General features: G+C 44.5%; 1 protein-coding gene across 2 annotated transcripts; it reads left to right on the forward strand.

The window, feature by feature from the left end:
- Nucleotides 1-4938: 4938 nt before the first annotated feature.
- On the forward strand, nucleotides 4939-110142 carry PREP (prolyl endopeptidase). 2 transcript variants are annotated; one of them, XM_060190699.1, is made up of 15 exons: nucleotides 4939-5042; nucleotides 11104-11178; nucleotides 27407-27540; nucleotides 28977-29107; nucleotides 30647-30856; nucleotides 32970-33091; nucleotides 42266-42371; nucleotides 57352-57543; nucleotides 63282-63479; nucleotides 72820-72923; nucleotides 98447-98583; nucleotides 99285-99379; nucleotides 102964-103095; nucleotides 103827-103983; nucleotides 109360-110142. In XM_060190699.1, the coding sequence occupies exons 1-15, from the start codon at nucleotides 4998-5000 to the stop codon at nucleotides 109652-109654; spliced, it is 2133 nt and encodes a 710-aa protein (XP_060046682.1). In that variant the 5' UTR covers nucleotides 4939-4997; the 3' UTR covers nucleotides 109655-110142. The 2 variants fall into 2 exon arrangements, with proteins under 2 accessions (XP_060046682.1, XP_060046683.1); XM_060190700.1 differs by lacking the exons at nucleotides 4939-5042; nucleotides 11104-11178 and adding an exon at nucleotides 21616-21681.
- Nucleotides 110143-144179: the final 34037 nt, after the last annotated feature.

The following is a 144179-nucleotide window of genomic DNA, read 5'->3' on the forward strand; positions in this document are numbered from 1 at the left end:
AGGAATTCTTACAAGATGAAACCCCTTGCCAGTGAACTTTTGTGAAAAGAGAGGCCCCCTTCCCTCCGGGGAAATGCCACCAGTGCTCACGTTTGTGCACAACGTGCCAGGTGAAGACGGAGATGAACTTCAGACCACAGTTCCTGCCTGGACGGAGCATCTTCTGCACGTTGGCTAGGAATTCTCTCTGGGGAGCTGCTACTATCTGTGGTGGGAAGGAAGGCTTTCACAGGAACTTGGAGTGGGCTTGAGACAGCTGGACAGCAGTGAAGATCACTTTCCTGCCTCTTTAGATGGGTGACTGTGAAATTGGCTGTAGCGACATGTTTGAGATCTGACAATAGCTCTCCTACTCTCCACCCTCCCAGAGCAGAGAGGTGTAGGAAGGGATTTCCTAGGTTAGCACTCGCTTTCTCATTCTTAATTCTTTTTACAATTTTTAATTATATTTATTTATTTATTTATTGGACATAGATGGCCAGAAATCAAGAGGATAGGGGGTAATAGAAAGGAAGAGAGACAGCTGCAACACTGTTTCACTACTCACAAAGCTTCTCCCATGCAGATGGGGAACCAGGAGCTTGAACCTGGGTCTTTGCGCACTGTAGCATGTACATTCAACCAGGTGCACCACCACCCAGCCCCTAGAGTCTTACTATTTATTTATCATTGGATAGAGACGGAGAGAAATTGAGAGGAGTGGGGGAGAGATAGAAAGAGAAAGAGACAGAGTGCAACCCTGAACTCGTGAAGCTTTTCCCCTACAGGTGGGGACCAGGAGCTTGAATCCAGATCCTTGCACACTATAATGCGTGTGCTTGACCAGGTGCACCGCCGCCTGACTCCTCATCTTTAATTCTGTAATATCTGTGGAAGCAGTGTGCATTGACAGAAGTCAGAGATGTACCTACATATTCATTCTAGTGATAGTCCCTTTTTTCCCCCTCCTCCCTCCCTCCCTTCCTTCTATCTCTCCCTCTCCCTTCCTCTTCCTCTCTTTCTCCCTCCATCTCTCGCTCTCTTTCCCTTCCTATTAGATCTTTACTGATCTGGGTCAAATTTTTTCTTTTTTAAAAAAATTGCTTTATTGGGGGATTGATGGTTTACAGTCAACAGTAAAATACAACATTTTGTACATGTGTACCATTTCTCAGCTTTCCACATAACAATGCAACCCCCACTAGGTCCTCCTCTGCCATCATGTTCCAGGACCTGGACCCGCCCCCCCACCCCCCCACCCCCGAGTCTTTGACTTTGGTGCAAGACACCAACTGGGTTGACTTTTTCAGAGAAGGGGGGGGGGGAGAAACACTGCAGCACCAAATCTTCCCCCAGTGTGGTGGGGGCTAAAGTCTAATCAAAGTCTTTTGCATGGCAAAGCAGGTGCAGTATCCAGGTGAGTCATTTTGCCAGTCCAGGACATCTACTTCCAAGAGGGTCCAAAAACTTCCCTTCTCTTAATTTTCAACGAGCAAGCTATAGAGTAGATATTGCAGTCAACAGATGAACTTGAGTCTTGGGTCTATCTTAGCTGGTTGACAATTTTTGATAACTTCTTTTACAATTGCTGCGGTTCTGTTTCCTCATCTGTATAATGGGCTTTTTTAGGAGAATTAAAGAAGGGGGAAAGACAACACATAAGATGTATTATAACAAGCATAGGATCAATGTTGGCATCAAGCTGGTCACGGGGAACTTTCTTGTCTTTCTCTCCACTCCGCCTCACCTCAATCGTCATCTATGACTCACGGCACTGTCTATGCCAAACACAAACTTTTGACTTCCAGGTCCTATCGTAGGAAAGCACTAACTAGCATGAGCTACTGGAAGGGAAAAGAGAATAACTAAAGTTTAATTTGTCCTTTGGCTACCAGAGTTCTCACAATTTCTAGCTTAGAGCCTACTAAAATGAAGTAGGGGAGTTCTTTCTACTTATTGGTATCCTTAAGACCACAGAATCTTTTTGAGCAGGGAAACCATCAGAGTGAGTACGGTTTCAGTGTTGACAGCAGACAGATCTGGGCTTGAGAACTAGCAATAATTTTTAGAGATTAAAAAGAAACTACTGTTAAGTTTGAGGCAAAATTCAGTACCAGTTTTTTTTTTCAACTTTAATTAGGGTAACATTAGTTCTCATGAAATTTAAATAAGTTTCTAGTAAAGAAGTACTTGTTCCAGCCCCTGCTTCTCACCTGTAGGGGGAAGCTTCACGAGTGGTGAAGCAGGGCTGTAGGTGTCTCTCTGTCTCTCTCCCTTTCTAACTCCCCATCCCTCTCAATTTCTCTCTGTCTCTATCCAATAATAAATAAATAAAGATCGATTTTTTAAAAAGGAAGCACTATTTAATCATTCACTATCATTGTTGTTGTTAGTGTAACATTAGTTCTTTTCTCATAAAGTTTCAACAAAATAAAGTTTTCCTCCTGCCAGGACCTTTAAGAAATCAGCAGTACAAAATATAGGCCATTGGCTGGGGAGCACCTGCGAGATAGCACAGTGATGATGCAAAAGATTTTCATGCTCAGGACTCTGAGGTCCCAGGTTCAGTTCCCACCATAAGCCAAAGCTGAACAGTGCTCTGGTAAAAATAAATTCTATACATATATAGTTATATACCACAGCTCTGATTGTAGGAACTATGAAACCTCCCAATGACCCAGAAAGGAAGACTAGAATATATGTTGTCACTAGCCTGAGGTTGACAAATCATCATTTAATTTTAATATGTTTGAGGTTTAAAAAAAAATCCTGCCAAATACCACCTCCACAGAAATAAGAGCAGGGGTTCGATAAACAACAAAGCTATCGGAACAGGAACAAGGAACTGGCAGCATGTGCACATAGCCCTAAACAGATAATAGTCCTTCCACCTTACTTCCTGGTCAGCCAGTAAATATCAAATAAGGGTTGACAGGTAGTAGCCCATTAACTCCCTAGAACATCTCCACAACCTCACGCTGAAATATCCAGGCTTCCAGCTAAAGCACAGAGGTGCTGAAATGAAATGTGTATTCTTCATAGCCATTCATGAGCCGTCTCCCTTACAAGTCCCCGGCAGCTAGCTCACCCGGGAAATGAAAACGACTCAAGCCCCCCCCCCCCCCCATCCACGGCTGGGGAGAGGCAAGGTCTCTCTTTGTTACTTCTACTCATCCCAGTTACAGGAAGACGAGGGAAGGACTGAGAAGGGTGGGATCGGTCTCCTTGCAATTTTTCAGATGGCTTTTATTTTTTCCCTATCATGCCCAGAACAAGCTTTTTTCCAGTGGCCTGTGAGTTTAGATGACCTTGTCAGAATGGAAAGCCACTGGGTGTTTTGTTGTTGTTGTTGGTGGTGGTGGTGGTTTTTTTTTTGGGGGGGGGTTGTTTGTTTTGGTTTTTGGAAAGCCACTGTTATCACTAATGAATGCTTAGATTTAGAGTTACCTCCAGAAATAACGTTCTTATCTGAGATACTCGCTGTAAGACAGGGCAAACATCTACACACAGGGCTTGCCATGGGACCCCTCCCCGGGATGCCATGCTCCCTTTCTCCTTGCCACTGCAGACCCCTCTCTCATTCCTTAGCTCTGGAGCTAACCCCGTCTGTCCTTCATCCTCCAGAATCTAACTTCCTCCTTCCCTCCTTCCTTCCTTCCTTCCTTTTGGCCTTTTTCTCCTACTAATCTGATACACATTTGTGCTCTCTCACCAGCCTGAGATCAAAGGCCTTGAGGCATGAGGCGGATCTTGCGTTCTTTTTCCTAAATGAACAGGCCCTGCTATTCACTTTTTCTTTTGAAGAAGGCTCTAAAATACAGCTGAGGGTATAAGTGGACCTTTGGCTGCATGTGTCTTGCTCGGCCTCTCTCTCTCCCCATCTCTCTCTCCCTCCCTCTCTCTCTCTCCCCATCTCTCTCCCCATCTCTCTCTCCCTCCCTCTCTCCCTCTCTCCTTCCCTCTCCCTCTCCCTCTCTCTCTCCCCCTCTCTCTCCTCCCTCTCTCTCCCTCCCTCTTCCCCCCTCTCTCCCTCTCTCTCTCCTCCCTCTCTCTCCCTCCCTCTTCCCCCCTCTCTCTCCCTCCCTCTCTCTCTCTCCCTCCCTCTCCCCCTCCCTCTCTCTCTCCCTCTCTCCCTCCCTCTCTCTCTCCCTCTCTCTCCCCATCTCTCTCTCCCTCCCTCTCTCTCTCTCCCTCTCCCCATTCTCTCTCCCTCCCTCTCTCTCCCTCTCTCTCTCTCCCTCCCTCTCTCTCTCCCTCCCTCTCTCTCCCTCCCTTTCTCTCTCTCCCTCCCTCTCTCTCTCCCTCCCTCTCTCTCTCCCTCCCTCTCTCTCTCCCTCTCTCCCTCCCTCTCTCTCTCCCTCCCTCTCTCTCCCTCTCTCCCCATCTCTCTCTCCCTCCCTCTCTCTCTCTCCCTCTCTCTCTCTCTCCCTCCCTCTCTCTCTCCCTCTCTCCCTCCCTCTCTCTCCCTCTCTCCCTCCCTCTCTCTCTCCCTCCCTCTCTCTCCCTCTCTCTCTCTCTCCCTCCCTCTCTCTCCCTCTCTCTCTCTCTCTCTCCATCTCTCTCTCCCTCCCTTTCTCTCTCCCTCCCTCTCTCTCTCCCTCCCTCTCTCTCTCCCTCTCTCCCTCCCTCTCTCCCTCCCTCCCTCTCTCTCCCCATCTCTCTCTCCCTCCCTCTCTCTCTCTCCCTCTCTCCTTCCCTCTCCCTCTTTCCCTCCCCCCCCCCCCGTCTCTCTCTCCCTCTCCCCCTCTCCCCCCCCCCCCCCCGTCTCCCACCCCCCCTGCAGGCGCAGGCGCAGGCGCAGGCGCGGCGGAGCGGGAGCTGCAGGCCCGGGCGCGGCCGCAGAGGGAGCTGTGGGCTGGGGCTGCGCGGCGGCTGGCGGGGATCCGCTCCCTCTGGCTGCCGCCGCCGCCGCCGCCGCCGCCGCCGCCGCCCGCCCGCCCGCCCGCCCGCCGAGGAGGAGGCTCCCGGCCTCGCTCGCCGCTTCCTGCTGCCCGGCTCCCCGCGCCCGCGCCCCGGCCATGCTGTCCGTGCAGTACCCCGACGTGTACCGCGACGAGACCGCCGTGAGTCCCGGGGCCCCGCGCCTGCGGGCCGTGCGGGCGGTGCGGGAATGGGGGGCGCCCGCCCGCCGCCCCGGCGCCTCCCTCCCCTCCCCTCCCCTCCCCCTCGGCCTTTGTTCGGCGGGAGCGGCGCGGGGTGGGGGCGCCGGGCCGCGGGGCGGGGCGGGGAGGGGGCTGCGGGGCGGGGCGCGGGGCGCGGGGCGCGGGGCTGCGGGGCCGGTCCCCGCCGCCTGGCTGGAGGAGGCTTTTGCTGAGCTGGGGCGGCCGGACACGGTGTCTGGGTGCGGAGGGCGGTGCGCGGCGGGAGGACGGAAGTCAACTTTTTCCGACTTGACTTGCACATGCAGAGGTCCCAGGAGTTGAGCTCATTCATTCGGTCCCCAGCGGCTCCGGTGCTCAGGTCGCTCCCCGCGCCCGGCCGGGGCGGCGGCAGGAGGCCTCCCGGAGGCCGAGGCCCAGCCCTGACCCCCGGTGTGGCGTGACTTGGCCTAAACTGGAAAAAAAAAGAGTGGAGGGCACTGGGAAAGGAGACGTTTAGACGGGAGGCGGCGATGCCATTGCTTAGGAGTTTGCACGTAGTTGCTTAATGAAGGAAATAGTCACTGCTTACCTGGCCTATCGGCGAGTTCAGATTAGCTATTGATAACCAAAGGGTAGATTTCTAGACACTTTTTTTTTTTTTTTTTTTGCTTTGCTTGAAGATTAATTTGGTAACTGAAGAACTGGGTTGCATCTAAATATTGTGGACAGGATTCTCTTTGGAATAGCCAGATTGCTTAGGTTATTCAAAATCGAATCAAAGTAAAAATATTCTTGTATAAGACAGTTTCTTCTTCCTCCTCCTCGTCCTCTTCCTCCTGCTTACTTTGACCCAATTTATGCCAGGAAGTTTGCACTTCAAAGCCCATCTCATGTTGGGATAAAGGGTATGGAGACATTTAGTGAAGGGCTTATTGATTTTAAATTAAGACTTCAAGTAGCACGGATGCATTCATGGTCTCTGACCAGTGCCCATCTGTTAACGGTGTTTGATCACCCTGTTCAGCTGCCTATTTATTAAATTTACTCTCAACAGCCCAAGAAGCTCTGCACCTGTAAAGTGATCCTGCCAGAATGGGAGAGAGGACAGCTCACCTAAGAAGGCTTGAGTGCTAGTTCTGGTTTAGTCACGAAATTGCTGGATGACCTTTGACAGATCAGTGATTATATAAGTTTTCTCCCCCCCCCTTCAAATAGGAAATATTAGGATTGGTTTGATTATACCCGCTTAGCCACTTGTTCTACAATCACCATTTATTCATTTATTCGTTCATTCATTCCGATGATAGTCTAGTTCTACAGTCCGCCAAGCCTTACTAGTGGGAAGAATTAAAGTTTCTTCAGTTCTTGAAAGATTGATTCACTTATTAATGAGAAGGTAGAACCAGATCATCACTCTAGCGTTTGCGTTGCCCAGGACGCCATGCTTGAGAGTTCAGCACTTTACTTACTTTGCCACCTCCCAGGCTGGTCAGTTCAATTCTTGAGAGTTTTTTGAATTTTCAGGATAGATTAAGCTATAAAGAATTAGAAATCATATGGTTTGACGAGGGCAGTTTAAGACTGTTTTAAGTGAGGTTGTTTCCACACTGGTTACCAACATCATGCAGTTTAACATTTCTTAAAAAGGCAAGTAAGACTTTAGGGAAGATATCAAAAGTATTATGAACAATTCATTAAAAAGAATACACTCTCTCTATATATATATATAGAAAGAACTCCAGTTCTTTCTCACCAAAAAGTTGCCATAAGTCCAAGCCTCATATTCAAGGGAACCTTGTTCGGCTCTGGCTTGTGGTGGGAGGTATTGAACCTGGGACTTTGGAGCTTCAGGTAGGAGGGTCTGTTTGCATAACCATTATGCTAGCTACCCCTGACGTAGGATCAACTATTTACAGGCTAGTTTTATGAAATTAAAAAAAAAACAGAGCAAATGGAGAGGAAAGCACTAGGCTCCTGGGCTTGTTTGGGGCTGCCCTGGAATCGGTTTCTTGTCCTAGTTATAGATGTTTTGTCAGTAGTGGACCTCAGTCTGCTCGACGTGGTGATTCCGGTCCTGGGTAAATGAGTTCACGAGGCAGTCAGGATGCCACAAGTCAGGGCCTAAGGGTGTACCTTTCATTTTACATCTGTCCGGGCTCAGTGGCAAGGAGTTGACGTCCACAGGCTTTGGGCCTGGTTCAGGTCTTTCTGCTTTTTAACTATCTGACATTTCTTTCTGCTTTTTAACTATCTGACATAAAGCAATGACATTCTGTCCATTGCTTTAGTTCTCAGGAACTTCAGCTTCCTCATCCAGAAAATGAGTTGGTAAAAACCTTCCAGAGCAGACCTATATGCAATATGGCTGAAGTCGAAGGCACTATGTTTTACTCCTAGTGACCTGTGAGTAGATAGTAGATTTAGACTTGACCCTTACTGACCTCTCAGAACTGCGTTCTGTGGACTAGCAATCCCACCTGCCCTTTTACATGGTTACTTTAGAGCAGCAGGCACGGTGATGCTCATGACTTTGGGTCCAGTACTTGGGAACATCTTCACTTAGTTATACTGACATAGCCGGTTAATCTGTTTGCCACTGCTGTGTGTGCACATATATCGTAAGCCTTTGAATATGTCTGAGTCTTAGTAATTCCACAGTCAGAGACCATTTAAAGATTATTTAGCCTTTTCTGTCCAAGCAGTATTTGGGGAAAAAATGTTTGCACACTGATATATATATTTATTTGATAGAAATAGAATTCGAGAGGAAAGGGGAGATTGAGAGGGAGAGAGACAGAGAGACACCTGCAGCCTTGCTTCACCACTGGCACAGCTTTCCCCCTGCAGGTGGGGAACCGGGGCTTGAACCTGGGTTCTTGTGCACTGTAATGTGAGCACTGCGCATTGCTTTTGGTCACAGCTTTGGTTCTGAATCTGGGGTAGCCCTGGGCATTGTTGCTTTCTGTGCCTACCGTTGCTCCCCAAAATGTTGCATTGGAAGATTCTTTGCCATGTAACTTTTTTCTGTTTTTTTTTTTTTTTTATATATAGTTTACATTTATTTGGGTAGAGAGAGAGAAATCGAGATGGAAGTGGGGAGATAGAAAGACAGACATCTGCAGCACTGCTTTACCACTTGTGACGCTTTCTCCCCGTAGATGGGGGGCTGGGGGTTTGAACCTGGGTTCTTGTGCATTATAGCATATGCACTCAACCAGGTGCGCCACCACCTAGCCCCTCTAATTTTTTATTGTGAAGAAAAAGTGGGTTATTCGAAGCATATATCGTAACCACTCTAAGGTGTGTAAAATGTAAAAGTCTTGTGGATGATAACCAGTTCACTTTGAGGAAGAATTCAGGTAAGGATGGAAAAAATGGTTACTGCTTTAAGAAATGTCAGTTCAGCCGAGGTTTTAGAGACCTCACACTTGGTAGTCCTTTGTTAAACAAGAACAGCTCCACAATATGCTACTTGAACTGCCTGTTGTGTTAGGTGAGCATTTCCTCAAGGGTCTTCTTTACCTTGGTGCCACAGTGCGGTGCGGGCAAACGCTGTCCCTTTTGCCAACGTCTGACATTCTAGCTTCAGGGGGAATCTTCTCATTTGGCTCACAGTCACACTGGAACATTCACCAGTAGTAGAAATAACGTTCACACTTTTCCCTATTCCAAGAAAGTGTTTGCTTTCCTTGGGGAATAGTCCTTGCCTCCTTATGCAAGCAAGAAGGAGAAAGATTTAAAATCCCTGTGAGCAGGCAGGGACTCGAGCACAGAACTCACATGCTTGAAGTCAATAGTTAGCATCACAGATGTGCTGGTGCTTTCAATAAAATAGATATAAATCTTTAAACTTTTCATCTACAATGCAGGCAGGTTTATTGACATTCTTAGGCAAAAAGCTGTAGCCAAAAGTTACTGTTATTTTGAGACTTGTCAAATTGGTTTCTGTTAATCTTTATTTTTTTTATTATCTTTATATTTATTGGGTAGAGATAGCCAGAAATCGAGAGAAAAGGGGGAGATAGAGAGGGAGAGAGACTTCTGCAGCACTGCTTCACCACTCTCTGGGTCCTTGCTCACTGTAACATGTGCGCTCAACCAGGTGTGCCACCACCTTCAGTTTTTTTATTTTTTAATATCTATTTATATATTCATTTGGTCATCACTGGGATCTCACTGTTCCTTGCTGACTTTTCCAGATGGAAAGACAAGAGGATGATAGAGATCAGTAGAGAAGACCCAGCCAACACCAACAAAGCTGTCTTCAGCGTAGTGGGACTGGGTTGTGCTCGCGACAAAGCAAGTGCACTAGCCAAGTGAACTACGCTGCCGCCCTGCACTTTAGGGACCTCAAGACAAGCGTCATTCTGTTGCTCCCAAGTCAGCTTTCTTATTTTGAAAGAGAGTGAAGAGGGAAGCACTGCTCCCTGTCCCTGGAGCTTCTAGACCTTGATGCTTCCATGTGCCGACACAGGTCTGAGGCCTCCGGTGTGCTCAGGGCAAAGTCCCAAAGGATAAGCTGTCTCCTTGGGCCTCGCCCACCCCGGGATTTTTTGTTTGTTTGTTTGTTTTTTCTCTTTTCTTGTATGAGACATCTCAGAGCGCTGCTCAGTGCCGGTCCCTGCATGAGACCTGTGACCTGTGACCTGTGACCTCGGCGACTTCAGGCGTGCAAGCTCTGTGCTCTGATGCCGAGCTCTTTCTTTCTCCTTGGTCCTAATGAGGTTCATCTTGATAGTAGGAAGCAGATTTTACTTTTTTGGTTTTTGTGTTTTTTTTTTTTTTTTAATCAGTGGATAGATTCTTTAGACACAACCACCTGGGGGAATAATAATTCCCAGCTGCTTTTGGAAGCCTTCTGTGAGAGCAGGTGCAGAAGATTGGGCTTTACGGAAATTCCCAGGTGGTCCCGATGTCCACTCACAGGGGAGCGTCACAGAAGAAAGCCTCCTCCCCCAGCCAGGCCCTCATTACTCCATGTGACTTTATTTTTTCAAATATGGTCGTTTGAATGAGTGATGCCTTTGTACCTCCTTTTACAAACATTAAGAAAGAGGAAGGGGAGATAGCATAATAGTTACACAAAGACTTCTAAGCCCAAGACCCCAGAGTCCCAGGTTCAGTGTCCCGCACCACCTTATGCCAGAGCTGGGGGGTAGGGGGGATATTTCACGATGATACATAAAAGGAAGAAAGATTTTCAGTGTTTTTTGTTTGTTTATTTTTTTAAAATCTTTATTCCTTGAACAGAGAAAGCCAGAAATCAAGAGGCAAGGGGGTGATAGGGAGGGAGGGAGAGAGAGAGAGAGAGATACCTGCAGCACTGCTTAGCCATCTGTAAAGCTTTCCGCCTGTAGGTGGGGACCTGGGTTTGAGTGTATTGTAACACGTGCACTTAACCAGATACACCACCACCCAGCCCCAAGACTTCAGTTTTTTCTGTTTGTTTGTTTTAATGTTCTTTGTGTTTAAAACAGGCCTTTCAATTGGTGTTGGTTACAGTTATTTGACTTCATATTAGCAGCTTACTTTTTTGCCAGTTTGGACTTAAAGCTGAATCAGAATATGTATGGTAGGGAAATTTTCTAAATCATCAAGAGTCTTTTTTCTTGTAATTTCTTTGTCAGCTGAACAGGAACAGGAACCGAAATGCACGTGCTGGGCTCCCTCACAGACAGGCCCTTCTTGGCCCCCACATTGTGTAATTCTGTGCTCTGCCATTGGCAACACATTTTCCCGTTTCTTTAGCACAGTGGTGGGCTTTTGTTTTGTGTTGTACAGACAAGAGTGGCTTCCCAGTCTGACCTTTCAGCTTTCTTCCTTCGCCCGCTAAAACATTCTTTTCAGGCAGAGTGGCTAACACCTTTGAGAACTTGCCAGCTTTGGTTCATGTGGTAATTTGGGCAGACGTGTTACCAGTGAGCTAAACGGGGGTTATTCATGGATAGCCAGCCCTTGCCCATTCCTTCACTTTCTGAGATTTTTCATTGAATTGAAAGAGCTTAGGCATGAATTGTCTAATACCGTGATTTGTCTTTTGCAGGTGCAGGATTATCATGGACATCAAATATGTGATCCTTATGCTTGGCTTGAAGACCCAGACAGTGAGCAGACAAAGGTAATTGGGACTGAGAGCCAGAGATAAGGTAGCACGAGTAACTTGGCCCTGGCTCTGGACATCACTAGCTCTGGCTTTTTCTTCTGGCATTGCCCTGTATCTCTGGCGTTTTTGTGTTTTTTTTTAATCATGGGAGGTTGAACCTGTCTATTGATGAAACCATTTTTTGTATGTGTATGTGTCAGATAATTCTTGGGGAAAAGATCAAAGCTTTTATTTATGGTTCATTTTGAAAAGATGAAAATCCTAATTTTTATCAAAGAAAGTTGAAAACCTAGAGGAGGGGCTGGGTGATGGTATCCCCAGTTGAGTGTACGTATTACCGTGTGTGGGGGTTCAAGCTCAGGTCCAGGCCCCCACCTGTAGTGGGGAAGTTTCACAGTGGTGGGTGGTGGAGCAGTGCTGCAGGTATCTCTTTCTGTCCCCCTCTTTCTCTTGTTTGTATTTCTTTGTCTCTGTATTAGAGAAAGAGAGAGGGACAGAAAGATAAAGAGGGAAAGGGAACAGTGGATTCACCATGTAGGCACAGAGCCTCAGTGATAATCCCTAGTGGTGGAGAGAGACGGACAGACCTAGAAGAAAATAACATAAAGGGAAAAGTTACCTTTTTTTTTTTTTTTTTTTGCAAAGTAAGGACAATCTCGTATATTGAACCAGTACAGATCTTGACAATTGTACACTTAATTACTGGTTTAGACGATTTCTTGATTTTATTGCAATAAAGTAAAGGCTAAGTTATAAATCTAAGAACATTCTTGTTTTTTGAATGAAGAGGAGTGCAGAGAAGAATTTTCTTCTCTAAAAAAAAAAGAAAGAAATCAAACTTCCCTATTCTGCATGAAGAAAACATCAAATCTCAGCTGAAGTTTCATTAATGAATTGGCCCCTCCTTGGAGTCTTCAGAACCTGTCACTTGGCGTATGTGGTTAAGTCTGCTTGGGTGAGGAAGTAGTGTTTTTCCCATCCACCTCAGGTTCCTTCACTCTTACTGATAGCCATATTGACATATTACTTGGTACACACGAACATTTATAGAGTTTTAAATATGCTTACACTGTCAAAGTTTATTTGAATTTTTTTTTCAGTGTCTAACAGGGGTGGGGGGATTCTAAAATATTTTTAGGAGAAATGAAAGTTAATGTATTCTGAGTAGCTTTCCATGCTCGATTCCAAAATCCGGTGTCTGGGGCCCCTCCTGTATCTTGTCATGCCCTGCCAGTCTGCTTCCCAGCGTTCTGTGGAGAACAGAACTAAATTTACAAGGCAATCGAATATTTGCCAGAAGAGCAGCCTGCTGACATGAACCCGGCTGGTGGGATTGGAGGTTTCCCTTTGCCAGCCACTCCCCCTCATGCCCAGTCTCCCTGGTCAGTGCAGTCTCCCATCTCCTCCTCCATGGGAGAGAGCTTACGAGGGAAGGGGGCCGGTAAGGACTTCACCGGGGCAGTAACCAGAAGCTGGCAGCGTTTCTGCTGTTTGAACCAGTCCATGCTCTGTCTCCTCCCTGAGTTCTCATGACTTGTTTTGCGGGTCTGTTGCCCCTTCTACCCACCACCTCTGTTCTCACCACCCCTGTTCTTTTCTCACATTGGTTTTCTCTGCTCGGCTGCAGAAGCTCTTTGACGTAAGGCATGTTCTAGTGGTTTCTACTTCAGCATACTTTGTGCTCGCTCTCCCTTTCCTGACTTCCTCCATGAAAGACAAAGATGTTATGGATGAGAATGGTCGCTTTGGTTTATTGATTTATTTATTTTAAGAAAGATAGAACCTTCGGTGGGTAGAGAGTCTTTCGTGAAAAGCTGTTGAGGTAGTAGGACGCAGCGAAGGTTCCAGATCTGCCGCCGGGACTAAGAGGAGCTGAGTCGGGCGGCTTCCAGTTCTGATGGTCACAGATGACCTTACTCATACATCCTTTTGGGCTGCACTGAGACAGCGGACAGTCTGAACATGGAAAATCCCAGGCAAAAGCATGACTTACATTAGATGAAGAAAAACCCGTGTAGGGAAGAAACTTCCAGTCTCTTGGAAAACCATCCCGAGTACTGTCTTGAAGTTTCAGGTTCAACTTGAATTTCTTCAGCCTTTGAGGGTGATTATCTGAAGGATCCAGCAATGTCAAAATGACCTAGATTTTATGTACTTGTGAATGCACCCTCTTCTGTTCCTTCATTGATAATGACTGAGCCTATAGATGGCAAACCACTCATTAGTGCATGAAACTTTGCTAATTAATGATGTTACAGTCAACATTAAACAGAGGCTAGGCTGAGTGTACACTATTTTCATGGTGTGGAAAAGCGTCAGTTGAGTGCTTATTAGTTACTAGACACTTTGCTGGTAGCTTTACTTACCCTGTTGGGTTTTTAGGCTGTTTTTTTTATTAACTCTCCAACTCTACAATAGTGATTTTTTTTTTTTTTACTTTCCCTATGAAGAATTTAAGCTAACACACTATTAATTAAGTAATATATATTTAATTTATTTTGGATAGAGACAGAAACTATTCCCTCGTCTAAAGCTAGGTGTGAAGGGGTTTGTTTCTGGTCACTGGATTTCAACCGCATTGCTCTGTTTTCTGTTTGTTTGCTTTGTTTTGACTATAATAGCCTTATAGTATGATTTGAAGACATGACACCGCCATGCCTGGATTTGTCCTTTTTTCATAGTACTGCCTTGGCAAGTCTGGGTGTTTTTGTTGCTGTTTGTTTTCGCTCCAGATCAACTCTCAAAGCTTTTGTTCTTTTCTCTTAAAGAAAGTCAGTGGAACTTCTATAGGGGCTGGATTTAATCTGTGTAGTCGTTCTAGGGAGAAGAGTCATGTTAGGGGTGTTAATTTTTCCAACCCAGGAGCATAGAATATCTTTCTACTTCTTTGTCTTTTTGTTTTCTTTTTTAGTGACTCATAATTTCAATGTAGAAATGTTCCTCCTCCTCTGCTAAGTTTATTCATAGATACATGCTAGTTTTTGTGGCTGGTTTGAATGGGATTGGTTTCTGGGCTTTTCTCTTTGTTTGCTGTTTGCATTGAGGAATACCTCTGCATCTCTTTATTTTATAACCTGTTACCTTACTGTACTGCTTGATGACAATTTCCAGAGGTGTGTGTGTGTGTGTGTGTGTGTGTGTGTGTGTGTATGTGTGTGTGTGTTTATGATTCTTTTGAGTTTTCTATGTGTTCTGTCATATTTGCTAATAAAGTGCCTGAACCATAGTGAGATCTCATTGGGGTAAGCAGGTCACAAGCATATGCTTACAAGTTTTTAGCATGTAACATAGAAGTGGGAGGTATGCACATATTAAAAATGATTGGAAGACTAGTTAGGCAGGTCCCAACAGGCCTTTGGTTGAATTTCCCATTCAACTGGCCTTTCCACCTTGACTTAAAAGGCTGGAGGAGGACTTTATACTGATGGTTTGCCAGGGACATATAACTTGAGACGTCAGTCCTGTAATGACAGGACTCCTTTCCTTCTGTTGGCACCAGCGTGCGTATGCTTGGCTCTCTCTTCCTGTGTTTCTCTGTGGTGTTTGCACCTGTTGCTGTAAACGCCCCAAGCCCTGTATCTAGCCTGAGATCTTTGCAGCCTCTTCATCTTGTCAGTGTCCCGGCCCGATCAGTTGCGCCTGTTCAGAGCTGTTTTTAGCTCTCCATAGCTCCTTCTCTCCTGCCTATTCATCCAGTGTCCTCTGCATGCCACTGGCTGTAGGCAAAACCCTGCCTGCCTTTGTCACTATCCTTAGTGGCATCACCCATCAATGTAAACCATTCTCTACCTGCTCAGTTGTTACATAATTGCCCAATTCAGGGATATTTAAAACTCATGTTTTGTTTTTTTTAATTTCTTTATTGGGGAATTAATGTCTTGCATTCAACAGTAAATACAATAGTTTGTACATGCATAACATTCCCCAGTTTTCCATATAACAATACAACCTCCACTAGGTCCTCTGTCATCCTTCTTGGATCTGTATTCTCCCCAACCACCCACCCCAGAGTCTTTTACTTTGGTGCAATACACCAATTCCAGTTCAGGTTCTACTTGTGTTTTCTCTTCTGATCTTGTTTTTCAACTTCTGCCTGAGAGAGAGAGAGAGACATCATCCCATATTCATCCTTCTGTTTCTGACTTATTTCACTTAACATGAATTTTTCAAGGTCCATCCAAGATCGGCTTCTTCTTCTAGCGTTTGCCCTTCTTCCGTAGCCAGTCAACAGCATCAGGTTGAGCCTGATGTAAAGTTTCGAGACCTCCTTTGAATCTGGAGAGGTGGCAGTCGTTGACTATGTGGGTCATAGTCTTTCTGGAGCTGCAGGGGCAGTTCGGGTCGTCTCTGGCTCCCCAGCGATGGAACATAGCGGCACACTGGCCATGGCCTGTTCCATAGCGATTGATCAAGATAGCGATCGATCAAGATCGGCTGAAAACGGTGAGGTCACCATTTTTAATAGCTGAGTAGTATTCCGTTGTGTATATCTACCACAACTTGCTCATCTGTTATTGAACGCCTGGGCTGTTTCCAGGTTTTGGCTATTACAAATTGTGTTGCCAAGAACATATGTGTACACAGATCTTTTTGGATGGGTGTGTTGGGTTCCTTAGGATCTATCTCCAGGAGAGGAATTGCAGGATCATAGGATAAGTTCATTTCTAGCCTTCTGAGAGTAGCACTCGTGTTCTGGACTAGGCTGGCAGAGCCCAAAGTGATTGCAAAAGGCTTGTGTACTTGTATGGGTTCTGGCAAGGGGTTGCTAGTCCCCACAGCCAGCTGTCATCACAGCCTGGGGCTTTTAGTGGCTGCTAATAGTGGTTCTTTCTTCCTTCCTTCCTTCCTCCCTTTTTTTTAAAAATATTTATTTATTCCCTTTTGTTGCCCTTGTTCTTTTTTATTGTTGTAGTTATTATTATTACTGTTGTCATCATTGTCGGATAGGACAGAGAGAAATGGAGAGAGGAGGGGAAGACAGAGAGGAGGAAAGACAGACACCTGCAGATCTGCTTCACTGCTTGTGAAGCGACTTTCCTGCAGATGGGGAGCCGGGGCTGGAACCAGGATCCTTACGTCGGTCCTTGCACTTTGCGCCACCTGCGCTTAACCCGCTGCTGCGCTACAGCCCGACTCCCTCTTTCTTTCTTGACAGAACTATTGCCCTCAGATATTAAACAGGCATCATTTTCTTGGCCTCTCTGGATTTGATTTCATAGCTTCAAAGATCAGATATAAGTATCAGCTTTATAATCTCTTCAAGAGTCCCCCCATCTTAGTCTTTTTTTTTTTCTTAATTTATTATTAGAAACAGCCAGAAATGAAGTAGAGGGGGAAGACAAAGAGGGAGAAAGACAGAGAGACACCAGAAGCCCTGCTTCACCACTCGTGAAGCTTTCTTCCTGCAGGTGGGGGCCAGGGGCTTGAACCTGGGTCCTTGCTCACTGTAACATGTGTGCGCTTAACCAGACGTGCCACCGCCTGGCCCCGATCAAAACCTTTCAGCAAAGGGCTTCTGTGCTAAGGCTTTACATGCTCTCCCTTCCCATCCCTGTCTTTGGCTGATAGTAGAGGCAGCCTGTCACACTTGCTGATGAGGGACTGGAGAGAACGGAAGTTCTTCAGTCTAGTCTTCCAGGGTAGGACACTTGGAAAAGTCGCCATTCTCTTCTCCTGTCTCCAGACTGTTTCCTGTCATGACTGGAAAGATTTAGATCTTGAAGAGCTTCTGGCCTTCTCTAGGTTATGTAAGTTGCCTAGGGTTTGTGTGTGGGTATCTTAGCGTCACAGAGGGTGGAGTTTAGGCAGATAGGCACTTGCTTTCCCTGGTGTCATTTCTGTCTCGTTGGCTCACTCGTTTTCACTTTTGTGTTTTGTTTGTTTGTTTGTTTTGTTACCAGAGAACTGTTCAGCTCTTGGTTCAGGGGGATTGAACCTGGGACTTGGGAGCCTCAGGCATGAGAGGCCGTTTGCATAACCATGATGGTAGCGCTAAAAGTGGATAGAGTGAGGCGCTTCTGCTGGACAGTGCGCTTGCCCTAGCGTAGGATCGGCGTCAGTGTGTGGAAGGACCTTTACAAAGCTGGCAGAGCAGGGGGTGCCGTTGTCTACCTGCATTTCAGCCTCTGGCCCTGCGTTCTTGGGCTCCAAAGCCAATACAGGGTGAGGTTGTACCCCAGACGACCTGTCTCTGAAGGCCCACTTCATTGTCCCTAAGCCGGACAGCAGCAGATAGGGCTGAGCATGGGGCCCAGGCCTCCTCGAAACCAGCTCAAGGTGTGAAAGACTGGTCTTGGTTCACTGTGCTCTTTGAAGGTGAGGACCATCTGTGGACGTGCTTTTGATGATAGTTCTTTCAGCCTGTGAACCTGCAGTAGTGCGGATGTTGCTGTGGAAGACAGTCCGGAGGAGTAGAATGTCAAATGGAACGAATCATAGTCCTTTGTCTACCCTTTCCTCTCTCCGCCCCTTCCTCCCTTCCATTTTCTTTATTTCTTTATTTATCCACCGCCTGAGCAGCCCCTTCCCCTCCCCTCCCCTCCCCCTTCTTTTTCTTTTATTTGATAGGACAAAGAGAAATGGAGCGAAGGGAGAGGGAAATAGGTAGCAAGAATGATAGATGCCGGGGCTGGGTGGTGGTGCACCTGGTTGAGCACACGTGTTACAGTGCACAAGGACCCAGGTTCGAGCCCCCGGTCCCCACCTGCAGGGGGAAAGCTTTGCGAGTGGTGAAACAGTGCTGCAGGTGTCTGTCTGTCTCTCCTCCTCACTGTTTCCCCCTGCCCTCTCAATTTCTGGCTGTCTCTGTCCAATAAATAAAGATAATTTTAAAAAAATTTAAAAAGAAAGAAAGAAAGATAGATAGACACCTGCAGACCTTCACTGCTCATGAAGTGTCTCCCCTGCAGGTGAGGAGTGAGGGCTTGAACCTGGGTCCCTGAGCTTGGTTACGTGTGTGTTGAGTCAGTGCGTCACCATAGGCAGAAATGCAAGCCTGAGATTCATTTTCTTCATTTATAAAATGAATATAGTATTCGGCTAGCACCGAGGTTTGAGCCACCTGCCTCCCACACACTAAAACAGTTCATGCAAGAACATGTTTTCCTTAGATACCCAAGCTCTGTACAAGGAAAGGTGGTATGTTTCTGCTCCTACTTCTTTATTATTATTATTATTATTATTATTATTATTATTATTTTATCTTTTTAATTTTATTTACTTTCCCTTTAGTTGCCCTTGTTGTTTTTATTGTTGTAGTTATTATTGTTGTCGTTGTTGGATAGGACAGAGAGAAATGGAGAGAGGAGGGGAAGACAGAGGGGAAGACAGAGGGTGAGAGAAAGACAGACACTTGCAGACCTGCTTCACCGCCTGTGAAGTGACTCCCCTGCAAGTGGGGAGCCAGGGGCTCGAACCGGGATCCTTCCGCAGGTCCCTGTGCTTCCCGACTTCCACTGCTCCTACTTCTGTCTTGAGACTTAGATTGTGGCTTGTGGTCCCGTAATTGCTTATTCGGTGTTAAACTATAAAGACTTCCGCTTACTCAATCTTAAAAGAATAAAGGCTTTTACAAAGTATACAGACTTCATTTCCATCCACAGAACAAAACAGGACTTTCCTTTTGAATTTTGTGTTTTTTAGAAAAAAAAAAAAAAAAAAAAAACTACAGGTAGCCTGTACACTGGGCTTTTTTCCAATGGAACTGTGACTTGTAAGTATTCTTCCTTTGTTCTGAGTGTAGTGATTAAGGTAAACAGACCGAGTTCAGAGTCACTGGTATGCCTTTTAATTAGATCCCTCCCTAGAGAGCCTGTGAGATGCCTTGCTGCCCATTCATTACCGTTCCACCTGAGGGCCTGGGTTGAGAATGCCGACTGTGCCATGCCTTCTGTAAGGGCTTCGATAAGGACGTTCCCACATATTACCCCAGTCTGGCTTTTAAATGTCTTACCACCTCGTACAGAAACGTTCCTTATTATTATAGACTTCTCATAAACCCACAACCCAAGTATAAATTCAAGGAGGAACTTCCCGTTGAGCTGTGGATGGGGTACTTATTAAGAATAATAATAATCTCAGACTGGTGGTCTGAGAGGTGGCATAGTGGGTAAAGCATTGGACCCTCAAGCATGAGGTCCCAAGTGCAATCCCCAGCAGCACATGTACCAGTCTGATGTCTGGTTCTTTCTCTCTCCCCTATCTTTTTCATAAATAAAATCTTTTAAAAAAAAATCTTGGGTTAAGCGTACATGGCGCAAAGTGCAAGGACCAGCGTAAGGATCCCGGTTTGAGCCCCCGGCTCCCCACTTGTAGGGGAGTCGCTTCACAGGCGGTGAAGCAGGTCTGCAGGTGTCTGTCTTTCTCTCCCCCTCTCTGTCTTCCCCTCCTCTCGATTTCTCTCTGTCCTATCCAACAACAACAACATCAATAATAACTACAATAATAAAACAACAAGGGCAACAAAAGGGAATAAATAAATATGTTTTAAAAAAGAAAAAATCTTAAAAAAAAAAAAAAAAAAAAAGAATACTGTGGCTGTTGGTGAATTGCGCCAAAATCAAAGACTCTGTTGTGGGTGGGGTTCAGGTCCTGGAGCATGATGGCAGAGGGCCTAGTGGGAGTTTTACTGATATGTGGAGACGGTATGCATGTACAAACTATTGTATTTCACTGTTGACTGTAAACCATTAATCTCCCAATACAGAAAATTTAAAAATTATGAACAACAAAGTAAATTTAAAAAATAGTATGCCTGGGGTAATGGCTGGCGTGGCGAGCGTCAGACCTGCTCGCCTGGGGCCCCGGCTCAGCCACGGTGATGTCCCCATGCGCCTTTGTTCTCACTCACTTCTGTGTGGAACATGCACATGAACTTTCTCACGGGATAAATGGATCTGAAAATAAATATGAGGAGTCGCTGATATAGGACCCCATCTTTCCTCAGCATTGATCTTTTTAATTTTTTATGAGTGGTTTAATAATGATTAACAAAATTGTAAGATAGCAGGTATAATTCCATATAGTTCCCTCCACCAGAGTTCTGTGTCCCGTCCCCTCCATTGGAAGCTTCCCTATTCTTTATCCCCTCTGGGAATATCGGCCAAAATTCTTTGGGTGTAGAAATTGGGAGGTCTGGCTTCTGTAATTTATTCTCTGCTGGACATGGACATTGACAAGTCGATCCATACTCCCAGCCTGTTTCTGTCTTTCCCTGTTGGGCTAGGGCTCTGGGGAGGTGAGGCTTCAGAACACATTGGTGAGGTCGTCTGCCCAGAGGAGTAAGAAGGAATCAGTAGCATCTGCCTCTTGGTGGCCGAAAGACATTAAGATATAAAGCAGGACAAATTGTTTAAGAAACAGGAACCCAGAGGTAGGAATAGAGCAGATGAAATTAGGGGTCTTCATGTGGGAAGAAGCTAGGAAGTCTGTTTTAGGTCTAGTCCAAGGGGCCTATGACTTGAGTAATTTTTGCCTGAGCCTGATAGCTAACATGCAGGTGAACTAAATATATTGTCTGAGAAGATGGTGTCAGAGTTGAGAATAGAGCTAGAAATCTGAATATGGGCAGAGAGTCGCTCCCAAACATGAGGGAAGTATATAAATACCATGAACTGTTCACCCCATTGATCTGACCTATGGCCCATATCTATTTACCCAAAGCAAGGAGACTGTAACCTCTGAGGTTACAGTCTTGAGTTCACAGTCCCTGCTCACAGCTAGGAACATTCTAGGCTGCATTCATTCCAGGCTTTCTGTTTTTCTATCTCCTTTCTGTCTCTGCTACAAGGTGTTTGATAAAAGCAGTAGAAACTGATCATGGTTAAGCTAAGCAAATAGGGAATTAATGACAATGTGAGGTGAGCTTCCGAGATGGCCTGCAGGTCCAGACAGGAATGGAAAGGAACTAGATTGTTGTAGGGCCCAGTGTTAGCAGTTTCCCACCACTCATGAAACCAATTATCTTCATTCATCTAGCCCTCTGTCACGGGCTCCCAGGGAAGAGTTTTGACTGACTGAGCTCTAGATTTGCGCTACCCTCTTGATCACAGTGTGGTGATTAGAAAAAGGCCTGGCGGACGGGCGCTCTGGGAACTTTCTGGCTTCTGGAATGGCAGGACGACTCCCTGGGGTTACCTGCGAAGGGAAGAGACTGGGGAGGGAAAAGGGATTCTGGTTCTCCTGAATGCTCAGGTACTCATTCTCAGTCCTTTCACTACTTGTGCTCTTTCCCTCCCTTATTCTCAGTTTGCCTGTGAGGCAACAAGTAAAAGTATTAGGTTAAATGAGGAGAATGCAGTCATAAAACATACTGTGGGCCATGTTCAAGCTACACTTTTGCCCAAGCTAAACTCTTGAAGAATTTAAGTTGAGTGGAACTCTGTTTTCCAACTACCTCACCAGGTAATGCTTATGATTTAGAAAGCTTGAGGACACCCCTCCCCCGAGAATGCTTAGAGACCATCAGAAATGCGAATGGTGCCCTTTTATGTGGACGATAACGTTCAAGCAGCTGAAGTTGTAAGAAAAGCCTCTCTGTTATTTATAGCCTCTTTGCAGATTGGAGGAGCACTATTTATGGTTCTCATTTTATTCTCTCATTGGGGGAAACCAAAGCATGTGTCCTAAGTACCTACTTTGCAACACTTCTGTATATAATACCTATGGCATGCTGACCATTTGCATCCGTGCTCTCTTTAATCGTACACACGATGCCCTGGAGCTCTGCAGATTTTCATACCCTCTCCTGGTTATCCGTGCTGATAGTGCCCTGTTTCAGGCAGACATGCTACAACACACTCTACAGCTTCCTGGCTTGTCTCTCCCAGAATTTACTTTCTCCTCCATAAGCCCTCTGGCAAGTAATGAGAGCTCCTCACGGAACCTGTTTAGTCCTGGGTAGGCAGTAATACATAATCACTTAATGAGTACCTTGAGAGGCAGAAAGGACAGGTTCAACTCCTAAATCCAGATGTGTGACATTGGGCTTTTTTTTTTTTTTTTTAGCCTAAGTTTTAGTTTCCTCCTTTATCATTTGGAGAAAATTAATGTGTACAGTTGCGGTACAATCAAAGTGATAGGGTTTTGAGCCTCTCAGCAAAGTGCTTAGTAACTGATTGCCTTTGCATTAATTATTGAACAAGTTTAAATAGTGTGGCCATTATCTGCTTGATAATTTGAAAGATCTTGTCTAGAGAGCTGTTGGGAATTTTTTTTTTTCTTTTAATGTGATACAGAGGGTTGAGTTGAAGGCCTTATGAACACACAACTGAGCAGCCTCCCAGGCCCCCCCCCCTTTTTTTTTTCCAATTCTGTCGACTTAGAGAATGAGAGGAGAGAGGCACATAGAGAAGCACAAGCAAACGGCTCCAGCTTCCCTGGAGTCCCCACTGCGGCTACCAGTGATTCTCACACGTGGTGCCAAGGACTGAACCCAGATCCCCACATGGGATTAGACGTGTTCTAGCTGCAGAGCTATCTCCGGACCCGTGACAGACGGATGGACGGACGGACGGACGGACTCTTTAACTGCAGTTCTTTCTTGGGCTCATTTCTTTCACTTTCTTTCAGGATTACCACTCCTGTCAGTTCTTTCTTTCTGGGTCAATTTTAGTTTGTGTTTCTTAGAAGCTTTTTTAAAATTTTTTTCTTTTTTTGGTTGGTAGTTTTATTTATTTATTTACTTCTCTTTTCCAAAGAAATAGAAAACAAAGTCCACACAAGTAAAAGAAATGTCGCATTGAAAGTTTTAAATGTACTAGCATAGCATTATGCATAGTATTTCTTTCTTTTGATTTTATTCATGAGAAAGATGGGAGGAGAGAGAAAGAACCAGACATCACTCTGGCACACGTGCTGCCGGGGATCGAACTCGGGACCTCACGCTTGAGAGTCCAAAGCCCTATCACTGCACCACCTCCTGGATCACAGTATTTCTTTTTTAAAAACAATATTATTTCATGATGATCAACAAGATCATAGGATAAGAGAGGTATAGTTCCACACAGTTCCCACCACCAGAAGTCCGTATTTCATCCCCACCATTGAAAGCTTTCCTGGATTTTTTTTTTTTTTACTGTCTTTATTTACTGGATAGAGACAGCCAGAAATTGAGAGAGGAGGGAGAGATAAGAGAGGGAGAGAGACAGAGAGACACCTGCAGCCCTTCTTCACCACTTGCAAAGCTTTCTTCCCTGCAGATGGGGACTTGAACCCAGGTCCTTGCACATTATAACTTGTGCACTCAACCAGGTGAGCCACCACCCGGTCCCCATAATACTTTTTTTTTTTTTTTTCTTTTTTTGGCAGAGCACTGCTCAGCTCTGGTTTATGGTGGTACGGGGGATTGAACCTGGGAGTCTCAGGCAATGACAGTCTGTTTGCATAACCATTATGCTATCTACTCCCCCACCCCATAATGACTACTATCCCTATCTCTAGCTGTATTTTGTTGTTATTATTTCTTTTTCTTTTTTAAGATTTTATTTATTAATGAGAAAGATAGGAGGAGAGAGAAAGATCCAGACATCACTGTGGTACATGTGCTGCCGGGGATTGAACTCGGGACCTCATGCTTGAGAGTCCAACACTTTACCCACAGTGCCGTATTATTATTATAATTTCTAATTTGGAATAGCTGTAATTTCTCTCCCCTGTCCTTCATTAACTTAGCCAGACTTGCGGTTATACATGCAGATTTTTTTTTCTTTTTCTTCAAACAGCAATTCTAGGATATAAATCATACTCTTAATTTTCTAGTTTACTAATTTCTTTATATTTTCTCTTATTTTAAAACTTAAACAACTTGAACATTCAGTTTCATTCTGCTCTTTCGCATATACTAATAAACACCTTTAGTATAGACGTCACCCCCAGCCATGCAGTCTTTGGCCGACTTCTGGGGGTCTTCCTCCATCAGTTGTCCGTGCTCGACCAACTGCATAGCCAACAAACCTCTATCTCTTGGCAGAGCTCTGTCAGTTAGAGCTCTTGCTTAATGACAACTCAAAGTAGCTCATTGGGGGGGGAAAAAAAAAAGCCACCAGGTGACTCCCATCATTGAAGACCAGGATATTTGTGTCTGTGAGCACGACCTGGTCCAGCATGCAGGTGGCTTCTGCAGACCTGTCTCCTTGTCACTTAAGTTCTCTCCCCTACCATCTTTTTTTTTTATCTTACCTACCTTCTTTTATGTTATCTTATTTTTTTATTGAGAGAGGAAGAGGAACAGAGACAGAGAGACACCTGCAACCCTACTTCACCAATCATGAAGCTTTCCCCTGCGGGCAGGGACCAAGGACTTGCACCTGGGTCCTCACGTACTGTAAGGCACGTGCTTAATCACGTGCTTAACCAGGTGCGCCACCGCCTGGCTCCATTGTCTGTTTGCTTTAGTGCTTTCCACGATCTGTGCTGAATGGTTTTGGTTTTTAAAATCCTAGATCACTGTGAATTGATATATTTTTTTAAATTTTACATATTTAGTAATAGTTTATAATAATATAAGGTTACAGTAGTATAGCTTTTCTTTTTTTCTAATATTTTACTGAATGAGAGAGACCCACACACACAGAAAGCACAGCTCAGCTCTGACTTATAGTGGTGCTGGAGATTGAACCTGGGACCTCAGAGCCTCAGGTGTGATGTGTGTGTGTGTGTGTGTGTGTGTGTGTGTGTGTGTGTGTGTGTGTGTGGTGTGTGTGTGTGTGCATAACCATTAAGCTATCGCCCCAGCACACGGCTTCATTTCATAAGGCATCTACCACCAGAGTTCTGTGCTACGTCCCCACCCTCACTCCATAACCACCACCGCAGTGCTCACAGAACCGTAGATGCAGTTTAGCAAGGCTTTATTTTTGCTCTTTTTATGTTTTTGCAAGTTCATCTGTTTCAGTTGTCTCCATTCCACATATGATCAAAACCTTCCAGTAGCTGTCCTTTACCTCCTTACTTATGCCAAATGTGGGTTGATATATACATATAGATATTTTAATTATTATTATTTATTGTTTTTTTAATATTTATTCCCTTTTGTTGCCCTTGTTTTATTGTTATTATTGTTGTTATTGATGTCGTCGTTGGTGGACAGGACAGAGAGAAATGGGGGGGAGACAGAGAGGAGGAGAGAGAGACAGACACCTGCAGACCTGCTTCACCGCCTGTGAAGCGACTCCCCTGCAGGTGGGGAGGGCCGGGGGCTCGAACTGGGGTCCTTGCACTTTGTGCCACCTGTGCTTAACCCGCTGCGCTACCTCCCAATTCCCGGGTTGATATTTTTGTAGCTATAACATAGACTCCCCAGCAATGTCAGATTGTTTCTAGCCCTTTCTCTTGGTCTTAGAACAGTCAGTCCCACTGAATGTTGTTAAGTAGGATATTTACCCCCCTTGGAAATTGCAATTTTAAGCAGACACACATTAAAAAAGAAAAGTAAGCAGACCCTCATTCAGTGCCAAGCAGGATTGTTTTTCCTTGTTCAAGGGTCTGCTGTTTCTGCCTCATACAGCCGTTAGCAAGCAGTTCAGGACCAGCACAGGCAGTAGACACTGCTCTGAGCATCAACCTTCTCCCTTGACTACCTTGTCCTTAGGCTGGGTCTCTCTGCACCTCCTCTTACCAACTTCTTTTGTCTCCCTCAGTGCCATGATAGCAAGGACCTTGTCTTGAAAAAACTGCCACATTTCCAATTTTTAAAAAATTTTTATTTATAAAATGGAAATATTGACAAAAACCATAGGATAAGAGGGGTACAATTCCACACAGTTCCTGCCACCAGAACTCCGTATCCCATCCCCTCCCCTGACAGCTTTCCTATTCTTTATCCCCTTGGGAGTATGGACCCAGAGTCATCGTGGGATGCAGAAGGTGGGAGGTCTGGCTTCTGTAATTGCTTCCCCGCTGAACATGGGCGTTGACTGGTCGATCCATACTCCCAGCCTGCCTCTCTCTTTCCCTAGTGGGGTGGGGATCTGGGGAGGTAGGGCTCCAGGACACATTGGTGGGTTCCTCTGCCCAGGGAATTCAGGTTGGCATCATGGTAGCATCTGGAACCTAGTAGTTGAAAAAAGAATTAAAATATAAAGTAGAACAAATTGTTGACTAATCATGAACCTAAAGTCAGGAATATTGCAGATGAAGATTTGGGGTCTCTGTTTTGGAAAAAGCTAGTAGGTCTATTTTAAGTATATTCCAAGGGCCTATGACTTTACTAGCTTTTGCCTGAGACTGACAGCTAATATGCAGGTGGACCCAAGGTATTGTCTATATTGTTTCCAATTTTAATAGTTTCTGGAGTTAGCAAGGGTGGTAGGTTTCAGAAAGATAGTAAATCAAAAAGGAAAATTGACACAGTAGTAGTAACTTAGATACCTCTAACTTTGACACCTTTGGGGGCTACTGACTACTAAGAAACTTTAGACTCTTGGGCACTGTGTGGAAGTACTTTATGAATTTTGTGATTTTAATAGTGTGTTAGTGTCATTCTTCATAATAAGAAATCGGAAGTGGGCTCCATCATTGCCTGGCTGCACTATTTTGAGCAACTTTTTAATGACTGTGAGCCTCAGTTTCCCCATTAAGGAAGGTAGAGTAAGAATAAAAAAATTTAAAAAACTCAATATTATTTTGAGTTTGGGGTGGTTGGCGGTGCACCTGGTTGAGTGCACCTGTCTCAGTATGCAAGGACCCAGGTTCGAGCCCCCGGTCCCCACATGCAGGGCGAAAGCTTTGCAATGGTCAAACAGTGCTGCAGGTGTGTCTCTGTCTCTTCCTCTTCTCTGCCACCCCCTTCCCTCTTGATTTCTGGCTGTTCCTATCCAATAAATAAGATAATAATAATAATAAAAAGGAAAAACTTTAAAAAAATATTAGAGCACAAAATGAATTACAGCTTTCCTGGCACATAATTTCAGTCAATCTCCTTTTTCTCTCTTCTAATCAAATACTTCAATTATCAAACCTAAATTCTAAGTTATGTAAATTTATTTAAGCCAATTCTTTTCTGTGCCTGACAGTTAAGAACATTTTTTGATCTACTGGTTAACATCCAAATTCTTAAAATGAGGAGGAGGAAATTAAACAGAAGCCAGAAGAGAGCCCAACAATAGATCCCCTCAGCATTAGTTTTGATGTTGCTGCTGTTTTATGGAGGAGAAAATATTCTTTTGCTGATGCATATGAATGGATAACCGTCTCTGTGGAAGATTTTATATCCGACTGACTTTGTGCGCTTAAACTTTCTCTACAGGCTTTTGTGGAAGCCCAGAATAAGATCACAGTACCGTTTCTTGAGCAGTGTCCTATCAGAGGACTGTACAAAGAGAGAATGACCGAGCTGTATGACTATCCAAAATATAGTTGCCACTTCAAGAAAGGAAAGCGGTAGGTGAAGTCGCAATCTCCCTTTTCTCTCTTCTGATCAAATAACTTTCTTAGCTCATCAAACCTAAATCCTAAATCACGTAAATTCATTTAAGCCAATTCATTTCTGTGCCTGAAAGTGAAGAACATTTTTTTTTTTGATCTACTGGTTAACATCCAAATTCTTAAAATAAGGAGAAGAAAATTAAACAGAAGACAAAGGACAGATAGCCCCAAAATAGAACCCCACCCACCCACCCAGAACTTGTGACCCCTGGTTCTGCGTATGCCAGAGCTGAGTGGTTCTCTTTTGTGTCTCATAAAGACTTTAACTTAAAAAATTGGTAGACCTTTATCTTGGGGGGGAATCTAGATTGTAAGATACTCTTGTCTTACGGTCAGTGATTCATGAAATAGAATTTGTAGACAGCAAAAGAGATTCATTTGCCAATAGAACTGTCTTTGGCTTGTGCTGTTTGAAAACATTGCCTTATATGCATTTCTTCCGTCCAAGAGTGGAAACGGACCAAGAAGTAACACCTAGTAGTTCACTCTTTGGAGTTTCTTAGACACTGAGATCAGCAAAAGTAGTACCTGCATGCCAACCATGCCAGCCACTTGCTTTTTTGTAAATAGTTTTAGAGCACAATAGCATCCACTCACCTATGTATTAATTGTTGTTATATTCATGATTCTGCAGAGCTGAGTCGTAGCAGCAGTGACCAGATAACCCCCAAAGCTGAAAGCGTTGGTGTTCTTGCCCAGACAGAAGTGTGTGGGCCCCATATCAAAGCTAGCAGCACGGCTAGAAGGCTAGAAAAGGACCAGCACTTCACTTTGGAACACTGGCTTTTGAAAAAAAAAAATGCTACTGATTTATTTTAATTTTAGCAAATAAATCTCTGTCTCTATTTAATTCTGTGTTTACTTAATGATATTTTATATTAGTATCATTATACTGAATTATATAGTTAAGGTCAATCTGCTTATATTGAATATTAATATTTATCATATAATCTGCAGAAATGCAATATATTATTTTAATACTTAAAGCAGGGCCAGTAACAAACTCAGTACAGGGGGATGTTAAGACTTTTCATCCTCATTCCCAAGTCCCTAGTTTGACCTGTTTGCTTTTGTAGCCTTATATGTTTTTTTCATCAAAATTTTAAATATTTTTTAATATTTATTTGTTATTGGATAGAGAAAGAAATTGAGAGGAGAGGGATAGGTAGAGAGGGGAAGAGACACCTGTAGCCCTGCTTCACCACTCGTGAAGCTTCCCCCCTGCAGGTGGGGACCAGGGGCTTGAACCTGGGTCCTTGGCATTGTCATGTGTGTGCTTAACCAGGTAAGCCACCACCTGGCCCCTGTTGTTTTATTCTTAGTTATGTGTTTGGTTTAACTTTACAAGCAGAAAACTCTGACACTAAACAAAGACTGCCTCTGTCCTCTAGGTACTTCTATTTTTACAATACAGGTTTGCAGAACCAGCGAGTATTGTATGTGCAGGATTCCTTAGAGGGAGAAGCCCGAGTGTTCCTTGACCCCAACATACTCTCTGATGATGGCACGGTGGCACTGCGAGGTGAGTGGAGGCCCATGGGAGTCCCTGAACTCTCGCCGCAGCTGACACTCACCTCACCTCTGAAATACCAGAAGGAATCTGGGCCGTATTTTGGAACAGATGCGACTGCTCTGTCAGGAAAGCTATCTTTTGCACACTATATTTAGATCACACAAGTATGGCAGTCTTGTGATGACACAAAGCAGCACTGGAGAAGAAGAGCATACCAAATTGAAATTAGCTTCAAGGGTTCTAGGATCTTGAAGTCTCTTTATACTAGCATCCCTGAGACCCGTCTGTGATTGGGAAAAACCTTTAATCGTTTCTTACGAAACTAAAGCTGTGCGCTCAATGTTCTAGCTGGTGAAATTGAGTATCAAAGAAACAAACAAAACCGAGATGTTTCCTTGGGGGTTAGACACGATAAAAGTTTTTAAATTTTAGTTAACTCTTAGGGGGTTAGAATTAAAAACAGAGACACATGCACATAATTTTGTAGAAACTGGATAATATCCTATTCCTTAAAGATGGAAGTTTAAAAACTGGTTAGAGGCAACTGGTGAAATAAATAGCTTACTTGAGTAGTGTGTTGCTTTGCCATTTACACTACCCAGGTTCGAGGCCTTTCCCCACCACATTGAAGGAAGTTTCTGTGCTGTAGTCTCTTTCATGCTAAGATCCAAAATTCTGAAAGCAGTGAGTTTATTAGGATAATTTTCAGCACCCTGTAAAGTTCAGTGAGCTTTATAAAATGAAGTCTGTCCTTAGTGTCTGGGATCAAATATTATGTATTATAATTCATCATTATAAAAGCCAATGGAACCATGATTATTTGTGGAGAAATATCTCATTGTGGTTAAGAACATGGTCTTTCATGGTACTATAGTCGGACATGGGGTCACAGTCTGTAGATGACTGTTTTTCTTTTCTCCCATGACTTCTGGAATTTGTGCTTCACAAGCTTTGCTTTCAGCGTAAGCCTGTATTCTTATTTTATTCCTGCAACTGGTCATCGTATTGTGGGTTTATTAATCCTTGATCACCAGTAACGTTCAGAAAATGGAGTTATAGAGAATGCTTGGTTTCAAATAGTTTACATTCCGTTCCAAAAATTACCTAGCACCTCCAGTTTAGTTCCATTATACGTTATGTGTCATTACTTTTACAGCAGGTTCTTTGGTCCTTTTCCCCTCCTTGCCTTCAGTGTATAAATAAAATATCTTGCAAACCTCAGGTGAGCTCTGCTTTTTAACTAAACTGGCCTTTTGAATTACAGAAAAATTTTAAGGGAGGTATTTTAGCAGTCAGATAATCCAGCACTTCCTTTTACAAATAAAAATAGTAAGACCTGTTGAAGCTAGGGAACTTGCTGAAAGTGAGAAGGCCAAGTTTCGTAAGAGCTGGACGTAGCCCTCCAAATTCCTTATGGCCAGTTTTCTCCCTTTGTCATATTCTGTCCTCATGCTGACAGAGAACTCTGTCAGACAGTAAAGAGGGATGTGACCTAGGCTAGGAGTTGTAGTTTGAGTTGACCACTGGACTCTCTCCTGTGTCCCACAGGCTATGCATTCAGTGAAGATGGTGAATATTTTGCCTACGGTTTAAGTGCCAGTGGCTCAGATTGGGTGACAATCAAGTTCATGAAAGTTGATGGTGCCAAAGAGCTTCCAGATGTACTCGAAAGAGTCAAGTTCAGCTGTATGGCTTGGACCCATGATGGAAAGGGAATGTTCTACAACTCATACCCTCTACAGGATGGCAAAAGTGATGGTGAGCCGAGAATTTCAACCGAAGCATTTTCCTCGTAAAGTAGAATCGTGACTTCAGAAGCCTTTCCAAAGCAAGTCAGACCCTCCAGAGTAGTTGATGTAGAACCAGATTTCTTCAGAAGGCGTTGAATCAGTTTGCTTTATTCTATAGCAAAGCTCCCTCCCTGACTTAAGAGATTCAAGTAATAGCCACTTAACTTTTGCTTGTGGGTTTATGGGCTGGCTAGATCATTCTTCTAGGCTCAGCTAAGTGTGATCAGCTGTGGGTCAGTTGGCCAATCTTGCTTGGTATTTTCACATGTCTGAGACCTTAGCTCTCCGCTCCATGTTATTGATGTCGTTGTTGGATAGGACAGAGAAATGGAGAGAGGAGGGGAAGACAGAGGGAGAGAGGAAGACAGACAGACACCTGCAGACCTGCTTCACTGCTTGTGAAGCATGTCCCCCCTGCAGGTGGGGAGCCGGGGTCTCGAACCTGGATCCTTATGCCGGTCCTTGTGCTTTGTGCCACCTGCGCTTAACCCACTGCGCTTCCGCCTGACCCCCTTTTTAAATTTTCTTATGAGGGGGTTAATGGTTTACAATCCACAGTAAAATACAGTAGTTTGTGCATTCGTAACATTTTCAGTTTTCCACATAACAGTTCAACCCCCACTAGGTCCTCCTCTGCCGTCATGATACAGGACTGGTCAGAGTCTTTTACTTTGGTGCAATATACCAAACTCCAGTCCAAGTTCTGCTTTGTGTTTCTGTTTGTTTATTTAAACCCTACTAGGAGGTCTCAGGGAAATAGGCTTTTACCTCCATATCTGTAAAAGCTCCCTCTACTCACTACCAAAGTTCTAGTGTTCCCATTCTTTTGCCATCAAAAAAAGAATGGGAAAAAACGACAAACAAAAAGCCCTCTGTCCTTCCCTTTCACTTTCCTTCTGGTTACCACAGTCACTTTTACTGACTTTGAGTTAGTTTTGTTGGTGCTATAGTTGGGTGTTCTCTGTGTGTGTGTTCTTTTTTTAGTATTTATTTATTTATTTATTCCCTTTTGTTGCCCTTGTTTTTTATTGTTGTAATTATTGATGTCGTCGTTGTTGGATAGGACAGAGAGAAATCGAGAGAGGAGAGGGAGAGAAAGACAGACACCTGCAGACCTGCTTCCCCGCTTGTGAAGCGACTCCCCTGCAGGTGGGGAGCCGGGGGCTCGAATCGGGATCGTTACTCTGGTCCTTGCGTTTTGCGCCACGTGCGCTTAACCCGCTGCACTACCGCCAGACTCCCTTCTTTTTTTTTTTTTTTTTTCCACCCCTGGCTGGTTTGCTCTAGTTATTTGTATTCCACACATGAGTAAAACCATCTTGTAATTATCTTCTTTACTTACTTTCATTGAGCTTAATGACCTCTAGTTCCATCCATTTTATCCCACACAGAACCATTTTTCTTTTTTGAAAGGCAGACCATTATTCTGCTGAGCATAAATGCCACAGTTACTTCATTCAGTCTTCTGTCAGTGGCATTTGGGATAATTCTGTGGTTTATGTTTGTGAATCATGCTGCTTTGTGAACATAGATCCTTTCAAATGGTTTACACACACACACACACACACACACACACACACACACACACACACACACACACACACACTGCATAACTGCCCAAGAATGATAGTGCTGGACCCTGCGACTTGCTTTTCTCTAAAGGCTTTCTCTACACTACGTTTGGTTTTGTAAGAACCCACAACAACAACAACAAAAACTTGCAAGTAGTTGCCTGGGTCCATCCCTGTCTTCAGTGTGTATCCATATCCATCCACACTGATCGCGCCTTACTTTTCGGTTTCTCTCACGGGAGATCTGGATCTGGTTGTTACATGGGCAGTGTCCATATTTGGCTAGTGTTATAGCTGAGCGTTTCCCTTAGGGGGGACAGCAGCATCAATGATATTGTCACTTTAATGCCAATTTTCCCTCTACGTTGTTGTTACACAGGAGACTAAATTTCTATATTAGACATGTTTCCTACAATCGAATCCTCTTCAGTGTTTCTAACATCGTACAGTGTGGTAGATTTTATTAAAACTGGCGACTGTACTTCAGTTACGCATTTTCACTCCTTCCAGGTACAGAGACATCCACTAATCTCCACCAAAAACTCTGCTACCACGTCCTGGGGACAGAGCAGTCAGAAGATATCTTGTGTGCTGAGTTTCCTGATGAGCCTAAATGGATGGGCGGAGCTGAGGTGAGATGCTGCTGTCTCCTTTACCACAGAGACCGCCTCATGTCCCAGACTGTGCGTATAAATACTCTCATCACGTGGCGGCCTTTATGGAGGGCGGAAGTACTTTGAGTACTTCTGTGGTAAAATCATTGATATCCATATTGATCTTTTAATAATAGAAGTGGTAAGTCTTTATTATTATTTTTTTTGAGGTGCCAGGGACTATCTTCAGAGTCTTATGCCTGTGTGAGAGTGCTAGCTGCTAAGTCATCCTTCCCTCTCTTCCACCCTCCCTTTCTCCCTCCCTTTTTTCCTCTTTCTTCTTTTCTTTCTTTTTCTTTTTTTTTAACTGAAAGGAGAAGACAGATGCCTTGGCACCATTCCACCATTGATGGAGCTACCCCAGTGCCGTGCGTGATGCTAAGACTCAAACCCAGAACTTTACACGTGGTATAATCACTCTGCCAGGTGAAATTATGTAATTTTCTTTTCTATTTTACTCATAAGAGAAAAAAAACAGAGGATCACTCTGTGTGATACCAGGGCTTGAACTCAAGACCTCATGCCTGCCAGTCCAGGGCTCTTGCCCCTGTGAACTTCTGGGCCTCATGAACTCCTTCATACTAAAAGCATTGTCCATGTATAGCAAAAATATAGAAGCATCTAAAGGAAAACATGAACTTTTGAATTTTGAAACTTGGGATCCGACTCAAAACAGATCACCCTTCAGAAGATTTCCCTTCCACCTGCAAGTGAGAACATGGGGAATATGTTTGTATTTCCCTTTTTTATACAACTGTGCACAGTAGATGTCTTCTTTGATTTTTTTTTTATTTTGACAAAACTTTTAAAATTATATTTTCTTTATTGTTGAGTAGAGACAAAGAGAAATTGAGAGGAGGAAGTAGAGAGGTGGGGGATACCTGCAGTCCTGCTTCACCATTTGTGAAGCTTTTCCCCTGTAGGTGGGGAATAGGGTTTGAACCTGGGTCCTTGCGCACTATACTGTGAGCACTTAGCCAGGTGCGCCACCACCTGGACCCTGGAGAGTAGATTTCCGTGATGTAGTCTGGACAAACAAAACAGATAATGGACAATTTGGAATAATTCCGTGCCAGCATGCATGTAGCAAGTACATCTTACAGAGAACCTAGTCTATCTTGCAAAGAACCGGATTTACAAGAAAGTGTATTTATTTATTTTTCTAAATATTTATTCCCTTTTGTTGCCCTTTTTTATTGTAGTTATTATTGTTGTTGTGATTGATGTCATTGTTGGGTAGGACAGAGAGAAATGGAGAAAGGAGGGGATGACAGAGGGGGGAGAGAAAGACAGACACCTGCAGACCTGCTTCACCACCTGTGAAGAGACCCCCCTGTAGGTGGGGGCTGGGGCCTTCAGCCGGGATCCTTATGCCCGTCCTCAAGTTTCGCTCCATGTGCACTTAACCCACTGCCTGACTCCCCAAGAAGGTGTATTTGTAAAGGTTCCTTTCTTGTAAAAAATACATCCTTTGGGGCCAGGTGGTGGCACACCTGGTTGAGCACACGTATTACAGTGCACAAGGACCCCGTTCGAGCCTCCGGTCCCCACCTGCAAGGGGAAAGCTTCATGAGTGCTGAAGCAGGGCTGCAGGTGTCTCTCTTTCTCTCTCCCTCTCTATCATCCTCTTCCCTCTTGATTTCTGGCTGTCTCTATCCAATAAATAAAGATAATAAAAAAAATTTTTTTAAAGAAAGTTCTTTAAAAAATTTTTTTTTTAAATCTTTCAGACACTCAATGAACTAAAAAGAAATTAGTGAATTATCTCCACTGGAATTGTTATTAGCCTGTCAATGACTTTAAAACATCCCGTAGATTTTTCTTTAAAAAAAAAAAAGCTACTTAGGGGCTGGGGTCTTGATAAGGAGAAGTTAAAATATGTTTTATTTCTTCTGAAATCTTATTAAATTAATAAGACATACTCTTGCAGAAAAAATATTTTGCTTCGGTGCTAATTAATTACCTTAGTCTAACAGACCTGTCTTAATCAAAGTAAGTAAACTTACTTGGTTGTGGGAACTTAAATATTGAGAATAAATGCCAGGATATGAATACAGTAGCATACTGATCTAAAGGAAACTAAGTTTAACGGGGCTGGGCGGTGGTGCACTCAGATAAGCGCATATATCACTACGTGTAAGGATCTGGGTTCGAGCACCAGCTCCCCTCCTGTAGGGAGGACATTTCAGGAGCTCGGTTCACTTCTCACCCAGGTCCTGTTCCACCATCGTGTTCCAGGACCTGAATCCCCCCTCTCACCCCAGAGTCCTTTACTTTGGTGCAGTACACCGACTCCAGTCCATGTTCTGCTTTGTATTTTCCCTTCTGAAGAGAAGGAACCTCATTTATAAAGTTATTTTAACCTGTGCCTTGGTGGGTTCCTGGAGTGACCCTAGTCTTGCCTTGTTGCGTTCCTAGGCGATCTCTTTGCCATTCCTAGTTGAGCCAGGAAAGCATAACGCAGCTGCTGCTACTCCTTACGTCTCTTCAAATCGAGCATATTTTAAAACACAGAGCTTGAAATGTTTTCTGTTCTATTAACTGTGTGCTCCTTTCCCTTGCTTAACCTCCACTTTCCATCCATTTCATTGTTTTTTTAGTTCCTCTATTGACTGCTTTTGTGTGTTTGTGTGTGTGAGTGTATGTATTTGATGTAACACCCACACTTCTATATAATTGTCTCAAATATAAATTCTCTCGTCCTGCACGGTGGTAGAAAATGACCCACGGGCGCAAAGCACAAGGACCGGCCTAAGCATCCCGGTTCGAGCCCCCGGCTCCCCACCTGCAGGGGAGTCGCTTCACAAGCGGTGAAGCAGGTCTGCTGGTGTCTGTCTTTCTCTCCCCCTCTCTGTCTTCCCCCTCCTCTCTCTGTTTCTCTCTGTCCTATCCAACAACGACAACAAGAATAACTACAACAATAAAGCAACAAGGACAACAAAAGGGAATCAATAAATAAATATTAAAAAGAAAATGACCCACGTTGGGGGCAAGAATGTTTTGCAGACATTTGAGAAATTGTACCCATGTATCAACAACTGTATTATAAACCATGAACCCGCAGTCAAGTGAAGGGGAAAAAAAATAAAAGATTAGGAAGAGCCAATCAGGTCTAGAGGATATGCTATCTACCTTGACTATGTGGAGGTTGTTGCTAGAGGGACAGGGAGCACAGTGCTTGAGTTTCTGCTGTGCTCTGCTTGTCCAGAAGAAACCCAAAGCATAGATATCAGCAAGCATTTTAAGGCCCTGTTCCCAGCAGAGGGTGCTCTAGAGTGAGCATACTGAACATAGGCCAAGTCCCTTTAGAAAAGGTTAAAGATACCCGGCTGCTTTATGATCTAGCTGAACCCTACAGTTATAGCTGATCCTTAAAAAACGAGTGTGTTTCAAGCTTAGGGGATCTTAATTTTTAATACACATACATATACATATACACACACATACACACAGAGACACATATATAGCACATGTCTTCATAAGTTTTTGCTTTGTGTTCACTTGTGGTTCATTAGCAATATTCTAGCTATCTACCTATCTGTCTACCTATCTATCATACATTCTCATTGTAAAATGAGAGGTCTCGAAACTTTACATCAGGCTCAACCTGATGCTGTTGACTGGCTATGGAAGAAGGGCAAACGCTAGAAGAAGAATTGTAAAATTGCTACTAATGTTTGACTCATCGTAAGCTCTGTGAATATTAATTGTTTTACGTTCCCTTCCCCTGCTGAGGTTCCCACGTGTGAGGACACCCAGGTTCACCTTTCAGAATGAAGTTGGTCAGCAGAACTTCTTCCCAACCAGCGTCGTTCCTCATTCAGTCTCCCCAATACTCGGGACCAGGCTGGTGTTGACTCAGAGGGCGATTGCATGCCTGGCCTGGGAGAGGTCCTGAGTTTCCTCCCTGCTGCCACTGGAGAGCAGTAAAGTCACAGAACATCATAAAGGACAAAGCAGTGCTCTGGCTGTTTAGTAACACACACACACACACACACACACGCGGGAGAGGGGGTGCAGATATTTACTTAGTAAGCCTTTATTTTGGATCTACTATGCTAGGGGTCAGCAGTAAAGAGACTGGCTCTGACTCATCACAGTAATTTATAAGATACAAAGAGAGGGAAGCCAGCTATGGCACTCTGAGGAGACCACATATCTTACAAGGACCTGGGCTCAAGTCCACAGTCCTCACCCACAAGGTGGGAAGCTTCACTGCCTCCCCCACCTTTCTCAGTGTCTCTTTGTGTCCATCCAAATGTAAATAGAGTAAAATACAAAGAGGATCAGGGCTCATGACAGGAAATTCCAGCTCGTCACATCTTTGTCCACTGAAGACTCTCTTCTTACTTTTACCTGCAGTAATGGCACCTGAGGCTGCCAGTTCGTGTTCTTGTAGGTGAGCCTCTACTTCTGCTATCTCAGGGAGTCATGTACTCTCTACTCGTCCCCAGATTCCTTCCATTCCTCGCAGGAGAGGCAACGTGGTTGTCTTTGTCTCACTCCAAGGGTGGGTTCCTAACTGTATGCTTCCCTTCTGTTTCCTCTGAACCTGAGAAGCATGAAGAAAATTGAGCTTAGGTCATTTGGAAAACCCAGGTGTTCTTATGTAGGCTCGAGACCGAAAGTAATCAAGGCCGTTAACTTTAATGCAGTATTTCTTAGCAAAGAATATATCTTCTTTAATGAAAGCGTAAAGCCTGATACCTCCATGCTTTTTGATCAATTAGTATGGCGCAGCTGGGGAAATACTCAGCTGTTCAAACATCAGAAGCTCACACCTGAGGCTCACGGTTTGCCCACTGGCACCTCCTGTACTGGGGTGATACTCTGGCCAGTAAATCCTTTTTGGAAAAATGAGTATGACACCTGCCACTGGCACTTCTGCAGAAATAAAAACAAATACACATTTTCTCCTGTGCACTTACAACTATGTCAAAAATGAGAAACTTCAAAGCTTTCAGGAAACATTTCTTTCACTTCTCCTCTGACCTCCCTGCAGAGACATCACCCTGCATTAGTGGCTCCCGGAGACTAAACAGTGATGTTTAGAATGGACGGTCTTGCTGATTCAATAGCCCTAAACCAAATTCTTTTTTTTTATTATTATCTTTATTTGTTTATTTATCGATTGAATAGAGACAGTCAGAAATTGAGAGGGAAGGGAAGGATATAGAGGGTGAGAGACAGACACCTGCAGCACTGCTTCACCACTTGTGAAGCTTTCCCCCTGCAGGTGGGGACTGGGAGCTTGAACCCAGGTAACATGTGCGCTCAACCAGGTGTGCCACCACCCAGCCCCTAAACCAAATTCTTAAGTACTCACCTTATTTGCAGAAAATCTAGTTCTCAGTCAGACAACTCTTGTTTCATTTCTACTGGATGCCAGTGTATGACTAGGGAGAAGGTCCACTAATGACAGAGCCAAACAGTAGCTATGGATAGCGCTAGTACGCACACAACGTGTTTAAAAGGTCTTTTGGGGGGGCAGGTGGTAGCATACGTGTGAAGCGCAGGGACGGGCGTAAGGATCTCCTCCTCCTCTCCATTTCTCTCTGTCCTATCCAACAACAATAAAGGCAACAAAAATGGGGAAAAGGACCTCCAGGAGCAGTGGACTCACGGTGCAGGCACCTAGCCCCAGCAATAACCCTAGAGGCATAAAAAAAAATGCTTTTGATGTTTTGCACAAAGTCACAGGTCACCTGTCCTGTGCAGGCTCCAGAACTGCTTTAGAACGTCCACCTGCTCTGAAGCGTGGAGGCAGCAGCGGGGAAAGATGAAGTCTGATGTAGTCTTACAGAGCTCACACAGTTCACGTGGAGAGCTCCAGAAGATGTTAGGCCTTCAGCATGTCCTAGCTGAGGGGTGGAGTTGATGAGGTTTCTGGGTATTGCTGACCCTGCGTTGAAGTCACTGCTTGTGGGTTGAACCCTAAAGAAAGTATGATCTTCTTTTAAAAAAAAAAAGAAAAGAAAAGAAGGGAGTCGGGCGGTGGCGCAGTGGGTTAAGCGCAGGTGGCGCAAAGCGCAGGGACCGGCGTAAGGATCCGGGTTCCAGCCCCCGGCTCCCCACCTGCCGGGGAGTCGCTTCACAGGCGGTGAAGCAGGTCTGCAGGTGTCTGTCTTTCTCTCCCCCCTCTGTCTTCCCCTCCTCTCTCCATTTCTCTCTGTCCTATCCAATAACAACCACATCAATAACAACAACAATAATAACTACAACAACAATAAAAAAGACAACAAGGGCAACAAAAGGGAAAATAAATAAATAAAAATTTTTTTTAATCTTAAAAAACAAAAAGTATGATCTTGGGAGTTGGGCGGTAGCGCAGCGGGTTAAGTGCAGGTGGCACAAAGTGCAAGGACCCACATAAGGATCCCGGTTTAAGCCTCTGGCTCCCCACCTGCAGGGGAGTCGCTTCACAAGCGGTGAAGCAGGTCTGCAGGTGTGTGTCTTTCTCTCCCCCTGTCTTCCCCTCCTCCCTCCATTTCTCTCTGTCCTATCCAACAACATCAATAACAACAACAACATCAATAACAACGACAACAACTAAAAACGGGCAGTAAAAGGGAAAATAAGTAAATAAATAGAAAGTATGATCTTGAGGGTGGGTAGCACAGAGGAGGTACTGTTTGCCATAGAGCTCTGCGGCTTAACGGCTGTTTGCTCTTTGCGTCATCAGCTGGGAAGCTGAGTATTTTCAGCAGGTGGCAGCATCCTCTGCACACTGGTGCCTATCAGTAAGATGTGTGCTTGAGACGGGCATACGCACAGCTTATCTCTGTGTGAACATTGCTCTGTAAACAGACGCCTAGACGAGCATGTCAGTAAGAGTGGAACAATCCAAGCAACCGCCTACTTCTGAATCAGTTAGGGCCATGCCTTCCTCCAAGCTCCCTGAGCTCTGTCCCTGCTCACTGTCCTTCTGCGCTCCCACCTTAATTTGTACATCTTCCCCTCAGTACCCTACACTATTGTTTTGTTTCCTGTGTGAATCTGTTTATCTTTTCTCCCTCAGCACAAACTCTTGAAGGCCCAGTCCTGTGGATTTTTATATCCTTGAGTCCAGTTTGGTAGCAAACAGATGCTCAATATTGTAATTTGAAGATTGTGTTTATTTAAAGGAAAAGAGAGCAAAGGCATGAAGCATTATTAATGAGGTTGCTTTCCTTTGCACCTAGCAAAGTACAAGTGTGAGGTTGCGTCTGATATTCTTAGTAGAGTAAGGGGTAAAAGACAAGTGGAATTGTGAGTCCACTCGTTGGTTTATTAGGCTATATGTAAAAAGCTTAGTAAACGTGTATAAAAGATTAGAAACAGGTTGCAAAGAAAGAAAGAAAAGAAAGAGAAAAAAAAAAGAAAAAAAAAGACAACAAAACAGTATGGAGGTGGATCTACCATGGGATTCTACTGTTTCTCTTCTAGGTATCTGCCTAAAGGGTATAAAAGTGACCTGCCAATGCCCACGTCCTGTGGAAAAGCAATTGCAGAAGCCAGACCTCCCGCCTTCTGCAACCCATAATGATCTGAGGTCCATGCTCCCAGAGGGAGGCCTCTAATGGAGGGGATGGAATATGGAATTCTAGTAATGGGAATAGAATGGAATTGTACCCTCTTCTCCCACAGTCTTGTCAGTTATTATTAAATCAGTAATAATAAGATAAATTTAAAAAGCAGTATGAAAGCACCAATTCTAGAAGATAATGCTCACTGCTAAATTTAGTACCAAAGTATTTACCAATACAGGGGAACCACCTGGGTTTGTTAGTTTTTGTTTATTGCCTCCAGGGTTAAATGGAAGTAATCTAAGTGTTTATTTTTATTTTTTAATTATTTTTAAGATAAATTTATTTCTTTCAAAGGGGAAGTAATCTAAATGTTTATTAATAGGAAAATGGATCAGTTAATTGTGGCATGATTATGACAAAAGGAGTGTATACAAACACAGGTCTTCTGTTTCCTTTTTTTTGGGGGGGTTATTTTCTTTATTTCCTTTTGTTGCCCTTGTTTTATTGTTGTAATTATTATTGATGTTGTTGTTGGTGGTGGATAGGACAGAGAGAAATGGAGAGAAGGGGAAGACAGAGAGGGAGAGAGAAAGACAGACACCTGCAGACCTGCTTCACCGCCTGTGAAGCGACTCCCCTGCAGATGGTGAGCCGGGGGCTTGAACTGGGATCCTTACGCCAGTCCTTGCGCTTAGCGCCACCTGCGCTTAACCCGCTGCGCTACCGCCAGACTCCCACAAACACAGGTCTTTATCCTGTACATCTTAAACTTCTTTGCTTCCATGCTCATCTACTAACTCTTAAAGATATGGAACCCATAAAGAAAATTTAAAGTTAGTAATACTAATATTCATAAGGACAGACTGTGTTTACACGTACAAAAAGAAACTGGGGAATGATATGCATGTACAAACCATTGTACTTACTGTTAAATGTAAAACATTAATTCCCCAATAAAAAAAATAGAAAAAAAAAAGACTTTAAACAAAATAACATCAAGTCATAGTGACTTTACATGAGATGCCACACAATTTTTTTTCTGTTTAAATACTGTACTATGTTTTGTTAAAAGTAAACCAGGAAGAGGGTAATATTTAATACTGATATTCCCTTTTTTTTTTTTGACAACTTTCTTGTTCAGTCATAGCCTGGTGTATGTCATTACACTTGAGGTTAATGTTTATTACTTTTTTTCATTTATTTATTTTCAAATATTTATTTTTTCCCTTTTGTTGCCCTTGTTGTTTTATTATTGTAGTTATTATTGTGTTGTTGTTGGAGAGGACAGAGAAATGGAGAGAGGAGGGGAAGACAGAGAGGAGAGAGAAAGACAGACACCTGCAGACCTGCTTCACCACCTGTGAAGCGACTCCCCTGCAGGTGGGGAGCCGGGGGGCTCGAACCAGGATTCTTATGCCGGTCCTTGTGCTTTGCGCCCCCTGCATTAAACACGCTTCACTACCGCCCTACTCCCCATTTTTTACTTACTTTTACCGTTAACACTGTTCGCTTTGTTGATGGCTATGGTGTACAACTATACATTGTAATCTTACAATCCTGTAACAAGCTTAATAACAAGTAAAGGAATTTAAAAAGAAAAATCCATAGTCTGATCAGTCCCTGTGCTGTTTTGTTTCCTGGACAGTTATCTGATGATGGTCGCTATGTCTTGCTATCTATAAGGGAGGGATGTGATCCAGTAAACCGTCTCTGGTACTGTGACCTACAACAGGAATCCAATGGCATCACTGGTAAGCTATCTTTCAAACACAGATAATTATTCCAGGAAACTGTTTAAAAAGCAATTATTGCAATCTCCCAATTGATTTCCCAAGAAACCTCCTTCCACTTAACCACATTATCTCAGTTCATTCTTTTTTTTCTAGTATGACTCCAGAATGAAGAAAAGTATTTCCATGACGAAGAAACAAAATTAATGAAGCTATTTTTTGACCTTAGAATTTTCTCATAAATTGAGATTCGCTGTAGTTTTTGTGTATGGATGTGAGTGAGAACATTGTGTGAGCGTTACAGATCATGTGTGAAGGGGAGCCCGCAGCTTCTTTGGTCTGAAAAGCCTCAGTTTAGATGTCATGGTGGAAACAGGAAGAAGCAGCAGCTGTCACGCCAGTGAAAAAGTAGGCCAGTGCCTCACTAATGAGGAGTCGTGAGCAATCAAGCACATGCATAGAAAAGGGTTGGTGCAGTCCTTGGCATATAGAGGCTTCCTAAGTACGCCTTTGGTGAAGTTGAGATTAAAGTTAAAATGACTTGAAAGTCTTCAGGTAACTGTCCCAACGCTTCCAACAGCAACTAGTAGGAATTATTTAAACATTCTAACTTTGACCACCTGGGTTTGTGTGTCTCTCCTGCTATAGAGGAAATATGTTCGCTTCTCATCTTTACCAGTTCACATTCACATATGGTCCTCCCTTCACGTATTTAAAAAGCAGTTAAAAGATGGGCATCCCTCAAGTTTTCTTTTTTTTTTTTTCTTTTCATTGTCATCTTTACTTCTTCTATATAATACTCTTTATAATACTCTCATTTTTAGTTCATTTAGGAGTTTATGTGATTTTCTTTGACTAAATTTTATGATACAAAATTATATATATACCGTCAACCCATAACTATGATTATTGGGAGAACTATAGTGGTTTAGGAGTATGGATCGACCTGTCAATGACCATATTTAGCGGGGAAGCAATTACAGAAGCCAGACCTTCCACCTTCTGCACCCCATGGTGACCCTGGGTCCATACTCCCACGGGGTTAAAGAATAGGAAAGCTATCGGGGAGGGGATGGAATATGGAGTTCTGGTGGTGGAATTGTACCCCTTTTATCCTATGGTCTTATCAGTGTTTCCTTTTTATAAATAAATAAATTTTTTTAAAAAAATTAAAAAAAGAAAATAATCTTGTGTGTAATGGGATTTATGTTTTGTAACATTCTAAGAATTTTTCTCTATACACAGAGTCCTGGAAATGACTGGAGATAATGATTTTATTAGTGATTTGATAGCAGTTTACAAGATCCTAAGATAATAGAATGTAATACCATACCACTCCCACCACCAAGTTCTGCGCCCCTGCTCCAGTGGGAACCACTAGAGTTCTCCCAAGGTCATTGTTATGGGTTGATGATCTATATCATTTTGTATCACGGTTTCTTTCTGTGCCCTATGACTTTAGAGTGCACAGGCAGAAACTAAGCTGGTCCATCGCCGCAGCTGTTAGCTTGTCATTCAGAAGAATAACCACTCGGCATTTATGTTAGCCACAGAAGCTAGTAAAGCATTATTATATATATTTTTCATTGTTGTTGTAGTTATTGTTGTTGTTATTGATGTTGTCGTTGTTGGATAGGACAGAGAGAAATGGAGGGAGGAGGGGAAGACAGAGGGGGGGAGAGAAAGATAGACACCTGCAGACCTGCTTCACCACTTGTGAAGCGACTCCCCTGCAGGTGGGGAGCCGGGGGCTCAAACTGGGATCCTTTCTCCAGTCCTTGCGCTTTGCGCCACGTGCACTTAACCCGCTGTGCTACCACCCGACTCCGGAGCAATATATTTTTTTAATGACAAGTAGGTCACTATAGCAAGAATTTAGTAGCTATAATTGGAGTACAGTCGTATGCAATGTGGTAGCTTCCAACCTTCACTACTGTTGGCCAGGCCCTCCTCACAGGGAATGCAGTGGAGGGCAGATAGCTGTCTCTTTCCTCACTTTTCCAAGAAGCTAGTTCCCCTGACTTACTTCATTCACCTCAGTACAGAAATGCAACCTGCCTTCACCAAGAATCCTACTAGCTCTGTTTAGCCCAAATCATCTACCCTCTAAGCAATTTTCTTTTTTGATCTTTTTTTTTTTTTAATTCTATTTTTTATTACCACCAGGGTTGTCATTGGAGCTCGGTGCCAGCACTACAAATCCACCGCTCCTGGCGGCCGCTTCTTCCTCCTCTTTTGTTGTTGTTGTTGTTGCTTTTTTCCCCTTGATCTTTTTATTAGGACAGAAAGAAATTGAGAGTGGAGGGAGCAGTCGAGAGGAAGAGAAAGAAAGACACTGTTTCACTTGCAAAGTGTCTGCCGCCCCCCCTCCCACACACACAGGTGGGGAGCGGGGCCTTGAACCTGGGTCCTTGTGTTTGGTAATACATGCTTGGCCCCTCTCAAGCAATTTTCTATCCACTACAAATGTAAACACATACACCTCTGCATTTAGAGTTTCATTCCATTTCACTCCCTTATTGCGATGGCCTGGACATTTACTGCAGGAGTCCTGAATAAAATCTGCTCCCTTGTTTACAGAATCTTCAGAGGGAATTTTCTCTTTAACACAGGACAGGTCGACACCAGGTTATCGCGAATGATGATGTCGCTCACCCTGTTCAAGATGCTTGTGCTCAGCTGACTGCTTGACCAGTCGTCTCCCCTCTGTAGCTGAAAACTTCCTGGGGAGCATTTTGACCCTTTACTCCTCTGACCTCAGAACTTTTTTTTTCAATGAGATGTTTGCCTTCATTGAGCCCCGAGAATGATGACTAGGTACCTCAGCTTTTTGCTTCTTTTTTTTTTTCCTGTTGATTAGCTTTGAAAGCAAAGAAGCATCGAGGTGTCAATAAAGACGCCAGGCTAACATGATGGTTTTACTAGTTCTACAGTGGCAAACACAAAGGAGTCTCGACTCCTGTGGTCTTAGCATGAGTCCTAGCTACAGATCGTGATGCTGGTCACCTTGAAGCTGACAAACTGATTTGCACCTGGATTTTCTTTGTTGCATTTTCTGTACATTTCTTAATCAGGGCTACATCTTTTAGATCTTTCTCATTGTATGAGGAGACTTTGTTTCCTAAGCTACTTTAAGTTGTTGTTTTTTTTCTTCATTTTTTTTTTATCTTTATTTATTTATTGGGTGGAGATAGCCAGAAATTGAGAGGAGAGGGTTAGACAGAGAGGAAGGGGGACAGCAAGATACCTGCAGCACTGTTTCACCACCACTTGTGAAGCTCTCCCTCTACAGGCGGGGACCAGGGGCTCAAACCTGGGTCCTTGTGCATTGTAACATGTGCGCTCAACCAGGTGCGCCACCACCTGGCCCCCCTAAGCTACTTTAAAAGCATCGTGTTCTGTAAATCTATAGAGGTACCATGCAGAGACTAACCTGAGACTAAATCTTCACTTTTTTTAAAGTAAATTTTCACTTTTTTTTTTTTTTAAAGACTTTATTTATTTATGAGAAAGACAGGAGGAGAAAGAAAGAACCAGACATCACTCTGGCATATGTGCTGCTGGGGATGGAACTCGGGACCTCATGTTTGAGAGTCCAGTGCTTTATCCACTGCTCCACCTCCCAGACGACTTCACATTTTCTGCATTACAGTCAAGTATCAGCTCTCAGATGTACCTTTTGTTTCAGTGATGTGGACTTTTTGGGGATTTCATGAAAACTCAATTTACACTGTGAAAAATAGAAGATTCAGTTTTCAGGATACAGCTAGCATTTTTAACCTAGTGTATGGTCTATTTCCAAATATTTTTATTGAAAAACGGGAAGAGACAGTTGCGCAATGTTTTTATTATTTCTGTTGACTTTATGTTATCAGCAAATACCTCAGGTCTCTGAGACGCAGGCTCCAGTAAGTATTCTATTCGGCTGTGAAGCACATAGCATTGGTGCGCTGCTCTGTGCCGGGCGCTGCTAGGTGGTAGATATGAATGCAGTAGGCTGTCTCTGCCCTTAGCCAACTATCGGACAGTAGCTGTGAGGTTACCAGTCACCTTCCAAGTTGTACTAGAGAAGCTCTGACTTCACATACATGCATTGGAAACTGCAGACATGCTCTCTGTGTGCTTTCCTTGCCCCCCGCCCCTTTCCTTCCATTATTTCATTTTCAAATACTTCATTAATTATTTTATAGGTTAATAAACAGCAATAACAATGACAGCAACAAAAATGCAGTCCCTTTGACCTGTTTGGAATAAATTAAACTAACTGGAGATTTTTAAAGAGAATCTTTATTAATCCATTTTTAAGTTTAAAAAAATAAGACTAAATCCTTAGTTGGTGCCCTTCTGTCTCATGGTAGCCAGCCTTAAAATGAGTTGGGATGGGATTGACTCATGGCATAGCAGATGTGAGAGGGGCAGGAAATAGAGCACTTCACACATTGATTTTTAGAAGGACAATCAGCTTACCCTGTATTTTGCACTTTGATTCACCTGCCTTTCTGCTGCTTTCTTATTGCTAAAAAATCCATTCACTTTAGATCAATGAAAGTTTCAGTGCTCACTGTCTTTTTTTTTTTTTTTTTTTTACTTTAATGTTAGTAGAGAAAATTGGCTTCCTCCTGCATAAGAAATGAATTGACACTAAATGCTAACATGGATAGATAAAAGGAAGCTGGATATCTGTCAGATAGTAACCTGCTCATTTAACCATCTTTGCCTAATGCAAGGCAGGTAGCCTCTAGTTTCTCAGTTACTGGTACATAACACTGACTCCATGAGGCTCATGCCTAGGAAGGCCAAGAAGTACCTTTTGGAATGGAGTGAAGTAAATGAGAGAGAGGAAGTGGCATTTGGGGGAGCTGTAGATAAATGAGGTGTCCAATGTTTAATAAAAAAAAAATCATCTAGTATTAAGAGCCAGACCAACAAAGCTGAGGACATCTGGGAGAGGCGGACAGTTATTAGACAGCAGTATGTGTTTCCAACGAGGTATAGGGGAACAGTGCAGTATAAAAATTAAACAGTAAGGTCAAGGAGGTGGTTCTCAGGTGTAGCTTCTATCTCCAGCTTTAAGTTTACCAGAGTGGGGGACGGGCGGTAGCGCAGCAGTGTTAAGCGTACATGGCGCAAAGCGCAAGGACAGGAGCAAGGATCCCAGTGTGAGCCCCCTGACTCTCCATCTGCAGGGGGGTCGCTTCACAAGCGGTGAAGCAGGTCTGCAGGTGTCTATCTTTCTCTACCCCTCTCTTCTTCTTCTAGCGTTTGCCCTTCTTCTGTAGCCAGTCAACAGCGTCAGGTTGAGCCTGATGTCAAGTTTTGAGACCTCCTTTGAATCTGGAGAGGTGGCAGTCGTTGACTATGTGGGTCATAGTCTGTCTGGAGCCGCAGGGGCAGTTCGGGTCATCTCTGGCTCCCCAGCGATGGAACATAGCGGCGCACCGGCCTTGGCCTGTTCGATAGCGATGGAGGAGGGCCCAATCATAACGTGCTAGGTCAAAGCCGGGTTGACACTTGCAGGGGTCTGTGATGAGGTGTTTGTTCTTTACCTCAGCTGACTGCGAGCTCTGTTTCCAAGAGTCTGGAACAGAGAAGTTCAGTGTAGGCGTAGGGGACCAGATTGGGTGACGAGACGTCAAGCGTTGGACAGGGTGGGCGAAGATCTCCGCGTATATTGGCAGGTCCGGTCGAGCGTAGACGCGGGAAATGAACTTAGATGATGCCGCATCCCGACGAATATCTGGCGGGGCGATGTTGCTAAGAACTGGCAGCCATGGAACCGGGGTGGAACGGATGGTTCCAGAAATGATCCTCATGGAGGAATATAATTTGGAATTGACCAAGTGGACATGGGGGCTACGGAACCATCCTGGGGCACAGTATTCTGCAGTGGAATAGCATAATGCCAGAGAGGATGATCGCAGTGTGGAAGCGCTCGCGCCCCATGAGGAGCTGGCCAGTCTTGCAATGATGTGATTCCTCGCGCCCACCTTTGCTGCAGTTTTTATGAGATGTTCGTGAAATGACAGGGTGCGATCGAGAGTAACGCCAAGATAGACTGGCTGGGCTTCATGCCGGATTCTCGTATCGCCAAGCTGCACAATAAGCTCACGCGAGGCCGAGGCATGGTGTAGATGGAAAACAGATGATACCGTTTTTGCAGTGCTAGGGATTAGTCGCCATTTTTTACAGTAATCAGATATCAGAGACATGTCTTTCGTGAGTGTTTCCTCGAGGATGTCGAACTTGGATGCCTGAGTTGCACAGCAGATGTCATCGGCGTAGATGAACTTCCTTGAAGAAGTTTCTGGGAGGTCATTGATGTAAATATTAAATAGCGTAGGAGCCAGAACAGAGCCCTGGGGAGGCCACTTGAGACAAGTCTCCATCTGCTAGACTTGTCACCCAGATGCACTCGGAATCTTCTGTTTTGGAGAAGAAACGATATAGTGTTGGCCACCCATGGAGGCAGGCATCTTGAGATCTTGACTAGGAGACCACGGTGCCAGACCATGTCATAGGCTGCTGTGAGATCAACAAAGACAGCATCCGTCTTTAAATTCTTCTGGAATCCATTTTCAATGTAAGTTGAGAGGGCCAGGGCTTGTTCGCAGGTAGATCTTCCTGGGCGGAAACCAGCTTGGGCGGGTGATAGGAATTTCTCTGTAAGAGGAGAAATACGTGACAGAAGCAGCCTCTCAAGGAGTTTGTAACACACGGAGAGGAGAGAAATTGGTCTATAGCTGGTGGCCAGTTTTGGGTCTTTCTTTGGTTTCAAAACCGCTATAATCTTCGCACGACGCCAGACTTTGGGCATAGACTCAGATTCCAAGATGTGGGACAGGAATGAAGCGAGCCACTTCTTTGCCGCGGGACCCAGGTTAAGAATGAGTTCTGGGGTGATGTTATCATAGCCAGCAGCTGTTCCCGGTTTAACCCTCTTCAAAGCGTCTTCCAGTTCAGACAGTGTAAAGGGAGAGAGTTTTGGAGATGGACAAGATAACCGGAAGTGGGATGACCACTCATGGGAAATTTCTCTTTTCCAGACTGGGTCGATCTTAGCACGTCCAACTTGAGTTAGGTGACTGGCCACTGAGTTTGGAGAGATAGGAGGATGGGAGACGGGAGGGGGTTGTCTACCGGCACCCAGTCTGTGAAGAAGCTTCCAGGCCTTCCTACTTGAGTGGGTGAAGTTCAGACTTTCCGTGAGTTGTTGCCAGCGGGCTTGGCGTGCTGCATCCAGGGAGGCAATGAGATGGCCAGCCACATCTGGGTCGCCCGACTCATCATACTGCTTTAGTAGTTGCTCGCATTCAGCATCAAGACAAGGCGTATAGTTAGCACGTCTCCCACGAGGAATGGCTTGGGAAGCTGCTTTGAAGATGGCTTGACGGAAGCGCCTATAGGAATCTTCAGAGGGGATAGAGTTAATTGGAATTGCAGGAATAGATTTGTTGGTAAGATCACTGAACAGACGCCAGTTTGCTTTCCGAAAGTTCCATCTTAGTTTCTCCGAGCACAGAGTCAGTGGGAGCTGGAGACCAATGTGGATGATAGCTGGGCGGTGATGACTGTGCAGGAAGATCTTGAGAACTTGTCTCGTAGCGGGAAAGGCTTGGCCGTTGACTGTGCTAATCCAGCACAGGTCAGGTGACGAGTCTTTATTCCATCTAGCACTGTGAAAAGAGCCTGGCTGTTTGGGATCGTATCATAGGGAGAGGTCATTCGCTGAAGCCCAGTCGGCTAAGATAGAGCCGTCAGCACGAGTGGAGGAATATCCCCAGTCTTGGTGATGACTATTAAAGTCTCCAACGTAAAGGGCTGGGTGATTCGGGCTAGGCAGGACCTCATTACCCCATGAGGCACTGGGAGGCTTATATACGTTGACGAGCTGAATAGTTCCAATAGTAATGGAGTTGTAGAAGGTCGAAGAGGCCGTATGGTAAACGTCCGCAAGACACGATTTGGCGTAGATGGCTCGGCCGTGTTTAGGATGGAGATTATAGCATATTAAATCGAATCCACTGATGGTGAATCGAGCAGCTTCATCGACTGCTATATGTGTTTCTTGTAGGCAGATAACATCTGCCTGATGCTGTATTGCCAGTTGACCAATAAGAACGCGTTTGGCAAAGGACAGCCCTTCAACATTAAGTTGGAGGACTCGAAGAGCAGGACCAACAGCTTGAAAGCTGTCAGGAGCTGCTTGTTGCTGGCTTTGAAAGTGACTGGGATCCATGTGGATTCAGTCGGCTAGGGAGGATCGTCATTTTCCCCAATGAATGGGGACTCACGAGATGCACCACGGGAAGGTCGATCCAATGCATCCCGAGATGAACTTATCGAGATATGACTCTTTTATAAGTCAAGGGTAGCTCACTGAGATTAATTAGCTTGCTTAAAGCTAAAGATTTAGACGTTTATCAGTCAGCTACCAAACCCACATTCCAACCATCACTGGTTCCTTAGGCAGAAGGAAAGCATCAGTCCAGAGAGAATAGCTGCCTTTTTGCCTCCCCCTACCTTGGAGAATACATATGCTTCCTCTGTACCATAGGTAATGCCAGACCCTCGGTGCTTTGTAGAATATAAAAGCACTGTTTAGCACCTCTTGCTAGAGAGCTTCAAAAACCCCTCTATGAAATATAGTTAATAGTTTTTCAAAGAAAGCAATAGAAATTGGTGTATTTACTCCAGGAAAAGCATATGGGGTGACTGACTTTTAAGCTGAGTTTCACTCAGATCATTCCCCAGCGGAGAAGTGGGTTGATAGAAAGCAGTTTTTAACCTTACCGTGGAGAGATCTTGGAATTGAATTCTGTTGATTTCAGAGTGAGTAATGTCACTTACAAACAAAAGAGCTTCAAAGAAAGGTGGGCTAAAAGAGGTAGATAGGGGGCTTAGCTAGGTCTGATTTTTAGAAGTAATTTTTATATTTGTCACTAAATCAATAGTGATCTACCTTGGGAATAGCGAAAACTGAATGAGTGTCATTGTTCAACTGAAATACCACTCTTTTCTTGAATTATTTCATGAGCAAACACAGAAACAAGGCCTTCAGAAGAACATAAGGATTCTGTTAGTACCTGCTTAAAAATACTGCCCCATGAGGGCCTGTACTTCTAGCTGTCTTTTCAAATTTTACGCTTGAATTTGTGGAACTCCAGCTATATTCCTAAATGAGAACAAACTTGTGACTTGCATTTATTTCTGACTAAGGTTAATGCTTCAGAATTTGGTAGCAGATAATGACCACAAACTGAGTTTGTGTCCTGGTATATAAGGGAACTTGATTATTTAAATAAGCCAGCCACATCTTCAATCTCAGCTAATGCTGCACATATGCGGGAGACGTGTTCATATGCGGGAAATGTGTTCTGGCTTTTATTTTTGTTTGCTTGTTTTGCATTTGGTAGGTGACCTTGTGACTTTTTTGGTGTGGAATGGATGGTACTAACAACTGCTCGGCAGTGGCTGCAAAACCTAAGGCAGAAATCATACAGTGATTTCTTTCAGGAAATGCTTTACCCTCAAGGGGAACATTTGAGGAATCTGACATTTTGCTGAACCAAAATTCTGTCTAGAAATGTCAAAATACAGATGACTCTTTCTCATCCTCACTATAAGCAAGTGTGCCTTTGGATTAGTGCAGACTTGTCATTACAGCTGATTTTTTTCACTTATATTGTTGTTCTTTTAGGAATTACTTTTTTTTTCTGTTCAAAGTACTGTTTTATGTAGACCGAGGTCCAGTTACATTTGAGTTGACTGAATCACCTGCTTTTCTGATTAGAATCTTCTCACTGAAAAACAAATAATAAAAACTTAGACACAGAGTTTAGCCTCTCAGAAAAAGTAATTGTAGAAGCTTTCTGTTTGTAGGAGTCTATAACAAATTCTTTGAATAACCTAACCATTGAAACTACTATAAGCTGTGTACAGAGTGTTGGGGCCTGGCAGTGGCCCAGTCAGTAGGTCACACCCCACTCAGAATGTGAGTCCAAGTCTGCAAGAGGGGAAGCTCTGTGAGTGGTGAAGCAGTGCTGCAGGCCCCCCTCCCTTCCTGTGACTTTGTCTCTTGCCAGGCTAGCCTGAGGGTGTTTCTTCCCGGGCACATCCTCTCTGGGTTGGAGAGAACTCGATTGGAGCCAGCCTAGGCTGCTGCTTACTCAGAGACGCAGGAGAGTGCAATGCTTTTATTGATCAGAGAAAAAAAGCCTTTATATCTTCTGAAGCGGAAGTGGCAGGTCGGAAAAGGAAATGGGTAGGATAGGGAGTGGAGAGAAGAAAAGAGCGGGAAAGTAGCAAGCTTCCATCTAACCAGTGGGGATTAAACCAATGCCCTGTCACACTTGTCTTATTCTGTAAGGTAAAAGAAGACCACTCTCACCCAGGCCTCCAAGAATTCCCACAGAGAATGTTTCAAGGGAAATCAGTCGCTCACATGGAAAAACCATAGATCTGATGGTGACATTCACCAGCATGAGAAAATCAGCAGAAATACTAGATTCCTAATATAAAATATCAGGTATCTTAGATATACTTTAGCATTATCGTTGTTATAGTTATTGTTATTATTGTTATTATTATTACTGTTATTTTGACAGAGAGTAAAAGAGACCACAGCAGCGGAGGCTCCTTCAGTGCAGTGAGGGTCAAGCTTGGCCTTGGACTACACACATGGCCAAACCACACACTATCCAAGTGAGCTAGATGTTGGCTTCTGTTAGATACGGTTTTCTTGTTTTATTATTTAATAATGATCAACAAGACTTAGGATAAGAGGGGTACAATTCCACACAATTCCCATCACCAGAGGTCCAAGATAACTCTTTAAAAAAAATGTATTTGGTCCGAGCCCCCGGCTCCCCACCTGCAGGGGAGTCGCTTCACAGGCGGTGAAGCAGGTCTGCAAGTGTCTGTCTTTCTCTCCCCCTCTCTGTCTTCCCTTCCTCTCTCCATTTCTCTCTGTCCTGTCCAACAACAATGACATCAATAACAACAACAACGATAACAAGGGCAACAAAAGGGGAAATAAATAAATAAATTTTTTAAAAAAGGAGAAATTCTTATTTAAAAATGTATTTAATATTGGATAGAGACAGAAATTGAGAGAGGAGGGGGAGATAGAGGAAAGAAACAGTGAGACACCTGCAGCCCTGCTTCACCACTTGGGAAAGCTTTCCCCCCTGCAGGTGGGGACCGGGGGCTTGAACCTGGGTCCTTACACACTGTAGTATGTGCGCTTAACCACGTGTACCACTGCCTGCCCCCATTAGATTAAATAAGTAAATATTTGGAAGCATAAGCAAGAAGCAAAATTTTGTAAAAAAAAAAAAATAATAATAATAATAATAATTAAATAACTAAACTGCAAGGCAGAAGGCAGATGAGTGGAGCACTGGGTTTGTGTGCGTGAAGTCAGGAGTTGGAGCCTCCAAACCCAACTAGGGAAAGATAGAAACAGGGTGTGCCAGGGTGATGCTGGACTGTTCTGACCTGCTCTCCCAAAATATGTAAATTGTTTTTAAAAATGACAAGATTTGAAGTAGAAGTTGTAGAAATCATTTTAAATGTTCATTAGCTTTAAAATATGTATCAGGTTAGACAAGATATTAAATGTAGATTTAAAATAAAAAAGAATTAATGCAGTTTGAGAAGTAGCCAGCACGTGAGAATAGTCCGGAGAGACTGAGCTGAGGAACAGCTGGCTGAACGCACACGTTACCGGGTTCAAACCCCTGCTCCTCGCCTGCAGGGGGATGCTTCAGGAGCAATGAAGCAGGTCTGCTTCTCTATCTCTCCTTCCTCCTTCTCTATCTACTCCCTCTCTGTTTCTCTCCTATTCAAACATCAATAAATAGCCTGTGGGAATGGTGGACTCTTCATGCAGGCACTGAACCCCAGCACTAACCCTGGTGGTGGTGGTGGTGGTGGTGGTGGTGGTGGTAAGGGAGAATACTCAGAGAGACATGCCCCAGAACTTAACACATTGGCAGAACTCCAGACTTGCAAGCTTGTGGTCCCAATTTTTATATCTAGCACCACAAATGCCAGAGTACTGCCCTGGTCCCTCTACTCCCAGCCTCCAAGGGGGCTTGGCAAAGCTTTGGTGCTGTGGTATCTTTCCCTCTCCCCTCTCTCCCTCCGTATCTGTCTCTTTCTGAAAAAAAAAAAAAAAAATGTCAGCTCGGAAGTTGTGGTCTATATACACAATGGAATACTACTCAGCTATTAAAAATGGTGACTTCACTGTTTTCAGCCGATCTTGGATGGACCTTGTAAAATTCATGTGAAGTGAACTAAGTCAGAAACAGAAGGATGAATATGGGATGATCTCACTCTCAGGCAGAAGTTGAAACACAAGATCAGAAGAGAAAACACAAGTAGAACCTGAACTGGAATTGGTGTATCGCACCCAAGCAAAAGACTCGGGGGGGGGGGGGGGGATACAGGTTCGAAAAGGATGGCAGAGGACCTAGTGGGGGTCGTATTGTTATATGGAAAACTGGGAAGTGTTATGCCTGTACAGACTACTGTATTTACTATCGAATGTAAAACATTACTTCCCAATAAAGAGATTTTTAAAATGTCAGCTCAGAGTGATAAAGCCTCGGCAACAACAGAAATGTAGAGAAGGGACACGTGACACCCTCTGCAAGTACTTACTCTCCCAGATGCATGTTAGGGTGCACTGCTGCCTCATTTCCCTGGATAGCTCATTCGTGTTTTTATTGGGACTGTGATAGACTTTCAGATATCTTCTGAAATCATTTGCCTCTTGTCAGTGGTCTCTCCAGGGTGGTTTCTGTCTCTGGTTATACAAGTGTTTGTGATGGTGGTTTTCGATTCCTTAGAAAAAAAATTTTTGAGGTTTTAAATTTTGATTCCATACTTCCTATGTATTTTATTGTACATTTTGCTTCTAGTTTAAATAGGGTCTCCTATGTTTTATTTTATTATTATTTTTTTTTTATCTTTATTTATTGGGTAGAGACAGCCAGCAATTGAAAGGGAAGGGGGCGATAGGGAAAGAGACAGCGACACCTGCAGCCCTGCTTCACCACTTGCAAAGCTTTCCCCCTGCAGGTGGGGAGTGGGGACTCAAACCCAGGGCCATGCGCCTTGTAACATGTGCGCTCAACCAGGTGCACCCCCAATGGCCTCTCTGCCTTATTTTCTAACTGGCCACCACTAGACATGTAGAAAAGCTACAGATTGTAACTGCTTATTTTATTAGTTTTACTTCTAAACGTTCTGTTTTAAAACAATACTTAGAGAGTTGTTGCCGTCCGTGCACTGGTCACTTGAAGACAATTTTTGCATTTGTTTATTCCTGCCTCACTATCGAGAAAATGAGATTTGCAAATGGTCCAGGTCACAGGAATCAAGTGATGGGGTTGGGCTTGGAGTCCACTCACATTGGGTGGAAAACTCCCCTGGTACCGTGGGTCTGTATTTTCCCTGACAAATTCAGTTCAACAGCAAGATATGTCATCGCTCAGTAACAAATTCTGTATGCTACGGAGATGAATGAGATAATGAATGTAAGGTCGCCTCAAAAGGTTGAAGGACTGTAGATGAACTGTGCGAATTAAGGTATCAATTTCACTGTGAGATTGAATGTAGGGTATCATTAGAGAGAAACTAGCCTTGCCATTGCTTCCTAGTGGTTTAGAAGTCTATAATTGACATGCTTCCAGAGGGATAAAGACAAGGGAAGCTTTCAAGGGAGGCGATGGGGAGAGGAACTCTGGCAGTGGGAATTGTGAGGAATTGCGCCCCTCTTATCCTATGGTCTTGTTGTTATTTTTTATTTTGTGAATAATTTTTTAAAATCTAGAATTTTTTATACTGTTTGGAGATTTCCTCTGATATTTTGTGAAGCATACATTTCCCTGGTGGTTTTTTTCCTTAGAAGTTACATTTAAGGGGCCAGGCGGTGGTGCACATGGTTAAGCGCACACTACGGTGCATAAGGACCCAGGTTCAAGCCCCCCGGTCCCCACCTGCAAGAGGAAAGCTTCACAAGTGGTGAAGCAGGGCTGCAGGTGTCTCTCTGTCTCTTCCCCTCTCTATTCCTCCCTCCCTTCTTAATTTCTCTTTGCCTCGGTCCAGTAATAAAATTAATAAAAATGTTTTTTAACAAGACATTTAGAAAAAAACTGTTACATTTAGTGAGCCATGTATATGGTGCTGATAGTGAATGCCTTAGAAGAATTCTGAGTGGATGGTGGTCATGTCAGGTCAGTTCATAGAATTAAAAGACTAGGAAATGTACCTCCTTTAAAATATTCTCTTGAAGGGAGAGAGGGGAGTTGGGAGTGGGCGTGAAATTATTCTCTGTTGATGGGGTATTGTAGGCATTCTCATTTTCATAACCCTGCGAGAACTGAGGAAGAGTTGGCGCAGCATAATGGCAGTGGAGATAAAGTGCTGAGATTTGAGGCGTGCTTAGTAGGGAAGGCCTTACTAGATAGTAAGGGGTAGGAGACTAAGGAGAAAGATGCCTCACTTTTTTTTTTTTTAAAGATTTATTTTTAATGAAAGAGGCTTGCACAGAGAGAGGGCTGGAGGGAGACAGAGAGGAAGAGTACAAAGGAGCACGAGTGAAGGCGGAGTGAGACCAACCGGAGTCCCGCTCCACTTTGGCTTACTGTGGTGCTGGGGACTGAACCTGTTGGAACCCTGGAGTCCTCAGACATACTAACACTGTCCTCAAACAAACGGAGCTACTGCTCACCCCCTTTTTATTGCCAGAGTTGGGGGGAGGGGTTCCTTTGCTTTAAAATGGTGGTAATAATAATAACAACCTGAAAATTCATTTGCACTTATGGTTGACCTTTTCTGTGTGTGTGTGTGTGTGTGTGTGTGTGCACGCGTGTGTGTGTGTGTGTGTGCGCGCGCACGCTAAGGCAGAAGTGGCAGGCTCCCACGCCCACACACAGGGACCACACCATTGTAAATAGTGCAGATGTGACAGGCGTACTGGGTCTCTTTCCAGGAATACTGAAGTGGGTGAAGCTGATTGACAACTTTGAAGGCGAGTACGACTATGTGACCAATGAGGGGACAGTGTTCACATTCAAGACCAACCGCCATTCCCCCAACTACCGCCTGATCAACATTGACTTCACAGACCCTGATGAGGCCAGGTGGAAAGTGCTTGTTCCAGAGCATGAGAAAGATGTCTTAGGTAAGATTACACACTGCCAGAAACATTTGTTTTCCTTTGGTGAGAAAGCCAACAAGATGTTGGAACATCTCTTACTTTTTGGTGAAAGTTCACCACCTCTAATCAATGGGAAAGAGGTGACCAAGGCAGTTAAGCATTTGCCGTGTGATTTTGGTCATTGTGGTTTTGCATGCCGTCAGAATCCGTGTAAAACTTATAGGGGTATGAATCCAGGCTTTCAAAAGTACTGCTTTTTTTTTTTTTAAATCACCTGCCTTTGTCTAGTAACAAGTATTAGCATTTAGTGTCTTAAACCATTTAGATGTAGAATCCCTAGCTTTTTACTTTTTGAATGACCTTTGGTTGTTTGTATTATAGCAATAATGATCTTAGAGTGGGGTTTTACAGCCCTTATTAGAACAGACTGTCGTCAGATGTAATTGGAATCCATTGTAATTGCCTCTGTGTGCGTGGAACTACATTAACCGCTTGAAAACCTCTCTCCCCTCCCTCTCAGTTACACTTCAGAGGGCTGTGTTGTTCCCTCTTATCCATTGTACCTGTGATTTTCCAAAAGTGACATTCTGCTTTATGAATTACTTATTGCCTGATAGCTGGATTTAATTAGAAAGAGTCACTAATATTAATAATTTTTATAGGAAAAGACATTTCACTATCAGGCTGGCAAATGGTGGGCTTGCTTTGCCACGCACTTGACCCGGGTTCAAGTGCGGCCTTGCACTGGAGGAGGCTTGGGTGCTGTGCTATCTTTTCTTCTCTCCCTCTCTCTGTCTCTCTCTACATCTAGAAAAGTCAGCCCAGAGCAGTGAAACCCCAGTGACACCCGTTCCCTCCACAAATAAAGACTTCACTGCGGCTGGGTGGGTTGATTGGGGGTGGAAGCTCTGACCGTCCCCAGACGTGAAGGTGGAGACTATATAATCAGCAAAATAATCCTTTGGAGAGCTGAGAAGTAGCTCTGACTCAGACACAGCAGGCCTTACTTTTTTTTTTTTTTTTAATTAATGATTTTAATAGTGATCAACAGCACCAAAGTTCGGTAGACACCTTTTCTCTCTTAACCTCTAAGAGAAAATCTGATCTTATCTTTTTTTTTTTTTTTTTTTGCAAGCTCCTGGTCTTTTATCTAACACATATGAGCAAGACCATAGTCGTCATTTTCACCTCTGATTTCACTGCAGTCACTTGCTTCACACGTAATCACTTCCAGTTCCCATCTGTTCTGTCCTAAAGGATATAATACCATCCTTATTTATTTACTTTTATGCTTTATTAGTGATTTAATAGTGATTCACAAGATTGTAAGATCTCGGGGATACAATTCCACACAGTTCCCACCACCAGAGTTCCGTGTCTCATCCCCTCCATTGGAAACTTCCCTATTGTTGGTCTGCTTCTAAATTCTGCTTCTAAGACCTTCTGTTTGGATCATCACGTTAGGTTCGCTTGTATTGCTTAACGCTGTGGTCTGTTTACATAATCACTGTTTTCCTCCCATTGGTTTAATCCCCACTAGTTCACACGCTTTTTCCTTCTCCCCATCCTCTATCCTACCTACTTCCTCTTCCTGACACTTCCGCCTCAGGAGATATTAAAGACAGTATTTTCTAATGAATAGAAATTAGATTGTTGGGAGTCGGGCTGTAGCGCAGCGGGTTAAGCGCAGGTGGCGCAAAGCACAAGGACCGGCATAAGGATCCCGGTTCGAACCCGGCTCCCCACCTGCAGAGGAGTCGCTTCACAGGCGGTGAAGCAGGTCTGCAGGTGTCTGTCTTTCTCTCCCCCTCTCTGTCTTCCCCTCCCTCTCTCCATTTCTCTCTGTCCTATCCAACAACGACAACAACAATAATAACTACAACAATAAAACAACAAGGGCAACAAAAGGGAATAAATAAATAAAATAAATATTTGAAAAAAATTAAAAAAAAAAAAAAAAGAAATTAGATTGTTGAACTGCATCCCCACTCGTCAATAAAAACTGAACTGCATTCGCAGCTCAGCCATGAGTCCCTGGTCGTCTCTCTCCCCGCCACGAAGCCAGCCCGGCAACTGGTGCTCGAACAAGGACCGGCGCCCTATTCTTTAATCCCTCTGGGAGTCTGGTCCAAGATTCTTTGGGAGTTCTGACTACTGTAACTGCTTCTCATGTTTAATCTAATCCTGTTAAAGAGAATGAGGGTGAGATGACTCTGCTGCTTCTTACTGGTCCTTGTTTCCGTAGGTCCTTGGTCCTGAAGAAAGTGCTGTTCTGGGGATTTGCTTGAGATTCTCTTCAGCCCCTACACTTCTGTACTCTGAGGTCTCCACATCCATTCAATCTTTTGAATAGAACCGAAGAAAAGTGTAGACTTGATTTTTTTTTTCCCCTGTAAAATCCACATCTGTAACCCCAAGACAGACCCTTCCAAACCACCCCCCCCCCCCAGGCTCTTCCAAGTACTCAGTCTTTCTCCTGCCTTGTAAATATTCTTGTCTATTCAGCTTTGGGGCTTGGACTAGACAGCATTAATGTGCTCGTGTGCTCTCTCTCTCTCTCCCCCTCCCTCTCTTCTACTGGGGTTTCGGGTGAGGTTTTCGGGTGTCATGTAGTATGACAAAGGCTATTTGCAAGGCTGTGTCTTCACTGGCTTCCTCAAAATCTTCCATCTACTCTTGGATCCTTGTTTACATTAGGATATGTATTCACGTGCCATGGGGCAGGGTTTTGGTCCATTTCTTTAACAACTTTATGGGAGAAGTGTGTTTCTCAGTGATCTTGGTACTCTGATGGTTTCTGTTCAAAGCGAGACAGGAATGCCCCCCTCTGGGTGGTGATAACTATCTTATACTGAGTCCTTCCTACACACCCCATGAATTGACCTCATATATTTGTGGGTCCACTTGAGATGAAATGTTGCATGCCAGATGCCCTGAGTATTGGGGAGTAAATGTTCTCTAAGTCATTTAAAAGCATTTCTAGGCCCAGATAGATAGCTCACCGAGTAGGTGAGCTGTGTCCCTTCCTGTCCAGACATTCAGGTTCAAGCCCAGACATCACATGCAAGTGTCATGAGAAGCTCAAGTTTGGGAGTGTCCCTTCTTCCCTTCTTCTGAATGAAAAAAATTGGCCCAGAAGTAGCAAAAGCATGCATTTCTAGGGGCCCCTGACCCTAAATAAATAAATAATGAATAAACTAAAATAAGTTGGGGCCAGCTGGTGGCACACCTGGTTGGGTCAACATGTTACAGTGCGCAAGGACCCAGGTTCAAGCCCCCGGTTGCCACCTACAGGGGGAAAGCTTTGCGAGTAGTGAAGCGGGGCTGCAGGTGTCTCTCTTCTCTCTGTCACCCCCATCCCTCTCGGTTTCTGGCTGTCTCTATCCAATAAATAAATAAAGATCATACAAAAAAAAATTAAATTAATAAGAAAAATCTCTGCCTTTCAAAGCCATGGTGGTTTTAGCTTAAGGTGACATCCTCTCACTTGTAGATTTAATGAAATGCAAATCGGTGCTCAGGGAATTAAGGGAGTGAGATATTTTTATAACCTGCCTTCTAAAAGGAAGTTCTTTAGACTGGAAAGGGGAAACCTTCAATATCCAGTAGAACTCAGTCTGAGAGAATCAGATGAATTTTCTGTATGTCATTAACTCAGAATACCCTGTTGAGAAGAGTCGTAAAACATGGCCATTAAGTCAAAGTTGATTGAAGACTGTCTGCGAATCCCCTTGTCTTTTTCTTGTGTTCTCTGTCTGTCTTATAATCCTGGTGGACTCATGGTTCACACAGGCAGATTAGTCTTTGACAGAGTCAATTCACAGCAGCTTTTCCCCATACTTTCTTTACTTAGTAAGACCACACCAAGTCCCTTGCTTGACGAAGGCCCTTCCAAGCAACTATGTTGGATAATGAGCAAATGACTTTTAGATACGAATTCTTTCTATCCTCACTTGAGAAAGAAGGAAATCATGACTGTAAGCAACCCAGTGAAATGGAGTTGACCCTCAGAGTTCCCTGTGGATCTTGTCTTATTCATGTTGATAATTAATAACCTTATAAACATGCCAGTTGCTTGAACTATGAAAGTCAGCAGTTGCAGGATCCTCCCCCATAATCTCCCTGCTCGCTCCCCAGTGAAACCCAGAGAAGACTTGTTTCTTCTGTGCTTTTGAGCTGTTTTAATAGAGATTGCTCCCTCTCGACGGTCCATCCTTACCTGCGATTAGCCTCATCCAGGGTGGCAGGAAGGTGTTCTGTGCCTGCCCCGTTTTCTCCTTTCCCCGTCTCCTACCATCTCCTGTTCTCTGTGCTTCCGGTTCTGCCATGACAGCGCCGTGACCATAGTTGCAACCTCGAGGGATAGGCTTAAAGGGCTGTCTCATGTTTCCTAGCCCCCGACAGTCACCGATCTCTGGTGATTCTTTTTTGGGAAGTAGCTTTCCTTTCTTTCCCTCCCTCTGCAGACTTTATCCCCAGATTGACTTTCTTGTCCACCCAGCTTCCTGTAACAATATTCTTTCTGACTAGGTGCATGCATCCTTTCTCTGTGTCATCTTTATTTATGTTATTTTTCTACGCAAGCTTGCCATCAGCAGCTTCTCTGTCACAGCTGAGTTAGGGTATATCCACTCTACCTGACTCACTGAATCTTCCCCCAGACCACCACCACCATCAAGCCCACATCTGAACTAAACAGTTCTTTCTTAAAAGTGAATTTCTCAATTCTTTTCTGCTGTCCTTTTCTTCCTTCATTTATTTTCCAGTTCTCCCTTCATTCGTAGCCCTGACCTTCATTACTTGAATCCTCTTCCCCTCAGCTCACCACCCCTCACACACACACCCCTCCCAGAGAGCTTTCCTGTCCTAAACAACCACAACCGTCAACTCCACAAAGTTCTTTGTTTTGGATCCTTCAGCAGCCTCTCACTTAGCCTTTGTTTACATTTTAAAACTTCCGTTTGCAGATGATTGAGAAATTATATCCTCTTTCTGTTCAACTCACAAGAACCTTGCACGATTTCTAACATATATCATGATTTGGTTCTTACTGTTGATCTTAAGTGTCTTGTAGCACCAGTAGTGAGCACAAAACAGGTAGACGGGGTTATTTGTCTTATATATACCCCCTAGGCCACCAGAAGTCCCTGCTGCAAGGTGGCGAATGGTTTCGCTGGATAGGACACTGGCAGTCATTTATTAAGAAGATGTCCTGGAGGGCTGGCAAGATAGCTCACTTAGATAGTGGGCTTGCTTTATCCTGCACATGGCCTGGGTTCTAGTCTAGTCAGTGCTGTGTAGGAGGCTTCAGTACTGTGGTATCTTTCTTTTGTCTCTGTCTCTCAGAAAAATAAATTGGACTAGAGTAGCAAAGCCCTAGTGATGACAAAATAAAATGTGCTAGAGGTAAGATGAATAGTTACAAATCAATAACGGGGCAGGTGGTGACACACGTTACAGTGAGCAAGGGCCTGGGTTCAAGCCCCTAATCCTCACCTGCAATGGGGGGAAAGCGTCACAAGCAGTGAAGCAGGTCTACAGATAATCTCTCTTTCTCTCGACCTCTTTTTCTCAATTTCTCTCTGTCTCTATTCCAATAAGTAGGGGGTTTTTTTTGTTTTTGATTTTTTTTTACAACCTAACGAGAAGATCACTTCGCCAATTTCGGTGCTGACTAGTACTTCACGTAGCTCTGGAACTTGTCGTACAGGGAAACAAACCCGTGTCCGAGACTTAAGTTGTGTCTTTTCTCGCATCTTCAGAATGGGTGGCCTGCGTCAGGTCTAACTTCCTGGTACTGTGCTACCTCCACGACGTGAAGAACACACTGCAGCTGCACGACCTGGCCACGGGTGCGCTCCTCAAATCCTTCCCACTAGAGGTGGGCAGCATCGTGGGGTACAGCGGGCAGAAGAAGGACACCGAGATCTTTTATCAGTTTACTTCCTTTTTGTCCCCAGGTGAGTCTTTTCACTATTGTCTTGTTCGTTCGTTTGCCTCCAGGGTTATTTCTGGGGCTCAGCTCAGCACTACAAATTCACTACTCATGGGGGCCAATTTTTTTTTTTCCATTTTATTGGCTAGAACTGAGAGAAACTGAGAGATGAGGGGGAGATAGAGAGAGAGAGAGAGAGGCACCTGCAGACCTGCTTCACCGCTTATGAAGCGATTCCACTGCAGGTGGGGAGCAGAGGCTTGAACCTGAGTCCTTGTGCATAATACTACGTGAACATCGCTGGCTGTGCCACCACCTGACCCCCTCCTTTCTTTGCTGAGGCTTGGTGCCCACACAGTGAAGCCACTGCTCATGGTGCCCGCTTCTTTTTCTTCTTTTTGTTATTGTTGTTTCTGTTTTGTTCACAGAGGCAGAGAAGTTGAAAGGAAGAGGGAGTGAGAATGAGAGACACTTAATTTGCAGCACAGCTTGACTGCTCTTAAAGCTGCCCCCCTACCCCCGCAAACCGGGACCAGGGAACGGAACCTGGGTGCCGGGGCATGCTTATATGTGTGCTCTCCTGGGAGTGCCACCATCCGGTCCCCACTGTTGCCTTTCGGTTTAACAATTAGATGAGTGTCTGGGCTTCTTTGGGGAGAGGGAATTAGAACTATGTCACTGAAAACCACAGATGCTATCTTACAGTCGAAATGACTTCATGGGAATACGACAGGTAAAACAGACACTTCAGATGAGCACACACTCGTTAGTCTTACCTTCTGAGTCTCTTCTGGGAACAGGACCCACTGTTGTTCAGGCGGATTACAAAATCAGTACAGACAGCTGTAAGCATCGATCCTGCCATCAGCCTGTGTGTACCGGGACACTGCCACTAAGAGCATAAAGTCAAAATCCGCAGTCACACCTGACATGAAAGGCTATTATACTAAAGCGCATTGTGAGCAAATGTTGCTGCTGTTGAACTAAATTCAGAGATCATTTGGCGGCCGTATCCTTACATCATATACTAGGAAACCTGCTAATGGGTTCTAGTAAGAAAGGAGAGAGATGTTTAGAAATCGTGATGCTGTGTTTCGCTGTTTTGCTGTGTGTGTTTCGCTGTGTTTCGCTGTGTGTGTTTTGCTGTGTTGCTTAGTTTTCCCAAAAGGAAACATATGTCTAAGTTTGCCAAACTCTGCATTTTTTTCTTGCATTTTCACAAAATTGCAGTCTCCCCTTCCTCCCTTCCTTCCTTCCTTCCCTCTTTTTTATTTTTAGCCAAAGCCACATGCATGCTCCGATCTGTCCCAGGAGCCTGACTCCGGTGGCAGTTCGCAGTTGATCTAGCAGGCCTTTTCCAAAAGCAGTCGAGCTGAGCACGTGTCTGCGCTGCCCTTGCTCATTTTTTTTTCAAACTCCTTTTTTTAGATTATTTATTTATTATTGAATAGATTACAGAGAAATTGATAGAGGAAGTGGAAGATAGAGAGGGACAGAGACAGAGAGACATCTGCAGCCCTGCTTCACCACTCATGAAGCTTTCCCCCTGCAGGTGGGGACTAAGGGCTTGAACCCAGGTCCTTGCGCTCTGTAGTATGTGTGCTTAACCAGCTGCACCACCACCTGGCCCTCAGACTCCTTCGTTGCCCTTTTTATCTTACCCAGTTTTGTTTCAGCTGTTCCTTGACAATGCAGATGTGAAAGAGCAGGGCGGCTGCTAAAGTGACTCCGTTTTCCCCTTGGAACAGTGATGCCGTGTCTACTTTTTTTTTTTTTTTTTTTTAACCCCAGACTTACAGAAGAAGCAGTCTCTAAGGAGTTCCACCCTGGTGAAAGATGACTGTCAGAGTTATCAAAACAGACAGACAAAAAAAAAAATGATGTATGTAGGTTTGACGGTACACTTGAATGACCTCACCATGTTCTACTTCTCACGCGCCTTTCAGTGGCAGAGAAGGGCTAAGGAAAGTGCCCACAGATTTGTGGCGTTCACAGCTGGGACCCAGACTCAGGGGTCCACAGCAGAGTGCCCTGCACGTCACCTCTCTTCCCTCAGGACCTGGACTACAACAGCCGGTGGACAGAAGCCAAGACAATGAGTGTGTGTCTCTCCCCTAAGCCCCAGCACCAGTTCTCACCCCACTACTAAGAGATGCACTGTTTTATCTTTTTTCTCTTCGTTCTTTCTCCCCATTCCCCCACCCCACCACCACCCAGATTTATTTCTGGGGCTCAGTGCCAGCTCCATGACTCCACTGCTCCTGGCAGCCATTTCTCCTTTTTTTTTTTTTAAGTGGACAGAGAAATTGAGAGGGTGAGGGGGAGATAGGAAAGGAGAGAGAGAGACACCTGCAGACTTGCTTCACTGCATGTGAAGTGTCACCTCCCCCCTCCCCCATGCAGTTAAGGAAACAGAGGCTCAAACCTCGGTCCTTGCACATGGTAAGGTGCACTTAACCAGGGGGCACAACTGCCTGACCCCCGAATTGTTCATTTTCTGAATTTGCACTAGTTCCAGAATTTTTTACCTTGGAAAATCTCATACTCAAACATTCCAAGTGGATAAAGAGCAATGAATAGAACATAGTCGTCTGCTCTTAATAAATGTCTGAATTCCCAGACTCCATATAGTGACCCCATGTGGCCATTTATTTAAGAAACAAGCTCATTATTACCTGGAAAGAAAGGTCTGCTTGTCCAAGTGTGAGATGACGAATTCTCTGCCACGCCGTGAATTGCTTCAGTGATGGTGGCTGTGAGATCTGCAAGAAGAGCATTCTTAATCCTGTTGTACCAGAGTTTCCAAACTTTGTTTGGAAGTTTCCAAGCTTTGTTGCTTCAATGCTCTGTTCCTTTCTTGCAGTTCTATCTCCTTTTCTCGTTCCTCTCTTGAATGTATCTTATATCTAAAACCAGAGAATGGGGCTCTTCCAAACTCAAACCTGATCTCAGTGTTTAAAAAGAAGACAGATAGCTCACCCAGACCTCTTGAAAGCAAGAATCGTCAGTGTGTATGTAATACACATTCACACACACACACACACAGGCATATTAGCTCAAAGGCTGATTTGCACTGTTCTTTGAAGCTTAACTGTCCACTGCTAGAGACAACAACCACTGAACTGTTACTAAAGCTCCAGGACCAAACGTAAGGAATTGTAACTGCAGCTGCTATGGGTAGAGGTGCACATCCTCTGACTCTGTTAATATCATTAACGACACATCTGCAGCCCCAGAATTTGCCTTGAGTCACATGGGAGAAGACTAGCAGCCCAGGCAGTGGGAGCAAGATGCATCTATTCCCTGTGGCTCAGCCCACTTAGTGGCTGAGCTGATTAATTCTGTACTTGTGGAACATCAAAGGGTTGTGTGAGGTTAGCTCCAGATAGATTTGCATGTTGTAATAATACAGATCAGAAATCCATGGCCATAGGAAACAGATCAATTCAGCAAAACTGGAAAGGAAAAATAAACAAATTTCAAAAAAGACTATTTTTACAGAGCAGTTATAGTTTGCCAGCAAATTAAGAAGAAGGTACAAAGATGTTTTTCCATATAACCTGTCAGCAAGAGCTCCCCACTCCTCTGGAATGTTTGTTACCATCAGTGAACCTTCCTTGACTGTCATTACCACCCAAAGTCCATAGATTATTTTCAGACGAGATCGGGCGTGTTCAGGGTGGTATGGCCGTAGACCATAGATTATTTTCAGACTCACTTCTGGTGGACCTGTTAGGGGTCTGAGCAGACGTGTCGTGAGATAGATCCACCACTATATGGATTCCCACAGAATATGTTTGGCGTGCTGTATACCTCCTCTGTGCACTGCTCTTTCAGCCATCTTCTCCCAGCCCCTAGAATCTGCCTGGAGAGTCTGCCTTTTCCTAGCCCGGCCTATTGAGCCAGAAAGGCAGCTCACCAGCCAGGACACCTACCTTGCCACGGTCTGGGTAGGTTCAACGCCCAAAACAGTGTGGGAGATGCTGTTGGGTGTGTCTCTGCTTCTTTGTCCTCTATCTGAATGGGAGGGGAAAAACACCTGGGAGCAATGTAATCGCACATGAACAAGACCCTGGGATCTCTCTCTCCCTCTCTCCCTCTTTCTCAGACATTCTCTTTCTCACACACACAATCAGAATGATATATAGTTGAAACCATGTAGTTGGAAGGTTCTTTGTGTAGCTTTCTGTCCCCTGGTACATTTAAGGCTCCTCTGAAACTTTTTATGCCTTGATAGTTCATTTTAGTACTGAATAATAATCCATTGGATATACTAGTTTATCGATTTATCTACTGAAAGACAGCTTTGTTTGGGCAGTTATGAATAAAACTGCTATAAACACCCTTGTGTAGGATTTTTGTGGCTATACAAAAGTCTATCTCTTTGGATTAATACTAGGGGAGCATTCAAGAAATTTAAATACTTGTTTTAGTTCTTCACTTTTTCTTTTTTCTTTTACTAAGGTTCCTACCCAGCCTGTCATCCAATAAGAACTGTGTTTGCCTGGGCCGTCTTTTACAGAGTTATTTGCCGTGTCATCATACATCTTGTTTTTCGGTGCTTCCCTGCTATTTTCTCCTCGCTCCCGTTTCGTTCACTTCTTGACACTTAACTTCAGTGCTTAGTAGGAATATCTGAGCTAATTTTGCCTGCTTCCTTCCTTTGCTAGAGTAACCTTGCCATACCGTTTTGATCAGGAGACCCACCTCATCAAGTTGATGACCTCCTCTGTCCGTAGAAAACATCCCAGAATCCAACTGTCTTTGCCCTTCAGTTTGAAGTCTGTTCCCCAGAGATTGTCTAGCCCAGTCCTCACTCATCCTGCATTCTAGGGTGTTTCTCTAAACTGCGTCCTCTCTTTCAGCCAATAAAAAGAGCGTGACTACATTACAGGAATTCATAGTATGGGTTTGAGCCCAGTGGATCTGTAGATCGATCCAGAGTATTGATTTGCTTGCTTAGTAAATTAATTAAAATATTTAATGATTAAGTATTGACTAAAATTTTGCCTTTGGGTTTAACCTAGCCTCCTGCAAGGTGCTACTTCTCCACAAGATAGAAAAATGGAGGCAGGGACTTGGCTCTCTCTCTCTCTCTCTCTCTCTCTCTCTCTCTTCTCTTTGACTTCTGCTGTATTGCTAACCCTCCCCCTTTTTATTATATTTTTTTTTATTTATTATTGGGTAGAGACAGAGAAACTGAGAGGGAAGGGAGGGGGCATAGAGAGGGAGAGAGACAGACACCTGCAGCGCTGCTTCACCACTTGTGAAGCTTTCCCCCTGCAGGTGGGGACCGGGATCTTGAACCCAGGACCATGTGCACTGTAATGTGTGCATTTAACCAGGTGTGTCACCACCAGGCCCCTAGTACTCTCTCTGAATCACAGCCAACCTCTGCTGTGCACTTAACTTTTCAAACTTAGAGATACACTGAATACCGTGGTGTATCTTTAGATTAGAATATGTGCTTAGGGCAGAGTATAGGGAGGAAGAGCTTGTCTTCTCCCTTTCACAGTTCATGTGTGAATCAACCCTTTAAACAGAGGACAGATACAGCCAGGGTCAGATACAGCTCACCTTACCATGTGCAGGGCCCAAGTTCAAGTCCCAAACCCCAAGGGAAGAGCTATGGCTCCGGGGCTGCCCCTGACTGTAGTGTCTCCGACTGAATGGAAAAGTGGTCCTGATTGAGAAAGGAAGCTTTCACGGCACACACAATAATCAACATGAACAGGAGAGATACTGATTTTATGCGCATTTGAATAGGCGGCCTGTGCTGTGAGCACAGCAACACACATGTATACTGTTTAGACACAGATTTAAAAAAAAAAAAAAAAAGTTTGTGGAGAATTGACAGCACGAAAGGACCTCAGGTTTAAATGCCAATTTTGTGAACTTATTGCATAGGAGAACTAGTCCCTAAAATCCTTGTTTCTTGCAAAAAAAATGTGTATGTCTCTCCTCTCCTGGTACAGGAAGACACCATTCACATGGGAGGTCTACTTCCTGAGTGTAGGAGACAGGGTTAGAGTATTCTCAGACAACTTTTAATTCAGAATAATAACTAGACCACTTCAGGAGCCAGGTGGTAGTGCAGCTGGTTAAGCGCACGCATTGCAGTGTGCAAGGACCTAGGTTCAAGCCCCTGGCCCCCACCTGCAAGGGGGGAGGGAAGCTTCACCAGCGGTGAAGCGGGGCTGCAGGTGTCTCTCTCCTCCTCCCCTCTCACTTTCTCTCTGTCTCCATGCAGTAACACCCCTTTGGCACATTTTGAGGCCGCCTGCTCTAAGCCACCGGAGTTGGGAAGCGCTTCACATGAAATAATTCACGAGTGTTTCAATACGATAGCAAGGAATCGAGCTCCTCACTCATCTTCATCAGTGCCGACCTTACACCCTATTCTATTGTTTTTACGGTAGCTTGTCCTTAGGCAGCATACTTGAGATTACTTTCCTACGGATTGGTGGCCATGCTAATGTAATCTCTACGAATCAGACTCTCTTATTCTTTACCAGTGGAGGACAGAATCTCGTTTTTCAAGTTAGGTAGCATACAAACTCAGAGAAAGCCACAGGAGCAGGGGGTGGTGCACCTGGTCGAACACACGTCTTACAATGAGCAGGTACCCAGGTTTAGGCCGCTGGTCCCCACCTGCAGTGGGGGAGGAAGCCTCACAGGTGGTAAAGCAGAGCTTCGGGTGTGTCTCTGTCTCTTTCCCTCCCTTACCTCCTCCTGTCCTCTCAGTTTCTCTGTCTCTATCCAATAAATAATAAATATACGCATAAATTTTTTTTAAAAAAAAAAAAAAAGCAAGCTGCTGTTTTAATATTCCATCGGTCAAAGCTGAATGTGTTGTATGGGAATACAGTTTGGTGTCTGGTTTTCCAGCAAGTCTCAAGATTTGAGAATGTGTGTTTAAAGAATTATGTGGGCGTGTTATTTCCACACCAGCCACTCTGGACAACGAATACTTCCTCACAAGTCACAACTGTGCGTTGAATTCAAGACACGGGATTTTAATTAGTGGTTAAATAAGCTGGAACTTTGGTATCTGTTCATGCATTTGTGATGTGTATCATGCCACGCATCCCCTAATACCAAAAAGTCGAGTGTCCTCGTGGCATGCAGTAACAGTCACTGATTTTAGATGGTCTTTATTCAGTCTTCCCCAATAACGTGCCAAATGGCACACGAAAACTAACAGATTTGGGTGTAGGGGAAGCAGGAGTGGCCTGGTGAGCATCACGCCGTGTCTCCTGTCATTGCTGGGAAAGGAACCTGGCAGGCCCTCCTTGCTGCTCAGCCTGCATCACCGCTTCTAGAATGGCTTCTGCACGGTACCACACACTAGTGTATAGGGTGTGTATAGTGTATAGTGTGTGCTATCATAAAAGAAAAAGTCCTCTAGGGATTGCTTTTAGTTAAAAAACAACAAAACAGGAGCCAGGTGGTACCGCAGCGGGTTAAGCACACTTGGCTCAAAGCGCAAAGACCGGCATAAGGATCCCGGTTCAAGCCCCCAGCTCCCCACCTGCAGGGGAGTCGCTTCACAGGCGGTGAAGCAGGTCTGCAGGTGTCTGTCTTTCTCTCCCCCCTCTCTGTCTTCCCCTCTTCTCCATTCTCTCTGTCCTATCCAACAATAACAGCCACAACAACAATAAAAAAAAAAAAGGACAAAAAAAGGGAAAATAAAGAAAAAAAATTTTTAAAATACACTAATGTAGGTATTTCATAGACATGGAGTGGCTTCATGTAAACCCTTGAAAATGGGAAATATCTCTTTATGGGACTAATAAAATTTGGAAAGCAGTTTAAAAATAAGTGCCTCTTACAGTCACCTCTGGTTCCTGACTGCCATCCACGTGTCACTGTCCACAGACTAGTGAGTGTCCGCCAGCTGTCAGCAGCCCTGTTTTACCCAGCAAGAGATCCCTGTTGATGGACTGTTGACTCTGAGCAGTTCACTTGAGTTTTCGCTCTCAGTCACGTCTCCTGTAGAACGACCCAGCGTAGTGGCTGAGGAGGCAGACCAGCATTAAGAGAGTCCAGACCTGGTCCCTAACACTGCCCTACAGCTCGATAACCCGCTCTCTCTCTCTCTCTCTCTCTCTTCTTATCTCTTCTCCCCTCCCTTCCCCTCTCTTTTTCTATCATAAAGTAGATCTTTGACATAAAGGATGACTTTACATAAAAATTTTACCACTTTTGACCTCTGCTTCTTAAGGTTTTGTTGTTTTGTTTTGCTTTGCAAGTTCTATACTCTGTCACTGAATTAATTGTCTCCCTGGCTCTTAAGAAGATTTTTACTGAAGTGTAATTTATTTTTTAATTTTTATTTTGTTTTTTAATTTTTTTATTATCTTTATTTTGTTTGATAGAGACAGCCAGAAATCAAGAGAGAAGGGGGATATAGAGGAGAGAGGCAGCGAGACACCTGCAACACTACTTCACCATTTGCAGAGCTTTCCCCCTGCAGGTGGGGACCAGGGACTTGAACCTGGGTCCTTCGGCAGGCACTGCAATGCCTGAGCTCAGCCAGGTGCGCCACCACCTGGCCCCGAGGTATAATTTAATATTAATTTGCGTTATGAAATGATGACTGCAGTGAAATGTTGTGATTAGAACTTTTAAACATCTACTCTTAGCAACTTTTAATATTGCAATGCAGTCTTTTCAGTAACCTTCACTATTTTTTTTCTTGTTAATGGAAACACTGCTCAGTCCTGGCTAATGACGGTGCCAGCAGCTGAATGGCCTCTGTATTGCTGGTGTGGTTTGCAGTGGAGCTGTGAAGTGTGGGTAATTAGTATCTGGTTTTCTGCTTTGTTATGTTTTCGTTACACCTTTTCAGAGCCACAGACTGTGCTGGACTCTAAATTTATACACTGGTCAGGGGCCAGAGAGTGGCGCACCTGATTAAGCACACATAGTATGACATAGTACAAAGCGCAGGGATCCCAGTTCAAGCCTGGCTCCCCACCTGCAGGGAGGGTGCTTCACAAATGGTGTCTGTCTTTCTGTCTCTGTCTATCTCCTCCCTCTTCTCTCAACTTCTGTCTATCCTACCCAATAAAATGGAAAAAATGTCCATCGGGAACAGTCGATTCGTAGCGCCAGCAAGGAGTCCCAGTGATAACCCTGGAGGAAAAAATCGTATACCCTGGCTATAATAGTAAGGAAGGTAACCTGTGCTGGTGATGGAGAGTGGGCACCTGGATAGCACTCCTCATACCAGGTGGTTCTAAGCTTCCTGCTGTAGTGTCTCTTCCGACCACCTGGAAGTCCTCTCTGGCTGGCCATATGACTTTTGTCCATTGTTTATAGTGGGTCTTTTGCACTAAGCCAGGACTCCCACTTCCTTCCAGGTATCATTTATCACTGTGATCTTACCAAAGAGGAACTGGAGCCGAGAGTCTTCCGCGAGGTAACTGTGAAAGGAATTGATGCTTCCGATTACCAGACAGTCCAGGTATGTAGAATTTAATCTCAGTAGTGTGATTAACGACGCGCAATGTCTCTGCCTCTTTTGCGACGAGAGGTCACTGTCAGACGGACAGTGGGGTTCACCATGGTTTCCCCCCCCACCCCCGTCAGAAAACATCTGCTGTCACCCTGCCATGGCCACCGCAGGCACAGCTCAAATTTTAATAAACCTGAGTTTTTTCACATTAGGTGCTTGGGTTTTGTTGGTGGTGGTGGTGGTTGGTTGGTTTTGGTTATCACCAGGGCTTCACTCCAGGGTTATTTTATCAGATAGAGGAAGAGGTGGGGAAGGAGAGAGACAGAGAGAGACTGAAGCTGAACAAGAACGCAGTAACACAGCACACTATCCAGGTGAGCTATTTGGCTGGCTCAACCGCCTGGTTTTAAGTCGATAACTTTGTGCAGCCCATGAATAATATTCTAAATACCCAAGTGGCTCTTTGGGAGAAGGAGGAAAAGGTGTTCCCTGCCCTTGTATGAGGATAAGAACAAGAGGCACTAGAGAGCTGTAAGAAAGAGTCTGTGAAGCCAGGACCTCTGTTTGTTCTGAGTTTGCTTGCTTGCTGTGTTACCTTTCATCCATCTGGAAGTAGTCTAGGTGGTGGGCTAGGTCTGACTCAGGGTGCTTTGCTAACCCCAGTTCGATACCAGTTTGGCCAATTGACCTTCTGTTTTATGGAAAACAACCGCACCCATATGCTTTTGGTTTTGGCAAAGGGGTGGGGGTAATGGCTTACATTCAACAGTAAGTACGGTTGTTGATACGTGGCATAAAAATCTCTGTTTACTACAAACACTCTCACGCCCAGCCTAGGTCCTCCTCCACCATCATGCACAGGGCCTAAAAGGCCCCCTCCAGTCCTTTACTTTGGTGCAAAGTAAAGGACTGGCTCCAAACCCAGTCCAGGATCTTTCCGCTTTGTCTTTTCCCTTCCCTTGTTGTTTCTCAGCTTCTGCCTGTGACTGAGATCATCCCATATTCATCCTTCTTGTTCTGGCTGATCTCGGCTCACAGGATTCCTTCAAGCTCCATCCAAGATGAGAGCTGAATGAAGGTGAATTCGTCATTTTTAATAGCTGAGTAGTATTCCACTGTGTTTATAGACCACTACTTACTCAGCCACTCATCTCTTGTTGGACATCTGGGCTGCTTCCAGGTTTGAGCTCTTACAAAGTGTGCTGCTGTGAACATAGGTGGACACACATCTCTGTGGACGGGCCACACCCATACGTTTACCGCATGGCCCTGGGTGCTTCTAACACTGTAGTACAGTAGGGACACCTGTGCGACCCACAAGTCTTTTAAAGAAACAGTTTGCCGACCCTTGGTCTGTATAAGAGTATTTGTAAAACCAGATGTCCCCAGTAGACTTGGGAGCATGGCTGAGAAGCCCTGTTCCCAGTACCTGAGTGTTGTCATATGCTCAGCGGGTGATGACAGTGAGTGAGTATTTCGTCTTTCTGCTGCAAATGTTTTCAGCTGCACAATAAAGATAGCACCGGTTTTTCGGGATTCCTGTAGTATTAACTGAGATGATGTATGTGATGTACCTGACACGTAGGATCTGTATTTATTTTCAGTGTTGGAAAACACAGTAGACTTTTCATCTGCTATGTCTCTCTTGGCTTGCTTCTTATTCTCAAGGTGAATCATTGTCTAAAGGATCTACTGCAGGGGCCTTTTATAACCCCTGGCTGGTGCTTTCTTGGCACAATAATTCACCGTAATCCTAGATTCCACTTTAAAAATCATATTTGGCGGGATGGGTGGTAGCATGCCAGGTTAAGCGCACGTGGCACAAAGCGCAAGGACCGGCATAAGGATCCCGGTTCGAGCCCCCGGCCCCCCACCTGCAGGAGAGTCGCTTTCACAAGCGGAGAAGCAGGTCTTCAGGTGTCTGTCTTCCTCTCCCCCTCTCTGTCTCCCCTCCTCTCTCCATTTCTCTCTGTCCTATCCAACAACGACAGCAATAACAAGGGCAACAAAATGGGGAAAATGGCCACCAGGAGCAGTGGATTCATACTGCAGGCACAGAGCCCCTGCGATTAAAAAAACAAACAAAACACTTTTGGTTACTATTCTTGTTTGCACTTTTTTCCAAGTATTGAAAATGTGTCTGTCCTCCCTGCAGTGTATGACTTACTTTGGGCCTACTTGGTGTGTGTGTGTGTGTGTGTGTGTGTGTGTGTGTGTGTGTGTGTGTGTGTGTGTGTGTGTGTGTGTGTGTGTACGTACGTACACCTGGGCGTGTGTGCACAAACCTTCGTCTCTGCATGCATGCCTGTCCCCTCAGCAATACCAGGGTCACTCAGGTAGTGTCCATCCCTTCTGCTTCTCCCCATGTGCTGCCTTTCCTGCCCTGAACTTGCTCGGCCTTGCTCGCGATAGAACCTCTGTCTTCTGCCAGTGGCTCTCGATCATCTCTGCTGGTTCCCTCCTACTCAGCTGGTGCTCGAGTGTAAAGCGAATTACTCCAGAGTTTGGGGGAGTGAGGAGCACCTGGACCAATGACAGCTCAGAAGTGATGATTTCCCCTTCTCCGCTGCTATTTGGAGTGATTTCTCCTATCAGATAGCTTGTATTCTGGTGGTAGTAGTAGTAATATTCTTTACTGGTGATACCCAAAAGAAACAGGTTGCCACCTGATACACGCTGTTTTCATTTATAAATGAAGATAAAATTTGACAGAGATCTGTCAGCCCTGCACATAGCAGCCAGAAATTTCCTGACTAAGCTGTGAAGGAAGCCAGCTCAGTGATGCCAACTACTTTGTTACTGGAAAATTCACTGGCAGTTCGAGCCTGGTTCTCCACAACATAAAGTTCCCTGATGTTGGACTCCTCAGACACAACCTTTCATTTCGCTGCTGGAGGAGGGAGTGGACCATGTACAGAGATGCTATCTGGAAGAACACACTGATTGGCAGATCCCAGCATGATGCTTTGCTCCTCATATCCGTGTTTTAGAAAGTGAGGGCAGAATACATCTCTGTGCATAATGCCACTTAGATCATCTTTGTGTAATAATTTTTAAAAATAATTTATTTTCCTTTTTTATTGCTCTTGTTTTATCATTATTATGGTTATTGTTGTTGTTGCTGTTGTTGCTGGATAGGACAGAGAGAAATGGAGAGAGGAAAGGAAGACAGAGGGGGAGAGAAAGACAGACACCTGCAGACCTGCTTCACCGCCTGTGAAGCGACTCCCCTGCAGGTGGGGAGCCGGGGGCTCGAACCGGGATCCTCACACCGGTTCTTGCACTTCGTGCCACATGCGCTTAACCCACTGCACTACTGCCCGACCCCCAATAATTTTTTATTAATGATTTAACAATAATTGACAAGATTATGGGATAAGAGGGGGACAGTACCACACAGTTCCCACCACTGAGAGTTCTGCATCCCACCCCCTCCATTGGAAGCTTCCCTGTTCTTTATCCCTCTGGGAGTCTGGACCAAAGTTCTTTTTTTTTTTTTTTAATTTTATGATCTTTATTTATTGGATAGAGACAGCCAGAAATCAAGATGGAAGGGGGTGATAGAGAGGGAGAGAGAGACAGAGAGACACCTGCAGCCCTGCTTCACCACTCATGAAGCTTTCCCCCTGCGGGTGGGGACCAGAGGCTTGAACCCGGGTCCTTGCGCATTGTAATACGTGCGTTCAACCAGGTGCACCACCACCCCACCCCTGGACCAAAGTTCTTTATGGGGTGCAGAAGGTGGGAGGACTGGCTTCCGTAATTGCTTCCCTGCTGGACATGGCAGGAGGATCCATCCCCCCAGCCTGTGTCTATCTTTCCCTAGTGGGGCAGGGCTCTGGGGAGGTGGGGTTCCAGGACTCATTGGTGAGGTCATCTGCCCAGGGAAGTCAGGTTGGTGTCATGGAAGCATCTGCAACTTGGCCACCTAGATAATCTTGTGTCTCCCAGTCACTCATATGCATCCTGCCTGTTGCCGATTTATGAAAGCAGTTCTCTCACTGTGTCAAGGTGTTTTTGAAATGCACAACACTGTCACACCGTCACTGGCTTGACTCGCTTAAAACCCATTTTGCAGTGGTTACATTCAAGTGTACGGGACAGAGCTTTGACATGAAGTGTGAGCTTGGCAGATGTTCTCACATTTTGATCAGGCTCTCAGGAATACTGCCAACCATGACCTGCCGTTGTAGAAATGGGCTCCAGAGAGGGGTTGATTCATGGGTGGGAAAAACCCTGATGGTGTGTAGTAGAAATCACAGCATTGGGGGGGCGGGGGGGGGGGGCGGGGTGTATTCTGTTTTTGTTTTCACTGACAAGCATTAGGCAGATGCCATTTCTGATCTCATCTGACTCTTGGTGTTCCTTTTTGCTCTACATGTGACTTTGAAAGACTGCTCCCCTGGGCTGTTTGTCCTTTCTCTTCCTGTTTTGTGAGGTACATTATTGTTTTTAAGCAAATACCAAAATGCACATTATCCTGCCTGGTTGGTCAACACAATTAATGGCGGCCGCCTGATGAGTGGCTGGCAAGATAGAAGGAGAAGAAGGGCCGAAGAAACGCTTAGCTGTGGCAAAGGCTGTCTACATTAAAGGGTCAGGATCCAGCCTTTTTTTTTTTATAAGTATTTTTATTATCTTTATTAATTTATTGGATAGAGACAGACAGAATTGACAAGGAAAAGGATGATAGAGAGAGGGAAAGAGACAGAGCCACCTGCAGCCCTGCTTCGCCACTCGCACAGCTTTTCCCCTGCAGGTGGAGACCAGGGGGTTCAAACCCGGGCCTTCGCGCATTGTACCTCGTGGGCTCAAACAGGTGCGCCACCACCCAGCTGGATCCAGCCAGTATCCATTTCTGGCAAGAGCAGCCGATCGAACTTGGTCTGTATCAGAAATGTCATTTTGAAGGTTGATTCCTGGAAAAACTTTCTTCTCATCTGGGGTACATATATTAATAGAAAATAGCTTTGGATAAAAATCTATCCCATCTGTAGTTGATGGAGATTTTCATTTCCAATTTTTAATTGTAAATGTCACTGCCACATAATATTGATTAGAACCTTGTGCTCATGTCTTTTAAAAGAAGTAGAAATAATGAGCATTAGAAATCACATTTGTGGGGGCACATGGTGGTGCAAGGACCCACACAAGGATAACCGGGTTTCCCACCTTCACAAGTGGTGAAGCAGATCTGCAGGTGTTTATCTTTCTGTCTCCCTCTCTTATCTCCCCTCCCCTCTCAATTTGTCCTTTTAAAAAAATATATATTTTATTTATTTTATTTTTGAAAGAGATGCAGAGAGAAACACCAGAGCACTGCTCAGCTCTGGCTTATGGGGTGCAGGGGATTGAACCTGGGACTTAGGAGTCTCAGGCACGAGGGTCTGTTTGCCATAACCATTATGCTATCTCCCCTGCCTCAACTTGTCCTTTTAAATAAAATAGAAGGGGGAATAAAAAAAGAAAGATGGCCACCAGGATTCCTGGCACCTAGCCCTAGTGATGAACCCTAGTGGCAATAAAAAAAAAAAAAGAAGAAGAAAGAAAGAAAGAAATTATATGTGTCACGTGATTGAGCATAGCTATTACAATGTGCAAGGACCCAGGTTCCAAGTCCCCAGCTGCAGGTGGGAAGCTTTGCGACTTGTGAAACCATGCTGCATGTCTGTCCACCCCACCCCGCCCCCGCCTGCCTCTCCTGTCCTTGATTTCTGTCTCTACCCAATAAGTAAATAGGACACATATTACGTTTGTAAAACAGATTCGGTGATGACTGGTCTACCTGAAGCATCTCTTATATTTGTGATCCATAATGTGTTTGCTCATAGTCAAAATGAATAGGGCAGTGGTAGTTGAATTTCGTCTGTGAACAGATAATGAGGAGCTAGCATTCTTTACTAGCACGGGGCCGCCTGCAGTGCGAAATGAAAAGTTGAACTACAGCAGTCTGAGCACGCAGATGAGATAACTTTCTCGTCGCGATCCCCCCCCCCCCCCGTGACCGAGGAGATGGTGCAGGCTTCCGTTGGTCTTGTTTGATACCACCCTGGCCTGGATGAGAAGAGGAAGCTTGGCAGAGTGTCGAGGGATGGATGTTTCTGTAATTCCCAGGTTCCCGTGGAGCTGCGTGAAGAATCTTATTACCACCTTTCATTTTGAAACTGCCTCTGTTGTTTCATTGCTGCATATTTGTAGGCTTTCACTGTAAGTTCAGGAAGAAAGACTCTTGCCCACTAGCCTGTTTCAGGGTACCTCTGTGGCTGACTTCTATGTGTGGAACAGTTTGCCCTGCGACTAAAAGTTGGATGACAAAGGACAGGAGCAAAGCAAAAAAAAAAAAAAAAAAAAAAGTGCTTTGGGGCTTTCTCACTAAGTCATTTCTGTTCAACCAACTGAAAGATTGGCTTTTCTTCTTCTAAAATGAAAATCAGAATTTAGAGGCCTGAAAAAGAACAATGAACTGAGCGTACTGTGAATAAACTCAATTAACAACCTTCTGCTTTTTCTAAAAGACAGTAAATTAGAAGGAAAAGCCAATTTCATGGGGGCAAAGACACGTAAGTCAATATAATAGGAAAGTGCTAAGAATTGTAAGTAACAGATTTTATCATCTTGATTCCTGTTCTTTACTTAACAGAAACTTGACTTTTCTGAGGCTTACCAACCGTAGTGCATATGAAATATGAGAGCTGCCCTTAAAGTGGTTGGCTACATAACTGAACAGAAATATTTAAAACACAATTATTTGAGTCGGCCAAGATGCTGGGAATTTTTACTTCAGTTTAGCCGTGATTTTTGGAAATTTGGTGAGAACTCTTGTAATTGCTAGCTTACTGACTTTGCAATTTGGAGAACATGCCACCAGCCCGTTGATTAGTCTTTTAATACTCATTAACTTTTGTGCTGAGCTTGGGCACACACCGTTTCTGAGTATTAACTCATTCTACGTCCGTGGCGCACGCTGACTACTGGACACATGGTGGTGTGTTTTTATAGCCGTGCTCTCACCGGTAGCTGTAGACGCTGTAGGTCTCCATGGAGCACGGAAGCAAAGAGAAGGAATGGGGACTGTCACTTCGGAAGATCTTCGGAAGGACGCTGTGCTTGTGGCCGTTTGGCAAGCCGCCTTAAATTGAGTCTGTGGTTCTTGATGATTTATTGTGGACAGGCTATTTTTTGATATTATACTTCACAGTGATATATTCTCATATACACAGAGTCCTGCCCTCTAGAATTCTGTTTGTTGTACAGAAACTGTAGATTGGCTGCTGTCTGTTTGCATTCGGTGTGTATGTTCTCTCTCCCTCCAATATCAACTATGTTAGGAAAGCTATCAGTGCAGAGGGGATGGGATACGGAGGTCTGGTGGTGGGAATTGTGTGGAGTTGTACCCCTCTTATCTTACGGTTTTTGTCAGTGTTTCCTTTTTATAAATAAAAATTGAAAAAATAATAATAATTGGACTGGAGCAGGGCTACAGTTCAATAATAGAGCACATGCTTTATATATATATATGAGCCCATGGATGGATGATAGATAGATAGATAGATAGATAGATAGATAGATAGATAGATGATTGACTATAAAATGACAAGAAAACTTTTTTTTTGCTACCTTATCATAAAGAATTCAGTTATAGGGCTTATGCGTATGATTGTTACAGTATCTACACTTCTCAAAATAAATTCTCTTTAGTTTTTAATGAAAAGGCATTCCTTTGCAGCAGCCGAAGAATATGTAACCCACTTCCATTAAAAAGCACAAGGTGACTTGAGGTTTGAGCCAGCGGTCTCCATAATGGTAGATCTGGGGAGATACCTTGAGGGTTCTTCTGTGCGATTTCACTTCAGTGAGATGGAAGGACGCTCAGGACCCACCCACACCTGTGCTCATCTTCCTCTGGATTTCTCTGAACTGGCCTCTGAGGAAACGGGGTCTGCACCGAGAGAAGGGCAGGAAAGGCAGCTGAACCCAGGCCTGGTGACTTAGCGTGTGGGGAGGCGGCTGGAAGAAGAAGCCCTGTTGGTTGATGGCTCTCCTGGGGGACCGAGGCGCGAGGCGCGCATCAGTGGCCTGAGCTTGCTTTTGCCAAGACGTTAGTGAGTCACAGGGTCGGGGCTGCAGTTGATTTGACTTGAATGGCTTAGATTGACTCCTCAGAAGGTGAAGAATTAGAGCCCATAACTGTCAGGAGTTAAGCTGTGCATAAACTCAATACAATAGACAGCAACTATACTAATTAGAATTGATGCTAAGCTTGGGGACTTGGAGGGACAGTGTATGGAGAGAAAGACCAGGGAGACTGACACGCCAAGGCATTGATCGCACCGCCACCCGTGGAATTTGCTTGATGCCATCGGTGGTTCTCCTGTGTGGGGCCCCACATGCACTGAGGCATGCACTCTACCTGCTGCATCGTCTCACAGCTCCTATACACAGTGTGGTTGGTTTTTGTTTAATATTTAAGGTGTCTGCAGATAGTGTTGCATTTACAGGTCTAATTTTTATTGACATTGTTCTAGTAGTCATGGCATTTGAGATGCACAAGTAAAGTTTCTATTTTCTGGACAGGGGAGATAGCGTAATGGTTACGCAAAAAGACCGTGCTCACAAACGGAGGTGATTATGCTTGAGTGAAGTAAGAGATGAGAGACAGCAACCAGGTGTTTCACTCATATGCGGAGTCTAGGGGTCTGATCCACATGGATTCGCCAAAAAAAAAAAAAAAAGAGAGGCAAATAAACTATTTCTAAGACTTAGGAGTTTCTGTGTGAGAGGTGGGAGGATGGGAACTATGGAGGTGGGTGTGGTGTGGGGCTAGACACTGTCATCTCACAGTCTTGTTAACTTCCTGTCAGTGAAATGTTAAAGCAGACTGTCATAGCTGAGGCACCAGAGGTCCCCGCCGGTCAAGCACGCGCATTACAGTGCACGAGGACCCGAGTCCACCTTGCCTCCCGGTCCCTGGTCCCCACCTGCAGGAGGAAAGCTGCACTCCCAAGCTCTGTATCTCTCTCTCTATCTGTCTCTGTCTCCCCCTTCTGCATTTCTCTGTCTCCATTCAAATAATAAATAATAACTTTAAACACCATTTTTTTTTTTAAAAAAAAAAAAAAAGAGCTAAATCAACAGCATGGTGTCATCAGTAGTACACGCTCTACTTAGTGTGGGCATGTGCGTCCCCACTGTCACCTTCCATTTCATGATTTGTTTCTTAAAACGAATCTGAGTCTTAAGGTTTTTTTTATTTAGATGAGAGTCAGTTGTGACGGAAGAAGAAAGGTTAAAATAACCACACGGCCTAGAGAGACAGGCAGTTCCCTTTTCCCATAAAAGAGCTGCAGGAAAAGTTGAGCCATGACCACCAGCTCGATGATGTCGGAAATGGGAGAAGGCTGCTTGTCCGGTGATTTCTGTGTGTTTCGCCACTTTGATTTCTGTGTGTTTCGTCTTTTGAAGGCTGCTGGGGGACCAGCCAGGTTCTTGCTGGTTTTCAGCCAGCAGAAAGAGACGTGGCAGGTGCGCATACGGCGGTCTTACAAGGATGCCCGCGAGATGGGCCTGTGCATTATGTCACTTTTGTCTTATTGGTGAAAATAGCTTCACATGGTCACACTTAGGACAAAGATTTAGAAATGTCATTTTATCTCCCGGGGTGGGGGGGAATGTGTCTCAAGATAATAGTTGGGACCTTAATATCAAGGAAGTGGGAGAGGAGTGGATATCCAGGGGCACCTGTCGGCCACATCAGAAGGCACTCAGCAAAGACCTCTTCAGTGCAGACACTGAGTCCCACACGCCGCCTGGTGGCCAGGTGCCCAAGTCTCGGGGTCAGGGCTGGAGAAACAGAAAACTCAAGCAGAGTTGCATTTTCAAATTAAGTGTAGGCAGCGGAAGTTGCAAACTGCAGCTAGAAAAATGACCTTCCCAAGAGGCGTTTCTGCCGCGAAAGACTTAAGACTGCTTTGAGAGCAAGGGTATTTGTTGTCGCTGAGCTCATGTCTTAACTCACAGAGGTGTGATATAGATTGTGTGGACTACTTGAACTTTCAAGTCAAGGGAACACTTGGGGGTTATTTCTAGCAGGAGGAGGAAGATAGCTAAGCGAGCAACCAGCTGGTCCTCCCGGTGTTTGAATCCTTACAAGGGTCTGCTTCTTGCCTGAGATAACCAGCTCCCAACCAATCCTCCTGCTCGATGTCTGCAGAAGACACCGGAACAGACTGCCCTGAGGGGCCCTGTCTTTGCAGTGGAAGCACGACATGAACCAGCTTCCAGAGGACTGATCGGGCCCCTGACTCCGTAGCTGCCTCACTTGCTGTTTCCTAAGTGATAAGTACTCCCACTCGTAGGCTGTTACAGGGACTCTGGACAGTTCACTCTCTGACTTTCAATTATATCCATATTGTCATTCATCTAGTTGAATCCTTATTTTTTACAAAAGAAACTAAAATGTAATGGATATGTTTCAATAAAGGTCATACTATTAATAATGACAGAGCCAGTGTTAGAAGTCAACTCCAGAGCCGTGCTACTCCTGCATATTTCATCAGTGTAAACTGTTTTCATTTCCTATAACTCAGCTGGATTTTTGTTTTCTTTTCCACCACTAAATAAGTAAATGAGGCTAGAGCCAGCAAGATAGCGCCCCTGAAAGAGTGCCTGCTTTGCCATGTCTGTGACCCCGGTTCAAGCCCTGCCCCCACCACCCTGGGAGAAGCTCCATGCTGTGGTCTGTCTGTCTGTCTGTCTCTCCCCCCCCCCCCCCCAGAAATAGTCATCCCAGAATGGTAAAGCCCCAGTGACAACAAATTTGTTTTTTTTAACAAGCTCCCTTGCCTCTGAAAGTATGTATTTTATTTTATTTAGGTTTTTTTTTTTTTGCCTCCAGGGTTATTGCTGAGACTCAGTGCCTGCACCATGAATCCACTGCTCCTGGAGGCCATTTTTCCCTATTTTTTTGTTGCCCTTGTTGTTATTGTTGCCATTGATGTTGTTGTTGGATAGGACAGAGAGAAGTTGAGAGAGGAGGGGAAGACAGAGAGGGGGAGAGAAAGACAGACACCTGCAGACCTGCTTCACCGCCTGTGAGGCGACCCCCCTGCAGGTGGGGAGCCGGGGGCTCGAACCGGGATCCTTGAGCCGGTCCTTGTGCTTCGCACCACGTGCGCTTAACCCGCTGTGCTACCGCCCGACCCCCCCCCCCCCCCGAAAGTATGTATTTTTTGAGGCTATGGAATTTAAGAAATAATAATAATCCCAGCAAAGGAAACATGGTAAGGACCCATTTGTGTTTAACGACAAATGTTACTGCGACTTCTTTTGGTAGAGCTTCGAGCTGCCTTCTGACTGAGGTCCTCTCTGCCGTCCGCAGCCTCCGCCAGTCTCCAGCACTCCCAGCTGGTGCTACGGCCCGGGCCATAAACATGGCGTGGCAGGTAATCTACCCGGGGAGATAGGAAGCACCCCCCAACTCACAGTCTGTTACCCTACTTGTTATGTTTTAAGTCTACGTCTCACACTGGGCGTTGGAAATGAGTAAGAATGATGGCGTTCACTGCTCTGAGCCCAGAGCAGGTACACTGGATCCAAATCAAAGACTGTTTCTGGGACTTGCCTTGTCAGTGGTCCACACCACTCCCGCTCTCAGGAGGGCTCAGAAGACACTCGGTAGCTCTCCTCATTCTTGACTGCAGCAACAAAAATCCTACAAATAGAAACCCATCCTTTCTTTGTTGGGTCACCTCTGGGACTTCACGGCTTTAGACTAGCTTTTTCTTTTTCTGGTTTTTTATTTTTTTTCTCTTTTGTTAGTGATTTAATAATGATTAACAAGATTGTAAGATAACAGGTTCTAATTCCATATACTTCCCATCACCAGAGTTCTCTGTGAAACTTCTCTGTTCTTTATCCTTCTGGGAGTCTGGACCAAAATTCTCTTTGGGGTACAGAAAGTGGAAGGTCCGCCTGGCTTCTGTAATTGCTTCTCTGCTGAACGTGGACCTTGGCAGTAGACCAACTTTTTCAGTGGAAAGGAGACCAAGGGAGAAAGGGAGCCACAGCAGCCAAGCTTCCCGCAGCACAGGCTCAAACCGAGGGCGCGAACATGGAAAAGCAGGTTCCCTTGATCTTTTCATGACTTTTGTTACTCTCTGCATACAAGTTCCCTTTTCAGTATCTGTATTGGTTTTCACCTGTGGTTCTTCACATCAGTGTTTGTGTTTCTCATAATATCTTTGAATATTGTCCATCTGTGTGAGGTTCCAGAAATCCCTGTGTCCCACAGTGAGAAGCCAAAAGGTGTTTGAGATCATGATAGTTACACTAAATACTGATTCAAATATAGTGGGAATTCCAAGTGGGAAAAACTCTTTATGTGAATAAAAAATCATTACTTCACAAACAGTTATTAAGTGGCTATTCCTTGGTCCTTGATGTGACTTGGCAGGTCATTTCATGGGACTGAAAAAGCTTAAAGATATTTTAGTCCAAGGAAGTGACAGCGGATAAAGTATTGGGCTCTCAGGCAGGAGTTCCTGACTGCAGTCTCCAATAGCCTTGTGCTGTAGTACTATTTTGGCTTTTTCTTCTCTTGTTAATGAATACAGAAATGTTTTAAAATGTGATCTCTGACTCTCTCTGCTTCTGTCTTTATCTAGTAATGACGATAAGTAAAATAAATTCCGTATCAATGAATATTAACAGTATCCCCAAAATCAAAAAAGAAAACTACCAAATTCAGTCAACTAGAAAAGTCCTACTTTCAAATTTCAAACAAATCCAAAGGAAAGGTCAGTGCCTCGTGTCCATGCATGTGACTTGTCTCAGAGCTCAACTCTTCCTGCAGGGAAGTAGTGGCAAATAACGGAGGCAGCAGTGGGGGTTAGTGAGCATTTGAGGGTGAGAACAGCCCTCAGCTGCGGCGGGAACCTCAACCTCTCACACTGAGAGGCCTTTCCCTTTTGGACCTGGGCTTTGAATATTAATCCAACCTAATCCCACCGGACTGCAGTAAGCCTCAGTGCTGTGTTCCTTCCCTCTCTCTCTCATGTGTATATTTGTGATTTAATAATGAGTTACAAGATGATAAGAGGGTGTAATGCCATGCCAGTCCCACCATCACAGTTCTCTGTCCCCTTCCACTGGTAACCAGCATAGTTCTCCCAAGGCCATAGATAGGGCCGAATATATTGTGTGTGGGGTTTCTTTCTTCAACTCCATGTATTTCGGTTCTTTCTATATTCTACACATGAGTGAAACCATCCCATACTTGTCCTTCATTCATTTCCCTCCTTCCTTCCTTCCTTCCTTCCTTCCTTCCTTCCTTCCTTCCTTCACCAGGTGCGATCACTGCCAGTCCCATCCATTTCGTCCCCTGCTGCTAGTGCTGTCATTGAGGCTCAATACTCCCAGTGAACTTTTCTTTCTTTTTCTTTTTTTCTTTTTAATTGGCTAGGACAGAGAAAAATTGAGAGGGAGAGAAAGAGATTTCCTGCAGACCTGTTCCAAATGCTTGTGAAGCGTCCCCTCTGCAGGCGGGTGAGAGGCCTTGAGTCAGGTGCACCACCCCCTCACCCATTACAGTCTTTTTTTTTTTTTAGACTACTGAGTAGTACTGCATTCTCTCTCTTTCTGTCTGAAAAAGTCAGCCTAGAGCACTGACACTTAGTGATAACAACAGCAGAAAATTCCTAGGTGGTAGCAGTAGTGCAGGAATTCTCAGATCCAGACCATGAGGACTGATACGCACCCACATGGAGTGAGACTCTGACCTGCACTGGTTTCTCCTGCCATTCAAATGCAGAGCGTTCATTTCTGACATGCTTTGTAGGTTACTTGATGGATATGGGAATGTTTTTTTTTTTTTTTTTCCTCCATGGTTATTGCTGAATCCACTCCTCCTGGAGGCCAGTTTTCCCCCTTTTGTTTCCCTTGTTGTGTAGCCTCATTGTGGCTATTCTTATTACCATTGTTGATGTTGTTCGTTGTTGGATAGGACAGAGAGAAATGGAGAGAGAAGGGGAAGACAGAGAGGGGGAGAGAAAGACAGACACCTGCAGACCTGCTTCACCACCTGTGAAACAACTCCCCTGCATGTGGGGAGCTGGAGCTCGAACCAGGATCCTTACGCTGGTCCTTGAACTTTGTGCCACGTGCGCTCAACCCACTGCGCCACCGCCCGTCCCCCAGGGAATGGTATTTTAAAAAATTCCAAACCAGGAGTCGGGCTGTAGCGCAGCGGGTTAAGCACAGGTGGCGCAAAGCACAAGGACCGGCATAAGGATCCCGGTTCGAACCCTGGCTCCCCACCTGCAGGGGAGTCGCTTCACAGGCAGTGAAGCAGGTCTGCAGGTGTCTGTCTTTCTCTCCTCCTCTCTGTCTTCCCCTCCTCTCTCCATTTCTCTCTGTCCTATCCAACAAGGGCAACAAAAGGGAATAAATAAATAAATAAATAAAAATTAAAAAAAAAAAATCCAAACCAAGGGAGGGGTGCATTGGATAAAGCATTAGACTGTCAAGCATGAGGTCCTGAGTTGAATTCTTTTTATTTATTTATTTATTTTTATTATCTTATTGGATAGACAGAAATCAAGAGGAAGGGAAGGGGGTGATAAAGAGGAAGAGAGACAGAGATACCTACAGCTCTGCTTCACCACTCGCAAAGCTTTCCCCCTGCAGGTGGAGACCAGGGACTCGAACCCGGGTCCTTGCACATGGTAGCATGTGCGTTCAACCAGGTGTGCCACCACCTGGCCCCCCAAGTTAAATTCTTCATATGCTGTAGCTCTCTCTCCCTCTCCATCCCACTCTTTCTCACACTAATAAACAAACAAGGACCTCATGCTTTTTATAAATTTGTGCTTAAGGAGTCAGGCGCTAGTGCAGCAGGTTAAGCGCCCATGGCACAAAGCACAAGGACCAGCATAAGGATCCCAGTTCAAACCCCCGGCTCCCCACCTGCAGGGGAGTCTCTTCACAGGCGGTGAAGCAGGTCTGCAGGTGTCTGTCTTTCTCTCTCCCTCTCTGTCTTCCCCTCCTCTCTCCATTTCTCTCTGTCCTATCCCACAAAGAGAATAATTACAACAATAAAACAACAAGGGCAAACAAAAGAGAATAAATGAATAAATATTTAAAAAATAAAGTCATGCTCAGTGTGCTGATTCTGTCACCAGCTTTTCTGCACATACCCCAGTACTTTGTGATCTACAAACAGCCCCCACTCCCCACTCTGAATCTCATCTGTCACAGTACAGCAGAGCACGCTTTCCTACATCTTCCATGAATATGATGTGGGCTTTTTGAAGTCTTCTTTAATCTTTTTTTTATTTATTTAATTATGATTGACAAGTCCATTGAATAAGAGGGGTACAGTTCTCACCACCAGAGTTCCATATCCCACCCCCTCCATTAGAAGCTTTCCTGTTCTTCATCCCTCTGGGAATATGGACCCAGGGTCATTTTGGGGTGCAGAAGGTGGAAGGTCTGGCTTCTGTAATTGCTTCTTCACTGGACATGGGCGTTGGCAGGTGGATCCATACTCCCAGCCTGCCTCTCTCTTTCCCTAGTGGGGTGGGACTCTGGGGAGGCGGGGCTCCAAGGCACATCGGTGGGGTCCTCTGTCCAGGGAAGCCAGGTTGGCATCTTGGTAGCATCTGGAACCTGGTGGCTGAAAAAGAGTTAAGATATAAAGCAGAACAAATTGTTGACCAATCATGAACCTAAAGGCAAGATTATATTGCAGATGAAGATTTGGGGTCTCCATTTTGGAAAAAAGCTAGTAGGTCTATTTTAAGTCTATTCCAAGGGGCCCATGACTTCACTAGTTTTTGCCTTGCTCTGATGGGATTTACAGTTACTTTCCCCACATTTGGGAGCTGCTCTCTTCCCTGGTCCAGCTTTCTAGTCTTATTCCCGACTCTGACACCAGCTCCCCACACAATACCATTAGCCCACCTGCTTGTTAGTTTACTTTAATCTTTCTTTATTATCAGATAGAGACTGAGAAATTGAGAAGAGAGACACCTGCAGCCCTGCTTCACCTCTCCTGAAGCTTTCCCCCTGCCGGTGGGGACCAGGGTCTTGAACCTGGGTCTTTGTGCTCTGTAGTGTGTGCGCTCAAACAGGTGTACCAACCACCACCTGGCTCCCTGATGTGGTTGGTGTTTTTATTATTATTGTTTTATTAGTAACGTGATATTGGTTTACAAAATAACAGGTACAACTTCACACCACTCCCACCGTGGCGCCACCCCCATCCTCTCCATGGGAAGCTTCAGTGGTTCTCCCAAGGTCGCAGATGTAGGTTGACTATTATTTCTACAGCTGTCTGTCTAGATTTGCCCTTTCTTTTTCCTAGGGTCCTCGGATGTGGTTGTTGAGCTTAAGCTTCCGCCCTTCTTAGACTTTGGTTTTTAAGGCCCCTTCTTTATTGGTGACAATAAAAGGCCGTGCGTGTGCATCTGGTGAGAAATGTATCGCTGCGTCGGCAGCGAGCTCAGCCAGTCGACTGTGTGTCCTCCTTACGTGGGGCCCCATTTACATCTCACATGGCCGCACCATGAACATCACAAGGGCTGCACGGACGGTGGGGTGATACTTCGGTGCTTCTCTTTGTCCCTGAACACCCCTCTTTGTTGGTCATCATTTCTCCTTTGGCTCATTCTGTTTCTAAAGACCCCTTCTGTTTCTATCCGTGTTGGTCATCACGCCAGGTTCCCCTGCGTTGCTTGATTCTGTGGTCTATTTACATAATCACTGTTTTGCCTGAGACCCGCCCTGCCTGCAGGGTAGTGGTTTAGTCCCCACTGGTTAGTACCTTCACAACAGCTGGACACCTACCCTGCCTGCAGGGCACTGGTTTAATCCCCACTGGTTTGATGGAAGCTTGCTACTTTCACACTCTTTTCTTCTCCCCACCCCCTATCCTACCCACTTCCTTTTCCGACCTGCCACTTCCACTTCAGAAGATACAAGTAAGGCAGATCAATAAAGGCAGTTATTGCATTGTGTCCCCGCTCCGCCACGAGTCTCAGAGTCTCTCTTGTGACGCCACTCTTTCTCTTCCTCGCTCTAAAAGTCATAGAGAACCTTTCTAAATAGGCCAGAGAGGCAGCACAGCAATATTAATGCATGTATGAGGCACCAAGTAAAATAAACTACTAAAAAAAAAAAAAAAACCTGTATGCTTTGAAAATGTCTAGAGGCATAGAAGATGAGGCATCACATATATTCAACAAAGACAGAAGAAGTAGAGCTCGATGAATGGAGGGGCGGTACCCTGTGCTCTCCTGGAGAGAGAGAGAGAGAGAAAGGAAGGGATGGAGGGAGGAAAAGGGAAAATTGGGTCAGGGAGGTGGCTTAGTACTAAGAGTGCATCAGTGAGACCCTGAAAGTCCGCTCTCTGACACCGCGTTCAAACAGACTAGACAAGATGGATCACGACAGTGCCGTGGTACGAGGAGGTGGGGAAGAGTGGTGAGAGGAGAATTTATATACGGTTTTACTAATACGATTTTTTGCTTCTGTCACTGTGTCCTAAGTACAAAACATCCCCTGCAGCCACGTTGAGAATCAAAATCAACACGGAGGTTGCACTTGGACCTGGTTCTCATTGGGATCTCTAATCTTAGTGATCTGCCTACATTTTTTTTTTCTGCCCCCACCCTCACCCCCACAGTGAGTTGTTTTCCCAATAGCTATTTGTGCCGCTCTTGTAAACCTCCACTTGTGGTTCTCCTAATGGACGGGTGCACCCCATAGCACCCCTTAGCAGCCTGCCGTCCCCAGCACTTCCAGCCCCACATTCTCAGTGGGAGTGGTGAAATGGGCCGCAGTGTTCAGGCCTTTCTAATGATTGCCCCTTAAGTGACTGGAAATTGTCCAGGGTGGGCTGCCTTCTCACTCACTGCTCACCTGGGGAGTTTATTTATTTGCATTCGCACTGTCTGAAAAGCTAGGTAAAAGCAGATGAGCATATAGTTAGAGCACTAGCTGTGTCCGACAGAAAATGCGCCCTTTCTTTTGCAGGCCGTTTTTCTTCCAGATTCACCCTTCCTGCTGCCACTTCCCGTGCGCATCCTTTCTCTTCCACAGGAATTACTTTGTGTCTGTTTGTTTTGTTATATCTCAGTTTTACCTTGGATGTACAAACAAACAAAAATAAATGATAACCGGCTGCTCGTGCTAGCGTCCTGTGCTAAGACTTTGGTCAAAGCTGTCCTTAATTCAGGACCACGCTTATCTTCAGACAGGTCTGTTGTTCCCACGCAGTCTAGAATGGCTAGACTCTTCCCTTTGTCTTCACTGACATCTGCCTCTTTTCTTTTCTTTTTTTTTTTAATAGCTTACCTTTTAAACGAGTGACTGACTTCCAACCACAAAAATTTTTAATCTGCAGTTCTGTTCTGTTACTGAACATTATAGCTGGAGTTTGTCTCGTAACGGCTCTCCTATTAATGTATTCCTCTTTCTAGAAGTATTTTACTACATATGAAAGAAAAGCACTTCACACAAGAGAGAGAAGAGGGCTGGGAGAGAGAGAGAGAGAGAGAGAGAGAGAGAGAATGAGAGAGAAGGCAGAGCGCCACTTTGGTACACACAGTGCCATGATCAAATCGGGAGCCTCAGGCATGCAAGTCCTGTGCTCTACCTGTTTGCCCGACCACTTAACTTTTCCCATTTCAGTGACTTACATAAACTGGCCCAGCACAAGCAGGACTAGATAGCATAATGGTTATGCAAAGAGTCTCTCATGCCTGAGGCTCTGAAGCCCCAGGTTCAATCCCCCGCACTACCATAAGCCAGAAAAAGTGGTCCAGGAAGTTGGGCGGTAGGTTAAGCGCACGTGGCACAAAGTGCAAGGACCGGCATGAGTACCCCAGTTTGAGTCCCCGGCTCCGCACCTGCAGGGGGATAAGACACCTGCAGGTGTCTGTCTTTCTCTCCCCATCTCTGTCTTCCCCCTCCTCTCTCCGTTTCTCTCTGTCCTATCCAACAATGACGACAACAATAATAACTACAACAATAAAACAACAAGGGCAACAAAAGGGAATAAATAAATATTTATTAAAAAAGAAAAAGTGGTCCACAGTAGTTTTGAGTTAATTGATGATTTCAAGTCTCCTCACTGGGATTTTATGATGCAGGTGCAATCTCATGCAGTAAATCATCATAACTAAACAGTTTAAAGCTTGTCTGCCATGGCATTGGCTACACATAAGGAATTTGCCACACATTAAATATTGTTCATTAGTAATAAGTAAAAAAAAAAGTGACCTTACACATGTTTATACAGCCTCTCAAGCACCTCGACCAGAGTTGCTTTTCAGCTTACAACCATTTATGTCAGATCAAACTGTTGTATTTAGATGGATTTTTTTTTAATGAGCTGTCACATAAAACTCTTATTCTTTGTTAAATTTATTTATTTTCCCTTTTGTTGCCCTTGTGTTTTTTTTTATTGTTGTTGTAGTTATTATTGTCTTTGCTGATGTCATCCTTGTTAGACAGGACAGAGAGAAATGGAGAGAGGAGGGGAAGAGAAAGATAGACACCTGCAGAGCTACTTCACCGCCTGCAAGTGGGGAGCCGGGGGCTCGAACCGGAATCCTTACGCCAGTCCATGGGCTTCATGCCACGTCCATTTAACCTACTGCGCTACCTCCCGACTCCCAAAACTCTTTTTCTTCTATCTTTTGATTAAAGTGGTGGGTCCATTTTGAGCATCCATTTATTCAGCAATTGTTTCCTCGGTGTCTGCTGCCAGATTGTTTCCAGGTCCCATGCCAGATACAGAGGGAAACAGACACAGCTCCAAAGAAGACGCGTGAAGGCGCAGCAACTCCGCCAGGCGAATGGCCTGCTGATCTCTGTTGACAGTGGCTGAGGTCATGGCGTCTGGAGCTAGGTGGCCTGGGTTCAAATCCTTACCCACCATTTAGTAAATATATATCACTGTGGCTAGATACTTTTTTTTTTAAGATTTTATTTATTCATGAGAAAGGTAGGAGGAAAGAGAGGAAGAACCAGACATCATTCTGGTACATGTGCTGCCAGGGGATTGAACTTGGGACCTCATGCTTGAGAGTCCAGTGCTTTATCCATTTCGCCACCTCGCAGATCATGCTAGATACTTTCCATAAGGATCCCCATAAGGGTATCCATGATACAGCCCTCATGAGAATTAAAATGAGAAAAAAATATATGTGTGTGTGTGTGTCCCTTAGAATGTTGTTAAACAGTAAGAACTATATACATTTTAGACATGTCAGGTAAAATAAAATTTAAAAAAACATGTATTTTAACTAAAGAAAGAACTAAGGAAAACTCAGTTATTATTTACATATAAACACACACACATTTAGAGCGAGATTACTCTGGTAACAGGCATCCAAAAATTAGAAGCAAGAGTCCTGTTAGAAAACAAGGCTTCCGTATAAGTAGGCAGGGATAAGTTGCTTTGTGAAAGACATCCAAGATGGCAGTGAAGCTCGGGAACTGAGGCAGGTTGGTGTAGCTATTTGGGGCTTTGAAAGATGGCGTTTTACCTTCCTACAATCAAGGCTACCGTGGCCACAAAGTCCTGAGAGACTGTTTGTTTACCTCTTCTGCGAGATGGGACTATACCTTGTCATCTTATAAAGCACAGTCACTCCTAAAATCAGTACTAAAAACTTTTAAAATAGCATTTTAGGAGGCCAGGCGGTGACTCGCCGGGTTAAGCACAAATAGCACTAAGCGTAAGGATCCCGTTTCGAGCCCCCGGCTCCCCACCTGCAGGGAGTTAGCTTCATAGGTGGTGAAGCAGGTCTGCAGGTGTCTTTCTCCCTCTCTGTCTCTCTCGCCTCTCTGTCCTGTGCAGTAAAATGGCAAAAGTGGCCACAGGAGCAGTGGATTTGTAGTGTGGACACCAAGCCCAAATGGTAACCCTGGAGACAAAAATATAAATAAAGTAAAAAAAAATAAATAACGCAGCAATTTATATGCATTTCTGATTCATTCAACAAGCGTTTATTGACTGTAAACACTGCAGAGGCTGTAACCCCCGAATGGAGTCATCCTGCTGCCCTGACAGCACGCAGCCCAAACACAGGTGGCTCCCAGACAGCACCTGAACCTCGTGGTAGCAAGCCTCAGAGCAGAGTCATCAGGGAGTCGGGCGGTAGTGCAGCGGGTTAAGCGCACGTGGTGCAAAGCGCAGGGACCAGCGTAAGGATCCTGGTTCGAGCCCCCGGCTCCCCACCTGCTGGGGAGTCGCTTCACAGGCGGTGAAGCAGCTCTGCAGGTGTCTGTCTTTCTCTCCCCATCTCTTGTCTTCCCCTCCTCTCTCCACTTCTCTCTGTCCTATCCAACAACAAGGACATGGAAAACAACAAGGGCAACAAAAGGGAATTAAGGAAACCATGTCTGTTAGGGAAAACAGGAGGAGGGGAAGCAGCAGCTGCTTTCTCTGGATGGCTACAATCTAATATGCCCTTCACTCTAAGGAAAACTGAAAATGGCTTTTAGATGCTGTCAAGCCGTCATTTCAGTCAAGTCATCTGTATCCTGCATAACTGTAGATAGCTTTTTATGTGAAAACACAGCTACTTCTAGAGTCGAATAAGTTCAAAACTTCACAGGATCCAGCTGTGCTTGGAGCACAGTTGCCCTTTGTTCAGAATTTTCCGCTTCATTTTTTTTTTTTTGATGAAATCTCACTGCTCCAGTCCAACGTTTTTCATTTAGAGACAGAAGTGAGATAAGACAGAGAGGGAGGCATGCCTCCACACTGGACCTTACCCCAGTGCTGCCATAGCTGTCCACATGCGGTGCTAAGACTCCAACCCGGCCATGCGCACGGCAAGGTGCACAGCTTACCCAGTGAAGCGCCCCCCTCTTCAGTCCTCCCACTTTCTACTTTGCTTTCTGGCCAACATTTTGATGTTTTGGAATAGACTTGTTATCCCCAGGAAAAAATCACGGAGCCTTGAGTGACCCTGGTACATTTCTGCCAAGACTATATTATTGGCATGTCATTGGTACGCAAGAAATGTACCAAAAATAGAAGCACGTCTTTGTATAGGCTGACGTTGCAGCTGTCGTGACACTCTACAAGAAGTTAGGACTGTAGTCTCACCTGGGCTCAGCTCTCCTTTGAGTAGGGAGCTAAAGCAGTGTGGACTAGAACGTGCCTTTTAGATGTGCTGCCCAAAGGTGACCCCTAAGCTCCTCCCGCTCCTCTTCCAAAGTTAAATGCCTCAAAAATAGACGAGATCACAACCTTGTAATGCTAGGCTAGTATCTTTAACCTCAGCACAGCACAGAAATGTGCAGCACAGCCACCGCAGTCCTCAGAGTTCTTCATACAAGGTAACTGGGACCATGAAGGCTACCTTCTACCCAGCCTTTGGGTAACAGGATGTCTATTTATATATATATATATATATATATGATTTAATAATGACCAACAAGATTGTAAGATAACGGTACAAGACCACACAGTTCCCACCACCAGAGCTTCATTCCCCATCCCTTCCATTGGAAACTTCCCTATTTTGTATCCCTCTGGGAGTCTGGGCCAAAGATCTTTATGGGGAGCAGAAGGTGGGAGTTCTGGTTTCTGTAATTGCTTCTCTACTGGACATGGATGTTGGCAGGTGGATCGATACCCTCAGCCTGTTTCTACCTTTCCCTAATAGGGCGCAGAGCTCTGGGGAGGTGAGAATCCAAGACACATTGGTGAGGTCGTCTGGCCAAGGAAGTCAGGATGGAATCATAGTAGTATATGCAACTTGGTGGCTGAAAGGTAGTGATCTATAAAGCAGGAAAAAATGTTTAATAAACAGGAACCCACAGTTAGGAATAGAGCAGATGAAATTCGGGGTCATCGTGTGGGAAGAAGCTCGAAGTCTAGTTTAGTTATGTTTTAAGGGGCCTGTGACTTGAGTGATTTTGCCTGAGCCTGATAGCTAACATGCAGATGGACTAAAAATGTCTGGGAAGATGGTGTCAGAGTTGAGAACAGGGCTAGAAAGCTGGATTAGGGCAGAGAGTAGCTCCCAAACATGAGGAAAGCATAGCAATACCATTAACTGTAGAATGTCTCGGTCCCTGTTTGAATCAATCATGGAGTTCCGGAGCTCTGCTCCGTGTCAGATGCCTCTGCCACACTTCACACAGGCCTCACGAGTAGCCTCTGTCACATCTGATCAAGAGGCAGACTTGACACCCTTGTGTGCACATTCCCCTTTAAACTTGCCAGGCTCTAAAATTAGGCAGCTGTCGCCCTCACCCGACATTCTTGTCTAAAGGGCCTGCCCTTGGCAATTCACCTTCATTCCTCCTGTGTGAGCACATCCGTCAGTGGCAATAAGGAGAGCCTGGCGTCTGCCTCAGATAGCCCCACCCCTACCCCCCGCCACCCACTCCTCCCCCTCTGAACTAGATCAGAGGTTGCTTGCTTACAAGACTGGGAATGGTTGCACACTTTCAAATGTCTTGGCAAAAAATTGATTGTATCCCTAAATGTATTCATCCCAAGGGAAGGAGTCCCTTCAGCGGAGGTAACTGATCTTCTCATAGCAGATGTCATTCTCTTGAAGGGCAAGAATGTTCCCTTGACTTACTGTGTTTACTCTTTTTCCTCTAAAGAAAGATGTTTTGACTTCATCTATTTGAAACCACACTGACCTGCCTTCTAGTGCCCTGCCATACTTCCTGTGTGAAATGGCTTTGTATGTGGGATCTCTGGAAAGTCACACTTGCTAAGAAGGGTGGGTCATTTCTTATATGGTAGGCTTTCATGTAAATGTAAACCACCTTTTTTCCCCTCAGTAGTTTGTTTTTAACCTAAGGGATTTAGCGGAAGGGCCTATGAGTTAATGAGTTAAGTATCTGTTAAGTAATCGTTGATTAAAACATATTTTTAAAGGTACACAATTCAAAGCTGCTCTATATTTACTTTCTCTTTATTTAATTTTTCTTTTATTTGGTAGGACAGAGAGAAAATGAGAGAGTAAGGGGAGAGAGCAAGACTGCAACACTGCTCCACTTTTCCTGAAGCTCCCCTCCTGCAGGTGGGGGCCAGGGCTTAAACCTGGATCCTTGCACGTGGTAAAGAGAGAGAGAGAGAGAGAGAGAGAGAGTGTGTGTGTGTGTGCGCGCGCGCTCAGCCAGGGGCACCACTGCTCAGCCCACCCCCCTCCCCCCAAAAGCTGCTTTAAATTTAATTAGTTACTTTTAAAAGTTGAATTGCTTTCCTTAGGATTCTCTAAAGCATTTTTTTCTATCTCATTTGTGAGGTAAATGTGTAAGGTCTTTACGATGCTATTGAAATTCACTTTTTAGGAGAAGAGGGTTGTGGTATATTTGGTGTGTGCTTGTCCACACAGATTCTACTAGTGACTAGCACTGATAGCTCTCAATAAAAACTTTCACGACTGCAGGCTCTGTAGAGTGTTTTCCCATTGCTCCTGTCAAATCTGTGCCTCTCTTGGTGCTTCTCTGCAAAGTCAGAAATAAATTCTTTTTGTGTGCTTCTATATTGGGCACTTACTGTGGCTTTATAGTGTCTTCCTCTTCCTCTACCTCTGCACCACTGTCTTCCCCTTATTGTTTATTTCCAAGGACTTTCTGGCAGTGTTCTAGAACTGCTGCCTTCAAAACCTTTGGAAGGCTGAGTGCTAAGTGTAATGGGTTCTGCCATTGAGCGTAGCAGGTGGGGTTAGAAAGACATGTGTGAGCTGAGGCATGTTCCCGGTGCTCGTTGAGGTAGAAAAACACATTTGCCCCCACAATAAAAACTATTTCCAGATTTTTGGTCTAGAAAAAAAACAACATTATGAACTTCTGGTGTCTTGCCACTTACTCTTTGCCTTGGGATTTGAATACCAGTTAATGCTCCCTTTTCATTCTTCCAAAAACTAATGACTATTGAGAATGTCTACACTTGAGTTTGAGGTCACTGCAGATTCAGAAAGATTTTGCTGAGCTTTACTCAGGACTGAAGAAAGTGTCTTTGCTTAAACCAGGAGCAATAGGACTTCTGTGTTAGTCCTCGTCTGCTCTCTGATAGGCCTTGTTGTTGCTGACGTTGGAATGAGAAAAACAGAGAAAAACGAAGGTGACTTGAGTCTTGTAGCATTTAGAGAACAAGTTGAATGTGGACTTTGCTTTCTAAAAGAGATAACTCCCCAGACTGGATTGTGTGGCAGGGTGGCCTTATCTGCCTTTTCCCAGTGCAGGGAGGAGTAATGAGGAGTTGGGGAGTGAATGCAGGTTCTTCTGTGCCTGGTGAAGGCCCTGCCATGTGGGCGTCACGGCCCCGTGCATGAGGACAGGCGACCGGCCATGGCCGCCTGGCTCCATTGTTCCAGTCAGAATTCAGACTGGAGCCTTCGGATGCTGCAGCCCTTACACGTGTCTCTTCCCCACGCTGCCTCCAGCAGAACTGAAAAACCTCCGCATCACATTTTCACTGACGGCAGATCTTCATCTGGCTTCTGTGTCCTGAAGAGAGCATTGACTACTTGTGCTTTCTTTCGCTCCAGATTTTCTATCCTAGTAAAGATGGTACAAAGATCCCCATGTTCATTGTGCATAAGAAGGGCATGAGACTGGACGGCTCACACCCTGCCTTCCTGTACGGCTATGGAGGCTTCAATATATCGATCACCCCCAACTACAGGTAAGAGTGGACCCTCTTACATGTCTGTGTATCTCTCATCCACTCCCAACAGTGGAGAGAAGCTGCAGACCAGTCTGCAAAATCTTGTTTTTCTAAGATATTTAGTGATATAGTGTCTGCTTGTTGTTTATTGGTGGTGGAGCACAAACTGTGGTAACTGTGAGCATGTTTGGTCTGGGATTGTAGGCCATGCAAGCTAGTCTTGAGTCTTCAGCAGAATAAGGTTATCTGAGGGAGTCGGGAGGTAGCACAGCAGGCTAAGCGCAGGTGGCGCGAAGCTCAAGGACCTGTGTAAGGGTCCCGGTTGGAGCCCCTGGCTCCCCACCTGCAGGGGAGTCGCTTCCCAGGCGGTGAAGCAGGTCTGCAGGTGTCTATCTTTCTCTCCCCCTCTCTGTCTTCCCCTCCTCTCTCCATTTCTCTCTGTCCTATCCAACAACGACAACAACAATAATAATAACTACAACAATAAAACAACAAGGGCAACAAAAGGGAATAAATAAATAAAATAAAATATTTTAAAAATAATAATAATAATAATAAAGTCTACTTTTCACTTTAATCAAGTAATACACAATAGCGAGCTTTTCAATTAAGGCAATATTTCTCTTGAAATAGTTTGAGGGATAATTGTTTTTAAAAGATGTAGGCTGGTAACATCACCCTTCAGTGATTAACAAACAATTGCTTTTACTGCTTCCTAGTGTGTCTAGGCTTATTTTTGTGAGACACATGGGTGGTGTCCTCGCCGTGGCCAACATCAGAGGAGGCGGGGAATATGGAGAGACATGGCACAAAGGTAAGGTCCTTCCTGTCTACCGACCCAAGCACGGCAGGCTCCCAGTTCTGTGTAAGTGAACTGAGGGGCTTAGGAGCAGCGATGCCTCTGGACAGACAGATGGACATTGCCAAGCTGTTCGTCCACAATGCAGCCACCACTCAGATGTCTTTCTCCTCTGCCGTTTATCTGTTTTAACAAAGTTTGTGTTTTCCCAAGAGCATTCCTCATAGACTGTCATATGAATTATTGTCTTCTGGGATGCACAAGGTACGTTTTTATCTCTCAGTCCCAGAAGTGAGTATTAGAGGAACTTTTTGGTATTTATGCTTTCTCCTACTAGCTTGGCTTTTTACATTATTTACGACGGGGCTATTTCAAGATGGACTTCAGAATAAAAGAGATACGGAAAACAGAGGTTTTCTGTTCCGGTTGTCGTTACCTCAGTTCTGCTCCTCTGATTTTCCCAGTCTTCAGAGGCACAGAATCCTCCCAGAATTGCTGTCGTGACTCTCCTGTGTAGGTTTTAGCCGTCCAGACACAGGTGCATTCCTTTCTGGTCTCGATGAGTCAATCTTCATCCTCTGACTTGTTGTTTTCCAGTTGATTAAATCTATTTAATTGCTTACGTAATTGCTTTTACGTCAGGACCCGCATAAGGATCCCGGTTCGAGCCCCCGGCTCCCCACCTGCAGGGGAGTCGCTTCACAGGCGGTGAAGCAGGTCTGCAGGTGTCTGTCTTTCTCTCCTCTCTCTGCCTTTCCCTCCTCTGTCCATTACTCTCTGTCCTGTCCAACAACAATGACATCAATAACAACAATAATAATAGCCACAACAATGATAAAACAAGGACAACAAAATGGAAAAGAAAAAAAAAAAAGGCCTCCAGGAGCAGTGGATTCGTAGTGCAGGCACCGAACCCCAGCAGTAACCCTGGAGGCAAAAAAAATTAAATAAATCTATTGCATTTGTACTACTAAGTTTTGTTGCCAAGATTGTCACAGCTCTTCTTCCCCCCCCTCCCTCCCTCCCTCCCTCTCTCTCTCTCTCTCTCTCTCTCTCTCTCTCTCTATTAATGATAATATCTGTTTGGTTGGCTGGTGTTGGTGCTAGGGTCTTACACATGAGCAGGTTCCCTGCTCCTGGCAGGCACTTGTTTTTTCCCTTTTAATTTCAGATAGAGATGGGGAGGGGCATAGAGAGAAGGAGAGAAACTACAGCATCATGCCACCATCATGGAGTTTCCCCTGATGCCGTGCACGGTGTGCCCATAATCTTTATTTTTAGAGCCCTAGCTCCTCTATGAAGTGCACCCCCTCAGCCTGAATAGGCAACAGTCTGAGGAAGATATTCCTCGTGGTTCTATTCTTGTGTCCTTGGAGAGGAGAGCAGGAAAGCATTCTCACTCCCACCAGCTCCAGGCTTCTCCCACGTTGCAGCATCAGCATCTTGAATAAGAAGACTGACTGGTAGCAGTGGGACCTGGAGGTATTGGAGTTGTTCAGAGCAGCCAGGCAAGAGAAGTCTGCTCCCACAGTGGGAATAGGAGAGACCGTCCTTCAGACTGGTACATCCCATCCACTGGTTCTCCTCTGCCTTCCCAAACCTGAGTTCACATTCAAGCTTTCACAGACAGGGGTAAATCTCTAAAAGAGATTTGAATAAGTGACTTAATGTGTCAGGATATAGGGAAGGCCCAAAGCTCAGCCCTGGACATGCAGCGTGCACCCCTTCTTAGCAAGAATAAATGGCCCTGACAGTTGGACCACACAGACCACAGTCATCATTAGCTCAGCTGCTCCCAGATGTCATCTCGCGAGACTTGATCAGTTGTTGGTGTGTTTGAATTCACTGTGTCATTTGTACTGATTTTTTTTTTAATGTTAGAATTAAATCACAATGAGATCATGCTGAGAAATAGCTAATAAAAGATCACTTGAGAATTAAAACTCCACATGCCTGGAGTTTTTGCTCAGAAATCCCAAATTTGTACACCAAACCTGGACCTTTTTGACTTACCTCTGGCACATACCCATATGCCTGGGTTGCTGACTTTGTGACTCTCTTCTCAAAGAACCTCTATTTCCATCCGTGAAACCTCCTCTGATTGGCAGGTGCTCACTATAGGCTGATAGGTAGAGAGACTGTTGATCCTGGTTGAACCTCTTTTTATCACTTGTCATCCAAAAGCTCTGGTGAGAGGAGCAATTAGAACTTGACCTGGGCAAAAGTTGACTGTCTGTGCTCAGACTGATTAAAACATTTAGTACAAATTTAGGCCACAAAGGGGCCAGGAATAGCCCTTGCCTCCTTAGAGCCAAATGTACGGAACATATCAATAAATTTAAATTCTACCCTGTTAATTGAGTTTAAAACTTAATGCTCTTTTTACAAGTATAGTCATATGATTCAGAATGATCTTATTCCAGGAAACTAAGTAATTCTAGCTATTCTAATTCACCGATAACTTCTTATTAAAAAGTTAATAACATTTGTTTTGATATGAAAAAACCTCTTCAGTAGCACTGCTTCATCTTTAATTGAATCTCTGCAGAAGTGGTTAATCTCAAATATCTAATTAGACTTGTGTCTGCCTTTTGTTCATTTCATAGGCAGTTATTTCAGACATCCGTTCCCTTGACTTTTGGCCTTTTAGCTATTCCGAGACCCTGCAAATGCACCTCTCTAACTTCTTTGGTTGGTTTTATACAACTGAAATTATGACCGGATAGCAAAGCTCAGATTCACCAAGGAGATGTTTGAGAACTGCTTCATTCAAACTTGAGAGGCATGAATGAGCAGCCCTGTTGTCGTACCACCTCCCCGCTAAGTTACTATCTGCTTATTGTTACTTATTGTTCAGACCTAACAGATCATCTTGTCCCTGCAGAAGGCTTCTAGACCAGTACAAATCCAATGACAGGGGAGATGGCTCCATTGGTGTAGTGTGTTATGCTAGACACGTGTGAGGTCCCACTATCATTCCATCCCAGAGAAGTCTTCCAGTCAGTCTGTAGCTTGCTCTCTTATAAATAAATAAAAATTTTTGTTAAAAAAAAGAAGAAAGTCCACCGTGTGGATTAGCCATTTGTGGAACGGCTGATGAATTTGTGTGATGTGTAATGAACTTTACTGTGTATATCTACCATAATAGGTGGAACTTAAAGAAAGGCACAACAGAGGTTAATACTTGGGTGAAGTATGATCTGTTGAAGCCTGGCCAAGGATTTGATAGGGGTGAGCTAGGCCGCGGGCGCTGAGTTGGTGGTGGGGACCCAGTGCAGTACACTGGAGTATGACCTAGATTGGTGGTAGGAATGACCTACCACAGAAAGATGAGAAGGTATACCCAGGTGACCACACCTATCTTGTAGATCATTTTCCTAATAAAACAGCAGCAACAAATAAAAGCAGTGAATAATAAGATTTTAATTGAGACATGTTGTGCTAGTCCATTGTTCCTAAGTTGTTTATGTTGATCGGTAGTTGGAACTGTGCCGTGGTCATCACTTGAATTTCCCTTTAGTCCAACTGTTACATTTTGTTGTGTGTTTTTTGGCTGGCTGGTTTGTTGGATAACTAACTCTTCATTTGGCGCGTTCTAGGTGGGATCTTAGCCAACAAACAAAACTGCTTTGACGACTTCCAACATGCTGCTGAATATCTTATCAAGGAAGGTTACACAGCTCCCAAGAGGCTGACTATTAATGGAGGTTCAAATGGAGGCCTCTTAGTGGGTGAGGACTGGATTTTGACTCATTCTGCCCTGCTAGTTCACACTCTTGGGGTTTTCAGAGGTGTGGGCAGCTCTCAATATGCACTTGGATAAGAGTAATGGTACAGTAAGGATCCCGGTTCCAACTCCCGGCTCCCCACCTGCAGAGGAGTCGCTTCACAGGTGGTGAAGCAGGTCTGCAGGTGTCTGTCTTTCTCTCCCCCTCTCTGTCTTCCCCTCCTCTCTCCATTTCTCTCTGTCCTATCCAACAACGACAACATCAGTAACAACAATAGTAACTAAAATAAAACAACAAGGGCAGCATATGGGAAAATAAATAAATTATTTAAAAACTTAAAAAAAAAAAGTAATGGTACAAAGAAAGCAAGATCTGTGTGGAGTTGGCTATCTGGAAAATGATAGGACCTTCAATATTTTCCCACAGAGGGAAAAATAAGTAGGTCCAGAATAAATTTACATGTAGAAATAGTATTGATAACATTCTTATATACTAAACCATGACAAATTTAACCCACTTGTTCAAGAGCGAATACTTCCTGATGAGGCTATCCCGCTTCTCAGAGAGCGTGGCAGGGCGGGGAAGGCCTGTGTGACACTGGCAAGTGATTTCTGAGGTGCCATCCTGTTTTCTAAGCAAAAAGGCAGCTGAGTTCTGAAAGCATGTAAGTTTAGTTTCTTTCAGTTTTATTTTGATATTTAGTAACGCACTGCCTTTCCTGCCTTGACTTTTAGCGGCTTGTGCCAATCAGCGTCCTGATCTCTTTGGCTGTGTTATCGCCCAAGTTGGAGTGATGGACATGCTGAAATTCCATAAATACACCATAGGCCACGCCTGGACCACTGATTACGGGTGCTCGGACAGCAAACAACACTTTGAGTGGCTTATCAAGTAAGTTGTTCTTATTCACATGAAAACATAGTCCACTCGTGGTTTTATCTATCAATGAACACAGTCAAAAGGGTGCGCACCTCTGCTTACCTTCGGTGTCAGGAATATTCAGTTGACCCTTAAACACGAGACAGTCCAGTTATGCAGGTACTGAAGTTTACTTCTTGATTGTCTGAGTAGCATCTTACTTTCTTTGGCTTTACTATAAGAATATAATCCAGAACCCATAGAACGGGAACGTGTGTCAGTGAATCGCAGGCTGTTGGCAGCTAAGTCTTAGAGGAATAAAAGCTACATGTCTGTTTTGAAAACAGCAGACTAAAATGTATGGTTGGCTCCCAACAGGATTTCTACCCTTAGAATCAGTCGCTAAGCTCAGTACTGCTTTGAAGAGACTATTTGCAGATGGTCTTAAAATTGATCCCCAGGGGCCGGCTAGGTAGCTCACTTGAATAGTGCAATTGCTTTATTGTGGGTACGACCCACGTTTGAGTCCAGCCCTCAGGGCGCAGAAAAATAGAGTAGGTGTCTTTCTGTCTCTCTACCTCTCTCTGTCTTTCTATCTGAAAAAGTTGACCTGGAGTGGTAACTTCTCATCTACTGGTTTCAGAAGAGGAGAAAATTCTGGAGCATTCAGATGGGGCCAGTCAAATGGTATGAAGCCCTAAAGGGGGGAGAGCCCTTTGTCTTGGTGGGAGTTAAAAGAAAGTGAGATCCGAGCAATCAGGGTATGAGGACTCCTCCCACCATTGCTTTTCTGATAGAGGAATGTGATCAGGTAGGGATTATCGAGTCTCAGAACAACCCTCAACCAGCAACCAAAGAAATAAGACCTCTGTCTTCCCACATAGAACTCTCCACAGTTTTCTGGTCAGAGTCCAGCCATCCTTATGGCTTCCAGAGACAGAGCAGAGAGCCCATTAAACCAACAGGTGTCTGGCTACAGAACTGTGAGCTAAGAAGTCTGTGTTGTTTTAAAATGTTCGCTTTTGGGGGTCGGGCGGTGGCGCAGTGGGTTAAGCGCACGTGGCGCAAAGCGCAAGGACCGGCGTAAGGATCCCGGTTCGAGCCCCCGGCTCCCCACCTGCAAGGGGGTCGCTTCACGGGTGAAGCAGGTCTGCAGGTGTCTGTCTTTCTCTCCCCCTCTCTGTCTTCCCCTCCTCTCTCCATTTCTCTCTGTCCTGTCCAACAACAAACGACATCAACAATGGCAATAATAATAGCCACAACGAGGCTACAACAACAAGGGCAACAAAAGGAGGAAAAAATGGCCTCCAGGAGCCGTGGATTCATGGTGCAGGCGCCGAGCCCAGCAATAACCCTGGAGGAAAGAAAAGAAAAGGAAAGAAAAGAAAAGAAAAGGGAAAAAAAAGTTCACTTTTTTAAAAAAATTTTTTTTATATATTTATTTTATTTATTCCCTTTTGTTGCCCTTGTTGTTTTATTGTTGTAGTTATTATTGTTGTTGTCGTTGTTGGATAGGACAGAGAGAAATGGAGAGAGGAGGGGAAGACAGAGAGGAGGAGAGAAAGATAGACACCTGCAGACCTGCTTCACCGCCTGTGAAACGACTCCCTTGCAGGTGGGGAGCCGGGGGCTCGAACCGGGATCCTTACGCCGGTCCTTGTGCTTTGCGCCACCTGCGCTTAGCCCGCTGCGCTACAGCCCGACTCCCAAAAAGTTCACTTTTTACTACAGCAATCAGAAACTTACACAAACAGGTAACATTAGCATTTATCACTATATTTGAAATTTTCTTTTAAGATTTGTTTTATATAGTGAGATAGATCTGGGGGGCAGGCCGAGCATCGCTGTGGCATATGCCGTGTCAGGGATAGAACTCAGGACCTCATGCTTGCAACTCCAGTGCTTTAGCCACCACACCACCCCCTGAGCCATGGGAATTCCTTTACTAAATGAAGACATCAAGAAATTAGGGGCCAGGCAGTGGCACACCTGACTAAGAACACACACTACAGTGCAAGATTCAAGCCCCTGGTTCCTACCTGCAGGGGCGGGGATGCTTCACAAGTGGTGAAGCAGGGCTGCAGGTGTCTCTGTCTCTGTCTCTCTGTCTCTCTCTCTCTCTCTCTCTCTAACTCTCCCCCCCCCTCAATTTGTTTCTGTCTCTATCCAATAATAAATAAAAATATATTTTTAAAAAGGAATAAAAACTAGGACTGTTGTGAGTAAATGGATTTTGTACATTCAGTATAACCAGATACATTTGAAATTATTAATATATTACATTATTTATACTATTGAAATGTTCAATACAGTGTCCTTCATTTGTATCTGCAAGAACACTTTGTTGAGAAGCGACAGAGTTGGGAGTCGGGCGGTAGCGCAGTGGGTTAAGCACAGGTGGCGCAAAGCACAAGGACTGCCATAAGGATCCCGGTTCGAGCCCCTGGCTCCCGACCTGCAGAGGAGTCACTTCACAAACGGTGAGGCAGGTCTGCAGGTGTCTGTCTTTCTCTCCCCCTCTCTGTCTTCCTCTCCTCTCTCCATTTCTCTCTGTCCTATCCAATAACAACATCAGTAACAACAATAATAACTACAACTATAAAACAACAAGGGCAACAAAAGGGAATAAGTATTAAAAAAACAAAAACAAACAGGGTGGTGGAGAAGTGATAGAGTGGCCAAACATTCTGATGCTGAAGACTTGAGGCTACACTCCTCTGGGACTTCTCCCCACATGTAGAGTTGTGTGGGTCCCGCCAGCTGAGATGGCTGTCACTCACTCAGGAATGCCTCTCAGAGCACCAACAAAAGCTTCTCCCCCGTCTCGATCTTCACAGCCAGCCATAATTTCAGTAGAGTGACTTGAGTTTTCTCAAGTTTACCTTTCGTTTCACGTGTTTCATGTGGCTAAGTCTCCTCTTAGAAATTCAGCTGAGGGGCCGTGAGATAGCTTCCCTGGGAAGGTGGCGTTGCGTGTGACTCGGGTTCAAGCACACTGTCCCAACCCCTCACTGGGGAAACCGCAGTGCTATGTTCTCTCCCTTTCTCTCTGTAAAAGGCAGCCTGCAGTGATGAAGCCCCAGTGGTGGCAAAAAGAGAAGATTCACTTTTATTCCAATGAAGTGTTTTAGATGACTCAATTCTAGAGGCGGACAGGTGGCATTACTATCAAAGCCGTGACTTCTGAATGCACAAAGAGCCTCCCTGATACATGCTAGTAAAAACTTGATATTTAAAGAAGGTATACAGAAAATATGCACTTAGAGTGAGGTCCCACTTAAAGCATTTGAAAAGGGCAAATAGTGAGTGGAGCCCGATGCTTCTAAATAGATTTTGAGAGCAAAATAAAAAAAGAGTTATAAATAGTTTGGTTTTATTTTTCCACTCAAAATGCTTATGCTTTTTCCTACTTCAGCTTCTAAAATCTAAACCTACACAAGCCTGTATTTTTCTCACCTGCTTTTTTTTTTTTTACTAGTGGTTTAATAATTATTAACAAGACTGTAAGATAACAGGGTACAATTCCACACACTTTGCACCACCAGAGTTTCATATCCCATCCCCTCCCCTTTTCTTTATCCCTCTGTGAGTCTGGACCAAAATTCTTCATGGGGTGCAGAAGGCGGGAGTTCTGGCTTGTGATTGTTCTTCCACTGGACATGGACATAGCATGTCAATTCATCCCCCCAAGCCTATTTCTGTCTTTCCCTTGTAGGGCAGGGCTCTGGAGAGGTGGGGTTCTGGGACATATTGGTGAGGACGTCTGCCCCAGGGAAGTCAGGATGGCGTCATGGTAGCATCTGCAACTTGGTGGCAAGATACAAAGCAGGACAAATTGTTTACTAAACAGGAACCCAAAGGTAGAAATAGAGCAGATGAAATTAAGGGTCTTAGGGTGCTCACCTGCTACTCCTATGTGACCAGGCTTTTCAGAGAGCAGTTCAAACCTGTCAACTTCTGGTATGTTCAGGATGCAAACCCTTCCCCCCCCAAATGTAGTCTCAAATTTGGGAATTGCTAAAACAAAGCCTACCATTTTTTAATATCTTATTTAATACTTTATTATTTATTGGGAGGGATAGGAGGAGAGAGAAGACTAGATATTACTCTGGTACATGTGCTGCTGAGAATTGAACTCAGGACCTCATGCTTGAGAGAGTCCAATGCTTTATCCACTGCACCACCTCTCAGACCACCTTTTTTTTTCTGTAGAGCTTCTCAAATATGGTTCTTAAGTCTTGGGGGGGGGGGGGGGCCAAAAAAGAAACTATTCTTACAACAGATACTTATTGAATGAGCTGGGGCCTATCCGAAAGCACTCTTACGCAGATACACTGCCACCCTCTGATTTACTAAGAAATGAGCCCTGCGATGAAGCCTTGTCTTGGTTAACAGGGCAGAATTCTCCGTTTGATTACTTACCCTCCCAGATGATTCTAAACCTGTTGATTGTATTCATTAACGTGGGAAACTACCACATATTTCTCTCACTGAACCACTCACAGTGACTGTTTAACTCAACTCTGCTTTTGACTAAGTTACCTGGAAACTCACCTTGTGCCTCAGATGGCATTTCCCTACACTGCTGTGTCTCTTTTGGCCAAGATTGGGGTTTTTTTCTACTGAACTAGGAGAGCCTGCATGTGGTCAGCAGCCCATCCCACATTCCCTGGTTTTCAGACAGGAAACTAGATGCAGAAAGGAAGATGCATGTTCTGAGACTATATAACTAAGCCTGGAAGGTTTATGGAAAGAAAGTGAAGAGACAAAAAGCTGCTGTACATTATAGATTTTAAATTCTTCAACAAAGCAAAGCTCGTATTTACGATATCCACGGTTAATGTTTTAAAAAGACACTTAGGCCAGGTGAATATACCCAGTAGAGCACATGCATTGCGCCTGTGGGCTAAGGCCTGTCCCCACCTGCAGAGGGGAAACTTCATGAGTGGTAAGGCAGGACTACAAGTGTCTCTCTCTGTCTCAAAAAAAAAAAAAAAATCCACTGGAACATGGTGAAACCATGGTGTAGGCACCAACCCCAGTGATAACCCTGGTTAAAAAAAGGAATAAGAAAAGAAAGAGAAGACAATTAGTCCACTTAGTAACAGTGAAAGGAAGTCTGAAGACAGTGAAAGTACTCAGCTCATAATAGTGAGTGTGTCTATAGTTTGTGTTTTGTTTTTTTTTCCCAACAACCCTGTGGGTTTCTTCTATAGCGCCTTCCACAGTGGAGACCAAATAAATGACACACCTTCCCAGCAGCCCCAGCCAGTGACCTGTATAAGCAGAGTCTGCAATGGTTACTTTTGCACGTGTTAGCTGAGCGGTTGTGAGGTTAGGTTACTGCTGACCAGCCCTCCTTGGTTATCCTAGTGAACGAGTAACTCCAAGAGCACTCTCGCCTTTCAGATACTCGCCGTTGCATAACGTGAAGCTGCCCGAGGCAGACGACATCCAGTACCCGTCCATGCTCCTCCTCACGGCCGACCACGATGACCGTGTGGTCCCACTTCACTCCCTGAAGTTCATCGCCACCCTTCAGTACACCGTGGGCCGCAGCCGGAAGCAGAGCAACCCCCTGCTCATCCACGTAGACACCAAGGCAGGGCACGGAGCCGGGAAGCCCACAGCCAAAGTGATAGAAGAAGTCTCAGATATGTTTGCGTTTATAGCACGATGCCTGAACATCGACTGGATTCAATAAGTGGGGTTTCCCCACTCCCTTCTGACAGCCGCAGAAAACCTCAAGGGCTTTCACACCATTAACAACAGAGAGGCCGCCGGGCACAAGGCTTCCCCATGTGAACACGATTCCTGCCCACAGACTCCAGTCGGCACAACTGCCGCGGGGATTTTATCTTTTTTAGGCTTCTCTTTTTAGTAAGCCCTTGGTGTGTTTCTTTTTCCACCTTGTGCGGGCATATTTAAAAAAAAAAAAAAAAAGCATGTTTGGGTCAATAGCTAAATGACAGCCAATACATTTGTGAATATTAGATTGCTGGGTTGAGAGTCATAGACATACTTATGAATTGTAGTTGGACATACTTCATATATAGCACTTTGGTGATATTTGCTCCTATAACCATAACCAGTATATCTTTAAATAAACTTGGGAAATGTTCACATTAAAAAAAAAAAAAAAGAAAAAAGAAACTTCTTTGCAAAAATAATAAATGTTATTTAAGAATGGGAGGCTTAATTCCTGGTTCCTTTTGTGTTGAGAGACCACTCCAGCATGCAGCCAATATATATCCTGTCACAGTTCTCCGGGAATAAGCATTCACCTTTCCATGTAGCTTGATCTCCAGACAGTGAAGTCACAGAAGTTGACACTGGAGAAAAAACAGTGTGCCCTCATTTTCCCTGATGAAGTCGTCAAAGGTGGCTCAGTGTCTTGAACCTGTCAGGTGATAATCTCATGAATCTTTATTTGGATGCCTCCTTTGAAAAACCAGTGGTCCAGAAACATCAGATAATTCACACATCTCTTGTCTAGCTGTGTGATTCCAGAGTTTTTCTGGAGGAGACTAGAAGATAGCTCATCGATAGAACATATTCTTTGTGTGTGAATCCTTAGCCAGGTGACGACTGAAGTCACTCGCGCCAGCTCTCACACGTGCTGCAGCCAGATCCCAGATCCCAGATCCCAGACCACCTGGACCCTGCCCGAGTCTGGGAGAGAAGCCATGGCCCGCGTCAGGTCGATGGTGGAGTGGTGGATCACTCCCAGTCTTAAGCTTCTAGACTCACTTTTTATCTGACCCTTCCCCTTCTCAGATCTGCGGAGGCTGGGGTGGGGGTGGGGTGGGGGTGGAGGGCTCACCATGTGGGTAGGAGGTCAGTTGACCCTCAAGCAAAGCAGATGTGCACCACGGGGATCCTATTTCAGGGAGAATTTTGTCAACAGAATGTCTCTTCCATTTGTACTGTATCCTCATGTCGCATACCAGCTATGTGGCAGACATTTTTCCCCAGGGTATCATAGTTGTGGCTCTAATGCGTGTTTTGAGCATGAATGGTTGACACCCCCAGAAGCTCGTCTACCAGTCTCCCCTTGGCATGCCCGCCTGTGGTTGAGCGAGATGTGGTCAGAGTACGGGGAGAATTCCAACCAGCTATCAGCCTCGCCGCATCACCCCACCCCTCCTCCTTCTGGTGGGCTTCACCTTCCTTCAATTTCTATTTCCCCGTTCCTGCACCACTATCCATACCTTCTCATCGCCATGCTCTCTTTTTCCTTACGAGGAGACATTGGTCTCATCGGCCAGCTGGCTACGTCCCCTGCACCGCTGCCCCTTTATAAACTTGTAGCTGAAACAATAAAGCATTCCGTCCACTGCCACGGTACCCTGAGGGTTTGTCATACCGTCCCCGCCGCCATGGTCCACTGGAAGACTGCTCAGCGAGCTCACCCCTGCCGCTGCTGGCCCGAGATTCCCCGCTCTCTGTCTGTCTCCTGGTGGCCAACAGGCCAGACGGTGAAGTGGGAGCAGGGCTGGCCCGTTCCCCCAAGGAACCCAACATCAGTGAATTTCATGTTCAGTTATGGTTATCCTATGTACGGTGCTTATGCCTGAACTGTTAGAGGCGCATCGAAGATAAAAAAAAAAATCAGTGCGCCCACCTTTCTGCTGAGCTCAGTGTGCTTCACAGGAAATAGCATGGCTGACTTTGGGCCATGATTTGAAAGAGCTCTAAGAAAAAACACTAATGTCTATAACTTGGGAAATAGGACTTTCCTGGGAAAGTGCAAGCCACTGGAAGAAGAATCTTTAAGCTACTTTTAAGGTTCATTATTTCCATCAGAAATGAACTGAGGCAAAGAACTGTTTCGTTCTCTTAGCTCAGCATTTCCCCAACTGATGTGCAAGGGAACAGGTGTTTTGTTTCTCTTTTAAAAAAAATGCTGTGATGTATTCCCACCTGCAGGGGAAAAGCTTGCAAGTGGTAAAGCAGTGCTACAGGAGTCTCTCTCTCTCTCTCTCTTCCCTCTCCCTCTCTCTCCCTCTGCCCCCCTCCCCCTATCCCTCTCCCTCCACGCTCCCTCAGCCTCTTCATGTCCCCCTCCCCTTTCTGTCACCCTCTTCCCTCGATTTCTGGCTGTCTCTATCCAATAAATATAGATAATTTAAAAAAATTAAGGCACCTGACAAAATTTAACATTTATCCTGATAACAAAGTGAAATTATAGAGGACCGGGAGGTGGTGCGCCAGTTTAAGCGCACACAGTACCAAGTGTTAAGGACCCACACAAGGATCCCAGTTTGAACAGTGAAGCAGGTCTGCAGGTGTCTTTCTCCTTTTCTGTCTTCGCCTCTTTCAATTTCTCTCTGTCTTATCCAAAAAATAAAAATAAGAAGAATTGCTGCAGGAGCAGTGGATTCACCGGGCGAGCACTAAGCCCCAACCATAACCATGGGGGCAAAAAAATTTAAAATGTGAAACTGTAATATCCCTGAACAAAATAAAGCCCGTATGTGATAAGCCCACTGTTAACATCTACTCAATAGTAAAAATGGAAACTTTTTCTCTAAACTTAAGAATAACACAAGGATATCCACTCACTTCATTTTTATTCGGCATAGTATTTAAAAGCCCCAGCCAAAACATTTTTGGAAACTAAAAATAAAATGCAGATTGGAAAGGTAAAGTAAAAATATCACTATTTCCAGAAAATCCAAGACTTCAGTTTAAAAAAAAAAAAGAAGAAAAGAAAATGTTAGAGTGAGCCAAACGGTGACACACCTGGTTAAGTGCACACATTACCATGTGCAAGGACCCAGGTTCAAGCCCCAGCTCCCCACCCGCAGAGGGGAAACTTCACAAGTGATGAAGCATGTCTGCAGGTGTCTTATCTGACTCGCTTCTTAATTTCTCTGTGTGCTAATTAAAAAAAGAAAAAAATGGTCTCCAGGAACAGTGGATCATAGTACAGGCACCAAGCTCCAGGAATATAATTCTAGTGGCAGGAAAAAGGAAAAAAAAAGTTAGAATTAATAAATGTCTTAAGTCTTTACTTTCAAGATATAAAGTCAGTATACAAAACCTGTTGTCTATCTATATGCTAATAATGAACCTTCAGAAAGGAAAACAATTTTTTATGATTGCATAAAAAAAAGAGGGGCCAGGTGGTGGTGCACCTGGTTGAGCACACATATTACAGTGCACAAGGACCCAGGTTCAAGCCCCTTGTCCCCACCTGTAGGGGGAAAGCCTTGCGAGTGGTGAAGCAGATCTGCAGGTGTCTCTCCCTGTCCTCTCTTCCCCTCCTCCCAATTTCTAACTGTCTCTATCCAATAAATAAATAAATATTTTTTTTTAAAAAACAAGTGAATGCCTTGGAATACATTTAACCAAAGGAATGAAAGCCTGTCATTTGAATTGGACCGGAGGCTGAGGGCTGTTTTGAACAGCAAGCAGTTTCCCTCACAGGGCCCAGCTGTCACTCCCCTCTCTACTGCAGGTGTCCATCCAACATGGGCTCTGCTGGTGCCGGGCCGGCTTTTGAATCCCCTGCATCCACTTGTCAGTCTTCACTCTGTTGGTGAGCTCAGGGACCCCTGCAGAGAGGCCACTGTGGCAGGAGGGGAAACAGGAAAGCAAGCAGATGCCCTCTCACACCACTGTGAACTGAGAAGGCTGTCATCACCTCTGCTGCTCAAATTCTAGTGCGAATGATCCTAGGGAAAGGAGCAAGCTAGCAGTGATGAAGGATTTACATGCAGTGGGCCGTGAAAAGCTAGAGAGTCTCCTCACTGGAGACAAGGACCATGATAACCCAGAGCTGAACAGGGTGCTGGCCACAAAAATATGTGCCCACATACACGCACAGAGAGAGAGAGATTCGTGCTCAGAAAAAGAACCTGGGATCTGCAATATACCAAACTTCCCAGGTGATTCTTTAAAAAAAAAAAAAAGCTTTATGGGAGTCAGGTGGTAGCACAGTAGGTTAAGGACAGGCGTAAGGATCCCGGTTTGAGTCCCCGGCTCCCCACCTGCTGGGGAGTCGCTTCACAAGCGGTGAAGCAGGTCTGCAGGTGTCTATCTTTCTCTCCCCCTCTGTCTTCTCCTCCTCTCTCCATTTCTCTCTGTCCTATCCAACAACGACAACATCAATAACAACAACTATAAAAACTACAACAATAAAACAAAAGGGAATGAATAATTTAAAAAAAAAAAAAAAAAGCCTCAGAGAGGATTTGGTATTTATTTCTGCTTGGGTAAAATGATGTGCTTAGCCGTACATTCTAACACAATATAAAAATATTTAAAATAAACTATTTTTTAAAAAGCTTTATTTTCCTGAGGTTCAAGGGTCCTGCTTCATCAGAGGTGGTACTAGGTTATGAGTCGTGATCCAACATGGAAGCTCTTGTGCCAAGCCACAGGCCAGTTAACAAGCCTGCAAGTCTCCTTGGCCAGCAGATGACCCTGCGAGCGTCAGCACGGAGCAGAGATGGACGACATGATTGCCTGTGTGTAGGCACCAGCTTCACCAGCATCCTCCCTGCTTCCTGGAGTCAGGTAACAGAAAGAAGACGAGCTCCTGGTCGCACCTGGCATTAGCAGCCCAAGGACACGTGTGGTTTAGACATCTGGTCCATGTCCTGTGCCTGTGGACATCAATGTATCTGTCCCCTTGTTTCCTTGCAACAAGACCTAATTGCACCTGTTTGGGGGTTCTGGTCCTTTTGACCATTAGCCGTGCTCTTTTTTCCTCCTCCTCCTCCTCTTCCTCCTCCTCCTTCTTCTCTCTCTCTCTCTCTCTCTCTCTCTCTCTCCCACCTTTAGCCGGTAAATTTATTTTTTTGATATATGACACTCTTACCGCCATCTCCTTACTAAGGAATCAAACATGCAGGTGCTGTGTTCTAACCACTGAGCGCCTCTCTAGTTACTCCCAGGTGATTCTGACGTAGAGGTCAGCTGAAGAATCATGCATTAAACTCACCAAAAAGATGTAAGCGTTTAGGAAACTCTCTGAGACATTTTTCTCTGCTTCTCAGATGTCTTTAATGTCGTAACCCTGCTATGATTTGGAAAGGCACCTACGTTTATTTTAAATTACATAATACTGAATTTTTTATAGAAAATTGGCTAAAAGTTCTAACATATTCAAATCTCAGTTGAATTTGAACGTATTACAAGATGTCATTTTTCCTGGTTAAGAAGGGTTTTATTCTGTTTAAAATACCACTTTATTCCTTAAGGTACATTAAATGTCACTCTCTAGCAGGACAGATAGAATCCTTTTGAGATCATGATATGAAGTCTTACTGTCCTATTCTAAAGACTCCAGTCACTGCCAGTGTCCTGCAAAGGCATTGTCAAGCTCTGGTCACTCCATTGTATTTATTGATTTTAGCCAGAGCACCCCTCAATCCTGGTTTCCAGGGGTGGTGTGGGCTGAACCTGGGATCTGTGGGCCTCTGGCATAAGAGTCTTTTGCATGACTGTTATGCTGTCTCCTTTTAAGTCCTAGTCTCCACATTTTAAAACTCAGAAGGACTGTGCTTGGCCGCGGAGTACCACCAAGAGTCAGTCTCAAGGTCTGAAGAAAAATGCAGTCAGTTCCAGTGTCAAATAAGCCAGTCTCAGTCTTTTGGTATTTAAATAAAAATCAAGCAGTTTCAAAAACCCAAACAATAAATTATCTATGACAAATTTATAATAACTAATTTCATAGGTTTCAGGACATTTCAAAATTCCAATGTTGGGGGGGGCAAGCAGTGGCACACTTGGTTAAGTGCTTACATTATAGCGCCCAAGGCCCCAGGTTCAAGTCCCTGGTCCCCATCTGCAGGGAGAAATCTTCACAAGTGGTGAAGCAGGGCTGCAGGTGTCTATCTAGCTCCCTATTTCCCTCTTCCCCTCTCAAATTCTCTTTGTCTCTATCCAATGATAAATAAAAATTAGAAAAAAAGAAAAATTTTTAAAGTAATTTTAAAAAAGAAAAATGTCTCCCAATCTCAGACTTATTAAAGTCTCAACATGAGACCCAAGTATACCTGAGTCTCACTTCTAAGCAAAATATGCATTATTAACAGTGGGCTCCAGTTAGAGTCAGGAGTGAACTTCAGTGGGGACATGCCTATAAACCTAAAATATAAACTCAGTAACCTTCCAGTGAGTGTGATGTGAAATCATTTGGGAGAACCAATCGAGGGTTTCCTCCATGACTACTTGCACACTGTATGTAATTTTCATTTGTGATTAGTGTAGAATTTAACTAGAAGGCAAGTTGATTAAACCACATGACCACACCACACTGTCTTTTATTCATTTGGGGCATGCATCTTGGAGGCATTCTGAGCATCTTTCAGTATTAAACAAGGCATCTAAAAGTAGGAACCAGAAAGCAAAAAAAAAAGGCTTCCAAAGAGCAGAGAAAGCAGCATTAGGCATCGGGAATGAACGCAAGTTGAGTGCTGAATGCAGCCTGGAGTCAGCTCGACCCTGGATAAACTTGGTAAATTACTCAAAGCGTCAAGAGTCACAGCTTCTTCAGACACAAAATAAAAATACTGTTTACCTGGCAAGGCTGTGCTCGAGCACTTCCATTCAAAGAGTAGTTACCACCTGTGACTAAGTCTCTCTGTCTCTACCTGGGTTCTCCTGCCTGCCTCCTTCCAGTCCTGGTCTTTGCTGCACTGTGAAGGTCATGAAAATCTGTGCCCTGCGTTGACCCCTGCTGAGGCTCAGAGACCCATTCATCCATGCAGACAGTATTTTGCCACTAAGCACTGTCTCCATCCAGCATAGTGCCCATGTCCTCTGTCGCTTGGGATCTTCCCGGAGGGCAAGGGGAGCCCTTGTGTTCCCTCCACAGGACGGTGTTCAAAGGGACACAGTTCCAATGAGGCAGTAACAGTGCTTATCGGGAAAGATGCCAAAGCAAAGAGACCCTACAGAGAGTAGGATTAGGGGAACAGCAAAAGCATGGCCCAGCAGAGGTTTTTGTAAAGAGACTGTACATTTAAATTTTGTTTTCATTTAATAGTTTTTTATTTTTTTGCTTTGTTTACTTGTGATTTAATAATAATAAGATTGTAAGATAACAGGTATAATTCTACACTATTCTCACCACCAGAATTCCATGACCCATCCCCTCCTTTGGAAACTTTCCAATTCTTAATCCCTCTGGGATTGTGGACCAAATTTTTTTTTCTTTTTTCTTTTTCTTTCTTTTATTTTGCCTCCAGGGCTATCGATGGTGCTTGGTGTCCACATGCCTGCACTATTAATCCACTGCTCTGGGCAGCCATTTCTCCCCCCCCCCCCTTTCTATTTTTACTTGGCAGAACAGAGAGAAATTGAGAGGGTAGGGGAGAGAAAGAGGAGGAGAGAAAGACAGACACCTGCAGACCTGCTTCACCGCTTATGAGGTGACCCCCCCCTGCAGGTGGGCAGTAGGGGCTTGAAACAGGTCCTTGCACATGGTGATATGTACGCTTAATCCAATGCACCACCGCCTGGCCTACCCCAAAATTTGTTTTGAGGTGCAGAAGGTCTGGCTTCTGTAACTGCTTCTCCGCTGGACCTGGGCACTGGCAGGTCAGTCTATCCTCCAGCCTGTTTCTCTCTTTCCCTCGTGGGGTTGGGCTCTGGAGAGGGGAGGTTCCAGGACACATCGGTGAGGTGGTCTGCTGTGGTAGCTCCCCTTTCCATCTACCATGAGATATATGTCACCCTCCATCTAAAAGGAGCAAAATGAACACCAGGAATGCTGGAGTCATGCAGGTACTGAGTCCCAGGAAAAATCCTGATGACAAAAAGCAAGAGCGACAAGAGTCAGAAGCATCCCTTGCTGTAAGAATTTCAAAATGATTTTTTTTTTCCATCTGAAGGTTCAACATCACTCCAGAAAGTTTCTACATATTTTCTGTCACAGTTTTGTGAAATTCCCCGTACTGATAGTTTATTCAGCTAGTTCTAGGGGACAATGCTGGAGTCAATATAGAGATGAGTAAATCAAGGGCCTCAGCTTACCAGGAATCTCCAATCTAGTGAGGGAACAGAGAGGGGAGATGAATAGCTGTGTGATTAGCTGTCCAACAGCGGAAGGACTAATAGTGAATTCTAAACAACACTTCTTGGGGCTGGGCAGCAGCATACCCAGTAGAGTGTACATGTTCCCATACACAAGGACCTGAGTTCAAGCAGTGAACACTTCACAAGCCGTGAAGAAGTCCTGCAGGTCTCTCACTTCTCTCTCCCTCTCATACCACCCCCCCCCATTTCTCTCTGTCCTACCAAATAAAAATAAAGGGAGGTAAGTGGCCATTGGGAGTGATGAATTCACTGCAGGTACTGAGCCTAAGTGGCAAAAAAAAATAATAATAATTAAAAAGAACACTTGTCTTGTGTGATCTCATGTCAGTGGCAGTGAGATAAGTGCTGGGAAATGCCCTGATGGATTTCCTCCAGTGAGTACAGAATTGGACTCCTTGAGCATGAGTTCCCGTGATGACCATTAATAGAAGTGTTACACAGCAGACATTCCTGGTCTTAGTCCTTTGACCTGGGTAAGTGGAGGAGGGTGGGAAGTTTCAGTCTACACGCTAAGTCTGTGTGTTAGGTTTTACTGAAAGCTGGTGGTGAGCAGGAATCAGGAACAGAAAGTAAGACCTGACACAGGGACCTGCTGCAGGTCTGTGTGTGTTCCAAAGTGCTAACTGGGAGTGGAAATATGCTTGGGAAACCAGACAGAAGGGAGGCAGGGCTGCTGTTGTACCATGAGTTTGAGATGACACTATTTGTCCCCAGAATTTCCATCCTGGTGGCAGGCAGAGTTGTCTGCAGAGATCTGAGAGCAGACCAACTTAGTCCTGGCAAGGGTTAGCTATAAAAGCAAATAGGGTGTATATTCCAAACTAAAGAGCACTGCCTGGGGCCAGGTGGTGGTGCACCTGGTTGAGTGCACCTGCTACAACACACAAGGACCAGGGTTCAAGCCCCCGGCCTCCCACTTACAGGGAGAAAGCCTCACAAGTGGTGAAGCAGGTCTGCAAGTGAATCTCTCTCTTCTCTCCCCCCCCATTCCTTTCAATTTCTCTCTGTCTCTAACCAAAAATAAAATATTTCATAAAGGAATGAAAGACCACTGCCTTGCTGAACATTAGAATCAGAAATTATTTAATTGATAAACTTGGGATAGATACTTTAAAAGAACTGAGGGAATCAAGAACTATAACAGTTCCCTCCAGAGGACAGCTAAGGGACACTCAGCCCTAGGGAATGAATCAAGGACTCACACCTATGAGGTACCTCCCCAGAATAAGTTTTAAAATTACAAATCCTTATAGAGAAACAGATGGAAAGGAGACACACAGAGAGACCAAAGCAGGGTCCTGCCATCCATGTAGCTCCCCCCTTGATGCTGACCATGGTGCTCCCATGTAGAGCCAGGGATTGAACCCATGGCCTAAAGTATGGTGAGGAGTGTGCTCTACTGACTAAGTTATCTCCTGGCCCCAGCTAGTAAATATAATAGAAGAAATGTAGCAAAACTTAGAATAAGCAACACACGTTTTCAGGATGAAATGTTGCCAGGAACTTGGAAATTAAATTAGATCTTTTTTTCAATTTTTAAAATTTTTTAATACTTACTTATTTTCCCTTTTGTTGCCCTTGTTGTTTTTTTTATTGTTGTAGTATTGTTGTTGTTATTGATGTCATTGTTGTTGAATAGGAGAGAGAGAAATGGGGAAGACAGAGAAGGGGAGAGAAAGACAGACACCTGCAGACCTGCTTCATCCCTTGTGAAGCGACTCCCCTGCAGGTGGGGAGCCGGGGCCTCAAACCAGGATCCTTATGCCGGTTCTTGAGCTTTGCGCCACCTGTTCTACTGCCCAACTCCCTGAAATTAGATCCTTTTAAATAGGCATTGAAGTTTCTCTTCTTTCACATTAGAGGCTAGAAGTTGACCAAGATGTACCCAGTATTCAGCGTACCACTCTGGGCAGGATACTCTACTTAGAAAACTGCTATTCTGCCCAAAATCTATGAGGGAAAAAAGGAGAATCAAGGGGCCACCCATGTGAGGTTTAAGCCGGCCCTCTTCAGAAGAGGGTTCTGGTGCTGAGTTTTTTTATGTCACCACGTAAATAAAGAACACCATATTTTTGTTTGCTGTTCAGAGCTGATAACCAGAGAGAATCTGAAGGAAGAGTCAAGAACACAAAACGCAAAGCCGGGAAGGGAATATCAGGAGTCGAATTTTATTGAAGGTGTGCATCAAGAGCTGAGCTACTGAGAATCATTGCCACAAAAAAGAATCCGTGACACCAAAACACACGTAGAAAGCAAAACATCTAGATGGTGACTGTGGCTGCCAACCAAAGGAAGCAAGGCAAACTTAACACTGATGTTTCTGGGCTTCAGCCTGTTCCTGTGTTTGATGTCAGGCACAGGAACAAATCGTGGGGACCTAATGGAACTGGTCTTCTGAGGTCAAAGATTCAGAAGTTTCGTTAAGCACACGTGGTGCAAAGTGCAAGAACCGGTATAAGGATCCCGGTTTCAGCCCCCGCCTCCCCAACTACAGGGTAGTCGCTTCACAGGTGGTGAAGCAGGTCTGCGAAGAGGTACCATGGAAAAGGAGAAAGATGTGTACAAGCCAGAAAGTCACACTCTAGAAAAGGTCGTGGTAAGTAGAACAGTGTAGACTATTATAAAACCCAGGGTCCAATGTCAACTAAGAAAGTCTCATCCCACGGGATAGATAATTGGGATAGTGAGAAGGCCTTGTGTTGGGAAATTGTGCAGATACGGTCACATCCACCATGTCGTCCCCCCAGGTATTGTCAATTCCTGCAAGAGTTGAAACTCTCTTTGCGGAGTACCTTGCTTCCTAGCCAATCCCATCCTGACTTGCCACTTCCGGAATTTCTCCCATAAAAGCCCTTCTGCTTCTGCCCATCCCTCTCTTACCCCTTCTTCACCTCAGCAACCTGAGCAGAGAAGGGTTGCGCTCCACGAGGCCCGAACCGCTGTGCTATCTCCCAACTCTGAGGTCCCTGCGTAAATAAAGATTTGTGTCTCCTCTCCACTTCAGTCCCTTCTCTTTCCCCCGATACAGCCTGACAATCTTGAAACAATCCTCTGCCAGTGTGTCTCGGTTGTTTAGACATTAGCTTCACGTGTGTGAAATAATGAAGTTAAGTTAGACAATTTCTTCTTTTTTCAGATTTTATTTATTAATGAGAAAGATAGGAGCAGAGAAAAAGAATCAGACATCACTCTGGTACATGTGCTGCCAGGGATAGAACTCAGGACTCTCATGCTTGAGAGTCCAATGCTTTAGGCACTGCGCCACCTCCCAGACCATGACAATTTCTTTCTTTTCTTGTCTCCAGGGTTATGGCTGAGGCTCAGTGCCTGCACCACAAAACCACTGCTCCTGGCGGCTGTCTATTCCATTTTTTTTTTTGCCGTTGTTGGGCAGGACAGAGAAAAATCGAGAAAGATGGGGAAGACAGAGAGGGGGGAGAGAAAGACACCTGCAGACCTGCTTCACCACTTGTGAGGCGACCACCACTGCAGGTGGGGAGCCGGGGATCTTTGAGCTATGTGGGCTTAACCCGCTGCTGCACTATCACCAGACCCCAAGTGAGACAATTTCTAAGGTCAGACCCAGATGGAGACTTTTCTTGCTCCATAATATTTAAGTTTCAAGAGAAGAGGGCTGGGAAGTGGCACACTGGGTTGAGCACAGACATTACGCTGCACCAGTACCAACGTTCGCTCAGGTTTCTACTCCCCACCTGCAGGAGGGAAGCTTCATGACTGGTGCAGCAGGGCTGCAGGTGCCCCTCTTTCCCTCTCAGTCTTTCTCTGTCCTACCAAAAAAACAAATAAACAAAAGCAAGGAAAACATTGCTGCTGGGAGTGGTGGATTCATTTTGCAGGCACCGAGCTCCAGTTATAATGCTGATGGAAATAAAAATTAAAATAAAATCAAAAGAAAGGAAAAAGAATAAAAATAAACCAAAGTATATCAAAACCAGGGCCAGGTGGTAGCGTACTGGGTTGAGCACACATGTTACCATGTTCAAGGACCCTGGTTCGAGCCTCCAGTCCCCACCTGCAGGGGGAAAGCTTTGTGAGTGGTGAAGCGGTGCTGCGTCTCTCTGTCTCTCTCCCTACCTCCCCTTCCCACTCAATTTCTGTCTGCCTCTATCCAATTAATAAGGATTTAAAAATAAAAAAGAAAGGAAACTTTAAAAAAGGTATATCAAAACAAGTAAACTCTGCCCAACGTAGATTTTTTAAAATTTATTTTCCCTTTTGTTGCCCTTGTTGTTTTTCATTGTTGCTGTAGTTATTGTTGTTATCGATGTTGTCATTGTTGGATAGGACAGAGAGAAAGGGAGAGAGGAGGGGAAGACAGAGAGGGGGAGAGAAAGACAGACACCTGCAGACCTGCTTCACCGCTTGTGAAGCGACTCCCCTGCAGGTGGGGAGCCGGGGGCTCAAACTGGGATCCGCCACATGCACTTATCCCGCTGCACTACCACCTGACTCCCCCAATGTAGATTTTTGAGGAAAATTTGAGGATTTTTGAGAATGTAATTTATACACACAAAATTTTTTAAGTCAGTTCCACTGGATCATGTGAAGGAGGCCACAATGTAAACAGTTAATGGAAGGGGAATTAAATAAAGAGGAAGCAAAATAATTTGATACCTTATAATTAAAATGAACTCACACTGAATATCTTTTATTTTATTCATTTATTTATTTTGGCTGCTTTTAGAATGAAAGAAGAAATGTGAAGTTGTATCACACCATTTTTTCAAAGAATTGGGAGCAAAAATTTAAAACATGTTATCAATATATAGCAATTATAATTTTCATTATCATCTAATTGACTCTTTAAAATACAGGGTCTTTGAACTCCCAGTGCCCTCAGTACTGACTTGGGGATGCTTGAATATAGGCCACAAAAGATGCAGATGATAACCAGTCACAGATGGGCTCTTAAAACAGTATGACAAGTGACTGGGAAAAATAGCTCAGACTGGCATGCCTGAGGCTCTTAGTTCAGTTCCTGCCACTGCATGTACCAGAGTAGTTATCTTGTCCCCTCCTCTTTTTCTCTCTCCTTCATGAGAAACTCTCACGCAAATACAATAAAGAGTCGATCTTAAAAGGCAATATGACAAAATACTAATCTTAAAACAATGATGGTAAGAATTTAAGGTGAAGCAATTTCAAATGCAATAGGACAAGTTGAAGGTACAGAAGAGTTTAAGTTTCTTTTTCTTTAAATAGTTTTCTTCTTTTTTATATATATTTATTTTCCCTTTTGTTGCCCTTGTTGTTTTATTGTTGTAGTTATTGTTGTTGTTGTTGTTATTGATGTCGTCATTGTTGGATAGGCCAGAGAGAAATGGAAAGAGGAGGGGAAGACAGAGAGGGGGAGAGAAAGATAGACACCTGCAGACCTGCTTCACCGCCTGTGAAGCAACTCCCTTGCAGGTGGGGAGCTGGGGGCTCGAATTGGGATCCTTATGCCGCTCCTTGAGCTTTGCGCTACAGCCCGACTCCTGAGTTTAAATTTCTTATACTGCTTTTAGGTTGTCATTAGTGCAAAAAATCAGTCCAACTGTATGAATGGTTTTAGTGAAGCTCTTAGCAATCTCTCATCCTTTCATCAAGACTACAGCACAAGAGAGACCACATTTCAAAGCGGAAAGAAATGGTAATAATGCTATCATTAAACCTCCCACACATTTGATAGATCTAACAGTTGTTTCTTGAGAACATGGGCCAACTTTCTTGGAATTAGAGTACTTAGTTATCTGTCAGATCCTTCCACCCGACCCACCCCCCACCATCTCTGCCACAGAAGTCGGAAAGAATATGATGGAAGTTTTCCAGCTTTAAAAGGAGTTGAGCCCACAGAGCTGCACTCTCTGCTGTCAGAGACCGACAGGCAGCCGCACTAAGCCAAGAAGCAGCCTAAATGTTTAATGAAGCAGGAAAGCCATTCTTCAGTTGTAATGAAGACCCACTAGACTGTCTGAGAAGATCACCTCTGTTTGTTTTAGATGGGGAGTAGACGGGTAAATATTTAATGAGTGCCACAGTATTCAGCTCTGCGAGGGGCTGAGCAGGGGTCAGGTTATGGCTGCCTGGGGTTCTCTACAAATTCGGATACCCTGAGGTTTGTTAAAAGTGGTCAAACTACTGAGATCAGCCACGTCAGCTGTAGCACGCTTTGCTGCACTGTCTTATGTGGGTAGGAGATTGGGAGTTCATGTATCTGTCTTCGTAAAGAAACGTTAAGAATTAGGAGCCATCTTGGAGAGGTGGGGATGGGAGTAAGAACTACTGATTTTTCAAAGTTAACCTAATTGCCAAACAATGTGATTATTGAAATAACTCTCTATTGTCTTCTTTTCTTATTTTAATATTTATTTATTTACTTATTCCCTTTTGTTGCCCTTGTTTTATTGTTGTAGTTATATTGTTGTCGTCATTATTAGATAGGACAGAGAGAAATGGAGAGAGGAGGGGGAGACAGAGAGGGGGAGAGAAAGACAGACACCTGCAGACCTGCTTCACTGCCTGTGAAGTGACTCCCTTGCAGGTAGGGAGCCGGGGGCTGGAACCGGGATCCTTCTCTTGTCCTTGCGCTTTGCGATACGTGCTCTTAACCTGCTGCACTACTGCCCGCCTCCCTCTATTGTCTTCTTAAACCCTAAGACAACAGGAATCTCCCACTTCCTCTATAGAGCCTATGTTTCTCCCAATCCTGGAACATCTGGGATGGGGCTCACTTCTCTGCATGCTTCTCTCAAGTCATACCAAAGGATATTGCATCTGCCGATTCCAACCTCATCAGTGCAACGAGTACCACCTCAGCATGCTTCACCTCAGACTGTGTGCAGAGAAATCAGGCATGGAGTGCCAACCCTTCACCCTCATTACTCTGGTGAGACCTTTCCTTTCATGGTATTCTCTAATTCCATTCCAGGAGGTTCACTTCCTAACAAAGTCCTAAAACCTGGATATAAGCCAGGTCCCGTTAGATAGAGTGTATGTTCACACGTATCCATAAATTAGGGCAAAATATATACCTGAAAGCAAAAATACACGATAGTCTGTAGTGAGTCAGTGTCAAGTTCATAATAAAATAGTGTCTACTTAGACTTGGATACCCTCCTCACCTACCTCCTATTACAGTTCTCTAACTTACTCCAAAGCTAACTTTATCAAAGCAAGGACTGCAGAAGCTGAATAAGGGCAAGAGACTGGCATACTTTAACCATGACTCTTTAGTCACTACCAGGCCACCCCATCAGATGGGGCCCTACTCGGGGAGTCCTGAGATTTCCAAACAGACTTGATGGGCCTGGACCTTGAATAAATCCTTCTCTCCATTGTTACCGGTCATCCTATCAGGAACAACACAATAGACCCCTTTATGGGTCCCCATAGGACCTTGTCCTCAACTTGGATCAACAATGGTAGAGAATGTTCCATCCTCCGAAGGGAGGCTGGACAACATACTCTATGCTACATCTGAGGAAGATGGGTCAATACTGGGGCAGCTTGGAATGTTCCTACTCATGACCACAGAATGTGAGCTCAGATCTAGAGGGATGTAGAGGTCACACAGGGTCCTAATCTAATTATGGGCCCCAGATCACATCAAATCAATGGGGTTTACAGTCAACAATATTTATACCCCTTTCCCATATTAGGGAGCTACTGTCTTCCTTGATCCAGCTTTCTGGTCCTTTTCCCAGCCATGACATCATCTTCCCATTCAATAACTTAGATCCACCTGCATATCAGATTTCAGGCTCAGGCAAAAACAAACAAACAAACAAACAACCCCACTAGTATAGCTACAAGCCCTTTGAAATATAACTAAAATATGCCTACTAGCTATCTACAAAATGGAGGACTCCCCAACACTTCATCTGCACTATTCCAGCCTTTAGGTCCATGATTGGTCAACAATTTGTTTGGCTTTATATGTTCACTCTCTTTTCAGCCACCAGGTTCCAGATGCTAGCAGGATGTGACCAGACTTCCCTGGACAGACAACCTGACCAATGTGCTTTGGAGCTCCACTTTTCCAGAACCCTGCCCCACTAGAGAAAGAGAGAGACAGGCTGGGGGAATGGATCGACCTGTCAACTTCCATGTTCAGGGGGAAGCAGTTACAGAAGCCAGACCTTCAACCTTCTGCATCCCACAATGACCTTGGGTCCATACTCCCAGAGGGTTAAAGAATAGGAAAGCTATCAGGGGAGGGGTTGGTATACGGAGGTCTGGGGGTGGGAACTGTGTGAAGTTGTACCCCTCCTATCCTATGGTTTTGTCAGTGTTTCCTTTTTATAAACAAAAAATTTTTTAAAAAAAAGAACTGACTTTATTTCCTGCCCTTCTTCAGCAAGGTGGGAAGAACAATGAATAGAGTTAGGTAGGAGAAGCAATCAATACTCCTTGCTATTATTATGCTGGGAAAGAGATCTTATATCCAGCTGACTCTATTTTTTATTTGCTACATTAAAAACCTTCTATTATCTGTATAATCCAAGAGGGGGGAAATGTGACAAAATATTTCATGGACAGTTTTCTCATAGCCAAATTCAAATTTTTAAAACTGCTCCAGAGTCAGTTGAAGTAATTTGGTGACAGATGATGTTGACTTGAGCAAGGAGGGTAGTAGCAGAAACAGAATAGAGACACTTGCTGATTGATTGGCTGTGAAGGCACAACTATATGTTAAAGGCATCAAGGATGACTGAGACTGGCATGATCATACACTGTTCTGGGAAAGGATTGTTTTTAACAATAATATACATATATGGAGATTAATGGTTTACAGTCAACAATAAAATACAGTAACAAAAAAATACAGTAGTTTCTACATGTATATCATTTGTTAGTTTTCCACATAACAATTCAACCCCCTCTAGGTCCTCCTCTGCCATCATGTTCCAGGACCTGACCCCACCCCCTCACCCCAGAGTCTTTACTGTGATGCAATACACCAAACCCAGTCCAAGCTCTGCTTCGTGTTTTCTTATTTTTCAACCTCCTCTTCTTTTTAAATTTATTATTGGTGATTTAATAATGCCCAACAAGATTGTAGGATAAGAGGGGCACAGTTCCCACCATCAGCATGTCATACCCCACCCCCTCCATTGGAAGCTTCCCTATTCTTTATCCCTCTGGAAGTATTAAACAAAGATTTCTAAGGGGTGCAGTAGGTCAGAAGTCTGGCTTCTGTAATTCCTTCTCCGCTGTACATGGGCATTGGCAGGCTGATTAATACACCCATATGGCATGATCATATACTCTTCTGGGAAATAAATTTTTAAAAAGCAGTTTTAAGAAGAAATTTGAAGCATGTTGTTTTAAACACCTGTCCATTAGTGGGATCATCCCATATTCATCTTTCTCTTTCTGACGTATCTCACTTAACATGATTCCTTCAAGCTCCGTCCAAGATGAAGTGAAGAAAGTTAATTCACCATTTTTATAGATGCGTAGTATTCTATTGTGCATATATACCACAACTTTCTCAGCCATTTATCTGTTGCTGGACACCTGGGTTGCTTCCAGGTTTTGGCTATTATTGTGCTGCTATGAACATAGGTATACGCAGATCTTTTTGGATGGGTGTGTTCGGTGCCTTAGGATCTATCCCCAGAAGAGGAATTGCATATTTACTTATTTTTATTGAAGGAGAGCTCCAGAGTGAAAGATATAGAGATACTAGAGCACTGCTCAGCAGTGACTTATAGTGGTTCTGGCGATGGAACCTGGGACTTCAGAGCCTCAGGCATGAAAGACTTTTGCATAACTGTTATGCTGTCTCCTCCAATCCCCATTCATTCTTCACATTGCCAAGCCTGCTGAATTTATCTTTTCTTTATTTATTCTTAACTCCCCAATCCCAATATGTCACTGACTTTTCCTCTGCAAGTATCTTTACTGACCCTCCTATAAACTGCCACTCAACTTCTTCAATCATTCTTATCTCACTTTCATACAAAAGGTTCCACTTTCTCATACATGATTTGGAACACTTGATCCTTCAACTCAAAAGGTAACACCCCCAAAATAAAATAAATAAATTTTTAAAAAGATAACACTCAATGGCGTCTCCGTTGACAGCATCTAAGTTGCCAGCAGCCAGTTTCCCCTAATTATTTCCCTGAGCCACTAAAATCAACTGGAGTTATTTCAGTGTCTATTCTGGCTCAAGTGAACCACTATTCATATATAACTTATCTGCTCTCATAACATAGAATCTCTCTGTTCCTCCCTTTCCAATCATCTTCTCAAATGCTCCTAAAATATCCCTTTGAATGCTCATTGATTATTGTCTTTACAGGCTGGGGAGAAAGCACAATAGTTATGCCAATGGGTTGTATCTCAGAGCCTCTGAGCTCACAGGTTAAATCCCCAGCACCACCATAAGCCAAGCTGAACAGTACTCTTGCTAAAAATAAAATAAAATAAAATAAAATAAAATAAAATAAAATAAAATTGTGTTCTTTGAGATTCTCTGATGAGTCCCAGTTGTCATTATTTGTGCTTCTTCTTCTAGCGTTTGCCCTGCTTCCGTAGCCAGTCAACAGCATCAGGTTGAGCCTGATGTAAAGTTTCAAGACCTCCTTTGAATCTGGAGAGGTGGCAGTCGTTGACTATGTGGGTCATAGTCTATCTGGAGCCGAAGGGGCAGTTTGGGTCGTCTCTGGCTCCCCAGCGATGGAACATAGCGGCGCACTGACCATGGCCTGTTCGATAGCGATTGAGGAGGGCCCGATCATAACGTGCCAGGTCAAAGCCAGGTTGACGCTTGCAGGGGTCTGTGATGAGGTGTTTGTTCTTTACCTCAGCTGACTGCCAGCTCTGTTTCCAAGAGACTGGAACAGAGAAGTTCAGTGTAGGCGTAGGGGACCAGATTGGGTGACAAGACGTCAAGCGTTGGACAGGGTGGGCGAAGATATCCGCGTATATTGGCAGGTCCGGTCGAGCGTAGACGTGGGAAATGAACTTAGATGATTCCGCATCCCGACGAATATCTGGCGGGGCGATGTTGCTAAGAACTGGCAGCCATGGAACCGGGGTGGAACGGATGGTTCCAGAAATGATCCTCATGGAGGAATATAATTTGGAATCGACCAAGTGGACATGGGGGCTACGGAACCATCCTGGGGCACAGTATTCTGCAGTGAAATAGCATAATGCCAGAGATGATGATCGCAGTGTGGAAGCGCTCGCGCCCCATGAGGAGCTGGCCAGTCTTGCAATGATGTGATTCCTCGCGCCCACCTTTGCTGCAGTTTTTATGAGATGTTCATGAAATGACAGGGTGCGATCGAGAGTAACGCCAAGATAGACTGGCTGGGCTTCATGCCGGATTCTCGTATCGCCAAGCTGCACATTAAGCTCACGCGAGGCCGAGGCATGGTGTAGATGGAAAACAGATGATACCGTTTTTGCAGTGCTAGGGATTAGTCGCCATTTTTTACAGTAATCAGATATCAGAGACATGTCTTTTGTGAGTGTTTCCTCGAGGATGTCGAACTTGGATGCCTGAGTTGCACAGCAGATGTCATCGGCGTAGATGAACTTCCTTGAAGAAGTTTCTGGGAGGTCATTGATGTAAATATTAAATAGCGTAGGAGCCAGAACAGAGCCCTGGGGGAGGCCACTTGAGACAAGTCTCCATCTGCTAGACTTGTCACCCAGATGCACCCGGAATCTTCTGTTTTGGAGAAGAAACGATGTAGTGTTGGCCACCCATGGAGGCAGGCATCTTGAGATCTTGACTAGGAGACCACGGTGCCAAACCGTGTCATAGGCTGCTGTGAGATCAACAAAGACAGCACCCGTCTTTAAATTCTTCTGGAATCCATTTTCAATGTAAGTTGAGAGGGCCAGGGCTTGTTCGCAGGTAGATCTTCCTGGGCGGAAACCAGCTTGGGCGGGTGATAGGAATTTCTCTGTAAGAGGAGAAATACGTGACAGAAGCAGCCTCTCAAGGAGTTTGTAACACATGGAGAGGAGAGAAATTGGTCTATAGCTGGCGGCCAGTGTTGGGTCTTTCTTTGGTTTCAAAACCGCTATTATCTTCGCACAACGCCAAATTTTGGGCATAGATTCAGATTCCAAGATGTGGGACAGGAATGAAGTGAGCCACTTCTTTGCCGCGGGGCCCAAGTTAAGAATGAGTTCTGGGGTGATATTATCATAACCAGCAGCCGTTCCCAGTTTAACCCTCTTCAAAGCGTCTTCCAGTTCAGACAATGTAAAGGGAGAGATTTTTGGAGATGGACAAGATAACCAGAAGTGGGATGACCACTCATGGGAAATTTCTCTTTTCCAGACTGGGTCGATCTTAGCACGTCCAACTTGAGTTAGGTGACTGGCCACTGAGTTTGGAGATATGGGAGGATGGGAGACGGGAGGGGGTTGGCTACCGGCACCCAGTCTGTGAAGAAGCTTCCAGGCCTTCCTACTTGAGTGGGTGCTAACAATTATTTGTGCTAACAATACTCTTGGTCTTTGTAAGTGAAGCTACCTATTTTGTAGAAAAAGTGCTAGCGTTAAAAGGTCATACGGTCATTGTGCAAGTAAGAACTTAGATTAATAGTGTAATATTTTTTTTTTGCCTCCAGGGTTACCGCTGGGGTTCAGTGCCTGCACTATAAATCCACTGCTCCTAAAGGCCAATTTCCCATTTTTTATTAGATAGGGCAAGAGAAATTGAGAGAGGAGAGGAAGACAGAGAGGGGGAGAGAAAGATAGACACTTGCAGACCTGCTTCACCTCCTGTGAAGCGACTCCCCTGCAGGTGGGGAGTTGGGGGCTGGAACCTGGATCCTTCCAATGGTCCTTGCGCTTTGTGCCACGTGCGCTAAACCTGCTGCACTACCGCCCCACTCCCCAGCACCGTTTATTGAAAAGACTCTCCTTTCTTTAATTCTCTATTTAATAGTTTGGGCCCCTTTATCAAAAATTATATATCCATAGGTGTGACCTGCTATTTCCTTCTGTGACCCCCAAGTGCCTCCCTTCTTAATAACTGTAAGTACTAAATACTTTTTAAAAATATATTTATTTATTCCTTTTTGTTGCCCTTGTTGTTTTATTTTTATAGTTATTATTCTTGTTGATGATGTCGTCTTTGTTGGATAGGACAGAGAGAAATGGAAAGAGGAGGGGAAGACAGAGAGGGGGAGAGAAAGACAGACACCTGCAGACCTGCTTCACCGCCTGTGAAGCGACTCCTCTGCAGGTGGGGAGCCAGGGGCTCGAACCTGGATCATTATGCCCACCAATCTTTGTGCTTTGCACCACGTGCGCTTAACCCGCTGGGCTACGGCCCAGCCCTCACTAAATCCTTATGTCAGTGGTGTTAGCTCCTCTCTGCTGTCACTCAGTCAGCCTCCACAAATTAAAAACCCTGAAGATGTAATTGAGACAAATGGGGAGTCAAAACCACTGGTGAGATTCACATATTTGGGGGGTGTGGAGTGAGTACAGTGCAAAGAACATCCTGCTAATTTGTTTTAGCTGAACAGAATTCAAAGGCACAAAAAGTTATATAGTATGTTAATGTAAACTTTTTTCTAAATTTTTCTTTTTTCTTTTTATTAGATAGGACAGAGAGAAATTGACAGGGGAGAGGGAAGTAGAGAGGGAGAGAGATACCTGCAGGCCTGCTTCACAACTCATGAAGCTTTCACCGTGCAGGTGGGGACTGGGGCCTTGAACCTGGGTCCTTGCGCACTGTAATGTGTGCACTTAACCAGTTGCACCACTACCTGGCCAGGTGCCACACTGTTTAATCTTAGTAGAAAAAAAATTGATTCAGACTCAGCCCCCCTAATTTTAATATTTTGTCAGCGGCTTAAGAGTATATAATTTCACATTTATACGTGGTGTATGTGAATCATTATGCCTTCCACCAAAGTGCTGTGACCCATACTTTGATAAAAGCTAGAGTCCTCACAAAGTCTGAGAAACAGTTTGGTTACCTTTTTTTTTTTCTTTTTTTGCCTCCAGGGTTATCTGTGGGGCTCGGTGCCTGCACTACGAATCCACTGCTCCTGCGGCATTTTTTCTTTTTGGATAAGTCAAAGAGAAACTGAGTGGGGAGGGGAAGATAGAGAGAGAGAGAGAAAGAAAGAGAGACACCTGCAGACCTACCACACCGCTTGTGAAGCGACCCCCTTGCAGGTGGAGAGCTGAGGGCTCGAACTGGGTTCCTTGAGCGTTTCCTTACACTTCGTACTATGTGTGCTTAACCTGCTGTGCGGCTGCCTGGCCCCTGGTTACTTTTTTTTTTTTTTTGCAAATTCATTTGGTTTGGTCCTCTGTCTTCTATATATGAGTGAAGCTGTTCAATAATTGTCCTTCACTTAGCATAATCAGCTCCTGTTCTAACCATTTTGTCCCAGGAGTACAGTTCCAAACTAACTGAGAGTCATTTATGTAATAATACCAAGCACTATTTTTCTTCAACTTTCTTCAAAATTTCCCACTGCTTCTAAAAGACAATTCACTAGTACTCAATCTATCCTGAATATATAATCTCCATGAGATATCTCCCTTGACCCCCTTAGTTAATATCCACAGACAGCAACTTCCAGTTGGAACTTTCTGACTGAAACAACTTGGCAATGGTAGCATTGAGATTAAATCTGGAAAACGAACAATCACAAAGCACTGCAAAAAGGTGTATTTGACTAGTCATAATAGGCCCAAACAGCCCAGTTCCTACTGACAGACTGGGCAGCAGAGTTGACATTTTTCTATTTCAATTCTCTCTGTTTTTAATTTCCACCGGGGTTATCACTGGAACTCTGTGCCTGTCTGTGTGACGAATTCACTGCTCCCAGCAGCCATTTTTCCTCCTCCGCTTTCTATTTCTTTCATTTCTATATTTCTTTCGCTAGAGAGAGAGGGGAATTGAGAGGGAAGCGAGAGATGGAAAAGGAGAGAGAGAGAAAAAGAGAGACACCTGCAACCCTGCTTCACTACTCATGAAACTCCCCTCCCCCCACCCTGTAAGTGGGGACTGGGAGCTTGAACCTGGGTCTTCCTGCAGGATAATGTGTATCTGCATGAATTCTCCAAGGCCACGATACAAATCACCTGACCTCACTACACTGTGTTAAAAGTCAGGCAAGAAGCGGATTCACTTTTTGTGAGAGTTTTCTCTATGGAGCCTTTACTAAAGCAGCCAGGGTTTATGTTATTGAGAGAACAACTATTTGTACAACAGTAAAAATTCAGGACAAGCAGGCAGTATCTCATAGTGTCAAAAAGGGAGGAAGTGGTCAAAAACTAGAATATATACAAATATAAAAAGACGTAAATGTATATAAAATTTTATATAAAAATACGTGAATCATTTAAAGAGGGGGTATGTCAAAGTGTCGCAAGAGCAAACCGGAGAACAATTTGAATAGTGCAACCTGACTCCTTAAAATCAGCCGGGAGGAGTATATCTGGAGCGGGGTTGCTCTTGTGTGCTAAAATGAGTTCACAGAAGGCAGGACTCGCACTGCCCCAGAACAGCATCTGCCAAGAGTGAGCAAGTAGGACTTAGCGGTCAACAGAGAGAAGGTCTCATCTCAGCCTTTGTAATTAGCAGTTTGCGTCTGTGGCATAATTATAAGATAAAGGAATTAAAACCACAAAGGAACCAGTGGTGGTTTTTTTGTTTGTTTGTTTTGTTTTTCTTACTTATGTATTAATGAGAAAGATAGGAGGAGAGAGAAAAAGAACCAGACATCACTCTGGTACATGCGCGGCCGGAGATTGAACTCAAGACCTCATGCTTGAGATTCCAGTGCTTTATCCATTGCGCCAGCTCCCAGACCACAGGAAGCAGTGTTTTCTGCCACTACCATTTACTAGGGAATGGGATTTGTAGTCATTGACACTTCTCTGCTGTGAACTTTGGTAATCACTTTTTTTTTGTCAGTAGGGTTATTACTGGGGCTCAGTGCCTACAAGTTTCTCTGACTCCCAGTGGTATTTTTCCACCTTTGCCTTGTTTTGATAGAGGCGAGCGACATAGGAAGGGAAAGAGACAGAGAAAAGGAGTAATGCCTACCGCACTGCTCCACTACTCATGAAATTTCCCTTCGACAGGTGGGGAGCAGAGTTTGAACCCAGGACCTGGCACATGGTAATGTGCGAACACTTCACAGGTCAACCGCTGTTGGACCCCGTAATTACGTTTACACTCCAACACTATTCTCACTTTCCACTCTCGTTGTCTAGAAAAATCTCTTTAAACGCATAGCATAGTTGTGTTAATTTCTCTTGCAAAATCAAGTTGGTTTCTTTCTAGTCACTTCAGCTCTTTATTTTTGGTTCTGATGGCTTAGGAAAGCACCAGCCAACCTCGAAATGAAGCATTTCATTCAGGGCTAGGCAGTGGGTGCCTGGTTGAACGCACATGTTACAATGCACAAGGACCCATGTTCAAGCCCTCAGTCCCCACCTGCATCAGGAAAGCTTGACAAGGGGTGAAGCAGTGCTGCAGATGTCCCTTCTCCTCTCTCTCTCTCTCCCTCTCTCATCTCCCCCTTCCCTCTCAGTTTCTGTCTGTAGCCAGTAATAATAATAATAATAATTTTTAAAAAGCATTCTGCAGCTGGAAAGGTGGCATATTGACTGTGCAAAAGTCTTTCATGCCTGAGGCTCTGAGATCCAAGTTCAATCCCCAGTACCACCAGAAGACAGAGCTGAGCAGTGTTCTAGTATCTGCTCTCTCTCTCTCCTTTCTCTCTCTCACTCTCTTTTTCTCTGCATTTCTCTCATTAATAAATAAATAAATTTTTTCAAAATTTTAAAAAATATTTCTTTGTTCCCTTTTGTTGCCCTTGTTTTTTATTGTTGTTGTTATTAATGTTGTCATTGTTGGATAGGACAGAGAGAAATGGAGAGAGGAGGGGAAGACAGAGAGGGGGAGAGAAAGACATCTGCAGACTTGCTTCACCGTCTGTGAAGCAACACCCCTGCAGGTGGGGATCCGGGGGATCGAACCGGGATCCTTCCAGTGGACCTTGAGCTTTGCCTCTGGCCTCAGTGGCTGTCATTAGAGAAAGGGCATGGCTGGGCCTGGCCCAGCTGGAAGGCATCTCTGAGAGGTGGTGAGTAGTAGGAGTAGTCTGGAGCTTATAAAAGCCCAGCTAATGACTAGGGACCCCAGAGAAAGAGAGAAACCTAACCCTAGCTGTGGCAAGACTCTGATTCCGGGTAAATGAATAAGTCTGGGTAAATGAATTTCTGCCTGGGAAATTTTTTTTTCTTTTTCAGATTTCTTAGGGGATTATGTAGAATTCCATTTTTTAGAAACTTTGTGACACCACCTAAAAGTTTAGAAAACTAAATTATAACAATCATTTTTGTTTTTAAGAAGGAGGTCAATTTAGCCAAGATGGATTATTCAGCCAGACAACATGCACTCAAATTCAGATTCTACTGCTTCCTGGGGTGTTTGCTGGGCTGGCTACACAGTAATGATAAGTAGAGCTTCAAAAATGTTATGATTCAGGCTGAGCAGACTTTATTTCTTTTTTTTTAATTTTTTTTTATTTAAGAAAGAATTAATTAACAAAACCATAGGGTAGGAGGGGTACAACTCCACACAATTCCCACCACCCAATCTCCATATCCCACCCCCTCCCCCAATAGCTTTCCCATTCTCTATCCCTCTGGGAGCATGGACCCAGGGTCATTGTGGGTTGCAGAAGGTAGAAGGTGTGGCTTCTGTAATTGCTTCCCCGCTGAACATGGGCATTGACTGGTCGGTCCATGATCCCAGTCTGCCTCTCTCTTTCCCTAGTAAGGTGTGTCTCTGGGGAAGCTGAGCTCCAGGACACATTGATGGGGTCTTCAATCCAGGGAAGCCTGGCCAGCATCCTGGTGGCATCTGGAACCCGAGTAATGAAACTGAAGGGTTGTCATTCCACACGTGTAGTCTCTGGACACAGTCTGAGGTAAAGCATGTTGAGGTGGCAATCGTTGCGTTGGTTAGGTTGTGATCAGCGGATGCAATATTATTTGATATGGATTGGGAGAGGCATACGGGAAAGTGGGCCCTTTCCAAGGGTTCCAGGACTGGGGGAAGTAGGAGCTCTATAGTGGAGATGTGAGGTTCCTGTTGTCTTAGGGTTCAAAAAGACAATCGATAGTTAATGTTATCATCACATTATTTGTTAATTGGGTTAACTTTGAAAAGTCCTTTTGTTATGGTTTGCTGTACAGTACCCAGTATCTTGTATATAGCTGTGCTATTGGATGCTTCTTATCTACTTGGTCTAGGCTTTTGAGAGAGTCCGCATATCAAATACACAGCCTATATATTAAAAAGATTCAGTTTGTGTTTTGAGAAACTTTGAGACATACAATTGATTTTCACCCTCTCGTATTAATTAACTACTGATTTATATGTCTTAGTTTCCCTTTCAGATCTTCTTAGTCAACTTCTGTTGTGTATATATACCACAGCTTTCTCAGCCACTCATCTGTTGTTGGGCACCTGGGCTGCTTCCAGGTTTTAGATATTATGAATTGTGCTGCTATTAACATAGGAGTACACAACTCCTTTTGGTTGGGTGTTATGGAGTTCTTGGGGTATAAGCTGTGGTAGATATACACAATGGAATACTATGCAGCTATCAAGAACAATGAACCCACCTTCTCTGACCCATCTTGGACAGAGCTAGAAGGAATTATGTTAAGTGAGCTAATTCAGAAAGATAAAGATGAGTATGGGATGATCCCACTCATCAACAGAAGTTGAGTAAGAAGATCTGAAAGGGAAACTAAAAGCAGGACCTGACCAAATTGTAAGTAGGGCACCAAAGTAAAAGCCCTATTGTGAGGGGTAGACATGCAGCTTCCTGGGCCAGTGGGGGGTGGGAGTGGGTGGGAGGGATGTGTCACAGTCTTTTGGTGGTGGGGATGGTGTTTATGTACACTCCCAGACTTTATTTCTATCTGTGTGATAAGACAAAGATTGTTGGGAGTGGTCTGGGGACCCAGGCTTGTGCTATCCGTAGCCCTGACAGCCTGGGCCCCTCCTGCTGGCCTTGATCCAGCCAGCAGATGAGAGAAGCAAGGAGTGGGCACTCCTGCTCGTGAAAGGCTTCGGTCCCCTAGTGGCATGCATCTCACACATTCCATTGACTGGCACTTAGTCCAGTGGCCACTTACTGCATGAGAGGCTAGGGAAAGTCAGCTGGCTGAGTTCCCAGGAAGGAAGCAGATCTGAGACAACAGGGCCTGCCCTGCCAGCTCTAGGGCACAGGAGAGCCACTTAGCCTCTCTGTCTTGTGTTTTCTCAACTCCAGGTGGTGCTGGGTACTAAGGAAGACCCTCCCCCACTCTTCTGGGTTCTTCTCAAACTGGACACATTAATTAAATATTATTAGGCAGTTCAGCAAAGGGAAAATAATCTCATTTTTTCATAAGATGAAAGGAGACTGGGAAATAACTCGTCTTCTACCGTACACACATTACCATGTACAAGGACCCAGGTTCAAGCCCCTGGTCACCACATGAAAGTGTTAGGGAAATCATAGGTGGTTCTGGAGTTCTTGGGGGCTGAAAGATGAGGCTGTAGGTAAGACCAAACTGCTGTCTCCAGGCTATTAACACCTGAAGACTTGAAGTACCAACACCCAGATGCCATTCTGAGTCCCTGGCCCTTTCAGGAATAACAACTTTATCCTTTTGCCTTTGAAAAGAAGGCCACCTTAGAAATGGATTACTTTTACGAAAAAAGACTGCAACATTTATAGAATTAGTATATTCTGGTAATGTTATGGTTCTCAGACTCTGGGACAAGAAGGCCAAGGAAGTCAAAGGGAGAATAAAGAGGGAAGGAACCACAATTAAACATATAAAAGAGGTTAAAAAGCGCCACCCAGGGCCACAGATTCTGCTTAAGCTACTCCGGCTCTAGGCTGACCCGATTCAAACTCTTTTAAAGTGTACTACCTACTTACTAATGAACTATTTACCCACTTAATAAATTACTTACTTCAGCAAACTCTTGGCACAGTAAAAACTTACCTAAGCTAACTGGAGGAGCTCAGTCAATTCCTTTGGTTGGTTGGTTGGTTGGTTTTTTGCTTGTTTTGGTTTGGTTTTGCCAGATTACTGCTCAGCTCTGGCATATGGTGCCGCTGGGGATTGAATCTAAGACCTTTGTTGACTCAGGCATGGAAGTCTTTTTGCATAACCATTATGCTATCTCCCCAGACCTCAGCAGTTTCTTGATTTACCTGCAGCCTGGTGGACACCCCCTAGCCAAACTCTTCCCATAGCAGAAGCACCTGTAGAGGGAAAGCTTCTGGAGTGTGGAGTAGTACTGTGGTGTTCCTCTTCTCTCTCCCTCCCCCTCCCATTCCTCTCCCTCTACCCTCTTCCTTTCTCTCTCCCCCTTCCCATTTCTTTTTCTCCCTCCCTCCCTCACTTCCCTCCCCCCTCCTTCTCCCTCCCCCCTTATTCTCCCTTTCCCTCTCCCCTTTTCCCTTTTCCCTCCTTTTCCTCCTCCTCTCCCACCCCCTCCCCTCTCCATCTCCCTTCCTGTCTGCTTCTAACTCTATATCTAAATAGAGAGAGCAAGAGAGAGAATCTACCAGGAATAGAATAATGTAAGCAAAGTCCCCTTTCCCACCCCCAAAAAAACTTCCAGTGGATCTAATTATGGCAGTAATAACAAATAATAATAATGTAACAGCAGAAAAGGAAGAAATTGTCAGGGAGAAAGACTGTGATTCACACCTCTGCCTTCTGAGGTAAGAAATCATTAGAGAAAATATAGTAACTAAGCACTTGTAGTATAGAAATGAACATTCACATGTAAACTTGAATAGAAGAGATCTGAACTGCAAACCCTGACTGAGTAACTAAGGAACATCTGGCCTGTCCCACTGGGACTTGATGGGCCCTGGGGCCTGTCCAGGAGGAGGGATCTGAGTAGAGCCCTCAGCCTTCATGTGATACAGTGAACTTGGTTGGGTTGATATTTGGTTTTATTTAGTCTTTCTTTCCTAACTCCAATAATGGATTAGTCTGTAATTGATGGTGGCTGCATAAGCTGAGGTGTTTGCAAAGGTTTATTATTCTGTGTCGGGTTGCGTTGCAGGAGAGAGAGGAGAGACCAAGAACTCGTGGTGGAGTGGGAACACAAATCTTTATTCACACAGACGCCCCAGAGTTGGGTATGAGCACAGCGGTTTAGGCCACGTGGAGCTAGCAAAATGGCAGCCTCCCACGATGCCCACCAGCACTTCTCTAGGTCTTCTCCAGGTGAGGGCGCGGAAGAGAAAGAGAGCAAAATGGAACAGCAGCGCGATTTATAGGGTAAAAACCGGAAGTGCGTGTCAGGAACAGGATTGGCTAGGAAAGGGGGTGGAGAGAGACAAAAGGCATGCTGGGAAGGTGGAAGCATCCTTAGCAACTGTTGCGATGGTTTTAACTGAATTAGCAACACCCTGAGGGGATAACGTGGTGGGGATATTTCAGGCGAAACTATGATTATGTAAGCAGAGCAGGGGGGCTGGCTTTAAGGCCCAACACTTCTGTATTTATTTATTTATATGGTAAAGACAAAGGGATGGGGAAGGTAGCAAGGAAGCAAGACACCTGTAGCTCTGTTTCAGCACTTGTGAAGCTTTTCCCCTACCGGTGAGGACTGGGGCCTCAAACCTGGGTCCTCAAGCATAGTGACATGTGCGCTTAACCAAGTGTGCCATCACCTGGCCCCTGTTTTTTTTTTTTATGTTTGCAACTCAAAGGAGCATTTTTTTTTAACCTCTGTTACAGATTGCTGCTGCCGTTTGAAGTATCTCTATACAAATAATTCAGTTATTAGTTTCTCTCTTGAAATAAATATAATCATTTCTCTAAAAATCTTAAGTAAGGGAATCTGGTCATGATAATTGGAAGTAACTGAGTTAATAGCAGGGCATCATAAGTTTATTTGACTCAAAACTTATAGTTCAGGGTTATATTTTTCTGACATTGACATCTTTCATTTCAATGAAAGACACCATAGAAAAGATCAATCTGGGGGGAAAATGCAACTAAAGAGGCATTATTGGGGTCAGGCAGTGGCACACCTGGTTGAACACACATGTTAAAATGTGTGAGGACTCAGGTTCAAGCCCCCCAGTCCCCATCTGCTGGGGGAAAGCTTTGCAAGTACTGCAGATGTCTCTCTGTCTCTCTCCCTCTCCATCACCTCCTACCCTCTTGATTTCTGGCTGTCTCTATCCAATAAATAAATAAATAAAGATAATAAAAAAATTTAAGACACATTACTTCTTAAACCCACACTTTAAGTGGAGAATATAAATGATTAATTTTTTTCAGAGAGAAAGGTGCTGTCTCTTCCTACACATTCATTTATTAAGGACCTACTAAAGTAGCCATGCTTTGCTTACTTGATTATTCTGTGCCCTTCTGGCCTTTTGACTAAAGCAGATTAGCATTGCATTTCTCATTCATTTTATTTTGTCTGCCTGTGTATTAAGAAGACTATCAGGAAATGAAAATTTCCTTCAGTGAATAAGCAGAACACTTTGCTATCAGGTAAATAAAAACAGAAGGGCAAATATCATCACTCATGAACAATACATTTTTCATTCCCTATCCTTGAGCTATTTGATCATCCAATGTTACTGTCTGTCTACATATAAACCAAGATTTTATTATAAGTATATAGTGATTATGATTCAATTGTCAGCCTGCCTCTGCATCTTGCCAAAAGCCTGGATTCATTTATTATTTTATCTCATCTGAGGAGAAAACCTGCAATACAGTTGGTTCCACGGAGCAAGTCTGCCTTTGCTGCAATAATGAGATACCAGGTTTGAAACATCGATCTGTCCTCACCCAAACAGGAAGTACTGAACTAATAGGTTCTGCACAACTGTAATCTGGTCATCTTGTTCTCTTCCAAAGTCATGAAGGCAGAAAGAGTAACTCTACTCCTGCATTCTCTTCTATACAAGCCATGTCCCCACTCAGGAATTTCTGTGAGTGGAAGCTTTTTACAAATGTGCTGACAGAAAGAATGCTGTGAAGTGCAGGTCTGGAAAGCGTCCTGGGCACTTGTCTGTGTTCTCATCTCCTGACAGGGAGAGGTCTCCGGGAGGACCAGGAGGGACCTGTAGATACAGTGGTGTGGCAGGCAGGGACTGCCAATCATCTGTCAACAGCTGCTGCCTGTTCTTCGAAAGTGGGATGATCGGAGCTGTAACCTTGGCTGCCCAGTAGATTTCACCACACACAAACACACACACACACACACACACACACACACACACACACACACACACACACACACACAGCTAGGTGTGGCCATATAACAAAAAATTTCACCTGAGAAGCATGTGCAGATGTGACCCCGAGCCACCTCCTTGTCTGGGATTTAAATTTCACAAGGATGGCCATCCTGAAATGTACATGGAATGACAGGGAAGAGAGAAGTGATCCATACATCCAACATCAGCTCCAAGATCAGCACAGAGTTGACTCCAGTTCACGCCAGAGATGCCACAATTGACACTAAACCTTTCACCAGTGATTTGGCGCTTTGGTTATTTCCCTACCAGAAGTAAAGGTTTTTCTACGAAGAGTTTCTAAAGCACTGGTTTTGTACTTCTTCTTTTTTTTTTTTTTTTTTGCAAGGCAACACATCCATACTAAGTTTCGGCGGTGCTGGGACTTTGCACAAGTGGTTATTTCACCACTCACCTCCATCAACTTGTGAGTGGTGAGAAAGAAAAAGACAGAAGCTTCCCCAGCGCTGTGACACTCCCATTTGTGCTCAAACCTGGGGACAGCATTATACGCGCTCTGCTGGTTGAGCCAGCTGCAGCAAAACCTGCAAATATTTTATCCTATGTGTTATTCCTACATGACTTATGGACTAGAATCTGGGTAACACTACAGAATCCACAGGGAGTTTTTTTCTAAAGTGTCAGTTTTACTTAGGTATTTGAAAGATCAAACACATTATTAAGGAGTTATTATTATTATTATTATTATTTTCCTCAAGGGTTATCGCTGGTGTTTGATGCCTGCACTACGAATCCACTGCTCCTAGGGGCCATTTTTTCCCATTTTTGTTGCCCTTGTTATTGTTGTTGCTGCCATTATTGATGCTGGATAGGACATGGAGAGAGGAGGGGAAGACAGAGAGGGGAGAGAAAGATAGACACCTGCAGACCTGCTTCACTGCTAGGGAAGCGACGCCCCTACCCTGCAGGTGGGGAGCCGGGGATGGAACCAGGATCCTTATGCTGGTCCTTGCGCATCGTGCAAGGACCAGTGCGCTTAACCTGCTGCGCTACCGCCCTACCCCCTTAAGGAGTGTTTTTAAATGAGAAGAGAAAGAGAGCAACCAAAGCACTACTCCTCCATCCTTGGAGCCTTGTCTGCTTCTCTTCCCCCTCCTTCTTTTCCTCCCCCTCCCATTTCCTCTCCCTCCTCCTCCTTTCTTTTTTTATTTTTTCCCTTCTTTCTTTTTTTAATATAGTGTCAGGGTTCAGACCCAGAGCCTCATGAATGCAAGGCATATACTTTACTGTTGGGCAGTGTGCCAGCTCCCCCCTGCTCCATTTCTTTTTTTTTTTTAAATAAATAAATTATTTATTTATTTATTGTATTTATTTATTCCCTTTTGTTGCCCTTGTTGTTTTACTGTTGTAGTTATTATTGTTGTTGTCGTTGTTGGATAGGACAGAGAGAAATGGAGAGAGGAGGGGAAGACAGAGAGGAGGAGAGAAAGACAGACACCTGCAGACCTGCTTCACCGCCTGTGAAGCGACTCCCCTGCAGGCGGGGAGCCGGGGGCTCGAACTGGGATCCCTACGCCAGACCTTGTGCTTTGCGCCACCTGCGCTTAACCCGCTGCGCTACAGCCCGACTCCCCCTGCTCCATTTCTTAACACTGTGGTCTACTTACATAATCACTGTTTTACCTGAGACCCGCCCTGGTTTGATCCCACTGGTTTGCACTCTCTTTTCGCTCCACCCCCTCTCCTAGTCACACCCTGTTTTCCACCTTTAATCCCCACTGGTTCGAGCTCTTTTTCCACTCCGCCCCCTTATCCTATGTACTTTCTTTTACACCCTACCACTTCCTTTCTGGAGAGTATAAATGTAGATGAATAAAGCCAGCATGGCATTGCATTCCTGCTCAGCCATGAGAGTTCCTGGTTCCTCTCCCGAGTCGCTGAGTAGGCAGCAGCCTAGGTTGGCTCCGGCAGAGTTCTCTCCAACCCAGAGAGCACATGCCCGGGAAGAAACACCCTTAGGCGAGCCTGGCACTTTACAACCAAAACTGAACCACCTCCTTGGTCCTAAAGAGCATTTCAAAATAGGGACCAGGCAGTGGCACACCTGCTTAAGCACAAGGACCCAGGTTCAAGCCTCTTGTCCCCACTTGCAGGGGGAAAGCTTCACAAGTGGTGAAGCAGGGCTACGGGTGTCTCTGTCTCTTTCCCTCTCTCTATCTGCTCCAACCCTTTTAATTTCACTTATAATAATAAGTAAATAATAAAATGTTAAAAAGAGGGAGTTGGGCGGTAGTGCAGCCAGTTAAATGCAGGTGGCTCAAAGAGCAAGGACCGGCCTAAGGATCCCAGTTTGAGCCCCCGGCTCCCCACCTCCAGGGGACTCACATGGCAGGTGGTGAAGCAGGTCTGCAGGTGTCTGTCTTTCTCTCCCCCCTCTGTCTTCCCTTCCTCTCTCCATTTCTCTCTGTCCTATCCAACAACGATGACATCAATAACTACAAGAGCAACAAAAGGGAATAAATAAATAAATATTAAAAAAATAAAATATTAAAAAGAGCATTTTAAGATAAGCTTATGCCCATATGTAATAAAGTACATATTTTACATAATGGTTAATAGAGCATGAAACAGATGGCTTTAACTTTTGTTCCTAAAGTTTCCTGAGTTATAGTTCATATTCCTTGGGAAAGGGCAGTAAAGAGGGAATACCGATGGGCAACCCTAGGAAAGGTTTAGGTGTCTCTAGTTTAGTAAGAGCCTGATATAGTATGTCTATAGGAGTCTTTTAAAAATAGTTTATGTTAATGAGAGAGAGAACCAGAGCACTGTTCAGCTCTGGCTTATGGTGCTTGGAATTGAAAGTGGGATTCAGAACCTCAGACATGAAAGTCATTTTTTTAAAAAAAGATT

The sequence above is a fragment of the Erinaceus europaeus genome, chromosome 4, assembly GCF_950295315.1.
Source record: "Erinaceus europaeus chromosome 4, mEriEur2.1, whole genome shotgun sequence".
Taxonomy (NCBI): Eukaryota; Metazoa; Chordata; class Mammalia; order Eulipotyphla; family Erinaceidae; genus Erinaceus; species Erinaceus europaeus.

Excerpts from the sequence above, each read along its gene's own strand:
- PREP (XM_060190699.1), top strand. The coding sequence starts at position 4,998 with ATGCTGTCCGTGCAGTACCCCGACGTGTACCGCGACGAGACCGCC. Across the intron at positions 63,480-72,819 it reads TACTTCCTTTTTGTCCCCAG|GTATCATTTATCACTGTGAT; the intron begins GTGAGTCTTTTC and ends ACTTCCTTCCAG. Across the intron at positions 72,924-98,446 it reads CCGATTACCAGACAGTCCAG|ATTTTCTATCCTAGTAAAGA; the intron begins GTATGTAGAATT and ends CTTTCGCTCCAG.